Source organism: Mizuhopecten yessoensis, unplaced genomic scaffold (assembly GCF_002113885.1).
Source record: "Mizuhopecten yessoensis strain PY_sf001 unplaced genomic scaffold, ASM211388v2 scaffold5409, whole genome shotgun sequence".
NCBI lineage: Eukaryota > Metazoa > Mollusca > Bivalvia > Pectinida > Pectinidae > Mizuhopecten > Mizuhopecten yessoensis.
In genome coordinates this window covers 64,129-193,323 of record NW_018406035.1, presented here as the reverse complement: position 1 = coordinate 193,323, position 129,195 = coordinate 64,129, and the positions used below count along the sequence as shown (strand labels likewise).

The following is a 129,195-nucleotide window of genomic DNA, read 5'->3' as shown; positions in this document are numbered from 1 at the left end:
GGGGTGTGAACATCCAGGTGAAGGGGAGCTAGGTAAACGAATGCAACTAACAAATACTATTCATTACGGTCAAACGGTATCGCATATCAGCTCTGTGTGTCAGGCACTGGCCAGGTAAAACTCCGGACACTCATAAAATTGTTATTTACCTGTTCTGTTACCTTGGTGCCAAACCCATTCTTGACAGCCTAACGGTCGCTGTAATACTGTGTAACACGCATTGTGAAATTGTACAATCTTGATTATTGTGATGAGAAATTACAGATATATACACAGTGTACATTATCGCATACGAGCCTTCCGTATTTTTGTCATTCCGTAATATGGATATACAAATGATACCAAATCGGAAGCGCACAACGGGGCGAACGATTGCTAAATCGCAGTACAGTTGTGCGCACCATGTGTGGACGATGTGCGGACGGTGTGTGAACGATGTATGCACGGTGTGCGCACGCTATTTTTGGTCCGTTGTACGGTCCCACAACAGCAGTTTAGGTTTTAATTATATTTGGACTTGCCAATACATTGTATGTACAAAATGAAAATCTTTTTTTTTTTTTGCAAATGCTCGACGTGTTCATGATGTATTTATCCAAGAATTACGCAGTGCTTTTGATGCATCTTCCAAATGTTATTTGTACAAGCATCTTGTTGATACCTTTTGCGTCCAGATCTATCTGACTAAGCCCATTCATTTTAGGGTAAATAAGATATTGAGTCAATTTCGCATGCAAGCTCACAGTCTTAACATAGAATCTGGGCACTATATTAATATCCCAAGAGGTCAGAGAATACGTACAGTCTGCGATAAAAATGATGTCGAAGATGAAGTACATTTTGTACTTCTTTGTCCTGCATATTCTGATTTAAGAAAAACTTACATCAAACAGTATTATTATCAACATCCAAGTGTCTATAAACTAATTGAATTATTAACCTGTAAAAGTGTTTATTTGTTGCACGCCACTGCTAAAAGGAAAATTCTCCTCGCTCAGTAGTGATATTTGATCAAAATATTATTTGAAACTACTTTGTTATAAGTGTACATGTATAATAATAGTTATTCAATATTCGTTAATAGCGCGGTAAATAGTGCTTTAATGACATACCATGGTTCTTTCTGACTGTTTAAAGTTATGTAGTGTTTTCATTATGATGTCATTTTTTCATCACGTCACATATATACATGGAGTCACGTCACTCATGTAATTATATTGTTAAATACTGTCCTTTCAACAACTTCACGAAATATCATGCTGTAAAAATGTACGTGATATCATTCATACATGTCTGTAGGTATAAATATATTTGAATTGAATTGTCCTCCGCCATCTTGTACATTACATATGAATTTTGAATATCTTATTATATATCTTTGTAACCTATATGCTGTATTGCATTTGGATATAATAAAACTTAAAACTTGAAAACAAATAACTGGTACAAGTCCAAACTCATTCGAGAAAATGATAATTCACTGAAAATGCAAGAAATAACTGTATATTAATAACAATAACATTTGAAAATTGTAATGGTGTCATTTTTTATTAAAATATTTTATATATTCTATGCGTGGTGACCAGTTGGCAATGGGTCACAATGTTTTTTTGAAGAAAAAAATAATAAATGACCATATGTCCTTTATGAAAAAAAGACCCTGTGAAAATAATAAGACTGAGTCGGGACTGATTTTCAAAGCGACGGCATTTTTTTTAACAAACTACCGAAATATGGTTTTGTCTAAACATATGAATTCATATTTCGCCAAACCTAACATGGTCGTCAATCAAACACTCGTTAAATAAATGAATGCATTCATTTTTTTATCAAAGCAAGTTTCCTTTGACTTCAAAATCAACTTTATGTGCGTGCTTGTAAACTACGGGCTACAATGTACGTTGGGTGCGGACAACGTCCTGTGGATATGTGATTTACTGAGTTACAAGTGTACTATGACACGGGGACATGATAAAGCTGTGTCCCTAGTCGTGTCGTTAGATAAATTACAGAGAATATGTCACTTCCTACCTGTTCGACCACATCAGTTAGCATGCCCCTTGTGCTGTGTGGTCAGTGGTCAGGTGACCACTCGACCAAAACGAGGAACTATGACGTTACGGTGTATATGAGTAAGGATGCTATATATGAATTAATTCCACATGTTTACTGTCACTACAATATACAAGCACGTCTGGACCCAGGGAATCTAAACAAAAGCTTAAGGTAAGTACCATTTCAGGCCAGCTGTACAGGGCACAAAACCCCGGGGACTGAGGCACAGTGGGAATTGTATCTGACTCTTTGAGTAATTGACAGTGTATATCCAACCGTCACACGTATCTGACAGTGGGTATCCGACAGAAGTAACATTTATCTGATAGTGTGTACATGTATCCGACCGTAGGTATCTGACTGTGGGTAATTGTCAGTATGTATCCGACGGTCACATGTATCTGACAGTGGGTATCCGACAGAAATAACTTGTATGAACAGTGGGTATCTAACTGTTGGTCACTGACCGTTACACGTGACAGTGAGTTTCTGGCCGTTAAACGAATTTGACAGTGGGTATCCGAACGTTAAACGAATTTGACAGTGGGTATCCGAACGTTAAACGAATTTGACAGTGGGTATCCGAAAGTTAAACGCATTTGACCGTGGGTATCTGACTGTTGGTAATTGACAGTATGTATCTGACCGTAAAACGAAGTTGACAGTTGGTATCTTACTGTTTGTAATTGACAGTATGCATCTAACTGTTACACGTATTTGTCAGTGGGTATATGGCCGTTTAACGAATTCGACAGTGGGTATCTTACTGTTTGTAATTGACAGTATGCATATAGCTGTTACACAAAGACAGTGGGTATATGGCCGCTAAACGAATTTGGCAGTGGTTATCCGACCGTTACACGTGTTTGACAGTGGGTATCTGACTGTTGGTAATTGACAGTATGTATCTGACCGTTACATGAATTTGTCAGTTGGTATCTGGCAGTTAAACGAATTTGACAGTGGTTATCTGACTGTTGGTAATTGACAATATGTACATGTATCCGACCGTCGAACGTATTTGACAGTGGTCATCTGACTGTTAGTAATTGAAAGTATGTATCTGACCGCTTAACGAATTCAACAGTGGGTATCCGACCGTTAAACGCATTTGACAGTGTGTATCTTACTGTTTGTAATTGACAGTATGTATCTGACCGTCGAACGTATTTGACAGTGGTCATCTGACTGTTGATAATTTAAAGTATGTATCTGACTAATACACGAATTTGACAGTGGGTATCCGACCGTTAAACGCATTTGGCAGTGGGTATCTTACTGTTTGTAATTAACAGGATGTATCTGACCGTCGAACGTATTTGACAGTGGTCATCTGACTGTTGATAATTTAAAGTATGTATCTGACTAATAAACGAATTTGACAGTGGGTATCCGACCGTAGTAACATTCATCTGCCAGTGGGTATCGATCCCTAGTAACATATATCCGACTGTTTGTATCTGACTATGGCTAACAGTAGGTATCCGACCCTCACACGTATCTAACAAAGGGTATCCTACCCTCACACGTATCTAACAAAGGGTATCCGACCCTCACACGTGTCTAACAAAGGGTATCCGACCCTCACACGTATCTAACAAAGGGTATCCGACCGTAGTTATTTGATTTACATGTACCATAGGTATCTGACTGTATCTGACCGTGGGTATGTTACCATGGATATCTGACTGTGGATATGTTACTATGGATATCTGACCGTGGGTATGTTACCGTGGATATCTGACTGTGTTTATGTTACCGTGGAAATCTGACTGTGGATATGTTACTATGGATAACTGACCGTGGGTATGTTACCGTGGATATCTGACTGTGGATATGTTACCATGGATATCTGACCGTGGGTATGTTACCGTGGATTTCTGACTGTGCTTATGTTACCATGGATATCTGTCTGACTGTATCTGATCGTGGATATGTTACCATGGATATCTGACCGTAGGTACAGTTGTGGGATCGCACAACGTTACACGATGTGCGGTGTGCGCACGATGTGTGATCGGTGTGTGCACGATGGGCGAACGATAAAAAGCTGGACGTTCATTGCTTGCGCACATCTGTGCGCACGATGGACGGACGTTGTGCGATAACAATCATAGTTGGTGTAAATTGAGGAATGCCTTAATAATTCATACGGTTTCGTGTTTAAACATATAAATTTGATGTTTACGTATGTTTCTATATTCTAGCAACATCCATAAACTTATTTTTCTGTTTATACATTCTTATATTTAGAAATTGTGTTTTCTGTGTTTTTAAACAAACTTAATCGACACATGTAAAATTACAACACAATCCCGTATACAGGTAAACATAACCACTTTGTACATGTACATGTACCTGGACCGTAGTTTTCTCCCCGCCTGGGGCACTTACGTAACTCGTCGGGTAAGGCCGGGGGTGTGAACATCCAGGTGAAGGGGAGCTATAGGTAAACGAATGCAAATAACAAATACTATTCATTACGGTCAAACGGTATTGCATATTAGCTCTGTGTGTCAGGCACTGGCCAGGTAAAACTCCGGACACTCATAAACTTGTTAATTTACCTGTTCTGTTACCTTGGTGCCAAACCCATTCTTGACAGCCTAACGGTCGCTGTAATACTGTGTAACACGCATTGTGAAATTGTACAATCTTGATTATTGTGATGAGAAATTCCAGATATATACACAGTGTACATTATCGCATACGAGCCTTCCGTATTTTTGTCATTCCGTAATATGGATGTACAAATGATACCAAATCGCACAGTTGTGCGGAGAGAAGCTCACAACGGGGCGAACGATTGCTAAATCGCAGTACAGTTGTGCGCACCATGTGTGGACGATGTGCGGACGGTGTGTGAACGATGTATGCACGGTATGCGCACGCTATTTTTGGTGCGTTGTGCGGTCCCAAAACAGTATGTTGCCATGGATATCTGACCGTGTGTTGTTACCATGGATATCTAACCGTGGGTATGATACCGTGGATATCTGAATGTGGGTATGTTACCATGGATATCTGACCGTGGGTATCAAACTGTATCTGACTGTGGTTATGTTGCCATGGATATCTGACCGTGGGTATCTGACCGTATCTGACTGTGGGTATGTTACCATGGATATCTGACCGTGGGTATGTTACCATGGATATCTGACCGTGGCTATGTTGCCATGGATATCTGACCGTGGGTACGTTACCATTGATATCTGACCGTTGGTATGTTGCCATGGATATCTGACCGTGGGTATCTGACTGTATCTGACTAGGTATATTACCATGTATATCTGACCGTGGGTATCTAACTGTATCTGACCGTGGGTATGTTACCATGGATATCTGACCGTGGCTATGTTGCCATGGATATCTGACCGTGTGTATGTTACCAAGGATTTCTGACCGTGTGTATGTTACCATTGATATCTGACCGTGGGTGTGTTGCCATGGATATCTGACTGTGTGTATATTTGTTACCATTGATATCTGATCGTGTGGATGTTACCATGGATATCTGACCGTGGGTATTTGACTGTTAGTGAGTATTTACCTGTTGATATGAGGATCTGACTCCGGGTATCCGACAGTTGCGCTATTTGACTACAGTTTTTCTACAGTGGATATCAAACCGTGGATACCTGAGCGCTTGTATCCGACCGTGATTGGATAACCGATTGTACTTGTCCAAACGTGGGTATTTGACAGTGTATTATTGTCATTGGATGTTCGACCGTCACGATGTTGTAAACCACGTTGTGTGATATTCGACTAGAGGCGTCAGACCGACATAGGCTTTCGGACAGTTTTTGTTGGTAAATACAGAGATGTACTTTATAGCACTAGTGTACACAATAATGTTGTAGTAAGATAATCAACTTCCTGCTCATTAATTGATTTATCATGGCTCATTCACGATGACATTTAATAGCACTAGTTTTGGCATTCCAAATTACAATTGCTGTATCGGACACGTCAGATGTCATTCATAATTAGATAACTCTTCCAATTAAATGTCCGATATACAGTTTTATTGTTTTATACTCTAAACATACGTATTTTGTAATTGTCATGATAGTGAGAATGCAAAAAAAACTTACAACAAATGCGCCACGAATCGTACACCGTCATACACTATATGTTGAAGGTACGTGTATGCACCGTTTAAAAGTCGTAATTCTCCATAGTGTCTTAAATTCTACTTCTGTTTGGTCAAATACATTTGTGCAACCTTTGTAGAATAAGAGTTCTTTTTCTTGATAACTGTAATTGAGAACGTTTACCGGGTCCGTGACAGGACCGGACATGGGCAGTGACTCTAGATCTAGTTGACTGGACACGGTCAGTGACTCTACGTACGTATAGACTGGACACGGTCAGTGACTCTATCTACGTCAGGTATATATATATTTATCGTCTCAATGTGCGGTAGTATGTACGTTATACGTACGCGTGTAGCTGACCATATGGTTCCATGTCTAGATGTAAACATGTGACTATAACATATAATAAAATCGTGTTCCCGTGTCCTCACCTAATATAAATCTAATATCCGGGACATTTCCAGGGAATAGGAACAGTTGTAAATATACTTCAACATACCTACACTCCCCCACGAAACATTACTAAATTATGTATACAAATATTTTTGATAGATTATGTGTGTCATCGATAAAAAAAAGTTTATTACTAAATATAACGTGTAGTGAGGTATTACTGATCTCTTTTCTCAGAATTCTAATTTTTATACAGATTTCCCCCTTATTATTACCGAATTTAGCATACATACAAACACAGTTTCCTTTAAAGTCTAAATTAAAATGCTATTTTAAATAAGCACGTTTACAAAAAGAAAATGGATGACATGTTATTCCTATTGCCTGCAACTTCGCGATATAAACATGATTTTCTTGCTAAGCGTATCTATAGGTATGCGACTACAGATTGGAACAAGGCAACCCCCTAGCCTTTAAGCTCTTACTTAATAAAACCATCACCCACACTTTCCCATTTCAACATTGTCTATAATTATATATAACCAGCCGTAATTACTTATCAACTAAATAACTTTAAAAACTGCTAAGCTTTTTCACATTGTTGTTTTATGACACCACCAGTAAATAATTAGGGTGATGATGATGATGATGAGATTATGATCGATATTGATGTTAACGTACACCAGCATCTTATTACATTGTATTACTATGTAGGTCTCCGCGTGCACTGTTGATGTGCGGAACAACCTCCATACGGCTGTAATTAACATAATGACAGTTAACCGTGTGAGCAAGAAATAGATGAACACTGGGACAGTAAACCGCAAAGATATTGTTTTAAAGACGAAAAAAATAGTTGTAAATCACAGTTATAAAAATATATATCATATTACGAGCAGCTGACTGTCAAAAGATTGTAAATCATGTAATATTTTATGGATATTGTCAGAATTAATCTGTATGCATGTATTTGTGTGTACCTGTGACAGCGATAGTATGCAAAGCCTGAGCTGTGTACACGAGGAAACACACGATAAATCATCGTTATTTATTAGACTTGCTATATATAGTAACAAACGAATGCACGCGGGGGGTTTCATAATACATCCATCACTCATGTGTTTACTGAGGCGTGTAACTTGACCTTATGAGGTCAACACAATTATGCGCGCTAAATATTCCCCCAGCGATAACAGTGCGGAGTGATATCGCTAACTGATCTAGCATTACGCCTCCAGTACAGACACACCCACTAACTCAAAGAGACGATTGTTATGTTAATTTTATTTATGTGTTTTACTTGTTAAAGTACAAAAAATGTTTGTTGTTATTTACATGCATAAATCTTATTTTACAGTACAAAAACGTCCGCTGTCTTGCCATGACATGCCTGTGGGCTGATTTACCGTTGGACCTGATATATACGATAAGGAACCGTGGGGAGGGACAACATTGACAGATGACAGTCTCCGCCCCTAGTTACACACCACGCGCTTAACGAATGACGGACCATTCCCTTAGTTACGTATCACATGAAAATGATGCACAACCACGGGGAATTTATACAGTATATATTCTGAACCTGGTTACGAAGGAGTCTCATTCATGAAACTGTTTTTCAGACAACGACAAAACCTGTTTCCGCCATTACTGAACATATGAAACGATTTTTTCACAGTTGAACGTTGACGTGGCATTTGGCATGGTTACACAAATCAATGTTCGTTTCATATTCAGGATGACATAATGCCTATCAAGACCGTGTGGCTAGTTACAGTGGCCGTACAAGTGTTTTCCATGTTCACGTTTTTTAGCCTATGGATTCATCCCGGAAGTGAAGAGTATGTTAAGAAACAGCAAATAGAAACCTTTACTTCGGCATTCTCTAGACGACTCGATCCGACCCGAAATAAAGACAAATACTGTAACCTAGATGTGCCACGTGATCCTTTGGCAACAAAATGTTTGCCGAGCCCAAACATAGACGGTACGTGTTCGATGTACATCAGAGGCAACAAAAAACGCATCCAACCGCTGAAATTTAATCCAACCGGAAGTAGGAAATATCTCAGTTGTAGACTCACAGAACTTTTAAAAAACTGCGATACACTCCGCACTGCTCATGGATATATCACTGAAAGAGTTTCGGCAGAAGAAAATGATTTTCCATTGGCGTTCTCCATCAAGCTACACAGAGACCCGGAACAGGTGGAGCAGTTACTCAGGACTATATATAGACCCCAAAATGTGTATTGTTTGTATGTGGATGGGAAGGCCCACCAAATAGTCTATAACCTGATATTCAATATCAGCAGATGCTTTCCGAACGTGCATGTTATCCGGGACCGCGTCAAGGTCATATACGCGAGTTCCGCCCACGTGGTTAGTGAGATGCAATGCATGCGCAAATGCACAGAATCTAAAGTAAAATGGAAATATTACATAAACCTTACGGGACAGGAGTTTCCACTCAGAACCAATTTGGAAATTGTTAGAATTTTGAAATCTTTAAATGGTGCTAATGACATTGAATCTTACAATCACCCGGTTCTTCAAACCTGGAGATTCTCAAAGAAATATAGACTGACTGAGACCAGTAACGTGGAGACTACTGAGGACAAGGAACCGTTCAGATACAAACTACAGCTCAGTAAAGGTAGTGCGTACGGATCATTCTCGCGAGACTTTGTGAATTTCATTCTTAAAGATAACGTTGCACAGGAATTTATCGCTTGGTTAAACAATACGTATTCACCAGAGGAAAACGTTTGGGCGACATTAAACACGTTACCATGGGCTCCTGGGGGATATGAAATGGAAACACGTCACACTTTTGGTAACTTCCTGTCACGTGCCACTATTTGGGACAATGACAAAGAGTCGTGTGAAGGTCGGTATGTTCGAGGTGTGTGTGTTTTCGGTAGACGAGATTTGACGTGGCTCACGAGCAGACCGCAATTATTTGCAAATAAGTTTAATTACAAAATGGATAATATGGCCATTGACTGTCTTGAAGATATTATTCGCAACAGAACAATATTAAGCAATACAGACAATTTGAATTGGTTTTACTACATAAACCTCCCACATGCCAAGTACTACTCGACTCACAGTAAGGACGCTATGATGCTCGAGTACTCGGGCAAAAAGGAACAGTGGTTACGCGCCCAGGCTTCAAATACAGGAAATGATAACGTTGCGGTGCCAACGAGAACAGAGAAATCCGACACGCTGCACGTGCTTGGTGGTACCATGACAATGTACAAAGTTCACGGAGAGGTGCTGTAACACTAGCATCAAATTTGTTATTACATCTTAATTATGTATCATAAAAAAATATGCTGTTTATCTATTTAATTATTTTTTCATGTTTTATCAAATTGATTCAGATCTTTCACCGACAGCAGTGAAATATACATCTACTGAACCACACGTGAAATCATTGATTTTAAGAATTATTCCAATTTGAACTCATTTCGATGAAGAGTAGTTTGATCATATAGACCACATTAAAACAAGTACGAACAAATCCTTAGGCATTTTTATGTAAAAAGGTTCATTGTCGGTTTCAAACATAAATTGACATCTCGATAATGATGAGTTTACTCAAGCATTTAACGAAATTCACGGTCATTTGTGCGGATACATTATAAGTAGCAAGTGTAAACTTGATCATAGTGATAATAAGGTATGTGCCAGGAAAAGTAAAGGTGATATTGTTATGAATCGTTTGCATAGTCGTATATTTACACAATTCGTCTTGATGTCCCTTCGAAAGCAGAATGAATTACGAAATGGAAGGCAAGTTTACGATTCTGTTTGTTCGTCTCGTACATGTATTATTAACTAGGTCCATAAATCTCCTAACAGAACACTATGTTAATATATAAAAAAAACTCGGACTGTTTTTTGAAAAAATAGACAATAAGAGTAAAGTTATTTAAAACAGAAATGATAAGGTACTTGAGCAAGTATTTGTTGGCTGTTTATCTGTACTATCTATTGACAAGGTTATCCACCATCTCTATATAGTAAACAGCAACGAGGAAGAAAGTTAATGGAACGTAACTATTACGTAACTATTACGTAACTACTCTGTTACAAGTGTCAGTTCACCCATTATATAAACTGTATTATGGATACACGTTTAGTAGCACCTTGCGGAGTTGTGATTGGCTGTAGGTTGAGATTTTCTCCCCAATTTTATCGTCTTCACTGCGACAGATTTCCATCTGCATTGTGACACCACAGGTCAACCTCAGAAAGTGGTATTTTCACGAATATTTGCAGTACATCTTGGTTATGTTATAGATAAAATCTTCCATTCTCTCCCATTTCATATGAGATTTCAGACACTGGTCCCGATATTTGTTGTAGTCCGCCAGTGGCTCGCATAGATTAAATTGGTAAGACCTTTTTTGTTGATACTACGTGTAGTTATTGCGAGTAGACACCTGTAAGATCTGCGCCCTATATAATTTGTAAAATTACTCTAAAGCGCTTTACAACATATGGATAATAGTAATGGGTATAATTGTGAAAACAAAAAACAAAGGCTTACAATCACTTTTATACATTTAAGCAAGTAATGTGCACATTATTGAACAAATAAAAGGGTGGTTTTTACATGACGTCTTTGCAAAGATTCTAAAATGCAGACGTGAAGAGGTGAGTTTTGATGTCCCTCTTGAACTTGGCCAGGGTATTTGACTTTTTAATAGCAGATGGTTAAGCTATTCCACAACGTAGCCGAAACCCTCCCAAAGCATCTGTTTTTGTAGGTCACAGTACGAGATTTTGGGACACACAACAAAGATTCTGACTCCGACCGCAGTGATCGTCACGGCTGATACAGGGTAACAAGCTCCTGTAGGTACTGAGGAGCTGTTCCATTCAGTGCCTTGTATGTGTACACCAGAATTTTGTACTGCGACCTGTATCGTTCAGGTAACCAGTGTAACGACATTAGTAGACATTACACACCTGCATACATCCATGTCTATAGCACACTAAGATACCCTGTCTCCTGCATACAGACACGCAAGCACGCATCCACTACACACATGGAGGCACGTCCTTAAATGACATTAGCTGTTAATAGGACGTTAAACAAAATCAAACCAAACCAAACCAAACGCGGAGAAGATGCTGCTCTGTTAAAAAAATCTCATATGAAATGGAACGAATGTTAGATCTATTTGTAAATGTCAGTCTTTAGAATTTATTTACATTTGTAATTTGAAAACGTTATCTGGTATCACTGATTTGTAAGTTCGATAGCAATTTATGTTACCACTATCGAACATCGTGTAAGCTGTTTCTTAAATATATGGTACCGACATCAACAGAATAGTCACAGGCCATACTTTCTAGTTTGTACTATATTCTGATTAGAATTTCGCATTTAAATATTGATCCTATTATATAATTTGTCACGGTTGCAGTAGACACTTGCCCACAATCAATGCTATAATATTTAGTTGCCAATTCCCAGAGTAAATAGACAATGAACGACATCATCATTGACACAAACACATGGCCAACTCACACGTGCATTATGTACCACATTGGCAACAAGGAAAGACAAATTCCAAACTCAAAGGAGATGTACATTACATAATCTTACTCGGAGATGTAACCTTTTTTCAGGCCACCCAATACAAGGTATACTATTTCGTTCTATATGAATACAAGATATTGTACAACGCGGGTAACAAGAGTTCTTTTTAGCTGGACCTCATCGGTTGTTAGTAGCTTTTGTAATGCATTCAAATATTTTGTTGCATTTTAAGTGGTTAAAATTCTACACCGCCAATATTGTGTACACTAAAGTCATAATAGCCTGATCTTGTGGTACACGATATTCCGTCTTTGCGTATTGCAGAGTTATCTTCAGGTATTGATTGTTACGTCATTGGTTTGTGTGATAAAATAACGTCGTTTTCTCAAAAATTGATGACGTAACTCTCACAAACCAATGACGTAACAATCAATACCTGCTCACAAGAGAAGATAACTCTGCAATTCGCAAAGACGGAATATTGTTCCTGCCGATCCCTTCTTTTATATAGAATGGCCATTTATTTCATGAAATGAATAAATGAATAAAACATGGTTCATATTAAATCTCAATTGCGTTACACTATAACTTACGTTCAACACATCAAATGCTAATACCACCTATGCTAATTTTACTCAATCAAGATCAAGTGCACTTTTCGGGAAGACAATTGTACATTAAAACTGGGTATTGTTAAGTCAAACATGACGGCAGAAAATATCACGAAGAACATTGTAGGTACTGCCAGGATGATAAAATCAAAACCATACATAGGTTTCAATCTGACGCATCAGCTTGCACTCATTGTCTTCATAACATATGGAATAGACAACCGGAACTGGAGAGATAAAAAAAAAAAAAAAAAAACACCAACTGACACTAACAGGAGCTGACGAGATACAAAACCAAACAACCCGATGAAAACCAACCCGGAAACTGGAGGGGAAACAAGGAGCTCTGAAATGGTAAGGACTTTAAGCAATGTCGATGTGGCATACATCATGCATTTGACTTTAACTGATATGACGACGATGTCCACACATGTGTAATAGTATATAAACCTTATGTTGTTTCTGTCCCAATATTCTTACAACGGACGATCGTAGTTTCCTTGGTAGACAATGTCGAAAATAAGCATAAACAGGAGAGCCGAGAATATAAAAAAGAGCCACAACTGTTGCAATGAAAATAACAGATAGCGTTTGGTCTCATCTATGACCCCTACAGACGGGCAAAGTTTAAAAATACTGAATACACCTACATAAGTAGACTGTTACGGACATGTGATGGTATTCCGTAGATAATTTTTGTTCTTTTGTTTGGAAATTGCAAATGGTCCACGTACAGCGTGTTCTAACTAATCTAAGAAAGTGTGTACTGTAGTGTAGGTCAGTAAGACAAGAGTACACGATAAACAAGTCTTAATCCTAGGCCTAGTCCACAATGACATTTAAATCAGGTGAATAGATCTGGTTGACCGCTGTATTTCTGCAATGTAGATTAAAGTCTCTCTAGTATAAAATCCATTACGAGTAGTTGAATTTTGTTTTGAATAAATTAATACTCTAGAATAGTGGCTCAGCTGTGATATGTAAAACCTTTACATGGGGGAAGCTGTACTGTAACTACTACCAATGATAGGAAAACAGCGACGTATCAATAAACCTGTTACCCGAATTCAAGATCCATCTAACTAATGCAATGCGAATAAAACGATATATTAAGATAATCAATGAAGGAAATGTAGATCTAGACCAGGTGTTCTGAAAAGGTTCGTTGTAGTAGAGACGTGTATATTTTAACTTATTACAACCTTACTAATAAATATGGGTTTCTTGTATATGCGATACAACACAATTGCTCTAACCCATATCAGCCCTCACCGTATCTCACCACAAATCCCGTATCAGCCCGCAAAACCCGTATCACACCCCTTTTTATGTTTTTTTTTTTCGTTTTTCAATATTTCAAAAGAAAAACAGATCATAAGATAGTAGATCTATCCGTATTTTATGAGTATGTAATAAACAGAATAAAACATTCCTTTTTCCATATCACACCCAGTATCAACCCTCGACCAATATCAGCCCTCGGACCCTTTTCCCTCGGGAAAAAGACATGTATTATTCTCTAACTCTCTGGTTGTAGATACATTACAATTCTACATGTATTACTGAATAGAGCGTTTTTTGTTCTCGTCGCCAATAAACAAAAATTCTTTCTTTGTAAACGAACTTTCTTTGTAATTTGAAAATATCTGTTTTTCATAACGGTTTTGTCGACGAAGCAGAACACGCTTACCCTCTGGAACATCTAACAGTCTATCCATAAGACATCTTGTGAATTCATATAAACACAAATATTATTTAATGCTCGCTATGTTATATACACGAATAGATCAATGTATAAATGTTATTCGCGAAAAAATATAAATTCAAGAATCCGTATTCTGCTGCGGACGAAACACTAGATAATTCCATAGTAATTTCGTGATAGAGTACCAATTCCTTAATTTTGTATATAACAGTACTGAAGTGGGTTTAGGCTCAGTGATTACGTATATTATACCGACGACCCGATAATTTAGTTGGTTGACGGAGTGAAAAAAGGATAAAATAAAAAGCACACATGCTAATCAAAAGCGGCTTTGAAAAGTTCTAAACATGATTATTAGTTGTTCAGCTATTCAGAAAGCGAGACGTGATTGATTTGAAAGTCCGCTCTACTACACTGACATCATTAACTAACACACGTACAGATATATACATTGTACTAATGCATACTTAAAGCAGTGCCCTTACAATCACGAAAATAAAGCTACCACCATTGCGATAAGACAATCAGGCCTTGTTTCACAGGGTGTATCAGTTATACTGTACGGGCTGTTGTCTCTATCTCTGTAAAAAAATCCCATCGAATTACCATTTATGATTCGTGTTCAATTATAATACGTGTACTTCCTCCTTTACATTATGATTCATGCTATATCAAAGTATATTATGACATATTAATCAGAAACAATTGATCTAGCAGAACGGAATTGTTCATATTTATTGTTTTATAATAAGACTGACTCCACACTCCTCACTCCGGAAATAAAGAATGCACAACGGAGTCAGCGATTACATGCGAACCGTTGTATAGAACTCTATGTAAATAGTTATCGGCTATCTTATCAGACTAATTGCATTATCTGTTATTATCATAGATCTACAGGCCCTTGCCTGTCGGGTGGGTTAAATACTTATTAAAAAGATAAAATCAACATGCCTTCTTCACAATATGTGAATGACATGTGATTTGATAATCACTATTTGTGGTTAAAGTATGTAAGTCCCTCTGGTATGAGTAGTTATAGGATACAACTGATCACGTGTTTATCTCAGTGTTGACTGTACCGAAGTAGTAGCGTTTGTCTATACATAGCGATAGACGGTCTTTGTAAAGCCAATCACATTATAAGGTAAGAGAAGAACAGTTACTGTATACTTGAACTGTATGCTCGATAGATAGTCATAAAGAAGAAATATTTACATTGCATACATACAATTGTACATTTTTATGTCCTTATACTACTGTACAACATATGCATGCATTTATACTAGGGTTGTCAAACCGGTCACATTTTGGTAACCGGTTACTCGAACAATCCTCCGATCGAGTAACCGGTTAATTGGTCAATTTGGTAATCAAACGCTGAACAATGACATTACGCTATATATACAGCAAATGTTCTATTTAAAACGTATTTATACCACAAATATTACTCACGTATTCCAAGCTGAATGCAGGAAGTAGTTTCATATAACCTCAGTAAGTATATTTCATGGACAACAAATGTCGGAATACAGTAACACGGAATTCAATTACAGTTATCTCTATTCGAAATCATACGCGGTAATATTGTTCTAAAGAACAGAATTTGATCGACAAACGTTTTAACACATGTTTGCTCATTCAATGTGTGTACTCGTCAGATTATCTTTACATCTCGCATGTAAAAGCGAGTTCTACCTGTAAAAAAATACATTTCACAACTTTATATTATGGCTCCCTTTTGAAATCTGTTCAGGGTTTTTTAAATGTGGGCGGCATCCCTTTGTCAATCTTTACAATAGAGTACATAAACAAAGAACATGTCAGCCTGAACACTGTTTTTTATTACAAAACTATCCTACTTTTGTCGCAACTTTAGATAAGCCAGGGAAACTTGGGGCTCCCCAAAGGGGTAAACAAATGTCCGACTTTTCGGTCACTGATTTTAGTAACCGGTTTGTGGTCTTCCGACCGAGTACACGGTTAACCGGCTAACCGTTGACAACCCTAATTTGTACGTGGTAAAGCCCGATGTTTTCGCGAATACAAAAATTACGAATATATCTACGTTGTACGGACATGCTGACCACGAAAAGGTAAACAAACAACAAAGTAATCAAAGACATGCTAAACTGAGTACCCAAAATGATTTAATGCTATATATACAGCAGTGTGTCTGTATTGACGATCATGACGTACACATTGATAGTATGCTACACACTGTGTTCTATGTAAATTCACAGGGATAATTTATCTTCATATCAAGATTCTAATTTATCTATAATAACTGTTATATGTAAATGTCGCTTTTTCTCTTGCATATTGAACAGGATGGTACTTGGTGTTTAAGTCTTAGATAGTTTGGTATGATTTGTTTAAGGTAGTGTCACGATTCTTCAATATGTTGTTTGTTTTTGTAGATTAGTCTAATTTCTACTGTAAAACTTTTCTAAAATGTCTAAAGACTTTGATCGGTAAACAGTCACAATATCATAATATCTTTTATTGTACAATGTTTAAAGCCCTTTCCCCCAACCTTTGACTGCATTGTCTAGCGTTTTACATAATCAACCCCAAGGGTTGATAGAGTGCACACAGAGAGAAACAATACTATGACGTCAAGAAAACAAATACATGTGACGTCGTCATTAGCTCTTGACAGGAAAGTCCGTGTGCAAATCAGGAGAACAATCAGATTATAAAAGACTTCTGTTCTTAACCAGTATTGGAATGATAGGAGAAAACATAATCACCCCCTAACTTGAGGGTGTGAGAGTGATATTTGGATATTTCTCTGTCACTCCTTAAAGTAACGGTAAGATTATATTATTCCTATTGTCGATGATATGGCATAACAAAAAATTGTCAATTTTCACTTTATAGTGTACACATGGCAAAGGCAAAAGTAGCACCAGCAACGGAGGAAATGCAAGTTGCCGAGGAAGATCAACTTGAGGATTCTGAACATGAGGATGACACTACAAACCGTACACATTTAATAAAGAAAAGGCCAAATCCTTTAAAAAAGTATTACCCAAACAGAAAAGTTAAACAGGAGGTTAACAAGCTTAAACAGAAAGTAGAAAACCTAAGATCTGATAAAATGATTTATAAAAACAATGTAAAATGGATTTTAAGAAGCATCGGAAATCATACTATCGCCCATTCAGTCGTCATTGGGGATGGTAATGTTCTTGTAGACAACGGTGAAGGAAATCACGAAGACATGAAGGAAATAATGGCCAAACATATTAAGAAGGTCACCTGTGAACATGCCTCCATTTCAAAGGAGTTGGCGACGTTGAAGGTAACACATTGTAGACATTGTAAAAGACTAAATCGCACCTGTGCGCAGTTGATCATAGGTGACTAGCGAAATCAATGATTAGCAGATTTTTTTTTTTTTTTTTTTTTTTTTTTTTATTGTATATAGATGACATTATTAGGATTTGAAAAATGCCGTAAAACAGTGATTTAGCCGACCACCTTCGGAACAAATGGGTCCTGAAGATTCAATGTATATTGTTTGATATCAGAATTATCCTTTCAAAGAACTATTGCCTTGAAATTATCTGAATCTTAATTAGAATATGCCATCAAACAGTGGATTATATAGAACAAATTAGATGTTCCTAATTACTAATAAACCGAAAAGGTTCGTGAAATGCGCTTCTTCGTTTTTGTAATCATACAAATGTATAGGTGTTTTCATTTGCAATTTGTACCTATTAAGTTTATATCTAAATCGATGTCGAAGTGTAAGTAAATACATTTGATACCAACCGTGCGATCAATAAAAACTACATGTATACTTTTACTGTAAAACATACTTAGATCACCTTATTTTACACCAAATGCACCGTTTAACCTTTAATTTCGGTTAAGTTGCTGCAAAGTGCGTCATATTTTCGTGTGTCTTGATTTTGCTGTAATCGCGGTCAAGCTCCATAGCGAGAAATTTAACACTGCGTGATAATTGGAATTTTTGTATTATTATTTCGAGCATGTTCGAACGTTCACGCCTCGAAATGCTGAAATGGGCGGACCGCCAGATGCGGTATTGGTGTTCCGTGAAATTTAATCCACGCTAAACAGTGTTCGGTGTCGCGAAATGACATTGTGACAATCATGCACTATACATGCCAAGTATTTCCCATTTTGAATATAAGACAAACAAATTATCCGTCGTCAGCGAAGTCAGTATGTGGTCTGCTGTTTTATGTAATTCAAAACGCATTATGATTTGCATTTGTGTATTTCAGGCGTCAAATTACCAAGTATAAAATAGCATAATAATCAAACGCATAACACAAAAAATTAGCAGTCAGTATACTTTACCCACATTTTAATTTGGCAGGGTTTGAACTAAATATGTAAAGGAAATAGAAATGAGTATGCGTGATGTCGCTTGTCAATTTACAAAGGTATAACGTATTGATCTGTATAAAATGGTTGTGTTATGAAGATGAACTAAACAATAAATAATGCATTTTACACGATATAATTTGTTCTCCAATGTTTGAAGTTTTTGTTATGCCTTTGTATTTAATGTGTTATACGTTATACTGTTATAATGTATTATATAGTTAATACTAAATTGTTTTTCTTAAAGAATATTATCCAAATATCTTCAACGAGTCTTCACCTTATGAGTAAGAAAAGCGACAAAAAACTCGAGTCAGTACTGGAATTACTGGAGATGACACTGCAGTCTGATTATGATTTTGCCATTAAAATCGATAGAGCTCTTGTGGGGATACAGAAATGGTCTGAGGACAGCAAGCGCACTTTACATGATATGTACAAGGCAACAAGCCACCAAGCCCCAAAGGAAGCTCTCTCTACGATACAGTTTGTCGCATCAAAATGTGGTAGGCTTTTTATTTATGAAGCAAAACATGTGGTACATGTAGTACATTAGCTGAAATAAAACAAACCATAGAACATAACGACGACTTCCATCTGTTTGTTTTACCTGTATTTATTAGAATTTATCAAAGACAAACACGCTGCTGCTAGTCAAACCTATTGATACAAACTGTAGTTTCCGTTCTGCCATTTCGCTTGCAGTGGGTGTCCATTCACGTGAAACGTTAAAAAAGCTATTAGACATTGATCGTCATGCCATGGAAGATGATCCAACTGACCAAAACATGTGCTTCCGAGGATTGATATTTTGGAGACAAAAAGACCCAGAGAATCACAACGCCAAACAGCTTCAGAAATTGTTAAAGGATTTGGACAAGATCACACTAGAAGGTTTGTATGTGTACTGTACCGTTTACCACAACAGGTGCGTTTTTAACACGAGACAAACATATTTGTTTAGGCTTTGCGCGCGACGAATTTGGTTTTATTCATTTTACGTAGCTTAAAATTTCTCGGGGATTCATCATCGACTCCTGCCTTATTCTAATTGCGCGTGTTCCTTGTGTTAAGCCAGTGCTACCTTGTCAGTGATACTGCTACAAGGTAGAGGACCATAGCTGTTGCCATATCAACATGGCCTTAAGAAATTTCTATATATTTTCTTTATAGTTTTCTATATGATTGTTCAGTTTCTGATGTTGTCTAATGAAATAATATAAAGGTTGAACAAATCACATGACTCGCATTTTACAACAATATTGCCATAATGTCAGCTCTTCACACTTTTGTCACTTCTTTAAAATAACACTCGTAATTAGCAAGGAGAACGACCAATTATAAATTTCATGTTGGTAAAGAATAATTTAATTTTGAAGTATGTTATGGTTTAATTGAACAAGAACAATACTAACAAACGCTTGAGGCCTGATTGCTATCTATTCAACTTGACTTCCATTTTTGTTAGTGTTTCATCAACAAAAAGTCATTGAATGGTTTGTAAATACATTGAACAAGATTATATAACAAAGCCGTAAAATCAACGTACAATGTTTTATAGATAGGGAGCAAGTATCAGAATCTGTGCTGAAGTTGAACAATGCTGATCTGAACATGATGAATGGAGTAGGGGAACCGATTTTCATCAGAATGTACAGGAATGTTGAGGAAACCCTGGCTCATGTTACCAGCATCTCACAAAAACTGGCTACTATAGAACAACGCGAGATTTTAGACATGATCCGTCTAGAGACCAATCATACGCCGAGGTGCGCAGACGTGTCCGATCGCTGTCAGTCGGCCCATCAAACCTAGCAAAGAAAAGCAGAACGGAAAAATAGGGATTGATGGCAAACGAAACACAACGGGCGTTTAAAGTATCCTGAATTTCTTACATACGACTCTTGTTTATCCCTGGCTTTTGCGAAAGACATCATGATGGGTGCCATGATTGATCTAAAATCATATGTTTCATTTTTTATTGGGGTTCATAGAATTCTTCCTAATGATTTCAAATCTGTATTGCTGCTGTTGTTGTCAAGTCTTATCGAGTGAGTTCCGTTCAGCTCTCATGTGTTGACGTTGACTCTAGTGTTTATATTGTCATAATAAACAGTATTATACAGGTCCTATTTACTGTGCATGCATATATATATACAGATTGTATAGACAGTTCAAAGACGATATTATGTTTTTGTTCACGGTGTTAAATTCAATACATTTAGTTTAATTCTTCAATCATTTCTCTTTGTGGTCCTATGGGAGGCAACTCCTACAACGATGATGGGACTAAAAGATGGCAATATACACAAACCAGTAGAGGTGATGAACATATATTGTACATGAATGAAATATATATATAAAATTATTACTAAACAACGAAAATGCATGAAATACGCTAATCAATGAAAAGAGTGTGGTAGTGTTTCGATAGTGCGTTGTGCTAGTGCTATTTAAACAGAGTATCGACTATAAAGTCCGTATTGTATCTATATTAATTTCTATCTGTTTTGGATGAACGTGTTTTTGGTATTTTGTGTGTCATATCAGAAAAAAACCCATGAAAGTTGTTTTTTCGTAAATCGCTTGAGTTGCTAAAGAGAGATTTGTCATATGTACACTCAATTAAAAATCAACGTACTATACATGTGATTGTATTATGAAGTAATGTTCTAATGAATAATTAGTTGGGACAGTGTGTTGTCGCGTGCTGGTTGGCAAACAAAGTCGTACTTTAAAATTTTAACAAACACTTCAATTTTATTCCGCAATTCAGTATCAGTACAATTGCGTATGCTATGTCTATAGGGTGATTTAAGTTTACCAATAGAAATCTGAGCTGAAAGTTAAACTTGAAATTGTTTCGATTTTTCCACGGATCAAATTTCGCGCATGGATAAATACAGTGAACACCGTAATCCGACCTTGCCTTCCACTAGGAAGTTATTTGTGAAAGTTTAATGAGATGAGAGAAAAGTTCGAATTTGTGAAGAATCCAGGCGTGAATTTATTTGTTGATTGTATGGGAACCTGACTATAGTCGGTAGATTCTATAACAGCCTCGTTGAAACCGTGGCTGATAGACGCGTGATACTGAATCCATTTGTCCTTTGACAATAAAACTTATTGAAATTGAAGTGAGTGATCTTGCGACACAGCACAGGATTTCGATACAAATGTCCGAAATACATATATGCCTTGTGTATGTTTATGTGTGCTGTGACTCATATCAGTAGGTCTATAGCATATGTGTATTTCAGACATTTGTAACGAACTCCTGTGGATCAGTGTAGTGTAACCGATAATATTTCGGATAAATTGCACGAGTGTTAAATTGTTTCCATTGCCGGCATTGGTTATTTCAACCGATGTGCATTTTGTACGATAGTGCAGAGCTCTTGTTTTGTTGTAATAAAATAATTTCTTTTTGATATTTCCCTTTTTTTTTAAACATTAACAATATCATTAGCATGTCTCACAATACCAAGCGATATTACAGCAGCCGTCATGTTGTTTTTTTTACATTGGATATTGTAGTTCCGGTCGGTGTTGTATAAATACGCTAAGAATTAGGTCTCGTGGTGCATGGTATTTAAAGTCCCATCAACTACAAAGCTTTCAAATAGCCTATATAGTGACAATGCCATGCAAATGTAAATATTAAGAGTTATTGTATTTATGATTTTAAACAATATTACTTGAGATTTTGATGTTAACCTGATGTCATTAAGTTAGTTCCCTGTAACATTCAAAATTGTACTAATACATTGTTTTGGTTATTCTTACCATGACATGTACTGAATATATTATGTCATATACGTGAAAGTTTATGTATGACGACATCATGCCAGTGGATCAGGAACTCATTGACGTTACTGTTTAGTATATCAACATCAGTTCATCAGTTAGTAGTTACTTGCCCGATATTATAAACCGTACATGTATTTACCATGGTGTGTGATTCATTCTGGATATTGTGCTGTCTTGTGCCTTCATATACATGTATGTAAGTCAGGATGAAAGTTATAGACGAACCTTATGTTTTTGTTATCGATGTTTAGCCTTTTTCTAAAGATTTTAAACTAACGGCTATTTACACTTACGACTAATTACCTGTGGACTTAGAAATAAGAAAAAAACTTAACTTACTTAAATCAAGAGTATTTTGTCCTTGAACGGTGATCTAAAATCTTTGTAAATATTAGCAATGATTAAGTTCTGTCAGCGATGGTCGTGTGTATCTTCCTCCCTACTTGTACAATGATATAGCAAAACACATATCATAATAAACGTTTGATCCGACTGAAATTGTGTTGACCCAGGGTGTTGAAATCTACAGTTTGTCAATCGATATATTCCGTTTTGAAGACATATGATGACATAGGACCATCATAATGTGGGATTGCTATTCAATATCAACGATTTTATGATGAACGAGCAGATAACATGGACGATAAAGGTAAACTTCCTTATTCGTTGAGGAAAGATAGGGGAAAGGCATTATACCCATGAACGCGAGAGTTACAAAATATATTTTTGATATTAATGCTTGTTAGAATATTGTATTGTGGCATAATTATGTCTCCCCTTCGAATGAAAGGAGACATATTGTATTAGTACTGGTTCGTCTTCTTCTTCTTCTTCCTCTGGTTCTTCTAATCGAACTTGTCCGGGCCATAACTTTAAAACCATTAAAGAGATCTTAATGAAACTTTAGTTATACATGCATCACCCACAGGAGGTGTGCAGTGCACTGGAATTAGGTCACTGTGACCTTCATCTCAAGGTCAAAGGTCAAATAAGTGCACATTTTTTGTAAATTCTTGTCCGGCCCGTAAATTTCAAACCGTTAAAGATATCTTGATCAAGCTTGAACGATATCTGCATCACCCACAGAAGGTGTGCAGTGCAATATAATTAGATATCATGCTTCACTATATCAAGAGTTATGGCCCTTTGTTTTATTTTGATGCAGAAGTTTGTCCGGAGCATACATTCCATGTTATTCAACCTAAGTTGACCATACTTATCATATTTATGTATATTGGAAAGGCGGAATCTCTCACACTGAAATCAGGTCTCGTGCCCCACTATATACAGAGTTATGGCCCTTTGTTTAATTTTAATACCGAAGTTTGTCCACAGCATAATTTCCATGTTATTTCACATACGTTGACCAAACTTTCTAAACTTTTAATGTATCTTGGGAAATGGGGATGTCGCATTCTAAATTCGGGTCACGTGCCCCACTATATAAAGCAATATGGAACTTTGTTAACTTTTTATACCGGAGTTTTTCTATTGGCTAATAAGGGGAGACATATGTTTTTGACCATGATTAAAACGTGCTATTTTCGTCAAAAGCTTACAATGGGAGTTAACTTGTGACTTATGATCTGAACCCTGTCGCACTAACGCAGATTATTCGGAGCATACCTACCCACCTTCTTGAAACAATATATGAGAAACAACAGTAGCCAAGCTTATCTCTCTGAGTGCCTTATATGGACAAGGTGCTCACACAGGTTTATTATGCCCTTTTGATTATATATACATTAATGATGATACTTAACAGCATGTCGTATCTGAACATGCCATTTAGAGTAATTTTTCGTGTCAAACATCTCCACAATTATGGTTATCTCCCCTTTACTAGTGTTAATAGAAAGAGTGATACGCCCAGATAACAGATATGCTGTATATAGTATTTCGGATATATCTTCGGAAACAATTAATTGTACAAACAATATAGTAAAACGAATAATTTTCGCGCAGTGTTCATTTCACCCTTCACATGTTATTAATATGTATTTTATGTCATGTACTTAGTTTTGCTTTCATGATAAATATACCCTCGGTACGGAGGGCATAAAAGGGTTAACTAAAGTTTGCCGGTATGAGAGTGCGACTTAATTCGTCAGTGGACTTAATAGTCTCTGAAAGCTATTTTATCGACAGGTAGATCCTGACCAGGATGTTGTTACAGTAACATTATTACATACATGGATTATGTATATGGGAAGTGGAAAATGTGATCAATGGTATCCGGTCAAAGTGTTTATCCTGTATGTATTGTGATATGTAATGAACGGGGAATGTATATCCTGTATGTATTGTGATATGTAATGAACGGGGAGAGTTGTTTTGTTTATATTGTCTAAGTGTTTATCCTGTATGTATTGTGATATGTAATACATGGGGAGTGTTGTTTTGTTTATATTGTCTAAGTGTATATCCTGTATGTATTGTGATATGTAATACACGGGGAGTGTTGTTTCGTTTATATTGTCTAAATGTTTATCCTGTATGTATTGTGATATGTAATGCACGGGAGTGTTGTTTTGTTTATATTGTCTACGTGTTTATTCTGTATGTATTGTGATATGTAATACACGGGCGTGTTGTTTTGTTTATATTGTCTAAGTGTATATCCTGTATGTATTGTGATATATAATACACGGGAGTGTTGTTTTGTTTATATTGCCTAAGTGTTTATCCTGTATGTATTGTGATATATAATACACGGGAGTGTTGTTTTGTTTATATTGTCTACGTGTTTATTCTGTATGTATTGTGATATGTAATACACGGGTAGTGTCGTTTTGTTTATATTGTCTAAGTGTTTATCCTGTATGTATTGAGATATGGAATACATGGGGAGTGTTGTTTTGTTTATATTGTCTACGTGTTTATTCTGTATGTATTGTGATATGTAATACACGATGTAATACACGGAGAGTGTTGTTTTGTTTATATGGTCTAAGGTGTTTATCCTGTATGTATTGTGCTATGTAATACACGGGGAGTGTTGTTTTGTTTATATTTTCTAAATGTTTATTCTGTATGTATTGTGTTATGTAATACACGGAGAGTGTTGTTTTGTTTATATGGTCTAAGGTGTTTATCCTGTATGTATTGTGCTATGTAATACACGGGGAGTGTTGTTTTGTTTATATTGTTTAAGTGTTTATCCTGTATGTATTGTGATAGGTAATACACGGGAGTATACACGGGGAGTGTTGTTTTGTTTATATTGTTTAAGTGTTTATCCTGTATGTATTGTGATAGGTAATACACGGGAGTATACACGGGGAGTGTTGTTTTGTTTATATTGTTTAAGTGTTTATCCTGTATGTATTGTGATAGGTAATACACGGGAGTATACACGGGGAGTGTTGTTTTGTTTATATTGTCTGAGTGTATATCCTGTATGTATTGTGATATGTAATACACCGGGAGGGTCGTTTTGGTTATATTGTCTAAGTGTTTGTATTGTGATAGGTAATACACGGGGAGTGTTGTTTTGTTTATATTGTCTGAATGTTTATTCTGTATGTATTGTGTTATGTAATACACGGAGAGTGTTGTTTTGTTTATATTGTCTAAGGTTTTTATCCTGTATGTATTGTGATATGTAATGCACGGGGAGTGTTGTTTTGTTTATATTGTCTAAGGGGTTTATCCTGTATGTATTGTGATATGTAATGAACGGGGAGTGTTGTTTTGTTTATATTGTCTGAATGTTTATTCTGTATGTATTGTGTTATGTAATACACGGAGAGTGTTGTTTTGTTTATATTGTCTAAGGCGTTTATCCTGTATGTATTGTGATATGTATTACACGGGGAGCGTTGTTTTGTTTATATTGACTAAGTGTTTATCATGTATGTATTGTGATATGTAATACATGGGGAGTGGTGTTTTGTTTATATTGTCTAAGTGTTTATTCTGTATGTATTGTGATATGTAATACACGGAGAGTGTTGTTTTGTTTATATTGTCTAAGAGTTTATCCTGTATGTATTGTGATATGTATTACACTGGGAGTGTTGTTTTGTTTATATTGTCTAAGCGTTTATCCTGTATGTATTGTGATATGTATTACACGGGGAGGGTTGTTTTGTTTATATTGTCTAAATGTTTATCCTGTATGTATTGTGATATGTATTACACGGGGAGTGATGTTTTGTTTATATTGTCTAAATGTTTATTCTGTATGTATTGTGTTATGTAATACACGGAGAGTGTTGTTTTGTTTATATTGTCTAAGAGTTTATCCTGTATGTATTGTGATATGTATTGCACGGGGAGTGTTGTTTTGTTTATATTGTCTACGTGTTTATTCTGTATGTATTGTGATATGTAATACACGGAGAGTGTTGTTTTGTTTATATTGTCTAAGGGGTTTATCCTGTATGTATTGTGATATGTAATATACCGGGAGTGTCGTTTTGTTTATATTGTCTAAGTGTTTGTATTGTGATAGGTAATACACGGGGAGTGTTGTTTTGTTTATATTGTCTTAGTGTTTATCCTGTATGTATTGTGATATGTAATATACCGGGAGTGTCGTTTTGTTTATATTGTCTAAGCGTTTATCCTGTATGTATTGTGATATGTAATATACCGGGAGTGTCGTTTTGTTTATATTGTCTAAGTGTTTATCATGTATGTATTGATATGTAATACACGGAGAGTGTTGTTTTGTTTATATTGTCTAAGGGGTTTATCCTGTATGTATTGTGATATGTAATGCACGGGGAGTGTTGTTTTGTTTATATTGTCTGAATGTTTATTCTGTATGTATTGTGTTATGTAATACACGGAGAGTGTTGTTTTGTTTATATGGTCTAAGGTGTTTATCCTGTATGTATTGTGCTATGTAATACACGGGGAGTGTTGTTTTGTTTATCTTGTCTAAGTGTTTATCATGTATGTATTGATATGTAATACACGGAGAGTGTTGTTTTGTTTATATGGTCTAAGGTGTTTATCCTGTATGTATTGTGCTATGTAATACACGGGGAGTGTTGTTTTGTTTATCTTGTCTAAGTGTTTATCCTGTATGTATTGAGATATGGAATACATGGGGAGTGTTGTTTTGTTTATATTGTCTTAGTGTTTATCCTGTATGTATTGTGATATGTATTACACGGGGAGCGTTGTTTTGTTTATATTGTCTAAATGTTTATTCTGTATGTATTGTGTTATGTAATACACGGAGAGTGTTGTTTTGTTTATATTGTCTAAGGTGTTTATCCTGTATGTATTGTGATATGTAATGAACGGGGAGTGTCGTTTTGTTTATATTGTCTAAGTGTTTGTATTGTGATATGTAATACACGGGGAGTGTTGTTTTGTTTATATTGTCTAAGTGTTTATCCTGTATGTATTGTGGTATGTATTACACGGGGAGTGTTGTTTTGTTTATATTGTCTAAGTGTTTATTCTGTATGTATTGTGATATGTAATACACGGGGAGCGTTGTTTTGTTTATATTGTCTAAGTGTTTATCCGTATGTATTGTGTTATGTAATACACGGGGAGTGGTGTTTTGTTGATATTGTCTAAGTGTTTATCCTGTATGTATTGTGATATGTAATACACGTGGAGTGTTGATTTGTTTATATTGATTGAGAATCAATCATGAATTTAACAACCTGTATTAAATTTTGTTTATAACGTTTCTACGTCTGGGTGTTTGCGAGTATTGTTGGTGAGTATTTATGCAGCGGGAATAAATAAATCCTTAAACACATACCCCTAGACAACAACAAAGACCAGTTACAAATAGACACACTAGGTATTCAATAGACAATCACGGTAAGCAGGTATTCTCTTGGCTATATGTAGTCATCCAGTGCGATCGCTCATTAGCTCCACAATAGGATAATTAGTGGGTGTAGAACTGGACGACAAGAGCTCTTTTATATTACATGTATATATATATATGTGTGTGTTAATATCTATATGTTATGTTCCTAGTCCTAGAGAATAGTCTTGCATATCTAATAAATCATTTTAGTTCCTCTATGCACTGCTGAACGTGTGTGTTTTTCTGTCACAAACTATCTGTATCTTGAATATACCCGTACCTTTGCTGATATGTTATTATGCATTGGATATTTTCCGTCACAATTGGTAAATTATTGTTGCGCAAAAACAATACTTTACGATTTTTAATGAAAAAGTCATATACAAGAAATACACAAACAACAAACATGAAGGGTATTTTAATCGAAAAACACTGACAAAGAAATAACTGAATATTGAACTATTAATTGCTCTATGTTCGGTAATACATTGACATTTTAACAAACCTTGTTGTTTCCAGCGAACCAGATTATGTCATATAAGAGATATGTTTTTATTTCGAATGTTTCCTCGTATAATAACTGATACTTTTACCATTTTTTTTCCATTTTTGATGCTAGCGAGTGGCGATCGCGTCACTGAACGAGATTATAATTCTCGTTATGTGTACTGTGTTCTCCCGATGCATAGTATTGTTCTGATTCAGTGTAAATCGCATTAAAGAATAGATACAATTATTATGGTAGTCTAGAGGTTGCACAGTTACACGCACGTGTTCAGTCTATGTATAATATCAAACATAATGGTTTACTTTGATGACGTACATAGTCTATTGTTAAAAGGCTATTGTTTTCTGCTTCTCATACGCTGTGCACCGGTCACACTTCGTTTTTCACATTAGTTATACCGACCGGTAAGTACATCGGGCTTAGTTATAAGTAATACGGTCAAGCGATAATTATAAGGACCTACAATGCCGACACACAGCAATAGAGGAGAACTCATATCGTGGGGTTTGGGACGTGATCAGGAATATGTTAATTGTTCTTATTTTGAAACCTATTGATTAATTGTCATCACGGTATTTGACGCGACTAGTCACAACGGGTACTGCTATAAGTCATGAGATTAAGCGATTCTGGCTAAATGACGTGTGCATATCAACCTTGTAGGGCGTTAAGCTTCTGAAGGTTCATATTGAATTGATTAGTAAGGTGATTTAGAAGACAAGATACATTCCAATTCAATTCAACATAAATGATATATCTTAATACCTTTGCGACTTAGATATGTTCTTAAATGCGCGGTTTGTATATCGCCTACATAAGGTGAACGGAGTGCATGTCGTGACCAGCGTTGATGATTATGAAAGTCTACAGTCGGCGTTTAGCTATAAAATACACATTAAATGAAGAACAATACAAATAATTACGAAATATAACGATATCATGGAAATGTAACAAACTTGACGAAGAAAAAAAGACAGTGACGTTTTGATAATTATGTCTGTGTTGTACGATATTAAAGGTCGGCATTGCATGTATGTTTTTAAGTGTATCTCTGTGGTCATCGTTATAAGACCATCACATACGTTTCCTATGCTGAGCTTACGTTTTCAACACGAAACATTAAGTTATGTGTCCTTATTATAATAGAACATGTGAGATTGTATCGACATTTGAAAAAATATAATATATCATGACAGTATAAAACGTCAATAATATTTTTAAGGGTGTTCATTTGACAATAACCATTCGATAAAAAATAATGGCAAATATCTTGTTATGTTTTTGATATATTAATGTACATGCCTACTTAAGTGTAATGAACTTTTTTTATGGCAAATTTGTTATAAAACCGCCATGCTGGGAATGTTTAACCACACACAAATAAAATAAAAAAAACTATAAATTTGTTGATAGTGATGATTTATTACATGAAGAAAACTGGTAATATTATGATATGATATCAGTGTTTATTTATGAATATTGATGGTAATAGGTGAATAAAGCAGTAACTTTATGAAATGAGACAGGAGGAATGAATGACTTTTTGTAAGCGTAATTCAAACGATGAGTCCTCAACTATGCCCTCGCCAAGTAGTTTAAAGAAATACTGTTTCCTACTTGTTTCCGAGTTTTAACTCTCCAGTTAGTGTCGACTAATTGCTACTGAAATAATAAGAAATGTTTCTTTGTAGAATTATATCCATTGCTGATTACAATTTATTAACGTCAGTTAGTAGTTGATTGCATTTATTAAAGCCCTATGGACAGTTTTAACCGACTATAGCTGAACACGGCAACGTTCACTTCAAAGTAAATGATCAAGATTGGGTTGTAGAGTGTTTTAGTGTACGTTTATCCCGTTACAATTATGACTAAAAGTAAAAGTCCTAAGGGAAGTTGACTACCACCGTTTCATTTTAGATATATCTACACATATCTATAAAAACATACTAGCTTGCGAGTTCTTATTTTACAGTGTTCTACAGACGGACTTGGTCAAACATGATTTGACTAGAAATTGCAAATGTATTTGTAGTAAATGTACATGTCATTTGTTGCGTAACTCGTCAAAAAACAGATTTTCCAATACAATTCACATGTTTAAAGGTCTTCGGGCGTTATTGGTCATTTTTGGTCTCATAAAAAGTAAAAAATTGAACTTGAAGTACATGCAATATATCAATTTCTGTTATAAACATCATATTGAGCAATTAGAGATATCTTTCATGGTTCAGATTTTTTTCCAATGCGCAAACGTAGATGCTCTACCATAGCAACGAAATTGCGTTGCAATGCAAAAATAACCAAAATATGGAGTTTTTGGACAGTTAGCATGCAGGAACTAAAGCCTCCGTATGTGACAAACGAAAAGTCCTATCTGCGAATGAACACTGGTATGACGATGTTAAAGCGCGTGAAATATTTGTTTGTTTGTTGCATGCGGAGGCTTTCAAAAATTCGATAGGGCTTAGTTAGTTTCCTTCAAAATGGCATAATTTCTACCATATAGCGCATTACAGACGATATTCAGACATTTTCTTATGAAAATGCAGGTTTATGTCTGTCTTTTTAATGCCATATCTCCTTAACCAGTTGTCGAATGAATTTGAAATTTCATATTCGCATACTTCATTTATTCCAGATTACGAATATAACAACTAATTCACAATCCAACGATTAGGTCGAAAATGACCTATACCGCCCCTTGGCCGTTACGACCTGTAATACAAGATATCATACTAGACTATTGTTATATGCCTACGTGGTCCGCATTGATTAACGCGACAACGTACCAATCAATGTTTGGTCAAGACACCGTGCTTACCAGTAAACAATAGCACTGATTCATTCATGAAGATAACGCAGCACGTGATCTATAATATTTGAGATTGTACACGGCTCATATTCAGTGTCATATTTGATCACTGGAATGACAGTAGGATTTCTTCTTCAAATTAATTAATTTGATGAGTTTGTTCCATCCGGATTTAGAAAGGAAGATGTCTTTAATGTTAATCTTGCTGACATGTTTGGCTACGTTGATTCATTCAACAATGTCCCAGTCGTCGACAGACGGAACGAGCCTCTACACTGCTCTGATGACAGGTTACCAAAAACATGTACGACCTGGAACAGATTACTCAGTTCCACTCCAAGTCAACGTCACATTCGGTTTAATAACGATTCAAGCATTCAATGAATTAGAAGGCAAATTTGCTGTCACTGGTTTCTTCACAATAACCTGGGTGGACGAGCGACTGAACTGGACCCCGGGCTCCTACAGTTCAATGGCTTCCACACTCCTGCAACAGAAGGAGGTGTGGAAACCAAACATGGTGTTAGGTAATACCTACAACAATATCAAATTTCTTGGTTTAGATGACTTCTACATCCGGTACTTGTACACCGGTCTCGCGACCTGGAACCCGGTAGATGTGTTTGAAGTGTCATGTGACGCTGATGTAACGTTTTACCCCTTCGATAGCCAGTCTTGTAAATTGCTGTTCACTACCTGGTTTTATAGGCCAACGGAAATTTCGTTTAACGTTTTAAACTCGGAGCTTGATCTTGGAATGTTTACTGAGAACTCGATATGGGAGCTTATGTCGACACAAATGACGATCATTAACAGCGGTTTTGAGATTGTCGAAATTAAACTCTTCTTCAAAAGGCGGTTTTTGTTCTATCTAGTCAACATGATTCTACCTATGTGTATGATGACGGCTATCAACTCCTTTGTGTTTATACTTCCGGTTGAGTCTGGTGAGAGGATTGGATTCTCTATTACGAACCTACTATCTATTGCTGTGTTTCTCACGATAGTGACAGACGCCCTGCCGCAGTCGTCCATGCCTCAGATATCCGTACTGAGCTATCTTTTACTCACTCAGATGGGGATGAGTGTCTTAATCATGCTCCTCACCATCCTGTCGGTCAAGGTTTACCTTTCAGAAGAGGAGAAAGTACCTCAGCATTACATCACATTCGTTAATATTATGGAATATAAGTGCCTCAAAAAGAAGCCACAGACAGCTACAGTGACGCCAACAGAAATATATGTAACGCCCGTTTCAAGTGATAAAACAGACGAGAAAAGTGGTTCGCGGAGGAAATCACCGGGTGATCAGAAGAAACACCCTACAGTTGATGAAACAGCGACAGAAAAACCTCAAACGGATGGCGAAGTTGAGTTGACTTGGAAGAAAGTGGGACACGCATTTGATAAAGCTAGCATGTTGTTTATCATATTTGCTTCTGTATGTATCAATATGGGTTTCATGGTGTACCTTATTCACACCTACTTCTGAATTAATACTAAAGATTGAAATTAAGTGTTATAAGCAGTTCCTTTGTAAACACAAAGCAACGTTGTGCTTGCCAAATCTATAGGATATTGTATATGTGTATATAAACATATCAATGAGAAAAAGTCATTTTGCACAATTTCCAGTTAAACATAATGACAATACAAACAAAAATATGTAAATAACTAATTGGCCGGTAAGCATAAGTGGCTTCTTGTTCATTCTGCAGATGCTGCAGAACATAGTAACAATTACAATACATAATGACGTCATAGATTTAAAGACATAGAGACGGGAGGAAAATGCTTTACAATGCTATTTAATCCAGGTATATTCATTGTTTTAATTAAACATATCTACATGTATATTCATACATGATTGTGAGATTCAAAAATGGTCATTATACATGTACTGTACTGCACCTTGCGTACTTCACGAAAATATATACACACTAAAGAAGCATTGTATATACTCATTATTGTATCTACATGTGTTTATTGATTCAACAGTAATAAATATGGGTCTTTGTATCAAATATATTTCCACTTCGTTAACTATCCTTTCATTTAAGGAGTAACTTTCTACGTTGAAGCAATTATGGAGTAATAACCTGTAGAATTCGAGAAACTATATTGTAACGTCAAACATGGCCAACAGGGATTGCGTTTTACTAAAGCCTTCAATAAGCTTAACGATTTCCATTTCCGATCCTGACCTAACCCACTCTTTGATAGTAGCATCCCTGTAACAGCTGATTCAGTATTCACATGCTGCTCCAATTATAACGATTAGAACACTTACAACACTGGGTTTGGTAAGATGACAGTTGATGAACAGTACAAACAAGTTATATATGTAACCATCATGGTCTCATTTGGATATATATTCTATTTCTTTGTAAGAGTTTCTTGTCACCACCCTGTTCCATCATTAACATGGTTGTTGTCGTAGATGCAGCTGAAGACCCGTATTCTCTCGGAAGCCATTGCTGTGGTTGATTCTTTGTTAATATCATTGTTTAGCTAAACAAAATCTGTAGTATAGACTTGATTTAGTTATTTCTTTTGGGATTTGGAAGTAAAGAGTAGTTTTGATTGGCTATTAAAAGGAGGCAGCTCTTTAGATGGCTGGGTTTATCAGTAAAGGTTCCATCAAATGAATAGCTCTATCTTACGCTGGTGGTCGAAGTGGAAAGAACACCTCTAAAAATGTAAGCAATGACCAAGCTTAATACGTTTGGGCCTAGCCGCATAAGTTAGGGTTCCACTTAACTCCTTAAAATTTCAGTGTCGAAATAAATTGTAGTACTGGGTAGTGTACAATGCCATAGGGTATCACAGTACAGAGCGACTTTCTGTTGATAGATACAGAGTGACAGGTACCAAGACACCGGTTTTACCAAGACTTCAGGGTTTACCAAGGCCTCTATGGTGATTTAGTCAAAAGGTAGTCGCGGTAAAGGGTGGCGTGGTCAAGGTAGTCGCAGTAAAGGATGGCGTAGTCAAGGTAGTCGCGGTAAAGGGTGACGTGGTCAAGCTGTGTCGCGGTAAAGGGTTACACAGGCATGGGTGTCGCAGTAAGGGGTTATTTACTGGTGATACAGGGTCACAGATATATTGTGATACCGGGTTTTAGTTAGCTTTTTGACTTAACTAGTGTTAGAAGTATATTGTAATAAATGTAACTTATCTACCGGGTGTAGTTTAGGCAGTATTGATTTGAGGCCATGACTATTTGAAACATTAGGTAATCGTTATTGGAGTCAGAGAGATGGCCATTATTTTGTAAATAGTGTCGACATTTATTTGTTAGAACAGTTACTGGGTCCAAGATAGAACGTAGTAACGAACTGTTGGCACGCATGTTTTGGTCATGTTTTGCCAAGGGTTTATTGATTGAGTCGAATTGCGGTTCTATTAAGCATAGGTCCTCATTAAGATCAACATCAGTGTGTTGATCTTGAGATATCAAGCAGCCTAATGCTGTTCCAGTGGCTATATGTTTTAAAAATGGGTATGAGTATTAATTACAAAATGGTTTGGAGCTGTAGCATAGCTGGCATACCTTCCGAATACTATGTTAATGGTACATTAATGTTAGGAAGTACATTTTGTATTACCATTTATGCTCAGTACTGTGATGTAAATATATTATTTGTACTGTGTCGTCGATGTAGCCGGAACGCCTTGTCCTATCCTTTCAGGGATCTCGATGTTAATCCTTCTTTTATCATATTTAATACTAGTTTTATCGATCTTCATTTTAGCTTATTGTTTTGTTGATTCTTCAGTATTTTATTGCAGTTTTTGTTATCAAACTATTAAATATGATGGTGAATGCATATGATACTTGTGTGTCTTTTGTGCTCCTTATGTACATAATGGGTAAATGGCGAACTCATTATCTCCAGATACCGATATAATTACACATGCATTGCTCGGCTAGTTTTCGCTTTACGAAACATTTTCTTGATATTTCACGCCCAACAGAGAACGCTAGTTGACGGCAACAACGTTATCGAATGTGCGTTAACACAAATTCAGTTAGCAAATGGTATTTGTATATAGGATTACTATATTTAACTTAAGAAGAAGAACGTGTCTATATCATCTGTTATACAATGGATACTGTTTGCTTTCCTCGTATATATGTATTCTTTTTTTTGTTTCAAATGTTTATTCATTCATTTACAAAATTGTTTTATTTTACACGTTTTCGGTGACGAATTTTGCTCTGTTACTTTTAATTATCAATGATACAATTTCACCTTTTGATAATAAAGAACATTATAATTGCCAAAAATTCACTTCACGTGATTCAATAAAAAAATAAAAAAAACCCACATGTTTCAGTAAAATGTTTTTGGTGGTTTGGGACAAAATATGCGGAAGAATATCGGAGTTAACTCCCTTTCAATAAGGCTAATTATACAATTACTCATTGGTAATTTGAAATTTACTAATACTCCTCTAGTTTCATTTAATTCCCGTTTGTTTTTATGGAAACCAAGAAAAAAGATTGGATACATACGTCCCGACAGCTTACTAGGCCTTCTCCATAATATTTACCTATCAGTATTTTAGCCAAATATCAAATAAATTACGACTAAAGGGTCAAATTCTCCAACACCTATTTGAGTCGCCTTGGCCCAAGAATGCTCCAGACCAAATTGGGACAAATCCCTTAATCCTTAAAGGTAGAAGAGGGATTTTAAAGGTTTTACCTTTATTTCCCCTATTCGGCCCCTTTTTTCTATCTCCAGAGAGTCCACACCCACTGTTTATACAAAATTAAATCCCCTTGACCGAAGGATGCTCCAGACCAAATTAGGATGAAAATCCTTAATATCTACGGTAGAAGAAGGATATTAAAGATTTTACCTTTATTTCCCATATTTGTCCCCACCCCTATGCCACCAAGGGCGCCACATCCACATATTATACAAAATTGAGTCCCCTTGGCCCAAAAAAGCTCCAAGTTAGGGCACACTCCCTTTATCCCTACGGTAGAAGAAGGACTTTAAAGGTTTACCTCTACTTCCCCTATTGGGCCCCGCTTCTCTGCCCCAGGAGGGGCACACCAACCGTTTATACAAAATTTCGTACCATTGGCCTAAGGATGCTCCAGGGATGCTCCTTTCGGGCAGGTGAGCTGAACATGAAATTAAAGCAATTCCTCTATATCCCATCTTGGGTCCCGCCTCTCTGTCCCCAAAGGGTTCAGACCAACCGTTGATACAAAATTGGTTCACCTTCACCCAAGTGTCCTTCATACCAAATTTGGGCAAAATCCTTTCATTCCTACAGAAGAGAGTTTTTTGAAGAATTTCCTATGTTTCCCCTATTTGGCCCCACCCCTCCTTCGGACCAGGTGAGCTAAAAACTAAATATATTGTTTTATTTTTACTTATCGGTATGGTTTGCCATCAAATAATTGGGTCCAGATTTCGTCGTAATTGAGGAGTATTTTATTTAAGCATATGATTTGCCGCAGTTATTGCACATTTTTAGTAATTTAGGTGAACACAGTTGAATGTCCCTCACCCAATCATATGGTGAATGTCATTATTCAAAGGAGCGTGTTTTTTTAAGCATTGGACTGTTTTTGTATGGTATTTATGATCTATTTGAATGACAAAGCTGTGTCATTCAAATAGATCATAAATACCATACAAAAACAGTTCAATACTTATATTAACGTTTTATCTGCCTCTTATGTTCTTTTTTTTTAATTTGGAATTTATATTTGAAATTAAAAATGCCCGCCTTATCGAAAGTCAACACAATTTCGTTCAATAATTTGAACAGCGTATTGTCGCGTTCTGATTGGCAAACAAAGTACTTCTTTGACATTTTAACAAACACTTCAATTTTATTCCACAATTCAGTATCAATACAATTGCGTATGATATATCTATAGGTTAATTTAAGTTTATCAATAGAACTCTGAGCTGAATGTTAAATTTGAAATTGTTTCGATTTTCCCCCGGTGCAAATTTCGCGAATGGATAAATACAGTGAACACCGTAAATTCGACCTTGCCCTCCACGAGGGAGTTATTTTTGGAAGTTAATTCGAACTTTTCTCTTTTCTCATTTTGTGAAGAATCCAGATGTGAATTTATTTCTTGATTGTATGGGAATCTGACTACAGTCGGTAGATTCTATAACAACCTCGTTATTTGACATGTCGTCAGCAACTGAGGAAACCGTGGCTGCGAGACGCGTGAAACTGATTGCGTTTTAAGTGAGTGATCTTGCGACGGAGCACAGGGATTCGTTACAAATGTCTGAAATGTTTATGTACTGACTCATATCAGTAGGTCTGTAACATATGTTTCAGTAGGTCTATAGAATATGTGTATTTCAGACATTTGTAGCGAACCCCTGTTGATCAGTGCAGTGTAACAGACGATATTTCTGATAAATTCCATGAGCGTTAAAATTGTTTCCATTGCCGGCATGGGTGATTTCAACCGATGTGCATTTTGTACGATATTGCAGACCTTGGTCTTGTTTTTGTTGTAATAAAAGAATTTTTTATTTCATTTTATATTTAGCACATAAATTTACAATGACATTGTCCAGCGATATTTCAGCAGCCGTCATGTTTATTTACATTGGATATTCTAATTCCGGTCAGTGTTGTATTAATAGGCTAAGAATTGTGTCTCGTGCTGCATGGTAATTGAAGTCCCATCAACGACACAGCTTTCAAAGAGGCTATATAGTGACAATGTCTTGCAAATGTAAATATTAGATGTAACGAAATTGTTGTACGAATAAAAATAAACCATTTAAAATCCGACATTAAAAGCGAGTTAAGTCATTTTCATTAGGTAGATGAAGTAAGACACAAATTGGTCCAGTATTTTAGAAGGAGAACCATTTTTAACAAAGTAGTATTGCTCCGTAAATCAGGGACCCTGCACCGAACACCTGTCTGACCGTGCATTTTCCCGCTCCTGTTACATTGGTGCCTGTGCCCAAACTGTTTCAAGCTTTCGGAATACGCTTGGCAAGAGGATATCCGAACCTGAAGGATAAGCTGACATTGATAAAGACGTACATGTTTTTTTTTTAAATAATCTGAAATACTCCCTGCTTTACATACAACGGATGCAAAAATCCTCACTTGTATCTGATACGTATCAAGCCAGATGTTGGCAACGCACGCAGATCTCGCAAGATCACGCACGGCAGTATTGTTATCGGGAATCAGTCGCAGTAGACGTACAGTGCGTCTATAATCATGATAAGTTTGTTATGACGAGGGCGAGTCAGTAATGAGCTTATGTTTGTTTGTTGCCCGTCGGGTATTGATTCCAAAGGTTGTACCTGTCAACATGTCATAAACCGTTCCCTAGAATGTTAACTAACCAGAGATATCTTGTGTTAGATATGACTTGCATATACTCAATATATGCGGTATATCTCGCGCAAATTGTGATTAAAAATGTTTCTATGTTTCGAATATCTCCAGTGGAACTCAAACAAAATCACCTCTTCTGAGTTTATCTTTAAGTGCATGATAACATCACGGAATAAAAAGGCATTTAATCTAATTTCGTGATAACTTTGAGAACATGAAAGGCTGCTCACTTTCAAAACTTCCAATAGTTTATAGAGCCTTACAGATCAAAGTATACTTGTTCTAAACCTATATTCAACAAATCGGCCTTAAATTGACAAGTATTTCTCCTTTTTGCACTTAAAATTAGATCAAAGTACCGAAGGAGGCATTAGTCAGATATTTGGACATGGAAAATAATGAAATGAAAATGGTGAAATTTGAATAAGAGCATTTACAGATGCCAGTACGATTATTGATATACATTCAAGGGAACTACTAACCATCAAAGTTACTCGCTTATCAAACAATAGATAATTTTCAACTGGAACTGTCGCCAGGATGGCTGACTACTTCCCACAGCTCCCCACCCAGTCTTAATAAATACAAGTATGAATCATCTAATATGGCGGATCGGAGAAAAAAGCGCGCGACTGCCAGCAGATTGTTGCGCGTAGTTTACAACAGTAGATTTAAAGTCCAATCTTTGAAGATAATCGAAAGATCTAATTTCTGTATACACATGTTCATAGTATACAATATAATGTACATGGTAAAGTTACCGATAACAAGAAAATGCAGCAAAGCTGCTGGACACAGAATCTTTTTATGAAAATGACCTCATTACTGACATTCCAACAACCACGAGGGAACGGATCCTGCATACTTGAACTTTATTTTTTTCATTCAGAATATTCCGTTCACGCACATTATCCTACATGTTGCACTATCATCACTCAATAATTGTCCCACAGCACGCACATTTTACATTTGTTAACCGCACGTTTAAATGTCAACAATTTGGTAATAAGGCCACACCAATTTGATCTTTCGTTCGCGGTGGCCGCCCGCACCTTAAAATCATAATTGAGAAATTCATAAATAGTTTTTTGCGAGCGCACGTCGCTGTTACCGGCCGCTTCCAAAATAATCCGGATACTTATCTGACCGGTTCGCATGTTATTATACTCCGCAATCACCGTCACAACTGCGTTTGTTGCGCTTTAATATTAGTTAGTTCCAACGATTAAGCGTGCTTATCACATGGATGTTCTGCGGCGAAGTCAAAGGTAGCGGTATCCAGTAGAAATGGCTCGACCCTAAATATAAAGGGCATGTCTCACATAAACATGGATAGTGAATTCAACCTGCACAACGAACCTACATATATATACATATTCAATATGTTTTATGGCACGGCCGTTAGTGAGGGCGGTGCCAGGTTGTACTGTAAATGTATAGGAATATCGGTACTGTACTCTTTCAAGCATTGCGTGATGTGTTAAATTACTTAATCAGACCTACATGTATAGCTATAGTGTATATTACAGTTAAGTTTCCTTTCTTGATTTCTTTTTGGCTGACAAGATGTTTGATATCTTGAAGTTTTCCGCCTAGTGGATTACAGTTTGAGTTCAAACCCCGTGTTAACATTCCTTTTTTTCTGGAGTTATGGCCCTTCGCACATAGGAAATTATCAAAAAAAAATTTGTTTCGGACTTATTTCGCTACCGCTTGCCATATCAATTTGAAACTTTGTTTGTGGCTTTATCAAAATAGATTACAGAGTTTGAACCATGTATTAAAATTCCATTTTGACTGGTGTTATGGCCCTTTTGAACATAGGAAATTCTCATTATTAACCGTTTTCCATATTATTTGCAACTAAGTATACATGTATAATGGATTACAGTTTGAGTAAGAATCCAGTGTCCATGTTCTATTTTTTCTGGAGTTATAGCCCTTTGAAATTCTTATAAGTACATTTTGTAACTGTATTATTTCCGTCAACACATGCACTTCCTTCGAATTGCAGTTTTCTTCTGTAGGTGACACCCGTCCTCATATAACCCTGGCTGTTGCGAGGACATAAATGAACTGATACAGTACATCATTTGAAGTCCTTCTGTATGGCTTGATGATGTTTTCAAACCAATGGTCTGGAGCATTACTTGGTTAAGAAGACTGAATGCCGTTTAACAGAGGGTCTCTCTCATATTTGTTGTTAGGACCCCTGCACATCTTTAGTAATCAGATTTTACGTCTGTCTGTCCTTCTATCTGTTTTTAGCTCACCTGCCAAAGGATAAGTAAGCTTTTACCCTGGTGCGGCGTCCCGTCCCGTCCCGTCGTGTCGCGTCGCATCCCGATTCAATGTAAACACTTACAACTTCATTCATTGACAGATTTTGGTCAAACTTTATACAAAGGTCAAGTATGAGTATACTTCGGACATCTTTGTATTTCAGGGATCCAAGGTCAAGGTCAAGGTCACAATTGCTATATATAGAAAATCATCAACTGATTCAATTTAAACACTTAGCAACTTCATTCGTTCATGGATTTTAGTCAAACTTTATGCAAAGTTCAAGTATGAGTATACTTCGGACATTGTTGTGTTTCAGGGTTCCAAGGTCAAGGCCAAGATCACTGTTGCTATATATAGAAAATCATCAACTGATTCAATTTAAACACTTAGCAACTTCATCCAATATGTTATGGAGATGGTAATAACGTACAGAAAAAACATATGAATATTAAAGTCAACTTATCAACTTTAAGTGTAGAACCTTTAGTGTGTGCACACATGGACTTTATCCAGTGTAATAAAAGGTTTGCTTAAGCTTTTGTATAGCTTTTCAGCCTTTGATACCACATGTCAAGGTCACTTACTATAAATAGAACATCAGTTTGTGCACTGTATTTCGAATTCTGTTGGACTGATTACACTTAGATTTTATCGAGTCCTTCCTGGAAGAAAGTGCCTGCTTGAGATAACTTTTCAGGTCCAGTGGTCAAAGGTCAATGGGTTATTATAAATAGAAAATCTGTTTAATGACTAATGCACAATATCTTGATTTCTCTTGGGCTGATTACGCTCTTGAATTTATACAGTGCTTCCTCAAAGAAAGTGCCTGCTTGGGATAACTTTCCATCGCCCGGGGGTTAGGTCTCTATCACTGTTACTATATGAATAGAAAATCAGTTTATAAAATGCACTAGTTATATTTTGAGTTCTGTTGGGCTGATTACACTCAAGACCTTATCCAGTGCTTTTATAAAAAAAAAACCCACTTGCTTTCACTAGTGTTTGCTACATGTATACCTAACCACAGTTTCTTTTAAATCTTCATTAAACCTAAGTATGGAGAATAGTCACGGCGGCATTTAAAATATACATATAAATCTTATTACCGGTTAGCTTGTAATGATAATAATAATCTTTATTTAACGTCGTGTACAATTGTCAACAACAAACATAAGCTCTGTAGAGCTTTTATTATGACGCCGCTAAGGGGACAAATGGTGTTTTCGTGGTGGAGGAAACCCACGGGGGAAAACCACCGTGCCATCGGAGGGAGAAAACTAACCCTATCCGACATCATTCTCTTTTTTCCCACCACCGCTGGGGATCGAACCAAAATGCTTGGGAGAGCGAGTGGTCTGAAGCTCACTTCAATATGCATGCATTCCTTTTCCGTGTTACTACAAGTTTGAACATCGTCACAAATTTTTCATTTACACCAAACAATTAGTTCTTTCAAATCCAGTGAAATGTTCATTAATAGTTATTGACGTTTTACGAGATAACTCATATAAACTATTGATGCAGTTTGCCTTGTAGCCCTCCAATGTCACATTTCTTTTACAGCCTATCAAACTCAATACGTATGGTCGTAGTCGCCGTGTGTATAGCCACTGTAGATTCAAAACACGAGAAATTGCTAAAATAATGCTTCAAAAACAACGAAATGCAACGAAAGTTCATTTGAAACCATGAACATCTTGTTATTTAGGGTTTGATGTTAGTTTGTCAGCGCTAGAAATTACAGTACAATTTACCATTCATTAAAAAACAGTAATCGCTTTAGTTTTCTTTTTATTTGAGTATTTATGCTAACGCACATTTTTGTAGTTATTTCACTCAACTTGTGTCAGGTTGTGAGGTTCTATCAACAGCAAAGTCAGTGGTGTGACATCAGATCGATGACGTCACATAATAGTGGTCATATGACCAAAATGTGTTAAAATCCCACAACAATTGTTGCATTATGTTTGCACAGCGATTCTCAAATGGCAGCTTGAATCATGCATGGGCTCAAACATGCTAAGTATAACTTACAGCTTCGTCCTCGCATAGAAAATATAGAAAATCGAAAACTAGATCTCGTTAACGTCAGAAATAGCAAATCGCGGATGGGGTCACTCCCAGTGGATCGGTCCTTCCACTTAGGGTGTTGTTATTTATCCTCTTAAGGTCATAGGAGTGTATTGATAAACGGAAATAGGAAGTACATCCCTAGTTGAAAATCCAATGTAGAGAGACAGTATCACATTTTCCGCATATTCTAATGTTTAATATTAAACTGATGAATATTGTATGTTTATTATTGACAGAACAGTGTGTTCTTTCAATATTAAAGTATTCCAAAGCAATCCAGACATTAATTCAGTTGTTTTTTTACCAATGAGTCACATGTGTGCATTTTTCTGTACTTCAGGAAACCGGCTACCTATTTCACTACCGTGAAGATTTTCAAGAAAGATAACTCTTCCATGCAATTACTATGTGTATATAAAGTGTCAATCTTTAATCGTTTATAGATAATTTATTTTACACAATTTCAGCATTTATTAAATTGAGATACATTAATGCAATACTAATCTATGGCAGTAACTGTTTATTGACATTATTTTGCAAAAAATCACTTCTTTTTCCATAAATTTCCATTTAAAATCCTTAAAATTCTGACAACCAATATTTTTTTTTGTGGCAGAAAATTTTCTTTACTTCAAAGCAATATTACTACAAAATTTGAAGAAATTCTACTGAGAAATGGTGACACAATCCTAATACCTTAACACTCATCTCTAAAGTTGCCAAATTCTACCTATATGAAGGACCGCTGGCTAACTGTCTGTGCCCAAAATTTGACCCCTCAAGGCGACTTATGTAGAGCCACTGCAGATATTATCTATCATTAAAACCAATGCACCACGTTTAAAAATAATTTTTACTCAATCTGAAGATGTTTATCCTCTCTCTTACTGTTTCTTGACTGCATTCGTTTATTTAAGAAGTATACGATTTTTGGAGTGACGTATTTTGTAGACAAAATTGTCTGTGTTTTTTGTTAAGGGGCTAGTTATTTTGTTCCCGAAGTTTTCTAGCGGGTTTTTTGCGAAGTTTTTCATTGGCTAACTTTACCCTTATTCGATTTTATATACACAACAATCATACTAGGCTATTTTATCCAGTTACTCTGATATTTGTCCACATTTTAAATCTTTGTAGAGCAAATGTGAAAACATACATCTATCTATTATAACAGTAGTAAATTGATCCTTATTGTAAATAATATATACAAATCGCAACAACATGTCATTACTCTGTAGCGCATTCATATCGTTAAGGAGATACTTCAGACTGTGTATTAGTTAACAAATCAATCTATTAGTTGAGTGGTGTATTTTAAACAGTTTTATATAGAGAGGTTACACGAGGAGTGGTTGTTGAATATGGTACTTATTTCACTCGAGTTAGTTAATTTTCAAAAGTTACGAAAGACACGAGCTTTAGCGAGTGTCTTTTTGTAACTTTTGAAAATTAACTAACGAGAGTGAAATAAATACCTACTCAACAACCACGAGTCGTGTGATCTGTTTCTACCACAATATCATGATCAGTCGGAAATAACATACACACGTGTATTTGTTGACAAGGCTGGCGTAGTGACCTATATGTAAAAAGTCACTCATTAATATTCAAAAACAACTTCTTTTTTACAAATTCAAAAATTGTCAAAATTAATGTTTCGGCAACAACTTCATGAAAAAATATAATAGATGAACGACTTTAAATATTTAGAGTAGCCGTATTTCATTGACTTATATAAATTAACCACGGACTATATGCGCGTAAGCATATCGTACGAAGTCTGCCTCCCGACAAGTGACGAACTTATCGCTGTCAATGTCCAAAACCATAGGCCTACGTTTCTTCTTGACGGTTCTATGGTTGACGTTTATAGTGAAAGTTCAGCCATAGTCAGCCATAGTCAGGCCGTCCAAATAGCGATAACGGGACGTAGGGAGAACGAAATATTTTCCACGAGTCGTGTGATCTGTTTCTACCACAATATCATGATCAGTCGGAAATAACATACACACGTGTATTTGTTGACAAGGCTGGCGTAGTGATATGACCTATATGTAAAAAGTCACTCATTAATATTCAAAAACAACTTCTTTTTTACAAATTCAAAAATTGTCAAAATTAATGTTTCGGCAACAACTTCATGAAAAAATATAATAGATGAACGACTTTAAATATTTAGAGTAGCCGTATTTCATTGACTTATATAAATTAACCACGGACTATATGCGCGTAAGCATATCGTACGAAGTCTGCCTCCCGACAAGTGACGAACTTATCGCTGTCAATGTCCAAAACCATAGGCCTACGTTTCTTCTTGACGGTTCTATGGTTGACGTTTATAGTGAAAGTTCAGCCATAGTCAGCCATAGTCAGGCCGTCCAAATAGCGATAACGGGACGTAGGGAGAACGAAATATTTTCCACGAGTCGTGTGATCTGTTTCTACCACAATATCATGATCAGTCGGAAATAACATACACACGTGTATTTGTTGACAAGGCTGGCGTAGTGATATGACCTATATGTAAAAAGTCACTCATTAATATTCAAAAACAACTTCTTTTTTACAAATTCAAAAATTGTCAAAATTAATGTTTCGGCAACAACTTCATGAAAAAATATAATAGATGAACGACTTTAAATATTTAGAGTAGCCGTATTTCATTGACTTATATAAATTAACCACGGACTATATGCGCGTAAGCATATCGTACGAAGTCTGCCTCCCGACAAGTGACGAACTTATCGCTGTCAATGTCCAAAACCATAGGCCTACGTTTCTTCTTGACGGTTCTATGGTTGACGTTTATAGTGAAAGTTCAGCCATAGTCAGCCATAGTCAGGCCGTCCAAATAGCGATAACGGGACGTAGGGAGAACGAAATATTTTCCACGAGTCGTGTGATCTGTTTCTACCACAATATCATGATCAGTCGGAAATAACATACACACGTGTATTTGTTGACAAGGCTGGCGTAGTGATATGACCTATATGTAAAAAGTCACTCATTAATATTCAAAAACAACTTCTTTTTTACAAATTCAAAAATTGTCAAAATTAATGTTTCGGCAACAACTTCATGAAAAAATATAATAGATGAACGACTTTAAATATTTAGAGTAGCCGTATTTCATTGACTTATATAAATTAACCACGGACTATATGCGCGTAAGCATATCGTACGAAGTCTGCCTCCCGACAAGTGACGAACTTATCGCTGNTTGTCGAATGTCGAATGTTGATAGCAGACGAAAAGTGGAAAAGGTCGTCCCGGGCAAAGTTTATCTTCTCGACCAATCAAAACTCTTGCAGGTCATATACCACGTGTGGTGTCATAACTCATATTTATCTAACAGTCTGCGTGTATATACAATGATCTGAGAGTGGAATAACACAGCGTATTGTGGTAGAAACATATATATCTATAGATAGATCAACACAATGACCTGCATCACTGCTCCGGAGTGTTCAAGTTGTTGTTAGACATATACTGTCGCTACACGAGCATGGATGTTGAGCGTGCTGTCCCTGTTAAGTGGACTTCTAACCTCGAGTTTCTTGCAACTTTGCTCGGATATTCGTTTGGTCTTCCAGACGTATGGCGTCTACCTTACCTCACCTACAGGAACGGCGGAGGTACGTATCAGCACTGTTTAATCCTAGGGAAAGACGGATGTTTTAACGGCTGTACACCCTCGATAAACCCTAAATCATTATCAAAACAAGTTGGTTTCTTTTTCTCTTAGTTGGGCTCTAATCGAGAGATTAAACGATGGTGGTACTTGTTTAACTTGCCACACCAACCAAATTCATAGATCTGCAATATTTTCTAATGTTACTGGTAGACTGGTATATTAGATTTACATAAGACATACACATGCGATTGTTCCTCAACATTTCGCAATAGAAAAAGAATGCTAAAACGGATTTAAGTGCACCATACATCTGTTTCTGCCATCGAGGATTGGCGGTGATGCTAGGGATATCCGAATCGGTCTGAAATACTATTGAGACAGAAGGGAAGGTATGTAAAACCAAGTGATTAAATGAATTTGAAAAAAATAAGGAGTACAGTTTTGCATATTTGAACGGTAACATGTATCGAAACAGATTAATGTGGCTTCAAGATAACGCAAACCTCGGGGACGACAGAATCCATGAAAAGAGTCTATCATCATGTATCTGAAAAGTGAACGTACGACGAGCTTACCAGTATATATACAGCATGCTAAAAATCATAAACTTGAAAAAATATTCCACAGAGTTAACAACCAAAAATCTGTATTCCAATATGATGCGACAGAACAAAAAATCGAGGATGAATAACCATAAATTCTATAAAAATCTACTTCATGCTATTTTTAATGTAATGTTCATAATAAGATGTAACGCCCGACTTAAAACTAGACGTTTTCCCTTCACAAAGCTTTCACTTTACAAGACATAGTATACGGAATTCTGTTGAAAAAGTGGCCCCTTACAATCCGTGTACACAAACAAAAGGATAATTTGTTTTAACGTTAAGTCAACATAATCTGTACCCTGAAAATTTACTCTGTGATTAAGAACCCATGCAAAGAGTTGAAGCAGGGTACCAGTCGTTTGCGACACATTTTTGATAAACATGTTATCTTACAGGGTAGACGCTAACTCGAAACGAATGTTGTTATGTTTTGAGTTTGATAATTCTTGTAAAACCCCAGAATTATCAAAGAATAAGGCACAAAGGTGTGGCATATGTCCAGTGATATTGAATGTAGTGATGTAATGAATAATTTGAAATTATTATGAAGGCGTAGTGTATATAAAATGTTCTTAATGACATGGATTGTACATTAGAAACTAGTCTATATTGATCGTCACATATTTGTTATCTCCCATTTACTTTTTCTTCAGATTTAACTGTAGATAATTAATTGTACTTAAGATCAATATCAGTATTATTTTTTGAATTAATGATTCTTGATAACAGTTCAAAATAGTAGTACTCTAAAATCTTACTTTACTTTCTGATGCCATTTGACCAAAATGATACCTTAATGAAAAGTCCATGTGAGGCCCCTTCCAGAATCGGAATCAGAATCAGAAATTCGGTAGATACGTTCTAGACATTTTGTACTGTTGCACAACTGTTTTTGTTTGTTGTTGTTTCGCTTATGTTGTAAATACTAGAAGTTGTAGGATCATTTCAAATATATATCATCTCGGTACACGTCACAGAACAGGCGACTAATGCGGGAACCCCCTGTAGCACCGTGAATTTCCAAACTGTGATTTTTTATTCCATCAGCGGAGGTTGATATCACATTCATATATGTTTAAGTGTAATAGATCTTTTCGCCTGGCACTTAGACCAGTGAGTCATGATATTACTACTCATCTTTTGGAGGATTTTCAGGAATCAAATTCGGAAAAAAAAACTTGCGCACAAGACGTGGGACACGGGCGGGAAAAGGTGCTGTTAGGCGAATAAGTGTTATCGGTTTTCAATCAAACGGAACCAATGGTTGTTCCCACTCGGGCCTGAATACTGATAATCTCATCCATTTGGTCACTACAAATGGTCTGTCCGCCTCGCACACTTTCTTGCAGGGCACTGCACTTATAGTATCAGGCATCAATACTATTGTGCATTCTCGTTACGATACTTCCACACGGATTCCGACAACATCAGTATCGTACGAGTATCTACATGTCATCAAGCCAACATTCCTCTGAAGTTAGTGTCCTTAAACTGTCGCTCGGTGAAGAATAGGTCATTGTCCATCGGAGATTTTCATCAAACAATTCAGGACATTGACCTTCTTTCATTGACAAACACCTGGTTAGGTTAAGATATCGATGAAAAGGTACTAGCTGAGCTAATACCGACATGCTATGGATTCCTCCACAATGCTAGACTTGGCAAACGTGGTGGTGGGGTGGCTGTTCTGTTTAAGAAAAGCCTAAGTGTGAGACATCTCTCTTCCAGCCATGATGATGTATACACACACTCTAATGAGACGGCCCTCCTACGTGTACAAAATGACATCGCTTCTGCATTGGATAACAAGTGCAGAGCTGTGCTTGTCATGCTGTTTGTTTCAGGTGCATTTGACGTCATCGACCATGGTATACTTTATAAACGTCTGGAATACTCTTATGGAGTGACTGATACTGCACTATGCTGGATACAGTCTTATCTAAGTGAACGACGACAATGTGTTGCCATCGGATCTGCCACCTAACATGACAAAGTACTGGATTTCGTGGTTCCTCAAAGGTCGGTGTTAGGACCACGAAACTATTGCCTGTACTCCAAACCGATCGGAAAGTTTTTTATCAATTTTTTCTCCTTTTACCCAGTGAACTTAATCTGTTACTTGAGAGGCATTGCTACTTCTTTTGGTTGTGTATGGTTTATGAATATTTATTGTGAAAGGATTATGTGTTCAGTGTTAAATGTTTTATGCAATTTGTGATATAATTGTCTTGTACTGCAGCTTATATTTGCTATGATATCGCAGATGAACACCTGTATCCCACTAATCTACATGTATACATACATTCTATAGGTTACCTCTATTTTTAGGAGTTGAATTGATTTCAACATTTGGTTATTTTGAATTTTCATGCGATGTAACTTCCTGTGTTACCTCATTTAATGTTTTCTTTGCAATTTCCTGTGTATTATTTGTGTTATTATTGCTTGCCATATACCATTCATCATGAATAAAGATCGGGTAAGTCAGATGGTCAAAGTGTTTCAAGAAATGGATGTAACTCCCAAGCGCGACACACCTGAGGATTTCAAGAAGTGGATGGTGTACTACATGACGCACACACGAAACATGCCTTCATCTATCAAGAAAGAAAAACCTGAGATGAAGCCTGCAAAAAGTAAGGAGCATCACATCCTCTAAGACTACCAACATTCAGTGGAGATCCATCCGTCAAAATTGAGTTACCACATGATTTATGGAGATATGAAGTGTAGTGTTTGAGAGAAGACACTTCAGTAAGCAGTGAAGTTGTTGCACAGGCTGTGAGACGATCACTAAGAGGGAATGCTGGAATAGTAGCTATGCGACTGCAACTGTCTCAGAGTTGATGACACAACTGGAGAGTAAGTATGGAGTTGTAGAAAACCAGGAAGCCTTAATGGGAAAATTGGACAATGCCCAGCAGTTAGAAGGTGAGATTGTGTCCAGTTGGGGATGTAGGTTGGAGGATTAACTTACCAAGGCCACCCGATCTGATCAAATACTGAGAAGCAAGATGAATCAGATGCTTCACAATAGGATAGGGCATGGACTAGGACTCCTTTGAAGGAAAGGTCAGCCAGCAAGTATGCTATGATTACAGGATATGAAGATTGTAAGGATGAACTCAGGAAACTGGAATCTGAGATGTCTTTGAAAATGGAGGACAAGTCGACTAAGACAGCTACGGCAAAGATGGTCTGTCTTATGATGAGAAGTTTGAGAAGTTAGAAGGTAGAAGGTTGCATTTGTCAACTTATATCTGTGGTAAAAGGCTATAAAGTCTGGACAATCTAAGCAGCAGACGCACCAGCAACAGAACCAATGGAAACCTCAAGTTAAGGATTCTACACCCAGTCGTCATCAGACACAGGCATCAGGGGATTATGAAGAACCTCAGTGTTGGAGATGTGTACAGCTGGGACACATGCGTATATGTTGCAAAGTTAGACTGGACCATGTAAGAAGACCAAGTTACAGCGTCCAGACACACAGACAGCCTTTAAACGGACAAGGACCTATGGGGAGGGGATACCCATAGGTTTCAGAGGACAGAACCCTAGTTTGGAATCAGATACTTACAGCACTGGTTTAGTTGGCTCAGCAAATGAAATTAAGATCAGGATTGAGGGACATGAAGCTTTATCGTTGTTGGACACTAGATCAACAGTATCAACTGTAAGTAAGTCCTACTATGACTCTAAACTAACCCATTTACCTATGAAGTCATTGACTTGTGTGCAGAACGTATAATGTGCTGATGGAAATGCACTTCCATATTTTGGATTGATTGAGACCAGTGCGTTGCGTTTCCGTCGCGTTTGCGTTCCGTTTGCGTTGCGTTTGCGTTGAGTTTCTGTTTCGTTTGCGTTGCGTTTGCGTTCCGTTTGCGTTGCGTTTGGGTTGGGTTGACCGTTTGTTGTGCGTTTTAACTTTAGCGTTGAATGTGCGTTAAACATGCTTTTTGCTGATTATGTATGAAAACGATCGATGTGCAGGTTATTTTAAGAATATGTGAGTGCTGATTGTTTTTATATAAAAAATAGCTATATGGATAATAAAGTTTGCAAATTAAAAACAAAATAAATGTACAAATAAAATATATATAGAAGAATCAGACTGATTTCAAATACTAAAATAATAATGGGAGGTGACTGGAATTTGGTACAGGATATGGAAAAAGATACACATAATATTATGCATGAGAGTCATAGACTAGCCAGAGAACTTATTGATAAAAGTATGGAAGAATTTGAATTATTTGATGTTTGGAGAATCCAAAATCCTGAGAAAAAAATGTACTCATGGCGAAGGAAAAACCCAATTAAACAAAGTCGGTTAGATTACTTCTTAGTTTCACAAGATTTACTTAACATTGTTACAAACTCTAGTATCACACCCGGTTATAAGACTGACCATTCCTGTATATCAATAGCTTGCATTAATAAAGAAAATATGAGAAGAAAGGGGTATTGGAAATTTAACTCAAATTTATTAAATGATCAGAATTGGGTAGATTTAGCAAACCAATGCATTAGGGACACAATAGAAGAGTACCTGATGGAGGGGGATTTAGATGCATTAGAGAACATAAATTTAAGGGTAAATGACCTAATGATGTTTGAAATAATCAAAATGAAGTTTAGAAGTCTAACAATAGAATACTCAATTCAAATTTCAAAAGAAAAGACAAAGAAAGAAAGGATGATCTTTGAAAAAATACAAAACATTGAGAAATTAATGAACAGTCAACCTACTAACCAGTTATACGAAGCATTAGAAAAAGAAAACAGGGCTTTATCAGATATAAGGAAGGAAAAGACTGAAAGAATCATTATAAGATCAAAGGTAACATGGTATGAGAAAGGGGAAAAAGGTTCAGATTTCTTTTGTAACTTTGAAAAACAAAACTATTTGAACAAGAGGCCCAAGAGGGCCTGTATCGCTCACCTGAATATTCAAGCAGTCATAGCAAAATATTCTCATTAAATATCATATTGCACTATAAATATTTCCCTCACAAACTTTGTTGGCTCCATCTGTTGAAACTACCAGCAAAATATTATTATAAGATTTTATGCTTTTTGATTCTTCTTCAGAAGTTGCTTGACATATTTTTCCCTGTGATCTTGTAAGTAGGTCAATGTCATTTTCCTTCTCAAATTGGTTAGCTCTATTCCAAAAAGCAAGCAGCCAAATCTTATGAATCCATTCCTTTTAGTTCTCAAGAACAAATCCATTAAAATGTTGTTGACCTCTGTGACCTCTAAAGTAGGTTGAGGTTATTTTCATTCGCAAACTCTGTTTGGCTCTGTCCCAGGAAGCCACCTGCCAAATATTAAGATTTTATAACTACCAGTTCTTCAGAAGAAGTCGTTTAAAGTGTTTGACATATCTGCTTCATGTGACCTTAAAAGAAGGTCAATGTCATTTTCATTCTCAAACTTTGTCGGGCTCTATCCATGGAGGCCATCAATCAAAAATAAAGATTCTATACCTTTCAGTTCTTCAGAAGAAGTCATTTGAAGTGTTTGACATATATGACCCCTGTAACCTTGAAAGTAGGTCAAGGTAAGTTTCATTCTCAAACTTGGTTGGGCTCCATCCCAGGAAGTCTTCAGCCAAATATGAAGATTCTATACCTTTTAATTCTTCAGAAGAAGTCGTTTGAAGTTTTTGACATATTTGACCCCTGTGACCTTGAAAACAGGTCAAGGTCATTTTCGTTCCTATACTTTGTAGGGCTCTTACCAACGAATCTTTCAGCCAAATATCATGACTCTAGGCCTGTCCGTTCTTCAGAAGAAGTTGTTTAAAGGAAAAGTTGACGGACGAGGACAGACGGACGACGGACGCCACGGTATGGCATAAGCTCACCTTGGTCCTTCGGACCAGGTGAGCTAATAAAAGACAATTAAACCGCATTCTTAATGTTACCAATCATATTTTGTTTGAATTTTGTCAAGGAGGAAGAGAGTCGTACTTCAACCGTTAAACTATTCCAAATCTGGCTCCCTTGTACCAAAATGTGTTTGGAATAAAATGTGGTACGGTGTTTGGGTACCTTGACAGAGTTTTGGGATGCTGATCTAGTATATCTGTTGGTAGACAAATTAAATTGATTAGAAAGGTATCCTGGAACTAGATTATTTATACATTTGTACACCATAACACCTCTTTTGAATTTCAAATATTCGCCAATTGGTCACCACCCTAATGAAGAAAACATTTCTACTGATGGTGTATCAAATGGAGCATCCAACAGTAATCTTGCAGCTTGTTTCTGCGCTTTTGACAGTTTTTGCAGAAGATTTAAAGAGCATCCGCTCCATACTGTGCTACTGTACGTGAAGTGGGGAAAAATACATGCATGAAAAAATTTAAGTCTGAAAGTGGTCAATATTGACGGATGCGTCGAAGTAAACCCAAACCCGATCATATAAGATCTTATTCTCGTCACTTACGGCAGCAGTGCTGGAGGAAGTTCGGGGTGAGCGCTATGAACTGAAATCGTTAGTAACAGACCTTCAGTACCAATCGATGAAGTCGAATTTGGTTTGTCTGGGCCTTAGTGAGAACGTACGTGAAGACACTGAGAGTTTAGTAAAGTCTTTTCTCTATCATGAACTTGAAATTGAGGAGGACATTGAATTTGGAAACGTCCACAGATTCCGTAAGAGGAACAAAGGAAGCCCCCGTCCTATGGCTATTGTAGCGCGGTTTATATATCAACGCCAACACCAACTGGTATTATCATTGACACAAAGGTTACAGGGAACTCGGTACAACATAAATGAACAGTTTCCTGCGGCGGTTGAAGAGGTCAGGAAAAAGCTGTATCCAGTAGCAAAACGTCTGAGGAGAGAGCGGCACAAAGTAAAATTTGTGAGAGATAGAATGTATATAGATGGCGTTCTCTATACTGGACCTGAGGTCGACACATCGGTTAACAAAGGTAACCAACCGGCTCATGATACTCTAACGACTCATTGTGGCGGTAGGCCTGCAAAACGCTCGCGTCAACTTTCAACGCCAGTATCCGCATCCGGTGAATCTGCTGATATCACGACATCTAATAGATATCAGCCTTGAGCATCCCCTAGTGGTAGTTTGGTGGGGGCAACGTGCGCCTCCTGATACCGAAGACAGAGGAGCTGGACCTGGAACCGCTCCCCTTATTGCAGCATCACCGGTGTCAGTCTCTCAGCAGGAAACTCATGTGAAAACGGTCGTAAAGGGGTCCCCGGAAGATAGTAACCACCTAATAGTATGTAGCTGGAATGTCCAGAATAGTTTAAGGTGTCAACTTAATAATACAGATTTTTGTGAAAAATTTAGTAAAACTGATATAGTGTGCTAAGCCGAATGTTGGTTGGAAGATGAAGCTGACCTCACTGTGAAAGGTTTCGAATATTTTTCACCAGTTGTTAGATCCAAGTGTAAGGGTGGGGGTCTTGTATACTTATATAAAACATGGCTACGTCAGTTTATATCTATAAAAACTGTGGAACTGGATAGTATTATGTGGATCAGAATTGACAGTAAACTTTTTGCAGATAATAGAATTGTTCATATAGCTTTAACATGTATACCCCATGAGAGATCAGTGTTTTACGGTGCTTACGATGAGGACATATTTCAGGTGTTGGAGAACGGTATAGATCGTTATAGTAGTAAAGGTCATGTATTTGTAATTGATGCTCTGAAGAGTCGGACAGGGGTGGAACCAGATTTTACAACTTTTGATGCTTTACATGATTGCTTACATCGTCAAATTGACGGTTTTATTTCTTATCATGAGGAACTGCCTATTTCCAAGCGAAAATCTGAGAATGATCGACTGAATACTTTTGGGCGTAATCTCATACAATTATGTAAATCGACTGGTTTAAAAATTGTCAATGGTCGTACTACAGGAGACAATGAGGGTAAAATGACATTTTGTAATACAAACGGTACTAGTGATCGATTATGTGCTTACCGATAAGTTGTCGATGTGTAATGTTAAACATTTTGAAGCAAGTTGTTTTAATGAATTTTTCTGATCCTGCTCCAATTTTTGTATCATTAAACTGTCACAAGACAGAAAACAGAGGTTGTAAATGTTGTTCTGACGAGAATATATATTCTACTGTGTCGAACGTAGTGTGGTCTGATGAAGCAAAAGACAACAGATATATTTTTGACAATATAATTTTGATTGAGAGCTCTGTCGATCAGCTAATTAACACAAAAGAAAGTATTGATGAGTGTTTGGAAAGTTTTGTAAAATGTACACGAACTTTGTTTGACAAGTTTTGCTTACGTAAGCGAAAAGTATTGAGTTGTTCATGTACCTGTCATTATGTAAATGTCACTAAGAAAGAACCAGATAAACCATGGTTCGATATTAACTGTAACAGATTATATAACAATTATAAAATTGCTTTATCCATTTTTAATAGAGACCGATCATTGGTTAACAGGGCAAGTCTCTCTGAGGCTAAAAAACGCTATAAAGACTGAAAATTTGAAAGAACTTTCAGTTTCTATATTTTTTGATGTCATGAATTTACATAACCACAGAAAAAATATATCAAATAAAGAGATTCTTGTGCTACACTGCTGTCCCGTGTTTGGGGTGTGTTGTTTTACCCGTGGCCTATTACTGTCCGGGTAGACATAGGTCTGTGGCCTTGGGGAATATCACCTTTCTCAGGTTGACAAATCCCCGTATTAACCTGAAAGAAAAGTCAATTATTGTATAATGTTCACTTGAATAGAAGATTATGTTTTTATTTTATTTGAACTCTAGTCATTCCAGACAGGAATTATTATTTGTTTTGAAAGCTGTGATGCTTAATAAATTGTTTTGTTTTGATATTTTTTGTTGTTGTACATAAACAAAGTATTTAATAATGAAAACCAATTAGTGGAATGTATGTGCAGTACTGTGCTAAAAGTGGAGATTATTGTTTTTTTTCCTCATTTAAATTTCATACTATTTTAATATTCTTGTTGATGTTTTTGAACTGCTGTATCGGTAAAAAAAGATACAATGACATTCACTTTTCGAACAGAATTGTTGATATTTCATAACAGATTATTTATTTGTGTTGCTATACAAGTAGTATTTTTATCAAAGTCACATGTGTTACAGTGTACAACATCATAAAGAAACAGCCATCCGAGATAAAACGTAAAAATAATATACATCGCTCGCCTGCTTCTGTGTTCATAGGAAACAAGTTTTGTAAAAAAAATATTTAAAAATTTCGCTCGCCTGCGTTTTGTCGACAAAGGAAATATGTATTTAAAAATAAAAAATAAATCGCTCGCTCGCTCCTGTTTTAAAATTTGGGTTCCCAAAGAACTAAAATTCAAATTGGTGTGGTCTAACGTCATCTTCTGGGAGAGAGAAGGAACATTGAACCTTTTGTCAAAATATATGATATTATACAATTATGGACTTTTGTGCTGGGAATATGATGTGATATGAACCTGAAAAAGCGATATTGACGTACGCCGCGGTCAATATCATTTTTTCAGGTTTATATCACATTATATTTGCCAGCACAAAAGACAATATTTTTTTTTGTTATATGCTTTAACAGTTAGTGTTTTTATTGTTAACTTTTACTGGAACGAACCTTCGTGTAAAATTTAGCCAGAGTTGAATCCAGTTCGGCATCGTAGCTTTCGAAGATATCGTCAAGGTTCACGCACTGCGTGTTCGGTGACCTTTTTTGTGATCTTTATCTTCGAGTATTATTTTGAAATTTCCAGACGAACAGAGACTACGCGTCTGACAGATCGCCTCCCGTTCTAACTGCGCATGCGCTACGATAGGTTCCGGGAAATTTCGATAGAGGCTATATTTAGAAATCGATATTCACCGGATAACCAGTCTACAGAGAGAGACAATTTAGAGTTGTTTTTTGCAGATGTTTCTACCATTTACATATATATATATATAGTTCCTGGAATTGATGTTCCTTTTTGGTCTTGTTTTAATTAGATGAACAGCTGGATGTATATAGCTGGTAACAACCCCTCAACCACCTTATACATGAACGTGACCTTCTGTTGTATCGTGAACTTAACCTGAACGTGAAATTCGGGTCATTTTCAGGTCAGGATTTTTTCCGTAATATATCTATGTCGTATCTTCTTTACTATATGAAACGGATGGGGATTTATATTTGACAGTTTCTGTTACTGTCACAGATATACTAGCCGTGTCTAATTCATAACCTGTAAACGATGGCGTAAAAACGGGACGTAGTGTACATACAGTAAGAACAAAATATTGTCCGACACAATAGCTGATCTTATTTTGATTTCACGAACCTGGACACGACGGTATGACGTCAAAACGATATCGAGCCTCTGTAGCAAGTTCGTCACAATTAATTAAATTTCTTAGCGATCAAATCGTAAACTATCATCTTCTTTTTATATTGCCTTATTGACCCCCTTTTCCCGACTGCATAACCTCACAAAGTCACCAATATTTTCCAGTGGCCCGCTTTCATGGAAAGCAGCCATGTTTACAGCAGACGTAAACAGCATTTGGCACAAAGCGCGCGAAAAAAGAAGTCACCAGTCAAAGTTCATCATCTCGACCAATCAAAGCTCATAGACCCCGTGTCATAGACCCCGTGTGGTGTATAACTCATATTTATAGAAATGTGTGCACATTTTACGATAATCTGAGATTAGATTAAAGGATCGTTTTGTGGTAGAAATGAAATTATACAATTTTAATTTATAGATTTCCATTCAACAAATTTAAACATGCTTTTTCTCTTTTTACTTTGGAACGTGTGTGGTGCTAATCTGGTAAAAGTCCTTTCTCCCCTACAGTCTTATGAATCATTGCCAATTATCTTAAGGTCTCGTGAATGTAGATAGTTGTGCAAATAGTCGTAGGCACCTTCTTGAAAACGCAAATTTAATTTATGTTCAGAAATATGCAATCAAAAATAGAAACTTTAAGGAATACAACCTAAATATTGGTTTGATTTATTCGTACGTAAAACGCTCTCAGAAGGGGACACTTATTTCATATCTACATTTTTCCGACAGTTTTGAATGGAATCAAGTCCTTAGTCCTCTGTCAATCTTCGCCCTTTTGACTCACCATATGACAGAATAGCCAATCTTCTCGTGTATGTAAACGATGCTACATATATAAGGGGGAAATCCTAGCTATAAGTTGTACAAACCTCTATTACCCCACTGGTATTTACGACAGTAAATTAATGTTTCAACTTTCAACATATCTAATAGGATACCCTTTTTTCCTATGATGTCGAAATTGTTAGATTTGGCTTGTAGGTGTCCCTTACTATGTTTGATTTGTTTTCCATAATTTCTGTACGTCGTGTTCATGTAGCATCAAATAACATATTTAACGTTTTAAATTCACGACGGTATCACATGTTAATCATTATTGAACAGATGATAAAATCATTTATTAGACAAGAGTGCATACATTTTACAGTAAACAGGTTTTTCCGTTTTATTTTATTGACGTAATACGTAACGGAGAAACGATTGTCACACGCGTTCCAGCGTATCAAGCTACAATTCGTCACGGATATTTGCATAGTTCAAAGATCTATGCTTATTCAAATACTATCTTCACATTGAATAGCATTGCTATGTTTTGCGGTTGAATTTTTCTCGTCTACAATGTTAAGTTTAAACAAACTATTATCACCACGAATATTATGTAAAATATCCATCCAATCGAATTTGTAAACTTAGGTAAATATTGCTAAAGCTTACCTGCCAGAAACGGGTTACCTGTCGGTCTATAAGTTGACATGCCGACACTGACTTTGGTGTTTGTGTTTGATAATAAGCCTAGTATTGCCTTGTTAATTTATTTAAACCATTTTCGTCATGAAGTACAGTATGAAGATATAATCTTTTGAAATCAGACCGATTCCATGGTAATGTATTTGTCCAACTTACTGTTGAGTACTTTTATGAAGGAGCTGCTTTTAAGATTAAATATTGAACTAAAATACAAATACTCATATTAATGTGAACTTTATAAGCGAACAGTGATTTCTCCGTTACGATACCTTTTATATTATAATGTCAAAATTGTTAAATTGGCTTCTGCATTTGCTTACTGTTCTTTTTTATGTGACTTCCACGATGAAATATTTTATTTGATTAGAATGCATACATTTTACAGCAAAATTCTTTTCGTCCACAGATTCATTCAGTTTTCTCTACATTGATCATATATATCTCAGAAATAACTAGATTCTTTCTAGATCTTGGCAGCATATTGGCTACTGCGATAGTAGTATACAGGACAAAGACTGGGAGCAACTACATTTATATGATGATATCACAGGATTTGTTGCATGATCCAACTTTAATGATAGTGTATTACGTTTGTGTCGACGATAACACACTACCGCTTAATTACAAATATCAAGCTTGTTTATTAAAGGATAAATCGTTTCAGTGAACTTGAGTAGGCATGGGGCCGTTACATTGCTAATGTAATTACACATTGCAAACGTAGCATCACCATTACCATTTCATGGTTTTAGCAATGTTATCAATTAAATAACAATTACGTTGCCAATGCAATTGATTAACAATACAATTTACTTTGTTTAAAAAAAGTAAACAAACGAGTAGGTGAGTAAAATAAACATTGGATTTTAATACTTTCATTATAATACTATACAAACATTATCAATATAAATGCACTCCATATACCTATTCCGTGTTACTACAAGTTTGAACATCGTCACAAATTTATCATTTACACCAAACAATTAGTTCTTTCAAATCCACTGAAATGTTCATTAATAGTTATTGACGTTTTACGAGATAACTCATATAAACCATTGATGCAGTTTGCCTTGTAGCCCTCCAATGTCACATTTCTTTTACAGCCTATCACACTCAATACGTATGGTCGTAGTCGCCGTGTTTATAGCCACTGTAGATTCAAAATACGAGAAATTGCTAAAAAAATGCTTCAAAAACAACGAAATGCAACGAAAGTTCATTTGAAAACATGAACATCTTGTTTTTTTCAAGTAAGTTAGGGTTTGGTGTTAGTTTGTCAGCGCTTGAAATTAGTATTATAGGACAATTTACCATTCATTAAAACAGTAATCGCTTTAGTTTTCTTTTTATTCGAGTATTTATGCTAACGCACATTTTTGTAGTTATTTCACTCAACTTGTGTCAGGTTGTGAGGTTCTATCAACAGCAAAGTCAGTGGTGTGACATCAGATCGATGACGTCACACAATAGTGGTCATATGACCAAAATGTGTTAAAATCCCACAACGATTGTTGCATTATGTTTGCACAGCGACTCTCAAATGGCAGCTTGAATCATGCCTGGGCACAAACATGCTAAGTATAACTTACAGCTTCGTCCTCGCATAGAAAATATAGATAATCGAAAACTAGATCTCGTTATTTTTGTTTTGTTTTATAAAACCCTGAAAATGCATAATGTGTATTGTTATAGGTTATTCGTGTGTATAATACGACACAGCAATCTTAGCGCAGCTGTCCACAAAAAAGTGTAGATATGATCACAAATACTACCTGCAGATCATCATTATATGTCACTTGATAATCACATGGCAGTCACATCTGCAAGTGAAACTGTCTGCATTCGTACCAGTGTCACGATAGATGAAATATCTGTTGATTACTTGAGAGATGCCAGGTTTATTAAAATGTATTAAGATGTCATCGTGAATTTTGTATCGGAAAAGTAAATAACACTTGGTCACGAGAGGGTGGTCTGTACTACATTATACATAAGGTTGAAATATCGGTTTTACACAATGCAACAAGAACATTATCTTTGCTCAGCACCATTACTTACTCTCTTTACACTAAGGTGATGTTGTTTTCGTAATGATAAAAAATATATAGAAACTGAAAGCATTGGATGAGTTACACTAGCATTTGTATTGTACAAAAGTTGAATAATGTGTAATCGCGTAAATGTCGTACTCTTATTTTTCGAAATGCAAGTTGATATAAGACTCTGCGGGTGGATTACACTAATCCATATTGTTTATAGTGCACACTTCACTCAGAAGCACACTCTATGTAATTTGATAACAAAAGGTCATCTTTGCATATCTAATGTCCGTTTCTCTCGGTACATTGTACATAATTTTGCTACATATAGAAAGTGGTAAAATGGATATACGGGCCACTCTATAAGTCACTTTTCAAAATGGCCGCCTTAAGTTTCATGGGCAGACGTAAGGTGATATTTCAGGATGCGATAGAAAATAATGATCATATGATTCCGGAGAAGGATCATGTTCAGAAATAAAAATGTCAAAGTCACATATCTTGACATTTTTCGAACGACCAAAACCCGAAAACCGTTCTTCGCCCTGAATATGTATATATATGCTTCATACTTCTTGTACATCTTGATCGGGGCTAACGTTTGTCTACGACATGTAATCAGAGAAGATGTCAAGTTTAAGGTCTTGCCATGGAGTCAAATATAGGTAAAACATTAAAATTGAAAAACAAGTATAATTTTCAAATTCATCACATATGACGAGCATGCTAAAATGGAGGTAAGATACAAACACAAAACAGCTTCTGATCACTACTAACCAATAAGAAATAACTGACACTGTGATATAAGTTAAACACACGGTTGGTCAACGTAACGGAAGCGAAGGGAAACGATTAACAGCGGCCGTCAGTTTGAGAGCATATCTAAGATAATTACCTTGATTGAATCCCTGGTTTTGTTTTTGATCAAATCTAGTTTTATTCACTATAGTGAAAATGGAAATCATACCCGAGTGAAAAAAACAATGCAGGTCCTCTTACATGCACAGCAATTGTCTAGCTGTTCTTGTTTGGGAAAATGCATACTTTATATTGTGGCAGTGAATCATATTACCAATGTTTCCAATTTCGATCAACCTCCGACCAAGACATTTACGCAGTATTAACTTCACTTTCATATCTGCCATCATCCAAAATTTCAGCATCTTAAACATTCTAGATTTTAAGCAACCTTGTAAACAATCTCTTAAAACCGTACTTTCTGTTTGCAAGAAAGCTCTAAAATAGTAAGCCAGGCACGCAGGCGGCCGGGGTGTGATCCCTGAAGTCGTCGTACACATGAAAAATGTAGATAAAGTGTTTTTCTCCTACCCACACAACTCCAATAAATCAAGTGGAGTACAAGATGGTCTGGGTGTATTATAAATTATACCGTTGGATGCACGGTCCCACAACAAACAGAAAAAATACATATACACACATCATGATATATTAGCCAGGTGGCATAGGATTAGTAGTTAGCGCATGATAAGGTAGCTCCGGCGAATTCCTCAAATTGTATTGATTTATGTGTATGCTAATTGTATTGATTGTATAAATTGTATATCTATGTGCTGTAAAGCGCACAAGAGTGGCTTATTCTAGCTAGACAGGGCGCTCTATCAAATGTTATATATCTTATTTTTAATAATATGGCGGATATATCAAGCAGAAATATAAACACTGATCACAACATAACAAAGAAAAAGTCAAAATGAAACAATACTACAACATTAAATACATAAACAATAAATAAATAATCATTTACGAAATATACTGATGATATCGCTTATCTCCTCGGTTAGCTTGTATTCTAAGACTCATGGTAAAAAAGTGTATTTTGAAGACGTAAGGTCAGGTGAATTATTAGAACAAAATGTGAATCATGCCTTGTCCTGAAAGTTCAGTTCTGTAAACTGCAAGAAACGGGGTTTGTTTGTCGACCTCAAAATCGCGGATTGGGTCACTCCCACTGGACCTGTCTCTGCAGAAATTTCCTAAACCTTTCCACTTAGGGTGACGTTATTAATCTTCTTAGCACTTATCTCTAAAGTTGCCAAATTCTACCTATATGAAGGACCGCTTGCTAACTGTCTGTGCCCAAAACTTGACTTCTCAAGGCGACTTATGTTGAGCCCCTGCAGAGATTATCTATCATTAAAACCAATGCACAACTCTTAAAATAATTTTCACTCAGCTTGAAGATGTTTATCCTCTCTATTTCTATTTCTTGATTGAATACTTTTATTTAAGAAGTATACGATTTCGGGGGTGACGTATTTTTAGACAAAATTGTCTGTGCTTTTTGTTAAGTTTTCTGTGACGATCGATTTAGTTTGGTGGACGACATTGTTGGTACAAATTTTAGCGGGTTTCTTGCGAAGTTTTTCATTTGATAACTTTACCCTTATACGATTTTATATACACAACTATCACACTAGGCTATTTTATCCAATTACTCTGGCATTTTCCCACATTTTAAATCTGTGTAGAGCAAATGTGAAAACATACATATATCTATTAAAACAGCAGTAAATTGATCCTTACGGACGAAGAAATGATATAAACAAATTTCAACAACATGTCACTACTCTGTAGCGCATTCATATCGTTCAGGAGATACTTCAGACTGTGTATTGGTTAAGAAATCAAACTGTTAGTTGAGTGGTGTATTTTAAACAGTTTTATATACAATTGTATCTATAGATAGATCAAATCAATTACCTGCATCACTGCCCCGGAGTGTTCAAGCTGTTGTTATACATATACTGTCGCTACACGAGCATGGATGTTGAGCGTGCTGTCCCTGTTAAGTGGACTTCTAACCTCGAGTTTCTTGCAACTTTGCTCGGATATTCGTTTGACTGGTCACGTGAAACTTGACTGGTTACGTGAAACTGTTGACTGGTCACGTGAAACTGTTGACTGGTCACGTGCAACTGTTGACTGGTCAAATGTTAGGTAATCGAACGCACCTATAATTACAAGCACCCCGATGACCAAGCGTTTTTGGTACTGGATTGTTGACGGTTGTCTGTCGGTAGATCTAAACATCACATTCGACATAGAGCTTTTTGGTTTTTCATTGGTCAAGTAACAAAACAGTTGTTTCATGTCTTATCAGTCAACAGTCAAAACCATTTTCTCTCGGAGTTGGGACCCACCAAATGAACTGTTTCCCTCGGCCTGGTTTTGACTGTTGACTGATAAGGCATGAAACAACTGTATACTGTTGCACAACTGTTTTTGTTTGTTGTTGTTTCGCTTATGTTGTAAATACTAGAGGTTGTAGGATCATTTGTACTTGTTTAACTTGCCACACCAACCAAATTCATAGATCTGCAATATTTTCTAATGTTAACGGTAGACTGGTATATTAGATTTACATAAGACATACACATGCGATTGTTCCTCACCATTTCGCAATAGGAAAGAATGCTAAAATGAATTTAAGTGCACCATACATCTGTTTCTGCCATCGAGGATTGGCGGTATTCCCAGGGGTCAAAATGGCGGATATCCGAATCGGTCTGAAATACTATTGAGACAGAAGGGAAGGTATGTAAAACCAAGTGATTAATGAATTTGAAAAAAATAAGGAATACTGACTAATCACAAGTTCATAAGGAGTACAGTTTTTGTTGCATATCTTGAACGGTAACATGTATCAAAACAGATTAATGTGGCTTCAAGATAACGCAAACCTCGGGGACAACAAAATCCATAAAGAGGGTCTATCATCATGTATCTGAAAAGTGAACTTACGACGAGCATACCAGTATATATACAGCATGCTACAAATCATAAAACTGGAGAGAGTTAACAACCAAACATCTGTATTCCAATATGATGCGACAGAACAAAAAAGTACATTGAGAATGAATAACCATAAATTCTATACAAATCTACTTCATGCTATTTTTAATGTAATGTACATAATAAGATGTAATGACCGACTTAAAACTAGACGTTTTTCTCTTCACAAAGCTTTCACTTTACAAGACATAGTATACCGAATTCTGTTGAAAAAGTGGCCCCTTACAATCCGTGTATAAAAACAAAAGGATAATTTGTTTCAACGTTAAGTCAACATAATCTGTACACTGAAAATATACTCTGTGATAAAGAACCCATGCAAAGAGTTGAAGCAGGGTACCAGTCGTATGCGACACATTTTTGATAAGCATGTTATCTTACAGGGTAGACGCTAACTTAAAACGAATGTTGTTATGTTTTGAGTTTGATAATTCTTGTGAAACCCCATAATTATCAAAGAATAAGGCACAAAGGTGTGGCATATGTCCAGTGATATTGATAGTAGTGTTGAAATTATTGTGAAGGCGTAGTGTATATAAAATGTTCTTAATTACATGGATTGTACATTAGAAACTTATTTATATTGATCAAAAAGTTCATAAATGTAACATATGTATTTGTGTAATGCCATATAACATGTTTATTACTTTTTGACACGGTCTATATTGATCCAAAAGACCATAGCAAGGACACATGGTGTTAATAGAATGGCTTTTAATACATAGAGACACATGTGACGAAGGATGACAATTTTAGTACTTTTCATTATGTAGGGACATCTTGTCACAAATTTGACATCTCACTATCAGTATTGTTTTTTTAATTAATGATTCTTGATAACAGTTCAAAATAGTAACACTCTAAAATCTTACTTTACTTTCTAAGATGCCATTTGACCAAAATGTTACCTTAATGAAAAGTCCATGTGAGGCCACTTCCAGAATCGGAATCGGAATCAGAAATTCGGTAGATACGTTCTAGACATTTTATATTGTTACCTGACTCGCTATATAAATGCATATTAATCAATTTCGACTGTTTCCCAGACAATTCACCAAACGAACTATAGCTAATGTGTGCTACCGTAAAACTGTTGACTGGTCACCGTAAAACTGTTGACTGGTCACGTGAAACTGTTGACTGGTCACGTGAAACTGTTGACTGGTCACGTGAAACTGTTGACTGGTCACGTGCAACTGTTGACTGGTCACATGTTAGGTAATCGAACGCACCTATAATTACAAGCACCCCGATGACCAAGCGTTTTTGGTACTGGATTGTTGACGGTTGTCTGTCGGTAGATCTAAACATCACATTCGACATAGAACTTTTTGGTTTTTCATTGGTCAAGTAACAAAACAGTTGTTTCATGCCTTATCAGTCAACAGTCAAAACCATTTTCCCGAGGAGTTGGGACCCACCAAATGAACTGTTCCCCTCGGCCTGCGGCCTCGGGAAACAGTTCATCTGGAGGGTCCCAACTCCTCGGGAAAATAGTTTTGACTGTTGACTGATAATGGGACCCACCAAATGATAATGATAATGTTGACTGTAATGTACATAATAAGATGTAACGACCGACTTAAAACTAGACGTTTTTCTCTTCACAAAGCTTTCACTTTACAAGACATAGTATACCGAATTCTGTTGAAAAAGTGGCCCCTTACAATCCGTGTATAAAAACAAAAGGATAATTTGTTTCAACGTTAAGTCAACATGATCTGTACACTGAAAATATACTCTGTGATAAAGAACCCATGCAAAGAGTTGAAGCAGGGTACCAGTCGTATGCGACACATTTTTGATAAGCATGTTATCTTACAGGGTAGACGCTAACTTAAAACGAATGTTGTTATGTTTTGAGTTTGATAATTCTTGTGAAACCCCATAATTATCAAAGAATAAGGCACAAAGGTGTGGCATATGTCCAGTGATATTGATAGTAGTGTTGAAATTATTGTGAAGGCGTAGTGTATATAAAATGTTCTTAATTACATGGATTGTACATTAGAAACTTATTTATATTGATCAAAAAGTTCATAAATGTAACATATGTATTTGTGTAATGCCATATAACATGTTTATTACTTTTTGACACGGTCTATATTGATCCAAAAGACCATAGCAAGGACACATGGTGTTAATAGAATGGCTTTTAATACATAGAGACACATGTGACGAAGGATGACAATTTTAGTACTTTTCATTATGTAGGGACATCTTGTCACAAATTTGACATCTCACTATCAGTATTGTTTTTTTAATTAATGATTCTTGATAACAGTTCAAAATAGTAACACTCTAAAATCTTACTTTACTTTCTAAGATGCCATTTGACCAAAATGTTACCTTAATGAAAAGTCCATGTGAGGCCACTTCCAGAATCGGAATCGGAATCAGAAATTCGGTAGATACGTTCTAGACATTTTATATTGTTACCTGACTCGCTATATAAATGCATATTAATCAATTTCGACTGTTTCCCAGACAATTCACCAAACGAACTATAGCTAATGTGTGCTACCGTAAAACTGTTGACTGGTCACCGTAAAACTGTTGACTGGTCACGTGAAACTGTTGACTGGTCACGTGAAACTGTTGACTGGTCACGTGAAACTGTTGACTGGTCACGTGAAACTGTTGACTGGTCACGTGAAACTGTTGACTGGTCACGTGAAACTGTTGACTGGTCACGTGAAACTGTTGACTGGTCACGTGAAACAAACTGTTGACTGGTCACGTGCAACTGTTGACTGGTCACATGTTAGGTAATCGAACGCACCTATAATTACAAGCACCCCGATGACCAAGCGTTTTTGGTACTGGATTGTTGACGGTTGTCTGTCGGTAGATCTAAACATCACATTCGACATAGAACTTTTTGGTTTTTCATTGGTCAAGTAACAAAACAGTTGTTTCATGCCTTATCAGTCAACAGTCAAAACCATTTTCCCGAGGAGTTGGGACCCACCAAATGAACTGTTCCCCTCGGCCTGCGGCCTCGGGAAACAGTTCATCTGGAGGGTCCCAACTCCTCGGGAAAATAGTTTTGACTGTTGACTGATAATGGGACCCACCATGCAAACGTGGTGGTGGGGTGGCTGTTTTGTTTAAGAAAGGCCTAACTGGACATCTCTCTTCCAGCCATGATGATGTATACACACACTCTACTGAGACGGCCCTCCTACGTGTACATAATGACATAGCTTCTGCATTGGGTAACAAGTGCAGAGCTGTGCTTGTCATGCTGTTTGTTTCAGGTGCATTTGACGTCATCGACCATGGCATACTTCATAAACTTCTTTATTACTCTTATGGAGTGATTGAGACCGCACTATGCTGGATACAGTCTTATCTGAGTTAACGACGACAGTGTGTTGCCATCAGATGTACCACCTCACAAGAAAGATTACTTGATTTCAGGGTTCCTCAAGGGTCGGTGTAAGGTCACGAAAATATTGCCTGTATTCTAATCCTATCGGAGATATTTGTCGTCGCCATAGCCTTCGGTATCATTGCTATGCTGATGACACACAAATGTACATGGTCATCAAACCACAGGACAGTTGGGATACTATTACAGAAAATGTGAAAGCTTGTCGAACAGATATCAGTACCTGGATGAACGCAAACAAGTGTCAACAAACAATGGCTCTCCAGCTCAAGGACGGTGCCAAAACTATTGGGACTGTCCAAGCTGTTAAAAACCTAGGGGTATACTTTGACTGAACGCTACTGCCAAATCCTGTTACTACCATATCAGGAACATCGGCTGTATCCGGCAGTTTATAACTGCAGATGCATGCAATATGTTGGTGCATTCACTTGTTACCTCTCGGTTGAATTATGGTAACGCACTGCTCTGTGGTATATCTGACAAACTAGTCCTCTGCAGAGTGTCCATAACACTGAAGCACGGTTGGTCACTCGTACTCGAAAGAGAGAGCACATCACGCCTGTGCTATATTCATTGCACTGGTTACCCGTACGATACAGGTCGCAGTACAGAAGTTTGGCGTAGACATACAAGGCACAAGGAACAGATCCCAAGTACCTACAGGAGCTTGTTACCTTGCATCAGCCGTCGCGATTACTGCGGTCGGAGTCAGAATCAGTGTTGTGTGTCCCAAAATCTCGTACTGTGACCTATGGAAACCGGTGCTTTAGGAGGGTTTCGGCCAAGTTTTGAAATAGCTTACCATATGCTATTAGAAAGTCAAATACCCTGGCAAAATTCAAGATAGACATCAAAACTCATGTCTGCATTTTTGGTTCTTTGCAAAGACGTCATGTAAATACTTATATATAATACTATTATCCATATGGTGTAAAGCGCTTTAGAGTAATTTTACAAATTATAAAGGGCGTTATATACATGTTGTATACTAATCATTGTTATTTTTATTAGAGAATTAACACATACAATGTATCCTACCACTTCTTTTGATGGCAGTACCTGTATTTATCTATTAATCTATTATTCATATACTTTTAATTCCACTAAATATCCTAAACATAGAGACGTTTTCAAAAGACAATTTGCGCGAGATATACCGTATGTAAAATAATATGCAAGTCATGTCTAACAAAGGACACCTTTCTTTGGCCAAAGGAACAAAGGACACGCATTTTTACACAACATGAACTAACTAAAACAGATGTGAAATTATTGCTCTGGAAGGGTACATACATTTCTTTTTTTTATTATAAAGTATAACAATATCTATTCGTAACAGGAACCGTTACACCATAAGGTGCCGAAGCTTACCAAGTAGTCGCAAGTGATGGATCAGAATATGATCGCAATGCCATAATACTAGGGTTGCGAAACCGGTCCTATTTTTGTAACCGGTTACTCTTCAACCGATCGAGTAACTGGTTAATCGGTCAATTTGTTAGTCAAATAATAAACAGCAACAAATACATTATATGTTTTGAAAATGTTCTATCTAAAACGTATTTACACCACAAACATGCATGTATTATGTATTAATCAGCATGATAGTTGACTCGTGTGTTTCAAGGTTTACACAGGAAATAGTTGCAAGTTACCTCAGTAAGTATATGTCATGGACAACGAATGTCGGAATGCAGTAAAATGGATTCAGTTACAGTTATCTGTACTCGAAATCATATGCGGTAATATTATTCTTTAGAGCAAATTTGCGTGACAAACGTTTTAAGACATGCTTGCTCATTCAAGTGTGTACTCTTCAGATTATCTTTACACCTCGCATGTGAAGGCGCGTTCTATCTCAGAAAGTTGATATTTCATAACTTTGTAATCTGGCTTTCAGATATTTTATGGTATTGGCGACATCTCTTTTTCAGTATTTAAATAAGAGTACAAAATCAACACTAACATATAATCCCTGAACACTGTTTTTATTACAAAACTTTCCAATTTTGGTCGCATCTATACAAATGCAGATAGTCTAGAGGTCTAAGCCAGGGAAACATGGGGCTCCCAAAAGGGGTGAGTAAGTGTCCGACTTTTCGGTTAAGGATTTTGGAAACCGGTTCTTAGTCTTTCGCCCGAGAAACCGGTTAACCGACTAACCGTTGACAACCCTACATAATAGATCAACATACCAAATCTATAACATCGGTTAATATCTAAATGTCGAACAATCAGGACCCGACCTAACACGGACACATTGTCAAATAAACGTGAATTTTAAAAATTTGGGTAATTAGCACAGCATACATGCCGAGGAAGAAAGAAAAATACGACTCTGCGTTTTAAGTACATCTTTGTGAAACAATGACGGCGTAATTTTTAATTCATGTAAAATATATATGTATTTTTGAAAAAATCAACGCAGATCGCAGTAGTGTTCGTAGTTAACACTGCACACTTTTACATAGGGATATTGGCCAATGCATACATTTCGACTAATCAGAAGCCAGTCTGCAGCAGCCGTTTTGCGGAAGATGTTGGCATTTTTCCCCATCTTCAAGAACACGATTAAAATGTTAAACAACTTTTATTATGGTCCAAAAATCAGAACAGAAATGATCATAGCCTGAAATGACTCGGCAAATGATAGTCCATGATTTAGATGTGTTCGGAAACTTAATATCGAAAATCATCAGTGACTACATGTATAATGTAAAAGAGTGGATTAATTAGGTTGTCTTACAAGCGTCAGCTGCAGGGAATTTCCCTTAAGCTTAGCGATAGAGCATCGGGCTGGAAAGCCAAGGATCGCGGGTTCGAGCCACAGCGACGGCACTACCTTTATCTTTTTTTCTCGTCCTAATACAAATTGGTGCCGTTGACCCTCCCCGTTCATTGTAGGAGAACCCTTGGCGGGGAGTCAACTAACCTGGGTTGGTGTTTGAAAAAAGGGGCGAATAGTGTTGGTTTGGTTTGGTTTAGTATTGTTTAACATACTATCAACAGCTATGGTCTTTTAAGGACGCCCCCCCCCCCGTTTGCAAGATGCATGTACAGTATGTAGTGTATGCGTGTAAAAGAGTTGATTACTTAGGTTGCCTTACAAGCTTCAGCTTTGGAAATTTCCCTTTACATTTCTCATTTTGAGGCAGACCTACCGCGGAGCCAGAGACGGACACTAAAAGTAGTAAAATCAGGGAACATCTCAAAAATTATTTTTCATTTCATCTGTACACAGGAGTTCTGTCCGCTCCCTGCGACAAAACACTAGAAAATGATCTTTTAGTGCTCCTTACCTGCAGTAACACCCCCTAATTTTCATTATATGTACAACTGATGAACTTCTCTTGGCTGATCTCACCTTACTGTGTTTTCTTTTCAGAAAATATATATTTTTTAATTTTGGTTTATACTGAAAACAAAGACTCGGTGCATGCTAGAGTTGATCGCAGTAATAAAGAAATTCGAAAGTTAACTCCCTGAAATGATCCCTAGAACAGCCTTCTAAGAATAGCATAAAAGGATTATATGATTATCACCCCCCCCCCTCCCCTATTTAAATATTTTGGTTGTGGTGCATGGAGAAAAATTCCATGAAAGCTGTCGATTTAAAACTAAGTCGAAAATAGCAGAAAACTGAATAAATTTCTACTTTTCTTCTGTTGTTATTTTTCAGGAGAATAAACAAGAACATATGTCAATACAGAAAACCACTCCTTTTACGCTATCATGTTACTGTTGCGAAGGAACATTCATAAACGTTACTCTGTCACTAAGGGATACTAATAAACAAAAATACAAAGGAATGAAGTGACGGAAATGTGTGGAACAAGTACCTTCAGCTTAACGCTATTATAAAAAAGACACCGTGTAAGCGTTAAACATTTCTTTCTTAATATGGAAATATCGTGTCCTAAGAAGTTTGTTGATGGTAAATTTAATCTACAAATGTGATCCCTGTCACTTTGGTAAAACGCAAACTTCTTCCAGCTGATTGTTTTAGCTCGGAGAATTTCTTTTAACTCAATCGGCGTCAGAAAAATACAACAGACGTGCCGAATGAGATCGTTAACGGAGATATTTAAATATCAATTACCACGGTCACATACAACTGTACCTGTCGCATTGAGCCACGAAAAAGACTAAAACGACTGTCGTTATCGGTTACATCTGTTCGCTTACCTGTAGTCACTCACATGTGCGTCGACACACTCTGACATATCCTATACGCTACGTTCCATAAACAAAAAAATAAATGTCCCCTGTATTTGCATGTCTTGGTCTCTGTCTCCACGCTCCGTGCTAGGTCTACCCCAAAATGAGAAAGGTCTACTACAATTACCTGTAACTGCAGTTCACCTCTGTTACTATGATACTTGTATCCCTCTGTACAACCAGGCATGCTTATACATTAAATCTGTGTATGTTACATATCTTTGTATACCATTGTAAGTCAAAGGTGTTGAGATAAAATAAAACAAGAGACGCAGAGAGCCTGTATCGCTCACATGGATAATAAAAGCAACCATGGGAAATTATTCTTATTACAAACCATCCCTCCGATGGTACAGAGGAAGAAGTATTTTAAAGAATTAAACCTCAAATTCCCCCATTGCGCCCACAACTCTGCGCCTAAAGTGGCCACATCCATCATCTATACAAAATTAAGACCCCTTTGCCTAAGGATACTTCAGGCCAAATTCGGATAAAATCCCTCAAATTGTACATTAAGAGAAGGATTTTAAAGATTAAAATCACAATTTTCCTTTTGAGCCCTGCCCCTCTGCACCCAAAGGGGCCATACCTACCGTTTATACAAAATCAAGTCCTGTTTGCCTAAGGATGCTCCAGACCAAATAAGGATACGGAGGAAGCAAGGTTTAATGATTTTACCTCATACCCATCGTTTATACAAAATTGAGTTATGGCATTTTAAAGGAAAAGTTGACGGACGGACGGACGGACGACGGACGCTGCAGTATGGCATACGCTCACAAGGGTCCTTCGGACCGGGTGAGCCAAAAATTGAAGTTCCAACAAGTGTGAAGTGTGTGCAGTAGTAAACAAGTCTAAATATACCACAATCCCCCAAAAACAATTTCAGTGTTCGTACTCATGACATTGGGCAATATGCCTACTCCTAACACGATTTCTCACCCGGGTAAGAAATCGTGCAGAGGTGAGAAGTCATGTTGCGAACTCAGCAATTTTAGCACGATTTCTCACCTGGGTGAAAAATCGTGTCGGGGTGAGAAATCGTGCCGTAACAAACGCCCCTGCCGCGAATCTGAGGTTGATTGAAGAGTGCCTTAATGACCTACATCCTAATATTTGCTTGATCTACTTGGATGATCTTATCATATTCTCGGACACCTATAAGGAACATATACAGCGTTTGGAAAAGGTTCTTCATCGTCTTAGAGAGAGCGGGTTAAATGTGTGGCCAAAGAGCTGTAAATTCCTACAGGTCAATGTTATTTATCTTGGCCATCTTGTATCGACTGAAGAATTTCACCAGATCCATTCAAGCTAGAAAAAGTACAGAACTGGCCCAGATCAGGTTTTGCGGGATATTACCGTAAATTTATTCAAGACTTTTCGAAGATAGCCAAGCTCTTAAACGATTTCCTCCCTGCATCCCAGCATGTGTCAAGAAGAGCAGAGGAAGGAAATAGACCACAGAAAGAACACCATGGCACTAGGGGATGGAGCAAGAAGAAGCTTTCTCGGAAGCTGAAGGAACTACTGGCATCGCCACCCATCCTATTATATGGACAGCACAACATTTGAGCTCAACGACTACCTCTGTGGCCAGAAGTTCAAAGTATATACCAACAACAAGCCATTCATCTATGTTTTGATTTCTGCAAAACTGGATACTACTGGCCATAGATAGGTGTCAGCATTGGCTGCATTTGACTTCGGGATTTTGTATAGACCAGGAAAATCTAACATTGATGCAGATGTTCTGTCAAGAATTCCAGTATCCGCTGAAGATGACGAAGAGCATAAACCATTCAGCATGTTACTGTAGAAGCCATCCATGTTGTTTGTCAAACTGTCGCGACTCAGCCATATGTACAGAGCCTATGTTTGTCATCCTCAGTCGTAGATGACCTGTTTCACCTTGGAGTGAGTCAGCTAGAAGATATGACCCCTAGGGATTGGCGGCAGGCACAGTGCAATGATCCAGTATTACGACCATGGATGGATAGTATCCCCAACCAAAGACAACCGAGACGTAGACAGCTACATATGACCAGGGTACACACACAGCTGTTCAAGGTATCTGGGAGTTTGATGATGCGGCGTGGAGTACAGTTTAGGAAGATCATTACAGATATTAATTCCAAGTTTCAAATTGTATTACCGTCATTTCTCATTGAAATGGCTCTCAGAGGACTACACAATGATTTGTTTCGCTCCTGCAGGATAAGTTTTATTGGCCATGCATTACAAGAGATGCGAAGGAGTGGTTGAAGAAGTGTCAGCGTTGTATCAGGGCGAGGTCATCAACAAATGTGCGAGCACCATTCGTGAGTATAGAGACATCCCATCCATTGTAGCTCGTCTGCAAAGACTATATCACTCTAGAGACATCCAGAGGTGGATACCAGGATTACCTTGTGATCACAGATCATTTTACGAGATACGCCCAAGCCATTCCAACACGCAACCAGACAGCCAAAACAACCGCTGAAGCTCTATTCAACAATTGCTTTGTTCGCTACGGCATGCCAAAAAGACTTCATCCGGACCAGGGTGCCAACTTTGAAACCAAATTACATCAGAGCTTTGTCAGCTAACAGGGATGACTAAGTCGAGGACTACTCCTTATTGTCCTATTGGTAATGGCATGACTGAACGATTCAACATCACTCTGATTAACATGCTAAAGACCTGACAAGGTCCATTTGAAGAGCTATGTGGCACCACTAGTTCACGCGTATAACTGTACCAGATATGAGTCAACCAACACATCACCATTTTCCCTCATGTTTGGTAGGAAGCCACGCCTGCCTTTGGTAATCTCCTTTGGAATAGAAAAGCTGATTTGTGAGCCCATGTCTCTCACTGACTATGCAAAGGGACTCCGGGAACGTCCCACATACATCTATGATCTAGCTACTAAATTTTCAACAAGTGCAAAGAGGAGGCAGAAGGCATCATATGACCTCAGAGTCCGAGGAGCGTCACTTAACATTGGAGACAGAGTTGTAGTGAAAGCTTAAGCTTTTGACGGCAAGCATACATTATATAATGCTTGGGAGAGTGAGGTGTACATCGTAATGGCACAACCCAGTCCGGGTATACCAGTATTCAGGCTAGAGTCTGAGTCAGGACAGGGTCGGAGTTTAACACTTAATCGGAACAACTTGCTTCCAATAAGAGCTTTGCCATTTTGATGTACTGAGGCAGTGGAAAAGCTAGAATCCACTGTCCCAGTGGAGAAGCCTGCTGACCATCAAAAGACATTCACTGGACCTACATCAGAGATTGCCAACACTGTTTCAGACAGTGATAGTTGTGATGAAGAACAGTCATACATATGTGTAGACCGCCAGTATGGACCACGGGATTCCGAAACCAATAGGATTTTGAACAACCATGTGGAAGACTTCACCACACAGGAACCGGTTGACGGTCTTGATACTTCTGTGGTGGTCGCTGATTCGCCTGGTTACGATCAGCTCTCAACGGAGGGGAGATATCAGTGGAAGATTCCAGCGAAAGCGGTGAGGAAGGAACGGATGACACAGCCAGTGATGTCAGACAAGAAAGGGACGTCTGGCAAAATACTTGCAATACTCAGGCAAGAAGTTATTAAGGAGACAGAACCGCCACCAGGATTGCCTGTTCCTGTGCCGAGGCGGAGTGGGAGAGAACGTCGCCCTCCTGACTGGATGACTAAGGGAGAATTTGTTCTTTTTCATCAACACCAGTATGTTGACCATGATTTAATCATCGCCAAGGCAGAAATAGTGGGAACTCTTGTAAATCAAGGTGTATTCTCTTAACTTTCAGCTGCAATGTGTCATTCTTCTTTCAGTTTTTAAGTAGTTACATTTCATAAATATAATTTGTCTACATATTATCTACAGGTTAACATGTTGGCAGCAAGTTCCTTTGACGGGGACGTCATTTTCAAAGTGAGGGGAGAATGTAACTGGGATAATATTTGCAAGTATATGTTATTCTAACATTTAGATATGCATAGCGCTGTGCGTCTTAATATTCGTCCTGTATTGTCAATGTGGTGTCTATGTCCGTGTACCTGTACTGTCCGTGTCACGTGATGTATGCTATCTGTGGTATGGATATACCTGGCAGGTGTAAGGTAAGAGTGTGTATGCAAGTGCCTCGTTTTGGTTTTATATGGTCAGTGACTTTGTGTAAGTTTGGCGCGTAAGTCATTCATCATGGACTTTGGCAGCGGACATGTTCACTGTGGACAGAGCTAGACAAGTAGTACGGGGAATTTCAATAATAGTTGTTACCACGCTAGTCCATAGTATGTCGTATTGACGACTATCTCGAATATTAATCTTTAGATCCTTGAACCATTTTTTGGGATAGGTACATAGATTACGTACTTCACGTATTTCGTGTAAAATTCTGTATTGGACACGTATATATGATTTGTTAAGTATTGAATAAATGTAATGTATTTTGGATACATTTCATTATAAAATAAATGATAACCTATGTTTTCAGCTTTCATGTAATTAAGACAAATGTAAAGCATTTGTATTTTCAATAAATGTTGTAACACTTTTTAACTAGATTTTAATTAGTTTATATTGTTTCCTTGTAGGGTCTTGAATGTCTTGAATGTCCTGAATATATTGTATGTAAATATTTTCAAGGAATTATGACTTGAAAGATACGCAATACATTTCCATGAAGAACGAAACCGTGTTTGTTGCACATATGTTGTAAAGCGCTTTAGAGTGTTTTTACAAAGTATATAGGGCGCTATATAAATGTTGTATATTAAATATTATTATTATTATTATTGGTAGTATTATGTTATATATTTAGGTATGCCATGTTTGTATGTATGCTTTGCTATGACGTATGTACACGAAATGTGTGTCTGGAGTGAGTAAATTTTTTTATTTTTTTTTTATAGCAAGTTACATAGTGGACAGTATCAGAGACTGGGACATACCTGGCCTAGGTTATATTTGGGAATATGATATTAACGACACAACAAATTATATTCATTAATTAAAGATTAATTAATATTTGGGAAAAGAATGTGCAGAAAAAAATAGAATATCCACGAATATTTATAGATATCTTTTCGATATTTTTTATCCACAAAACAACCCATACAAAAAGAATATCTGAAAGCAATTACAAATATTAGATTATCTTCTCATAACTTAAAATTAGAAAAAGGGCGATATCATAACATTGAGCAGAATCGTCGGGAGTGTAATTTATGTAATTTTTCATTTGCGAGCAAAATTTTGGAAAACTCATTACATTAAAAACACAAGCACGTTTAATTTGAAAGAACCTCTGAGTATAAAAAATACAATAGAGGTAACGAACTTCAATTATTATGAATAGACATAGTTGCACTCTCCAAACATATGATATTGTTTTAATTTGTAATTGTGTTGTGAGTGTGTGTATTGTTATGTAATTTATTTTGGATGTTCACTGTAAATAGCACACATGTGTAACACATATATATATATATATACATACATACACACACACACACACACACACACACACGCCCTCAGACCCCACCCTCCTTGATTTCTGACAACAGACACCTATACCCTCTGGAGTACACATCCCTCAATGTGTGCCAGCAAGCTGTAATTTCTCAAATACAAATGTACCAGGATTATGACAGGTAAGATTTACCTGTAGAAAAGTCAGTATAGATACCTACATTTTATAATTGATAAAGAAAACCTATATTCTTATTAATTCCAAAGGTGCATATCATGAATGAAAAATAAGTACATATTATTTTTCTTATTCACAATAATTACATACATGCACGAGCCTGCCTTTTAAACTGAAAAACAATGTACATTATCTTTCTTATCAATATACAATGTAGACTAAAACAAGAATCAACTATGTTTTTATAATAAAATAAAATATGTATAACAACAAACTGTTTACATTTTGTATCTTTGAATGAAATTTAATGAATATGCCTATAAGACAAGGTATTACATGTAAAAAATTCCAACATCCGATGCACACATTTGCATGTAATGATAATTAAACAAGTTGTTCGCTCTCCAAATTCCTACGAAAAATCTAGAAGGTATGGAAGTTTTTAAGATGATAGAAAAATTGTCATAAAAGTATTAGACCCATTACACAAGAGTCTGAAATTCTTTCAGTTTTATTTCTATATTATTAGGGTTATTTATTATTGCTTTTCGCGTTAAAAAAACGAAACCAGTTTACTCACTGTCAATATTAATTGATCTTCTGAAATACTTCTGACCATAACTTTGTATCATCTGTGTGTCGCGTTGATCTGTTAGCATACGTCAGGTCTTTGTGATGGAAATATTACCAATATTTGATCGACATTAATCTTTATAAACCACGAGACATTTCTGTGATTGTATCACACTCAATCCATTATCCTCCTTATATGCCTCTTCGTAGCCTACAGTTTACTGACGTTTCGTCTTATGCATTGTGGGTAAATTCGTTTCGTTTTAGATATTTGATATGCTTCCGCTTTTTATGTAAACCCGTTCTTGTCAACACAAACGAATCACCATTTGTAAGCGTCATCCGTATAACTTGCGTACCGTTTGCGTAGCACTTGTGTACCACTACTATGGCAAGCCAAGTTGTCATTTATTCATTATAAGATATCTTATAAAATATATAAGATATCTTATAAAATATATAAGATATCTTATATAATTTGGTTAAGCACAGGATCAACATTGCTCCATGAATAAATGACAACTTGGCTTGCCATACACTACCGTACCGCTTGCGTCCAAGGTGGAACATCGAGCATGTACGGGTCTGTATATATATGAGCTATGCAGATCGCGATATTTTTATATAGCTTACCTCACTAACGGGAATGATCCTGTTTTATGCTATTAATTACGTCAGGTTCATGTAATTTAAGAGGGTCTAATTATCTCGGAAGGCGCAACCAAACGAAACGATAAGTCAATGTATAATGTGTCGAGGAGAAAGCATGAGCGTATTTCTTGGCATCGTTGTGCATGTAGGACGTGGCAACGTCCCCTTCTTGACCATCAACAATGCTATTCTCTGAATGAAATTTCTCTGACAACAACACACAGTGCTAATATTTAATCTTTCAATCTTACATTACTTTTCACTGCCTTATCTAAACTGATGTCACTATAAAGCCAAAAACGTAACATCACGCCCTCCTATCAAAAACATACAAGTGTACACTTTGAGTTTAACATTGGAGCAAAACTATTTAATAACTTTGAAAGTCATTCATTGTACCTTTTCATTTCAGAAAAGCCTATGCTATCTGAAATATGCGTAGGGTAACATAACTTGTAGAAGAAGAAAAAAGGTTATGGACAACAACAAAACAGGAAAATCATAGGAATAAAACACCAATTACCAATATTGAATAGCGTTCAGAATTATTAAATGATTAAACACAAGTCTATCTCTTATAAAAGATGAATTGAAGGATGAATCGCATATGGTCCGTTGACGATCGTAGGTGCGAAAAGCCAAATTCAAAACCAAATATGCAATTATTTTTGAAACCATAATACAACCAATCCGAAATTGGTACTAGTTTGTTTATGTAGAAGCATAGCTAATAATCTTACACGTTGTTTTTCAAGAGAACTGTTTCAGTTCAGGTGTAGATAACTTGGCCTTCTTGTCCACAGGGGCATTCCTCATTGCATATGCTCTATTGATGCTGCTGTGTGGGGCTCCGTTGTATTTCATAGAGATAGCCATGTCTCAGTACTCTGGTAAGGGACCTTGGAGGATTTGGGACATCTGTCCCTTGTTTAGAGGTAAGTGTTTTAGAAGGACATCGTATAATGAAATGAAAACATAATTCATATACACTGAGACATACAGAGCATTAACTATTAAGGGGACCAGTACATACTGTCCCATTACATTTCAGAGGAAGCGCAGCTCGCTAGATTGCCTCAAAATTAACTTTTTAAAACTGAAGTATACTGCTTATATACAGCGTATCACACGAATATTGTACATGTACGTGTATGAAGATCTACAGATGAATAACATTTAATTTATATAAAGAAATAACTCGAATCTAATATTTTCATCAGTATGTGTATCCGTTTTAGTAGGTTTTGTAGCATCGGGCAATTTAAACCAAGACCGGAAGAAAAAAACTATTTATCGTATGAGAAGTGTCCCCTTTTTGCGTTAATTTCACATTCAATTCGCTTTATCATTATACAAGAAAAGCAGCACATCTAAACCCATTTAATCAGTTATAGTATAGACTTATATTGTCTTTGTGGTTACTCTCACGTACTCTGCTGTTATAACGTATTTGTATTGCTAAGGGTTTGGTTTGGCTGTGCTGGTCATTAATATGGTCAGTCTGGTGTACGACACGACATTGAGGTCCTGGATTATTGAGTACCTGGTCAATTCCTTTAAGTCGGAGCTTCCCTGGACAAGCTGCAACAACAGCTGGAATACAGACAAGTGCAGAACAGGATTTCATCGTAGTGTCTCCTATCTTAATAGTTCAACATACAATACAACCACTGACCGTTCTCTAGTATACAACGTAAGCTTACTTGGTAGAAACAATCAATTGATACTGGCATGTTTGTTTCACTGCGTAATAACACTGTCATACATTATTTTGTTATGTTACATTTAATATCTGCTAATTTGACGACACAAAGCAGAGTTCAGTTAAGTCACAAGTCAAAGGCAATATTGTTATATTGAATATCGTAAATAAAAAAAACGACTCTCAAACTGGTATCGATATCATTTTTACGTATGATACTCGTTTGTACTCGTTTTATAAGATTCGTATTTAAAAGGAACAAGTTTTAGCTCCTCTATTTATTATCAATGCATTCGTTGAGACAGTTCTCCTATTCACAGAAATGACAGTAACGGTATATTCCTTTTATGCTTTTTTAAGATATAAAATGTATTTTTTCATATCGGAAATAACTGTTCTTACTCTATCTATAATTACAATAGATAAATACACAAATTAATTAATAATCATTAAGAGAAGTTGGCTACTTAGCAACATCAGAGCGATACTCGTTATACTTCACATTAAATAATTTTGTCCTAAGTATGTCTAACTGGAAATATATTTATAGATGTATATTTTAACAACATAACGTTATATTTTGTTGTTATGTACGCGAAATGATTGCGTATGCATTGTGATTTAACAAGTGCGAATAGTCAGCTTAAACTAAGTCATGGTTTGTCAGTCATCATACATTGTATAATAGCATTGCCATTAAAGTAGATGAAGTCACACTTATATTATATACCACTGGTTACAGGTCACATCAGGAGTGCCACAATCCGTGTCGTCCATAGAGGAATTCTGGATGTGAGTACATTTCTTATTTATGTTTTAAAATATGTATACATCTCATAATTGGTATATATTTACGGGTCAGAAATCGAAGACAGCAAAAGCATCTGACAGCAAATAAGATAAGCAAAAGCTAGCAAGTCATTTGTGGAAACATTATGTGTCTACATAACGCTGTCTGTATCAAGGATAATAATCAAAATAATCAGACAGTTCTCTACAAAGTAAGTCATTGAGTACACTTGTACCTATGTCATTCGTTCATGTTATATTCACCCATAGTCAGAGGGAAAACGTGTTTATTTGTTCCACACATATTACTTTCATTTTGATGCTGGAATAATTCTTGATAAAATTCATGTCATCAATAACTATTTTTAAGTACTTTCTTTTTGTACAAAGTATGAGATTAACGGACACTATCCTGTTCGTCAAGCTTTGCTCTGCAATGCATCTGTTGACAAATACTGTTTTTCTGTGACATCTACACATTTTAGAGTTTCTACATATTTTAATAGCAGTAGGCACCGATACAATATGTCGATGGTAGTTCATTGCTACTAAATATAGATTGCCTCTGTGTTTATACGGTTACTCTCTAGATAATAATTTATAGAATGTTCATAATTATGAGATATACCGAAAGTTACAATAGGGTCACTAGAAGTATCCTGCAGCCTACGCGTTGGAAAAGTTAATCTTATGAGTCGTTTATTTTTATCTACAGTTGATTTAAACAAAAACAGGTGATATGCACACAGGACACCAAATAATAAAAATAGGAAATGTAGCAATGATAGAAGTTTGTTTAAAAGTGAAAAAAAAACCTTCCTCCGATTAGTGAGATATGTTGGAATGGTTCTTTTTTTTATTAAGAATAACTGCCTACTCTTGCATCCTAAAATAGTTTAGGGGACGTTAGGTGATTTTGCTGAGCTCGACTTGAAGTCATGCTAATGTAGAAAGTTATAATGAAACAAGATGAAGCCTTCTCAACAAGTTGGAAGTGCGCCAATAAATGCCACTAAAGCATACCTTAAAGGATGTTGTAGTTTTCAATTAGGAATTGCAAGAAATATTTGTTGCTGTTGTCAAAATCTCCGCAGTAATTAACCATCAGGAGTGTCAAACTATGTTATTATGGCAGATCTTGTGATATTGTTATGAAAGAAATTTCATTTTACATAAACTTCCCTTCAGTGTTGAAACTTTTAAACTAAATTAAATGAAAATTGTTTCCGAAAATATCGTTTACATTACTATATATTTTGTTTTTCATTCTAATGAATATTTTACGAAAAAATCACTAAAATGAATAAGAAATTGTTATTTTGTTAAGAAATCAAGAAAAATACTTCAAATGCTGTCACATGATGTGGTGTTCCATTTTTGTATCCTTTCTCTACAGAATGAGCGCTACAAATACAATCACGTGCTGGTGATACCAAAGAAACAATGTAAAATGAAAGTTAAATACATATTTTTTTCACTAGGGTTTTCCATTACCTTGAAAGGAAATATCAATATTTTTTTCCTTAAAAAATGTTCCATTTTGAGTACCCCCATGATACGGATTCCATTGTCCTAACGTTTTCTATGAACTAAAAAAGATGGCTAGTTCATATTCATATTTAATATAGCACTTTAACTTCAAATATCGAATTATTCAGTAGAATTTTGTTTTTATTGCTAGGCACAAAGTCTTGCGCCGATCTAGTGGAATAGAAGACATAGGGGACGTAAACGGGACGTACATATTTTACTACGTCCTGGTCCGACTGGCTGTATTTCTCGCGTGTGTGAAAAGTGTCCAGTCTTTGGGGAAGGTAAACTGATCACGACACTTAGGCATTATATACGTGACCTTTCTTTAATACAGCAGTGTAACAACAGATTTAAGAGTACGCAATCGAAGTAAGTAAGACAAGATAAATGCTTTTATAGTTTTGCCATTTCGTTGTCGCCATTAAAAGGACTCAAATTATAATCATTAATTTGCGAAAGAGGGAAGGAGATATCGCGTAAACCATTCAAAATGTCTCATAAAATAATGCAGTAAAAAATATTTAGCCTTTAACTTCTCTGTGAACTTGCAGAAGATATAAGTGCCACCTACAGATTTTGTTTATTGTATAATATTTGTGTAAAACAATATGTCACAGGTCATATTTTGTCATTTTACGTACGAATGGTCGTAGAACAAAAATCCAAAATATGACGATAATGTATATAAGTTATATAATGTTTGAGGGTTTTGCATACTTCTCTTGATATTTTTTCAAGTTTAAATCATAGTGTTATCCTCGTTCGTATAAATTCTGCCCGTACTGGATTAAAACAATATATTTTCTATCTACGATGAATTATTTAATCCAAGTGTACATTAATGTTATATTTAAGTACAATAAGTAAATTTTATTAACATTTTACATAAACGATATCAACGCTGAGGTAGTTCTGTTATATTTATAAACCGGACATAAACCTGTTACAAAATATATATATATTAGTACACATTGACGTATGTATGGCGACTGTTCTTGACAGTAAACGTGTCAGACCTGTTGTAGATGATGTACGTTACAGCCCTACTGCCCGTCATTCTGGTCGTTGTAATCTGGGTTCGGGCCCTGGTCCTCCCGGGTGCAGTAGATGGCATGCTGTATTTTATCATTCCCGATTTCTCAAAACTTGCAAACATCCAGGTAGGACGTCACATAAATACTCATTATATTAAACAAACATTATTTATGCCCTTATGTTGTTATATCTTCGATGTGGAATAATTAATCAATCAAAGCATTCAATTGAACAATTTCATATGCGAAAGTCATAAACAATCTTAGTAAAAGGTAAGGCTTTATTGATCGATTTCCAACTTGTTGTTAAGCTAAATCATATTGACTGAGGTAAATGAAATTGTTTTCCTGTTGTAAATACTCGCCTTATCACAGGTATGGATAGAGGCAGCTTTTATGACGTTTTACACCCTCGGGCCGGGCTGGGGAGGACTTATGATGATGGGTTGTCACAATCATTTCCAAACCAATTGCTTGAGGTATTTATCCTATTATTGGAGACAGCATATACACGTTTATTAGAGCTTATTTCATGTGGTGATGAATGGAGTTGGACTCGATACAAAAGTTATAAGATTTGATGCCTCCTATGTTAAATTTGGCACAAGACAGACGTTATTCACCACCTTCGTCTAACGCTATAATCAATCCTTACATTTCAATTTAGCCCATGTATTAAAACCTAGCCAAATAAAAAATAAAAAAATGAAAATCAACAAAATCAAATTTGAGTCGAAATTAAAACATACTTTGAAATAAATAATACTGTGGTGTATACTATTCATAATTCATTTTAAGAATATACTTTTCCTGTATTGATAGTAACAATCCATTGAAGATGTATTTCTTTCTGTTCCAACAGGGCAGCTGTGGCAACAACGATTGCAACTTTACTGTACGGCCTACTCAATGGTCTGGTCGTCTTCTCCGTGCTAGGCGTCATGGCGAGGGAAGCCGACGTACCCATCACCAGTGCTATTACTTCCGGTCAGTATCTATCACAATAAACACCAACTTTTGATAGCAAGTATTTAATGGATATCGTACCTTAATATTGCCATGGTTGTCCGGATACCGAGATCCAAGAAGGTAACCATCTGCTGTTTCTGATTGGCTAAAACATAGATTATGATCTAATTATTCAAATAGCCACCATGACTTTTGATTGTCACCTTCATAAGACAAATGACCAATGAAGCGTATGCGTACAAAGGTGTAAAATGTGTACGAGTTGTCCATAAAATCGATTTCGGCTACGCTGGAAACGTATGTACAATAGTTGTTATATATGTATCGAGACGAGGGGGCTTTAAGACTCTCGCACATCTATGATCAAGTGTTAACAAAGCGTTGCTGAATTAAGTCATTTCGGTACATATATAACAACTATTGTACATACGTTTCCAGCGTAGCCGAAATCGTCATCAATTGTATGGACAACTCGTACACATTTTACACCTTTGTGTGCATACGCTTCAATGGTCATTTGTCTGATGAAGGTGACAGTGTACATACCGTACTAGTCATCGAAACGTCACATAGAAAAATGTTGTTGGTTGTGTAAAAAGAACTTCTCATAATCCATACTTATTAACCTGAAAAAATGTTTAGAAATATCCTTTATATATAGTTTGCTACCACATTGTCGTGATATTACAAAACATACTCCTCAAACTGGGCATGATGTGATATTCATGCCTTCTACATTAAATTTAATATGTAATGTTACCTATTTTTTGTATTTAATATCTTTTCGAAAAATTCTAAGTCTTGGTTGGTGATCTCGCAAAATGCATTGATGACATACATGTATAAGAGGACAATTAATATTAATTTAAACATGTTTAATATTACAGGTGGATTTTCGATCGGTTTCATTGCTTACCCAAAGGCGCTGAGTTATTTCCCCGTGCCTCAAGTCTGGTGTGTCTTGTTCTTTATCTCACTTCTTCTTCCTGGCATTGATGCAATGGTGAGTCTTTGAAAATATCCATGTGTATATAAAATCTAAAAGAAGATGTTATGGAAAGCTATACAAGTTGTGACCATGAATACAAATGTGTATATATTTATCGTCATATCAAATATTCTTTCAATAAGTATTTTTTATTGCATAGCAAATTTTAATTTGCCTCGAATAAATATGCACGTCATTCGAAGTCAAAATATGTCTAATTCAGATGTCAAAAATCGCGATGGTTGATCAAAAATCAACTCATAAGTATTGAATGTAGTTAAAGTAATAGTTTGAAACATGTAGATTGAATATATTAATCAAAGTCAATGACATATCCTTGAACATTTCCTTATATATTCACACGAAGTTGATGATGGTTAAATTACAATTTAAGCATCAAATTATGCATCTGTTGCAGGCAGTTGAAACTGAACCGGTCATGCAGATATTCGAGGAAAACTTTCCACGGATACTGCACAACAAACGACCATGGCTGCTCGGAGGATTCAGCATTCTGGCCCTTGCACTCAGCATTCCCTTCACTACGAGGGTATATTTAATAGTTGCATTCTTTAATTTCCAGAAGAAACTAGTCTGTTGTCGTAATGAATCATATCAGCCTTCGATTGTTCTTATCTCTCCTACTGACGTTTGTTTTCATACAAGATGTATGTGCCATTTTAAACACATATGTTGAGCCTGTTGTGAAAATGATTGTATTTGATTGGTTATCATTTGAGTCCTAGTGACGACAATAAAATAGGCCCAGCAGATTTTACAAAGGGGCACATTTAGTCTTTTAATATATTTTTGTTACCATCTGAATTATTTGTTATTTGAAACTGAAGTATGGAAAGTGAAAATGATGCAAATATATAGTAACCTTATGCAGGGTATAACTTTGGTATCTGTATGCTGGACTTTATATGTAGCACCTTAGCATATAACTTGATTCATGTATTGCGCTTAATGTAAAGAAACACTATTATGTGTTGCTCCAAGGTTAATCATGTGTTACGACGGCGAAGCTCGAATGTAACTTGATTAATAGATGAGAACTAAAGGATCGTGATGAGAGGGCTCATAGACTATCGCACATATATGACTTAGTATTAAACAAAGCGTAGCTGAATCGAGTAATTTCGGTACATATATCAAATGCATTATGCATACGCTTACAGCGTAGCCGTATCGACATCAAGTACACCTTTGTGTGCATTCACTTCACTGGTCATTTGTCTGATGAAGGTGGCAGTGTACACTCTGTGCTAGTCATCAAAACGTCACAAAGAAACTGTTATTGGTTGTGTAAAAAGACCTTTTCATAATAAAGAATCGTGTTTTCGTACAGTAAGGGCATTACATCTTTTATTTTGCCAAACAAGCAATCAATCATTCAATTATAAACAATAATCTAATAGTTGTTATGGTCAGGTTGACGCGCCATTGTTGTGGTCTGCTTCCGTTATTCGGAATTAGGATGTGATTGCTTTTTAGCGTCTTTTAACCCATCATACCATACCCTCTTCGACGTTATATATATCACATAGTCCATATCATCTATTCGTTATCTCTTTTATTATTTTAACCCCCTTTTTATTTTAATTGTCTTCACATACAATGCGAATGCTTTTAAAAATGAACATTTGTATCTGATTTTATCTTCGCTACTCACATGTTTGTTTAAAAAAAAAAAAAAAAAAAAAAAATCACCATTGCACTAAATGACCACCGCCGTCGATGGGCCGTTAAACAATCAAGCTTGTTAGCGAGTTTTCTAGAGAGTCTCCCATTAAGGGAAATATGATCGGGAAACTTGAGCTTGTGAAAGCGACATGGTGTTTCATTGCCCCGCATGTGGCCAGTATCATCCAATCAGACACGCTGTTATAAAGATGAGGTATACTAATAGTCTTTGAAGACCGGATTGTACATGAAACGTAAAAGATAAAATAGGCATTTGTTCTATGTAGACCAGGATACTGTATACATAAACCACTATTCAGAATAGAAAGTTCTTTTGTGTAGGCCGGAGTATACATAAACCACTCTTCAGAATAGAAAGTTATTTTTTGTAGGCCGGAGTATACATGTTTCAACTGGTGGATTGGTACTTGGCGACGTGGAGTATAATGTTGATTTGTATCGGGGAAACCATAGTATTTTTTTGGATATATGGTATGTAACTAAAAGGGGATCTACTAACATACAATTGGAATGTAACAGTGGTAAAAAAATCAATGCCTCTGCTTTACTTTTCTTGATCTTTAACTAAAGAGCTAAGGAAAAATTCCTTAAAGCCGAGTCGCTGACATAGATAGATAACGATTGGTGAATGCAAAACAATTAATATCTTCGTAAGGATTGTTACGCATTTGCATGCAATGTAGGCAAGGCATTTTGATGCCATATGCTTGCATGCATTCTATACAAAAGAAATATCAATTGCAGAAGAGCATGTTTATGATTCTGGTAGATTATAATGTACCAACAACGTTTTATATTGTAGGTGGAAACAGGATTGACAGAGACCTTCATCTTATGCTCGGCAGACATCTACCAGCACTGATCAGGATTAGCTGCGCCTTCATTATGCCAATATTTCTAATGGTATACGTTGTTGAAGCATTCTGCTGTTCCCAAAACTTAAATATAACTAACGTACATATATGTTACATGTACCTTACAAAGCTTCGGAGAACAGTTGTTATTGATAAATGTATAGGTAAAATTTCATAAAGCACTAAATTGCAATTAGATTTTTTTAATTTCTTTTTAGGTTCAAATTGTTTTATTCCCCCAGCATCTTTGGGAGGGATGCCAGGGTTAGGGTGCCCCGGAATCATTCCTCTTACATAATATGCAAAAGGCCTCTTTCTCTAAGTCTTCATTCTCTCTTTCTTTTTCATTCATTCTTTCATACTCAAATTCAAAATCATTCATTCTTTCATACGTATATTTCATTCATTACAATAACGATAATATTTATTTTGATTAAATTGATATATTAAATTACATCAACCATTCCTTCTTTATATATTCAAATATTGAACGTATTTTTATATTTATAAATTCATTTGCATGCCAAAAATTAAAAGATAAAACCGAATTCATGTACTTTGAATGATGTTGTTTTTCATTTATAATTTGGATTAGTTTAAGAAGGAATGTCTGGGGAAATAAAAAAGAGTACAAATACTAATGTACCTAGCAATTCAGACCTATATACATAAACACAAAAACATAAACAGTGTACAATTATGTGAAATTTAACTACAAATTATGTATTCATAAATACATCATACACACACTCGAAATGACGAATATATTACTTGAGTCATACATATATACCACACATAATTGTACACACATACACTCGTACCCATGCATACACACACATCCTCGCATGCCTGACAGCATATCGATATTGCAAACATTCTTTATATTAAGACATTAATATATGGATACATCCATCCTTTCTATTACAATAAATAATTATCTATTTACCATGTCATTTGGGTCTACACATACACATAAACCAATAAACATACTTATCAACATAACACATACACAAGACAGATATAATACATACATGTACGCCTGTTATTTACTGAAATACCAAAAATCAATTAGATTATGTTATAGTTGTATGTATTCCATCCATTTTTGGATTATTTATTTATTCATTAATGTCATTAATAGGAACGTATGATATTATAAAATATCACCTAATGAATAATAAATGTTTTTAGTTACTGATTTATCGGTGGCTTTCTTATTAATATGTCGTTGATACAAGAAGTCTGCGTGAACAGACAGACCATGTATGTAATGTGCTGCATTTGTAACGGTGTTTCTTTCGTCAGTTCCTACTTGTGGTGAGCATGTACACCTACCGCCCGCCTACCCTAGGGACCTACACATATCCAGGCTACGCCACAGCTATCGGCTGGTGCTTTTCCATGATATCAGTTGTACCAATATTTCTGTATGCAGGGAGAACACTCCTGAAAACCGACGGTCCCATGAAAAAGGTAATATGTATTTCAGTCAGTGATGATATCATTCTAAAATAAATGCAAAATATTTACGTAAAATATAAATATACTTTTTTTAAATTTATTTATTGATTTCTTTCTTTAGTTCTAGTGCTGGCATAGTACATTTTATATAATTTTCAGTTAAACTAATTAAAATGGGTTATAAAGTATGCAATTTATCTGCATTTTAAAGTCAGTACATTATATTTACAAGGGCTGATTAGGAATAAAACCCTGCTTTTTGGTTTCATAACAGGCAGGCATAATGATACGTTTTATGAATTCCATTATTTAAAAGAGTCAATTAACCCTGGTAATTTGTCTAGAATTATCTTGTATGCAATTCCTTTTTAAGTGGTTTTATTGTTTTATTGGGCTTTCACCGTTTGATATGGCACAGTTTAACACAATTTCGTTTAAAGCTCTGTACGAAATATTTTTAATAATATTTTATCAACTAAACAAACATCATCTATGTCCTTTTTTGTCCTTTATAGCGTCTCGCACTATGTACCAAGCCAACAGTACACTGGGGTCCAGCCTGCCCTGACCTCAACGTACCCTTCATACCGCAGGGCGAACGTTTATCCTTCCGAGAGCTCTTTTTGTTTAACCTCACCGGTAAAAGTGATGAAGAATGTAGGGATTTAAACATCACGGAGAAGCAAACTGAGATGATGGAATGTTAGACAACATTATCATGATCCACAGATTGTCATTATTCATACTGCATTATAAAATAAGTTATATGATTGTAATTATACGATTGTAGTATGAGGTAAATGAATGATATTGTAAATTGCTTGCACAATTACATTCTTTTATTTAAAGCAATACAATATTTGAAATTCAAATTAACTGAGTTTTGCTTTTCGATTTAGTTCCAACTGCTTATTACTATTTCAACATTTGTTTTGTGATTTTAATAGTAAGAAGTTACTTAAGTTGTTAGTTATTGCAGTTCAACAAGGATTTGTAGGAAACGTGACATGACACATTCTAGCGATCCTTTTGTGGCTCCATTAATTATGAATCAATATTCAAAATGGCCTCCGTGGAAGGTGTGTACACTTTTGCTGTTGTTTTTGTTTCCTTACTATGTAAGATACAACCGTTGATAGAAGCTGACAATTGCTACTGTACACGTTGTTCCTTCCAAGATATAGATCATTTCGTTTCCAACCTACATAATTGAAGAAAGTTAAATTTTGGACAAACTATTTGCTAATCATATTTTCCCCATGGAGGCCAGCCGGAAGATTTTCTTATCATTTATGTTTTATGTTAAAAGAAAACTTTGATCTATCTGAAATTTTTACTAAGTGAGATTGTGAAGTCTACCCTAGCCCTACAATGATTTATTATGGAAATATGAGATGTATAGTTGGTAAATTTAATGTTTGAAACACAGGTTTTATTTCTGTAAAAGGAGCGGTTTCTATCCAAGAAACCTAACCCAGGTTCGTTAATATTGGCAAATGAACACAGGCGCAAAGATATAAAATTCAATAAATTGTATTCAATACAACAAGTGTAAAGTAATAATAGTACAGTACACGATATCATATCTCACCCAGGCACGCACCCTATACAACGCCTTTCAGTTAAACTAGTGGCTGCGAGGCATACTCCTACACTGCTGGCTATAAGCATAGACGACGGATTTATATTGGAATTCTAACTACATGTTTATAGACTACTTCCTAACCCTAACGCTAAACGTTACAGCTGGTCCTACGTTATTACCCAACGAGTCCTAGAAAGAAAGAGAGAGAGGGTCAGGCAGTCTCACAAGGACTTTACCTCCGACTGATGAACTATACAAAACCACCGAGTTATATCGACCGAATACGGCAAACTGCACGTGCACAATTCCCGCTAAAGTTACTCGGAACACTTCCGATTACGTAACCAAGTTCCTCATGTGAAAACAACAAGATGGACAACGAAACCTGGTGAGCTGTCAATTGTAAATATCGAATGTTAAGTATACGAATTATCTCCACTTTTATATTCCTCCCCCCTTAAGACAAATGTTCAAACATTTGGCAATAATTTTACAAAATTTGAAAACTTGCTCGTTTAAAGATTATAATGCAAAACTCAAATATTGGACTTCACGAATAATGTCATTTACCTGAGGTAGACAATTATATACAACAAAACATATACTGATTCACTACATAAACTATTAGTATCAAAAATAATGTCCACACATTCTTACATCACTCAGCTGCACAGGAGTAATATTCCATAGCAAAAATAAACCCAAAATGCCACTAATTCAATGTGGCATTCCAACACAATAATAATACACAAAATTTGCACAGTTTATAACAATCCAACAGTTACATTATAGACATCTTACCACATTTACAAAATCAATTCAACTATTTCTCTGGTACTTTTTTTTTTTTAAATTAACTTACAAAAATATAGATCCATTTCATAAAAATATATTATGGGAAGAATTAATTACTAAATATATTCATGAATTGATTCAATATAAAAACATGACAATTTAATTTGGACTGGATTTATTACTAAATATATTCGTGAATAAGTTTCACACTAAATTCATCATGAGATAATTCATGAAGATATCATCATCTGTAATTACATTATAAATTCACAAAATTGAAAGACATTTTACATTAACACACATACTTAGCATTACTTGGCACATACAACAACAGCAATACAAAAATGGTATATCATAATCTCGGAAACTAGCACAGACCTAGTCCATGCCTAATAGCTTCAAGAACATAATCTACAGTGCCCAGCAAACTGCTTTCCTGCAGCAACTTCTTCACCATGTCCCACAAGCATGGTCAGCCACGGTTTATGCCGACTTTAAACACCATCTACATGACTGATATCTCTACCAAAAGCACAACTATAAGAAAAACAATCCCCAGTATTACATAATAACAATACAATAAAAATATAAGGAAAATAGGACAACAAAATAAACACTTCAATTATCTCAAGCTCCATCTACACAAACAATCTACACAGAATCACCACATAATGGCATATTACACTTAGTACCCAGTTCCTATAACTGCAGATCAAAATATATCCAAATTATAAAGGAATTGAAGCTGTACCAGTGCAAGCAACACAAGAAAAACATTCTTAAACGAAAGTACACACTTGTTATATCAGAATATGGATCACACTGATCACATTTGTACACAGAACAACACAGAATAAACTTTTAATGGAACAATACCTATCTTTCTGTGTTTTTACTTTCGTGAACAGTATCTGGGTGGAGACTTTATCATACTGTCTACTCTAGATTGCTGAGGATTTATCTCCCCTGGATTTCTATTGTCATTTTTGCAACTTGACTTTTGTAGGACTACGATTAAAAACAGGAGATTGATCTCTTTACTGGTGATGTCTGCTAACACCTTAGCCATCATAAATCCCTGATTAGCTACATAAGTATAAGGTTCTGCTATACCTTATGCCTAGTTTACAGACCCGTCTACATAACCCTTAAAATGACACTCAGAGTTAGCTGATACGGAGACAGTCTCACACACCCGTATTCAGGCACATCCTTTGCACCCTTCTGTAACTAGGTTGACACACTGACCCTCTAACCTAAGATTTGTTTGTTTGTTTGATTTTGTTTAACGTCCTATTAACAGCTAAAGGTCATTTAAGGACGGCCTCCCATGTGTGCAAGATGCATGCGTGTAGTGTATGTGTGTGTTTTTTGGGAGGCTGCGATATGTTAGTGTTTGTCTCCTTGTGATAGCGCGGAACTGATGCCGACTTTATAGTGCTACCCCACTGAAATATACTGCCGAAGACACCTAGCAGGACGCCCCACCCGGTCACATTATACTGACAACGGGCGAACTAGTCGTCCCACTCCTAATTTCCTGAGCGTTAAGCAGTCCTGTCCCTAAAATGGATTTCTCCTCCATATTTACCCAGGAAATCTACACCTAGAATCCCTGATAATTGGTCCAACATAGACACTATTACCTCCTGTTCGTACACTAATTTGCCCACTTTAAATCTAAAGTTGGCTTTACCAGCCACCACTAACTTGTCACCCGAGGCAAAGTAAAGCATTATACCACTGCTTGTTAATTCTGGCCTATTACCCTCTGGCCTAGCATTATACATTTTCTGAGTAACTTTTGTTACAACTGATCCAGAATCTACAAGATACCTTGAACCTTTCACACACTGTACCATCTACAAAGAGACAACCTTTGTCAATAACATTCAAGCTAACCTCAGTAAGCCCTTCTGATTTTTCACCAGATGATACCTGTTCACCTAGATCTGAGACACTGGCCAAACTTTCAGGCTCACGTTTGACCGAACCTTGATTTTTGGGTCATTATGACACTGTGTAAAATCTGCTATAAAATGTCCTGGCTAGTTGCAGCGATAACACCTTCTCTCATACCCCTGATAATGACTTTGACCTTGACTGTAACTTTGACCTTGGCCTTGGATGTTACTTTAACCGTGGCCTTTACCTTAACATCTGTATGTAACTCGTCCTGACTTTTGTCCTTTCCCTCTCACAGCACGAGTTAATTGCTTTACCAGTTTTTCCAACCCCTCTGTTAATAAAGTAGCTAAATCTTTGCTTTGGTTTTCATTTGTAGAGCTAATTTCATGGACAACTTGCACCTGACCTTGTTCTACCTCATCAACAAAGGCTTTTGGTTACCTTTCAGAAATACGCAACTTCCTATCAAAAGCTTCATATTATATTGCAAGGGTAATCCCAGACTCCAGGGAAGCTGGATGATAGAACTGTACGTGACGGTTTATTTCCATACTGTTAAGCCCATGAATAAACTGGTCTACAACATGAACTTCTGATGATTCAGTGGACACTCAAGGAAACGCTAAACCAGCCAACCGCCTAAGTTCTCGACCATAGCTAACAAGACTTACATTTGGATTTCGCGACCTGTGTTTAAGTTGGAATCTGTAATCTGTCTCCCTTCCTGGGGGGTTGAATTGCGCTGACAAAACATCCCTTATTTTCCCAAAGTCGCCAATCTATGCAAGGGTCAAAGTCCCAAGAACTTTCTGAGCTGGTCCCCGTAAACTCATGGCTAATTGATGTGCTTTCTCATAGTTCCCCCACTGATTCCACTGAGCTTCCTGCTCAAAATGCAAGATGTAATCTTTCAAATCACTTGAACCATCATAATTTTGTTTTTTTGTTCCCTATGTACTTTTACTGCACTGTGAGACTTAGGGGGTTCACAATATTCCCTACTGTATGAGGGAACCTCTGTTTCACAGCCCTCATGTGGCTTCCGGGAACTTATTGGGGTGCAAAAATATTGTGGGGATGTAAGATTTGTCTCGATTATTTCACTGGTTCCTGTATATTCATGTGACCTCCCTGACTGTGCATGTCTAACAACTCCGTATTATGACCGGGGGGTGTCAAGTACAAATAAGTTTTATCTGAATGCTGATGACTTGATTTAGTCCCGATTTCATTATAACTACCTACGGGTGGTTCAGGAGGGTATACTGAATCTCATCCAAATACAACAGATTTTGGTCTAGCCCCTGTTCTAGAATCATGGGTCCGACTATCTCTATAACGATCGAGCTAAACCTTATCCCTTGTCACATTCCTGTAACCAGTGGATGCAGTACTAGTACAAATGTCCCCCGGAGTCCTATATGTAGCAGAGCTGCTAATAGAGGGAGGAGTAGTAAAACTTGTTGTTATACTTGTACAGGGGGCAGGCCAAGTATATAACGACCCTTTACTCCTAGTAAACACACCTTAATCACGTCCATTCGCCATAACTTCAACTTCAAATTCTACAAATATTTTTCACAGACATTTCAAAAATGCCCAAAATCGGTTGCCAAGATCCTGGTCAGTACGGCACCAATGTAAAAGGAGCGGTTTCTATCCAAGAAACCCTTACCAGGTTCGTTGATATTGGGCCCTTTGGGGTCTTATAATTTGATGAACATGAAGTATGGTAAATGAACACAGACTCTCATAGATATAAAATTCAATAAATTTTATTCAACACAACAAGTGTAAAGTAATAACAATACAGTACACCATGACATATATCTCACACACACACGCACCCTAAAGGGACCACGGAACCAAATCAAAAATAGATTGCGGGTTTTTCCCTTTTGGGCAGAAGATTTAATAGGAAGGTGAATGCCTCGGGGCCTGGTTGGATATTTAGGTGGCAGAAGTTTCAAAAAATGTATGTGTTGGTTGAGCAATATATATAGATGTAAAATGTATAAAAACAAAAATAAAAAAAAAAAATCAAGTCTGCTTTTGTTTTGGGGAGTTTATTAAGTGTGTAATTTGTTGTCAATTTTGGTCAATTTTTGGTGCCGAATTCGATAAAAAATGGGGCCCCCATTTAGAAAAGGTTCAAATAGGCAGAATTTTTACATATCTTATTTACAGTTGTGTGAGATGATATTCTTCAAAATGAGGGCAGGTAAACCAGTGTGGATAACCCCATTTAACCAGGACAGTGGTAAATGTTAACACTATCGTCTGTGGAAAATCATTTGGTTCTACGATCCCTATAGAAAGATGCAGGATATGACGTTTTACACCATTCAAGCGTCCCTGGAAACCAGAAGATGGGACCCACCAGGATATTTCAGGTTGTGAATCTAATCATGGATGTGTTTTGATAGGAGTTTAGAGGGAAAATTAGCTACAGGAGGATACTATGATGGAAATATACACCCATATAGAGTGTGGAGGGGGGCCAAAGACCAGGGAGGATATGGGCGTATTGTGGTTAGATGGCCAAATGGACACAGAACAACAAAGAGAGTGCTCCGACTGTCACTGATGGTACATTATAGATTGCTGAAAGAGTCTGTCTGTCTGTCTGTCTGTCTTTTTTAAGTTCTCAATATTTTAATGTTTCATTTCATTTTCACAATCATAACTCTGTCTTTCACATACATTTCTTCATCAACTTTACAGTTTTACACCACAGTTATGTCTTTTTTGTTCTTTATCTAGGTCCTTGGACACAGAGCTCCCAGCAGTAATTGGAGACCCAACCCCACTACACAGTTCTTTAATAGCAGTCCCCGGTCCATGGTTCACAGGATACACCGCTATGAGCTCTCCCTGAAAAGTTACGAGTAAAATTCACACGTGATGGGAGAGACTGCTTCAGCTGTCTGTTCACAGATTCTACCTTTTGGGTCGACAGGTTCCTCAGGGTCATTTCCAACACGGAGTCACCGAGACAGTCCTTAACTTTCTCCATCAGAATTTTTGACACAGTGGCCTCTCCACCGCTGACCTTGAAATCACTTGGTAACTATACGTTGTCTGTTAGCAAGTTATTTCTTTTCTTCCCTGCACACACTAGTGATTTGGTCCTGCAATCACAATGTACACCCTGGTAAAACTTCACGATAACCTCTCTTACACCATGAGAGAGAGAGAGAGAGAGAGAGAGAGAGAGAGAGAGAGAGAGAGGGAGAGAGAGAGAGAGAGAGAGAGAGAGAGAGAGAGAGAGTACAATTCGTAGCTAACCAGGTGTGATAGAGTTCGCCTGTACAATTCGTCGCTAACCAGGTGTGACAGAGTTCTGGACTGGGTCCTCAGTACAGTAGTCACAGTCCTGGTAGAGGTGATCGACCCTGTCCTGGACTCGGACCACCTGCCTATACACAGTTTGGTAGCATTATCTGTAGCACCAAATGTCAACACTACTGACCGTTGTATATATAATTATTAAAAAGTTTATTTTTTAAAGATGAATCATCTACTTAGGGATTAATTTAAGGTTCAAAATTAATTTTACCTTTTAGCAGCAATCTACCATGTCTTTTAGAATATTCTAAAACGTTACTGTTTGCTAAATAACGCAAGATTTTTAATTCCGTTAGAGAAATCTCAAATGCATCCTATTGCCGAGTGATGTTGAAAGGGTGTACGAATGGTGTAGAGACTGCGGGCTGATTGTGAAAGTGAAAAATAGTTGCCATGTACATTTCTCTATGAAGAAAAAAACACAATATGGGAGGAGAGATCTTGGTAAATGAACAACGAGTGAAATACTTGGTTGTGTAATTAACTCCAGATTTATGTTTTTATGTTCATATTAAGAAAATTATATCAATATCTATGCAAATGTTAGTTTTTTTTTAAATACGTTCTGCAAACATTTTACAAGTACTTCATTTTTAAGAACTTTCTGAAACAAATTACTCAGACGCAAACTTGAGTACCTTGCTGAAATTTGGTCTACCTATCAGTCAACTTTTATTAAGCAATTAGAAATTATCCAAAGAATTTCTAAGATTTGTATGTTTTAAAGCAAAAAACGAATTTTGATTATTTACCTTATACAGATGTTTGTTAGCATTTTCATTTACCTAGTCTGGAATGTCGAGGGGGATATTTAGACATTGCTTTCCGTGTGAAACATGTCTACAGCCTCTTCGACAGTTATCATTAATTGTGTTATCATGTACGTATACTTCGACGAAATATGAGACATTACGCGAAAACCTTATTTTACAGCTTATTAAGCAGATATAATATACGCAAATACAGCTTTTTGGTGAGAAGCCAAAGATATTTCAACATTCTAATGGATACTTATAATTTATTATTATTATGTGACACTCTGTCAGAAGAAGTCGCGTATTGTTCGACATTTATTGTTGATATCAGCCATTACTAATATCTAATTGCTTATATAATATTATATCATACATGTTGTTATCAATGTTTAGATGCCATCTTCATACCAAATACACCAGCAAAGTGTTCTCCACTCTCACAGCTTCGGCCATAAATTAAAGTTTGAATGTATATACAAACATCAACACAATTGTGAATAGTAACTTTATTTAATAGATAGAGGATTTCAAACAAATCTTAGAAAGTGATATAGAAAATAAGATTGAAATAGGAACAAAAATATCACCATCTTGGCGTTTGCCGTCAATTGGTGACTTTGTTTGCTTCCTCCTGTCGCTTCAGTTGGTGAATTGACGCTCCTTACATTAGTATTAATTTTAAGCAGCCTGTATATATATATATATGTTAAGATATAAGAATGTTCGTTAAAGATGAATTTCGCTAAATTTTGTTGAATTTGTTACAATTGGAAAATACAGAGCAGAAGACATTGATGCGGTATGAAAAATGAGGAATACAAATCGTCGTAACAAAAGTTCAAAATACATTAAGATGGACGACACCAAACCAAAACAAATAGATTGGAACGTTCCGCCAGGTACAACAAAGGGCAGTGTTATATTACACATTTTGGTTTCTATCAGTTAATAATAAAAAAAAAAATCAAAACAAAATCACAAAACTGTTGAAATGGTTTTTCCATTACCAAATGTCTATGTATAGCACCAGTCAATTCAAACTGAAAAGGTAGAGACATAATGGTAAATTGGTACATTTGGCGTTGGATGACATTCAGTTTTTATATTGATTAATGATAAGAAGGATCTGGAATAACAGTTAATATTGAATATTGTTATTTTGATATCACAGAATTACTCATATTACCATAAATAAAAGAAAATATCTTGCAGTTAAAATTCTTAGCTCAGTAAAAAGGTGCAGTTAATATTTGTTTAACCAAGCCTGTAGCTACCGATAGCAAGTGCAGCTATTATGTAAATGCTTTAAGGGAGTGTTGCTCTTCCACCGTGAGTGAATTAGAAACAAAACGTCCCGAGTCACCCTTCAGATTGTATAAAAACAGTTGTTTCCAGGTGAGGGAGTTATGGTAGCTGTCTTTTTTCCAAAATTCTCTGTAGCTTGCATCTATCGGAACCCAGTCCTCATTTGGCCGAACGGAATTTTGGAACCTCTGAAAAACTCACACACATATATGTATATATATCAACTGTATTGTTCGACATGTTTTATATATCATTACGACATATACATTTTTACTTTTCTATTTACATTCATTGCTATATATAATTATTTTTCGTTCATGTTTTTGAACGGTTGCCTGTTTTAAATTCATCCAAAATAATTTAAATCAATTATATATTCACAGCATCAGGTTATCTACGATATTTAATACGACAGAACGTTTGTGAAGTAAGATACTTTATACATTCTAGTATGGAGGTTGTCTTTTGTTTAAAACAACATATTTCCCCGAGTTTTGTTTGGCATTTTTCTCTACAATGATATCTGTATATGTGTATATGTGTTTATAATTCAATTCATGATTGCACTCGAAGCTGATTGCATTTAATGTCTCGTTATTCTACATTTTATATTTTGCCATGTTAGAAGTTCTTTGATTGGTTATTAGTAGTACATGTGACGAAAATAGCAGCTGTTCTTGTTACCATCAACGACAGGTTGTGCATCATTGGACTTATAAATGCCGATTTTCAAGAAGACATTGCCGTTCGAGTCGTCTCCCATTACATAAAGTAAACTCATCGTTAATAAAGTTGGTAGATCTTTTATTTATTATTTTTATTATAAGCTTTGTTTTCCTTTTCCTTTTTCACAACAATGACTCAATATTGCCTTACGTATCGACAATATCAACCTGACAAAGTATGGATTTTAGCACAGCGATCCAAACAGCGACGATAAAGGGAATGCAAGCTCTTTCAAATTTCATGATCGAGAATGAACAGTGTAAAAAACAAGAATTCGACATGACTGAATGTCGCCTGCTCAGCTCTGTAATGAGGAGAGAATTTTGGCTTGAGTTATCGCGTAAACAAGCAAAAATTAACGGCAAAAACGATGAACAGCGTTTCAATGTAAAGTGTGATATGCCAAAACGTGGAAAGTTGAAACTCGACAGAAAAACCGGTACAATATGTTGAACATTATTGCCCTAGCATTACCGTACACAATTTTAAAGGAATTTATTAAAAACTAAAAAAGTTTTTTTCATTTACATCACAATGAACTTATTTGGCAATAAAAGGGGCATTACTCCACCAAAAATGTTTGTAAACTTCTGAAATACAAACTCGTCCAAGCTATATTGATATGCAATATGTGTACCAAGTCTGAATTCAATCAATCCAAGGGAACTCAAGTTATCGCACGGAAACCTTGTTCGGACGACGCAGCCGACGACACCGACAACGTAATACCTACATATATATGTCGCCTCGCGTTGCAAGCGATTACACAGTTGAAAACTCGCTCTATGTAAAGTTGAATGCGTTAAAGCTCATTTTACTATATATCGGTGTTTTTTTCATAGTTTACACATTTATGAATGAAAGCAAAAAAAAAAAAAAAAACTTCCATTGATAGTGATTTGGAGTTATAGGGATAAAGGATGTGCTAAGGTCGGTCATGCAGTGTGTAAGTAATTGTTCTCCGTTAATATTTTCATTAACGTTTGAAAATTCCAGTTTAAATCTCGATATTATTAGCATTTTTTCAAACGCAAAGAACCAATGTATAATGACGCAGCCACTGGTAGTGAGACATGTACATTTCGTTACCTGATGAAGATCTCCTTTCTGCTTTGATAGAGTATACACCGCGTAACCTAATGCGGGTGCGAGAGTCGATAAGGTCAGGGCCCAGCCAATAATAGAGGCGTACCATGGATACTCATAACTGCCAAAGGCCGGGGCACGGTACGTAACGATACTGATCGTCAATAAAACCTGTCAAACGATTCAACAGATAAATAGTAACGGACAAATGTGCATAAGGTATCAAGAATTGTTTTAAACAGCGACAATGCTAGTTACTGACCTTTAAAATAATGAAACGTTTGTCTTTATAAAAGGATAGGTTTTTGTTAGGTTAACATAAGGCATTTTATCCTTACCAGTGCATCGCATTCTCATACTGATATAACATACATATATAAATGTACATAACTTACAGACAGAAATATTGGTATGATGAATGCCAAACTTATCCTGACAGGTCCAGGCATAGGACGGCCGAGCATCATCTTTACATCCCTGTCTAAACGGTTACTCCCTGAAAATAATAAAAAAAACAAGTATATTATTCGTGTTGTCAAATGTAGACAGCAAAATCTAAACACAAGGGAGCACGAATATTTTGCTACATAATCACGATTCCATCAAAATTAGACAGACCATATACCATAAAATGGATTGAAATTACCATGTCATCACTGATTGTATTTCTACTGCATTTGAGTTTTGTTAGATTATTTGTGTACAATCGCCATGTCCAAAATGAACTGTCAGTCATGTCTATGGTACAGTATATAGTAGTGTATTCCTTTGGGGATTAAGCTTTTGCTATCTCGCGGGTCACGAGTATGATCGTGAAAATATGATTTACAAAACAGTAAAACACGTAGCAAAGGACCGGGAAAACTTAGTTCTATAACCGTAATGTATTCAGGAAATTGCCAGCATGTGCCTGTGATTGATACATATGTCAAGATCGCAAAAGTTTCACCCGTGCATTTTATTTCTTTGTTACATATTGCGTTAATATGATGTCCCAACACTATTGTAATTACGCCAAACAAGAAATAACACCATTTGCGAATTTACAAAGACAGCACAGACGTATTTTTACTCTATTTCGCAATGGATCGCTACCACTTGCATTGGAAACGGGCCGTTACTCCAGACCGCCAACACCTTTGTATGACAATATTCCGTTTAAGGTTTTTAATGTAGCTGATGACAATATACCAAACGTTTTAGATATGAACATGGAAACAGGTTCAATAAGATTAAAGTATGTAATGCGATTCAAAGGACTCTAGCATCTACTCTAGACAAAGATAGGTTTTAATCGACAAACGCGTTTTTTACTTTAAATATGCATAAATACTTGTATCAGTCTTTTCGACTATTTGTATATACCATAGCTTTTTTATAACACCAATATGAGATGATGTTTGATTATGTATAATATTGTACATGTTTTTAGTAAAATGTCTCAAAAGTGTTTTTTTCAATATTTTATTTCTAATGTATCATATGTGCTGATTTTTACTGAGCGTGACACAATAATAAAAGTATCTGTATGTAAATTAGTAATGCTTTAATCATGTCTCTGCATCGATAAGAGTTTTGACATATTGTGTTCAAACACATATTTGAAACAAATGATTACATATTAAATAGATTGATTATGTTAAGATTAATGAGCTTAATAAAAACAAATATGTGGTTTATGAAAACCTACCATACACCCATCCAAACACGATCGCCTCCACCAAACAAATTACCACGACATTCCACGTGGCTATATACCATATACCAAGTATAAATATATAAACACCGGCCTGGAATAAATAACAAAACATAAGGCTACTTAAAAACATAAATACATAAATAGATATACAGCATTTGATATAGCGCCCTATCTAGTTAACATAAGCTACTCTAACGCGCTTTACAGTACATAGATATATAATTAATACAATTAGCATATATATATACATTAATCAATACAATTTTGAGGAATTCGCAAGAGCTGTCTTATCAGGCGCTAACTACTAGTCATATGCCACCTGGCTAATATCTCCCTATGTGTGTATTCCTGTGTGTGTATTGGAGATGTATAGCTGATATCTATCTCACTTTTTAGTCTCATCTTACCTGTATACAATAGCTCATCATAATAATAATGTCCAGTCTCATTTTATCTTCATATAATAACCCATACTACATGTAGTATCAATTTTCAGTCTTATTTTGAATACGTACTCTCCTATAACCTTAGTATTGTGCTGAATATAATTTTAATATTAATTTAAACACGGAAAAGAGAAGCATTATAAGAATGCTGGTTTTTCTGAATATGAATACAGTTTATGTATGGTTATGACCATGTTATGACAATGTTATATACATGGACCTTTTTAATTATAATATAAATCTTATGTATTTCTCAAAAACAATGACACATTATATTTTATTATACTTATCACTCTTCTTGAACCGGATGTTAGCGCGTGTGGGGTCTTCAATTGGGAAGGAGGGCAATTGTACCCCAAGAAAAAAAACCCCACGTGGTCGGGCAGGCGACCCTATAACCATTTTTTGTGTTTTTTTTGTTATTTGCTAATCATTAAGAGACAAATAAATGTTACATATCTGTGACATCATACAAGATATCAAAGAACAAATGATTTCGTGTCTTATATGTAAGTCTATTTTTTTGCTATATCTAATTTATAAAACTAAAACTTTTCGATGTAGAACGTACACTCAGTCTAACAAGCTTGGTACATGATGAAATGACTGGTGGACATATTCATAATGACCCCTCAAAATAGCATTTAACACACACAATTTCAGTTTGAACTCAATTTCAATAGAAACACACGGAAACTGGAACAGAGGATACATGCAAAATGTGACTTAATATGTATAATTAGAAGACCTGATAATTTACTATTAAGACCGGAAAATATACGAACGCACCATCCGACACGTTATTGTCATCAGCTTGGTTATGGGGTGACCGTTACGTTATTGTCTTACCAAAGGAGATGTCAAGCTCTGAAGCTAAAATCTAAAAGCAGGCCTTTGTTACAGATTTTGTTACCAAATGTGTGCATATAATATGTCAGGTTTAAAACAAATAGGATAAAAAAGGACAATTTTACCTGAGTAACAAATAAGAGTCCGACAAGGAACGTGGCAATGGTTGTAACTGTCAATAGGGCTACACGCTTGTTATGGAAATACTTGGGACACATTTCCTCCAAAATAAGCAAGAATGGTTCCATCATCACTGTCTGAAATACAAACCATGATACCATATTAATGTTTTTGTCATTGGTATTGTATTCCAAGCCGAAATTAGTTTGAAACAAATGTATTGTTTATGTTATTCTCATGACAATATTTTTTATGTCCTAGGATGAACATGAAAGTATTGGAATTAACACTAATACCAGTAAGTTCAGTTTTTATGGATATTACATATAAACGGTTGGTCTACGTTTTCATACTATCCAAGGATATATGGTATCGGTGTTTACTGGGAAAAGGGCATTCTTCAGTTAAACTAATCACTTCAAAACTAAAATAACAGACAAACTAATGTTACGAAGAGACACGTCTCGGAAACGACGGTAAAGTTATAAAGATGGGAAGAAGAAACATGCATATGTATATGAGTGATTCAAGAAGCAGATCTGTTGTGGGAGCTTACGATTTCTCGTAGAAGAGCACACAAGGAGAAAACAAAAGGACACATAAACACGCTACTTAATAATTACTCTTAAAGAGTAAAAACGCCAAGCTAATGTTACAAATAAACGTATTAATTATTAACTGTTGTCAAATGATAGCATGATGTGGAAGTAAGAAACGATTAATCTTTCTTTGACTTATAATGTGCTGTCGGAGACAACATTTTCATGTTTCATCCTATCTACGTTAATGCGTACCGGCCTGTCAACACAAAAAGTTACATAAAATAACAAAGACAAAAAAAAAAAATGTATAATAATAAATTACAAGCAGTAAACGGATCATATGTAATACAAATATATTCACCAACAGAAGACCACGACAAGGTCATGGGCACATACATGTATTGCGAAAAACTAAAATATTCTTTATTATTTAAGAAAGATAAATTAGAGCAAGTAAGGAATAATTACTAACGGGAGATCACAGAGTGTGAGATTATACATATAAAAGTATATAATGTGATTGATAACTTACTAATGAGTCGATCCCTGGGAGAATCAGGACAAGATAAAACAGCACAGACCACGCCTGTGGCAAAGGGAAACAACTCAAAGCCTTCGGATATGTGATAAATCCAATTGAAAAACCACCTGTAAGGAAGAGAAACATTTAACTGATTTTTATAAGAAAAATAGATAAATATTTAATGTCGTTTTTCATATGTTTGATAACAGTTCTCGATCAACCGTAAGACTTCATGTAGGGAAATATGAGTAGGCACTGATCATATTTAACATTTACTTATTTTTGGACAATTTTCAAAGTATATACAATGTTCCCTTACCTGAAGTGACGACGGAATGAACAGGAACCTCTGCCTCGTGAGCCATGACCCCCGCTGTAGCGAACACAACCAGTCCGTTGAAGAGACCAATCAGGAGCACAGAAACGGAAGAAATCAACGAGGCCCTGTAGGTTTATAGAAATAACGTTAATTTTATAGTAAGGTATTAAAGTATATTACTGTACAAGCGTACTAATCATATTACGTCTAGTACCCTTACTGCGATTTATGTTAACCTATATATTGTGTTGTGTACCTTATGGCTTTTTCACATGCTTTAATTTTCTAATTTGATCAAATACGGGTACATCGTCAGTATTACTTGTCTGCCTTTTCAATACCTAAAAATGACAAGATCAAAATAATCACGTCACGAGATGTCAACCGTAGGGCACATTTATGAACGACATAATTTGCATCTGACATTTAACAGATATTCATCCCATTAAAGTGGTAGCACGTGTATCCCTAGATACTTAGTATTTGATACCAGCGTAAGTGCGTGAATGAATCGGTAAGATACAATCATTTCTTTTTTAATTGACGCCTTTGAATCACAGAGCTCTTATTGACAGTATTTGAAATATGCACCACAGAAAATGTGTTGCTGAAATTGAGAAACATCAGGGTAACAACGATGGTTACTATGCATCGGACCTCAGACAGTTGTAGTTGAACTTGTTGTGACAGCCAATCATCATGAGCCCGCCCCAGCCCGGTCCCAGCGTGTTGAATGCTACAAAGGTCGCTTCCACCCATATCTACAAAATATTCGGTAATGACGCTGGCTTCAAAATAACAAATAACAACAGTATATAAATGAATAAGGATATGTAATAAAGTTGAAGTTTTTTGTAATTTTTCAAACAAATAATAAATTGAAGGAAGAGTTGCGGGGAGAAGTACTTTTGTTTATTAATTGTTCTATCAGTTATTTTTTCTTTGATCTAATAACCCGACTACTACAACTAAAGGACTGCATTAATGTATCATTTTATTAAAATGTTCAAATCTAGACATTGTAGCAAGACACCCTTCAGGTTATATACTTTTGTGTTTGCTAGTCAAGGGCGATCATACTAAATAGTAACAGTAGGTAAGAGACAAATGATCAAAAACCATAAATCAAAAGCGTTGCAATTCAGTAGATAAGTTTAAGTCTCTTTGTACCTTCATTAGGAGGGTGCAAACCATGCAATGGGATACATCAGGTCAAACGCTAATAACCTCCAAAACCTGTCTGAGACTTCTTATTAACCTTTGAGATTGATCAACACAAGGAAAGTTTGTACAAAAAGCATTTTTCTATTATGTTACAACAACCCTGATATGTGACTTACAAAGGGAATATTAGGAGCACGTTTAACAGAAAGAAATTTTACAACGTTTGCCCTTTCTGCCAACTACAACCCCCCTACCCCCAACCCTAACCATCCAGAAAAAAGCAAGTTTAATAAGAAGTCCTAATACGAATTTTAGTTTCATTACAGAAAAGAGAATAGCATAATATCTTGGAAACAAAAAACATTAACGTACGGCAGAAGGGGCATGGTATCTTCTGTGACTGTCGGAAACCATATGTAAAATATCTACCTTAGCATTTAACAATTTTGAAAAGTCTGGATTGATGAAAAACAGCATTCCCTCGGTAGATCCGGGCAGTGTCAGAGCTCGCAAAAGGATCGCAACGAGGAGGATTATTGGCAGGATAGCCGTCACAATCATGACCTGTTAAATTATATAAGAAGATATCCTGTAACCACCAGTCATGACCTGTAAAATTATATAAGAAGATAGCATGTAACCATCCAACCATGACCTGTTGAATTATATAGGAAGATATCCCGCAACCATCCTACCATGACCAGTTGAATTATATAGGAAGATATCCCGCAACCATCCAACCATGACCTGTTGAATTATATAGGAAGATATCCTGTAACCTTAGATAAACAGTTGTGGTGGTATTTAAACACTCGATTTTCATAGTCATAGGTTCTCATTGCCGAATTTGAGATCTGGTGACACATAGGTTCGTATTCAGGATACCGTGTAATGCTCAACCTTACATTCCATACTCAAGCACAATTTGTGTTGCCATGATTAATTTACACAAAAAAAATATATTTTTTCAATACGTTAAAAGAATTTTGAAGAGACTTATAGCGATAGACCGTTTGTAATATTTTCACATGATTAAGGGGAGTTACAAGAAGGTTTGTTAGTGCACAAAATTAATTTTTGAGATGACATGAATACGGGCCATAATCATTTAGGTCCAGTATAGAAAGTATATGACCAGGTAATGTAAGTGAACAGAAAGACATCTAAAGGTCTTCAGTATAATACAATTTCTGACATTTGATATATGTTTTCTCATTTTAGCAATATGAGAGGTCAACTAGTGTGGTGACCTAGGTTTACCTTTCCAAGTGACTTGAAACTCTTTGCTATGGCACAGCAAACGATGACCTTGATAATAGCCATATAAACAATATACATTCCGTTGACATCGCCGATGTCGTCAATACCGCTAGATATCCGCAAGACTTTGTACCTGTTGAAATTCATTATGAAAACAAATATATTTGACCATAGATATACATATAACCGTGTTACATACGGTTGGTTCAATGGATGGTTTAAACAGTTATTTAACAAAGGTATACGAAGGGTACAGACAAGGTCAAACACAGTGTCAAGTTCCTGTCCTCCACCTTGATACTAAAAATCAACAGTGACATTTAGAAACAACAAACCATAAACAAAAACAACTACATGCAACAAAATATTCATCAGTCTATTCATCGATACACATGGTAGAATAGTACTGCTAAGCCTTATTAAATGCTGTTGAGTATTTGAATTTCTGTCATTTCTAAATAATAAGTATTAAAACTTCATTTCCTACGTTTTTGTGACAAAATGTTCCGAATCCTTTATCGTCCCTTTCTATTTTATTTACCTTTAGTCACGCATTAAAAGAGGTTGTAATGTTGCCATGCACATCGCACTAATGGAGCAATATATTTGGATGATATAATTTAGCAACAACCAATAATAAAATGTGTTTTTGTGTATTACTAAACCAATATCAAGAATTATCAATCCAGGACTGTTGCTTCAGGTTAATCATAACCTGTCCCTTACCGGAGTTCGAAGTCTCAAGAAGCACGATATCAAAACAGTTGGAAGAAAATGTGGATAACGTGTAGAGGTAGATCCAAAATAAAATTTAAACTTTACAAACGTTATTGATTTAAAGGTACATCTCATTACTCTGCCATTTAATTCGGAAGGTACACAATATATGCTACATGTATCAAGGAACATAAAACACAACAAATTACACTTCTAATAGACATACTTCCAAAACTCTTCCACCGACGACACTTTCATTAATGGAGTCGATGCGTTAAACCCAAGGTCGGAGCGCTGGAACACAAGTCAAGTTACCATAGTGTACACAATAGAAAACTAGTGATGTAATAGCTCGGGCCACTGACACGTGCAATCATGTTATAATCAATATTCAAACGATTAGTAAGCATATTGTTGTATTCTGCAATAATACGGACATGAGTGGTATTTAAAACTATTATTTTTATGTATTAGATGTTAAACAGTTATATACTGGATGTTACCATAATGAGTCTAATCGAGGTCGTAGGTAACGGAATCACATAGCTATGTTCTAAGTTCGATTTTTGTTTGCTATTCCAGAAGTTCTCTCACCACTGGTCCCTTTTAAACAATCGATCTGCTGTAATTCCTTTGCATTATTGTTAGAGGCGATTAATGATGTAATGGAAACTACTGAGGAGACAAACAACAGACAGCAATTGCTTTAGGCTTATTTATACCGGGATTTGTAAATACAACCACAAGGCAACAGTAGATCGGTCAAGAATAAAGACAAACGTGTTACAATGACGACAGTATATATTGCTTTTGTCCTTTTTTTACAAGCAGGAAGAAGCAAAATATCTCCTCCCAAAATTCTACAAAGACCCGGTGAAAATGTAGATGACATTGTAGTTTATTTAATACAATATGTACATTAGTTTAAGCATACCTCAGTGATATTTGACCAATCACTGCTCAGATTTGATTGGAGAGTTCCACTGGAGAATGATAATGATGAGGAAGTGTCGATGGAATAGTGTGTTCCAATAGTTATCACACGTGGTCCAGGGAAGCACCGTGCTAAAGGAGTTGACGAGGTATTCTACGGCCCAGCACTGTACGATGTTGTCAAACAACACTGTCAGGAGGTTGATGGCCGCTATGGACAATCCCAAACCTGAATTATACGAATAGGCAAATGTCGCTTATCTAGGCATTTCAATAACGTGCAGCCTATTGTTGTGACAGGGAATACATTTCCTAAACATTTTTTCTACAAGCTGCAGAAGTCGACGCAGGTTATAGTTGCTCAACGGAATTGGTTCAAAACAGTAAAATTAAATGTTTCTGTTAGGTTAAAATGTAAATGAAGTACATTGTACTACTGAATTATTTTATTCGCAGTTAGTTTAAAAAACAATACCAAAATATAAATTTTGTTGTATGCACTTGGAATACGTGTAAACTTTGTGTGCATGTAGATATCTCAATCAATATTGTTTGTTTCCCCTACAGCATGGTCGTGACGTTAAGGTGTATTGTTTTGTAAAGATATAATTATATTAATGAAGTACATGTATATAAAGGTCTTGATTTTGGTACCTCAAATCATTTATCTATTGTTGATACTTAAAAGGAACAGTAATATCTAAAACACTATAAACCGGGGAGGAAAGGCATGTTTTGAATGTTACAGAAATGTAAAAAGAATATGAAAAAAATCATAGCAATATTGATACGTACATGTAGAAATATCTTACAACCATTACATATGCTCAAATGCGTTTTCCTGTACAGCTTTTTTTCAAATTATAATATCGCAAGTTAAACATTGAAAGAAAATAAATCAGTATATTTTACTCATGAATATCTATAGTATGTATAGAATAAAATAATAAATATGTAAGATCTACCACTAGGCCTTTCTGCCTTCTAGGTCTTCTTCAGGCGGACTGACTACATGCTATATTGTGTAATAAAAAAAGGATTAAAAATAAGTAAATATAGTGTGTACATATATAAATATTTTTGTATCATTTGTTAACCTTAGAAATGTGTATATAGCTTTTAATATCGGGCAAATATTCCATATTTTCCATGGCCCGGAACCAGCAAACTGTGACAGGTCAAGCTCCAAGAAGTAAAGAGGATATCCACATAATAATATCAAAATACCGTACGGGATCAGAAATGCACCTATAAAACAAACCACACACATTTTAACAACGTGTAAAACATTACATGTGTTTTTTTTATAAAACTACCTAACACATCACATACCACACCAGTCTCCAAACTAAAACAGAAAGTGACGCCGTGATGGAACCTCGTATCAGAAGGTAACGTCAGATTAAAAAGTTAACATCTTATTCGTTTCAATCCGACATCATAAAAAATAGCCATTCAAAATTGTCAATAAAATACCTATAGCCTTATGAAAAGGATGAATCCATTTGTGTTTGTGAGCGTTTTATAAAATGATTTTTTAGTACTCCAATTAAGTTTTAAAGTTACATTCAATATTTCTAATTTACAGTCATGAGTGTTTAAACATTTGTCAGGAAGCCATAGACTGATAAAAAAGTATAATTGACGAACATTGTTTTGTCCGACTGAAGGATCTTTCCCAATAACGTGTACAATGAACGAGTGGAGAATTTTTCACAACGACTGTTAAATCGCCATGCGGTTTAGAAAGTAGATGGTGCTCCTAAAGCAGCACTACACCTATACCTAGACGACATTTAACCCCCGTACTTTGTGGTACATATCGCACAAGGAAACAGAATATTTCTCGATAATATCATGTTGTCGAAAATATGGCACCCCAATCATCGTTATAGCAGAGTCTAATGCTCCTGCGTACATTGTCTCTGAGTGTCTGATATTTATATTTTCATATAAAATGTTTGTGTTTCAAATAATAAATAATGTTTTCTAAACGTTGATATATATTTTGAAAACTAGTACATAATAAAAAAAGAACAACATTCGGAAAGCATTTCACACAATGTTGATCAGCTCTAACGGAAATAAGTCTCAAAGAAATGCTTTGAAACGGTCGCGATTCTTCTTTACATAGCTAATCTATATAGCTAATTAAAGGTAATACGTCTGTCCATATCTTTGTACTAAAATAAAATCCTTTAACCTCGTTTAGTTAGAATCCTAGGTACTGGTAACTCATTAATACATACCCCCTCCATTCCTGTACACTAGAAATGGCAGTTTCCATGTCTCCGGCAGGCCTATAGAGTAACCCAACAGTACAACCAATGATTCAAACTTTGAAGACCATTTCCCCTTTTCGTCTGGATTAGCCCCTTCTTCACACACAGATTCCTTATCATTATCCATTGTTCCTCTTGTTGTCTGTTTTAATCTGGCATTAAGAGAAAGCATGCACAATGATTACAAATGTTACAATGCAGTGTATTGTATCTGCTCGGTGTGATAAACAAACAGGGTATGTTCATCGCATTATCTCTATATAAGAAATATAGAAATGAGGAGCGTTTAGTCTGTGACATCACGCTACATACTTGAATGTGTGATGGAGCGATAACGCATAACGCCTACTTGTATAACTCGTGTATAAGGGTTTTTCAAGAAATTCAAGGACAACATTAACCCATTAACTGAAACATGACAAACAGGCATGTAGCTTTTAAATAACGAATCGTGAGCTTTCCAATTCTTGAGATCATTATAAATTCCCCATCCAAGCTGTAACAGATGTAGAAATTATGTTAATTAAATGAGACAAAATAACACTCATTGTATGTGTAATGTACGTACATGTAACAGCATAAGCGACATTTAAAAGCTCATATCAAAGACATTATGTGTTACAACTGTATATGGGGTACACAGTATGTACTACCGCTGTATATATAGCAGACAGTATGTACTACCAGTGGGGTTTTCCCTGAACACCAACTCTGCTTAAAATTACATGTTTACATAGGTGGTCAGTTGTGATGATGATGAGTTATAGTCTATTGCAGAAATGGTGTACAGGTACAATGCACGGGTAAATCAACTTCTGATAACTAATCAGATAATCATTAACTGCTAATAATTGCAAAATAATAATTAATATTTAGAGTTCCGATCCCAAGCTGTTAAATGGACACATCATCTTCTTTACTCAGTGTAATTTCTGTGAATTCTCTTATAATTATTGTCATAGAAAACTTATACTTATTTTTAGATTTTAACTTGTGTGACTTCAGTTTGATATTATTTTCTGTTATTGTGTGCTTTGATACACAGATATTAGTTAAACTTGTATTTTCAGATTTGTGTGAATTCTCTTATAATTATTGTCATATAAAACTTGTTTATAAAACAATATTTCAGATTTGTGTGAACTGTGTTTAACTTGTGTGACTTCAGTTTGATATTATTATCTGTAATTGTGTGCTTTGATACATCAACTACAAGATGGCAAACGCTCAGATCAACGTTAAGTTCATCACCAATAGAAGAGAGGGACAGAACCTTTCCCATGATGGTTTCATCTACAGACAAATACGTAGAAACGGCGACAGAACATTCCGGAGATGTTCAACCTCAGGTTGTTCAGCATCTCTCTCGACAGTAAACAATATACCAGCAAACTTCGGAAGTCATCAACACAAACACGCGCAGACCCAGCCAGTGTTGTTGCAAAACAGATAATGAACCAGATCACCAACCGCTGGGTAGAATATATCAGACCCATACCTTCCATTTTCGACGAGGAACTCAACCAACTCCGAGACAACGACTGGGATGACACCACCAAAACCGTGGTCCAGCGACTGCCAACATTTTACACTGCCAAATCATCTCTCTACGGTGATTGCTGCAAACATACCACATCCCGTGCTTCTTTTCACAGACTACGTCACAGAACAATAAGTAGAAGTAGACTGACCAACCTGGAACCACTTCTCAACAGAAGGACCTCGGACTACCAACCATCTGGAAGCTTGGCACGGAACACTGAAGAAAAGAGTACTGCATGCCCACCCCAACATCTACACCATCATCCAGACGTTTAAAGACATACAGAACGTGAATGACATCAACCGGGTCCAGAGAGATGCAGGAGGCACTACTCAACCCCGAAATAAGAGATTCGCCAACAGCGACAGACGCTTGGCCACCCTGAAAGACCGTTATCAGACTGGGACTATCTACCTGATGACCTACGCCGATTCAGCATCACAGCTTCTGCATCTTGGATAGAATATTTTGTGCTAGAGACCTAAGTGATATATATAGAGAATGTGATTTGTGCTAGAAACTTCAGCTTCATTTAGTGGTTTACTGTTTATATTTATATTTAATAATTAACTTTTAGTGCTGTATTAAATGTGTATTACTGTTATAAGTATGAATAGAAACTTTAAATTGTATTGCTGACATTAGTATCAATGTGACTTAAATTAAGGAATTTTATTTTTCATATAATGTATTGTTATTTTTATTTTTCATATAATGTAAATAATATGAAATATGCACTGCCTATAAGCGAGCGCACATAGTTCGGTAACCCTGTGATGATAGTGTAGATCTCGGGCGCCTCTCCTTAGGACAAAGGTGCGTCGAATATTCTGACATGAAAAAGAAATAAATGGTGGTTATAAAAAATAGTATCTTAATTAAGAAAACCTTCCAGATATTTCATGTAGGCCTTTTTTATTGTTACGAATTTACTATTATTTCAACACCTTTGTCAATATATCGCCTGATCCCTTTTAGCATCAAAATTTGTCAAGACAAAATGATAAAAATAGGATCTACTGTGCAAAGAAAATATTTGTTAAAAAGGCAAAGTATTGCAATGCAATCCATAGTCCCTCACCGGTAAGAATTGCTATCTTTAACAAACAGTACACTTATGCCAGGAAGCATAGGTCACAGTGAGGTTATAGTGATCTACTTCACTCCTCCATCCCAATATGTCATTGTTCATCAAATCAGGTTACTCAGGGTGAAATATTATAGAAGATATGCCCCGGACAAACATTTTCAAATGCAAAGGTCAAAGGTCAAGTCATTAATCACAATGACCTAATTTTGTACACTCTGCCATCCCAAGATGTCATTGTACACCAAATATAGTTACTCCAGGTAAAAAAGTATAAAAGATATGCCCCGGACAAACATTTTTAAAAGTAAAGGTTAAAGGACAAATCGTACGTCACAGTAACCTAAACCAATGATCTCTACCAGTGTATATATAGGAGAAAGTATGTACTACCACAGTTTCTATTTAGGAAACAGTATGTACTACCAGTGTATATATAGCAGACAGTATGTACAAAAACTATATATATATGAGACAGTATGAACCACCAATGTATAAAGAGGAGACAGTATGTCCTACCACTGTATATATAGGAGACAGTATGTACTACCACTGTATATATAGGAAACAGTATGTACCACCACTGTATAAAGAGGAGACAGTATGTCCTACCACTGTATATATAGGAGAGGGTATGTCCTACCACTGTATATATAGGAGACAGTATGTACTACCACTGTATATATTGCAAACAGTATGTACTACCACTGTATATATAGGAGACAGAATGTACAAAAACTATATATATATGAGAGAGTATGAACTACCAATGCATAAAGAGGAGACAGTATGTCCTACCACTGTATGTATAGGCGACAGTATGTACTACCACTGTATATATTGCAAACAGTATGTACTACCACTTTATATATAGGAGACAGAATGTACAAAAACTATACATATAGGAGACAGTATGAACTACCAATGTATAAAGAGGAGACAGTATGTCCTACCACCAGTGTATATATAGAACACAGCATGTACTACCACTGTATATATAGCAGACAGTATGTAATACCACCGTAAATAATGGGGAAAGTATGTACATTTGTAATACCACTGTTTATATTGCAGACAGTATATAATACCACTGTATATATAGGAAGAAGTATGTACTACCACTGTATATATAGGAGACAGTATGTACAACCACTGTATATATGGAGGCAGTATGTAATACAAATGTATATATAGCAGACAGTATGGACTACCACTGTATATATAGCACACAGTATGTAATACCACCGTATATATAGGACACAGTATGTAATACCACAGTATATAGAGGAGACAGTATGTACTACCACTGTATATATATAGCGGACAGTATGTACTACCACTGTTAATATAGGAGACAGTATGTACTACCACTACATATATAGGACACAGTATGCACTACCATTGTATATATAGCAAGCAGTATGGACTACCACTTTAAATAAAGGACACAATATGTAATACCACTGTATATATAGGACACAGTATGTACTACCACTGTATAAATATAGCAGACAGTAAGTACTACCACTGTTTATATAGAACAGAATATGTACTACCACTGTATATATAGGAGACAGTACGTACTACCAATGTATATATAGAACACAGTATGTACTACCACTGTCTATATAGCAGACAGTATATACTACCACTGTATATATGGGAAGCAGTATGTACTACCACTGTATATATAGGACACTGTATGTACTACCACTGTATAAAGGTATAGTATGTATTACCACTTTATATATAGGAGACAGTATGTACTACAAGCTGTACCACTGTATATTTTAGAGACAGTATGCAATACCATTGTATATATATAGCAGACAGTATGTTCTACCGCTGTATATATAGGAGACAGTATGTACTACCACTATATATATAGCAGACAGAATGTATATCTTCTACCACTGTATATGTATAGCAGAGAGTATGTACCACCACTGTATATATAGGAGACAGTATGTATTACCACTGTATATATAGCAGACAGTACGTACTCTAACTGTCAATATAGGAGACATGTTCTACTATCACAGTATATATAGCAGACAGTATGTACTACCACTGTATATATATACATGTACAGCACACAGTATGTACTACCAGTGTATATATATGAGACAGTATTTACTACCATTGTATATATAGGAGACAGTATGTACTACCACTGTAAATATAGGAGACAGTATGTACAACCACTGTACAGATAGGACACAGTATATACTACCAGTGTATATATAATAGACAGTATGTACTACCACTATATATATATATATAGGAGACAGTATGTACTACCAGTGTATATATAATAGACAGTATGTACTACCACTATATATATATATATAGGAGACAGTCTGTACTACCACTGTATATATAGGAGACAGTATGTACTACCACTGTATATATAGGAGACAGTATGTACTACCACTGTATATATATATAGATGTACAGCAAACAGTATGTACTACCAGTGTATATATATGAGACAGTATTTACTACCAGTGTATATATAGGAGACAGTATGTACTACCACTGTAAATATAGGAGACAGTATGTACAACCACTGTACAGATAGGACACAGTATATACTACCAGTGTATATATAATAGACAGTATGTACTACCACTATATATATATATATAGGAGACAGTATGTACTACCAGTGTATATATAGGAGACAGTATGTACTACCACTGTATATATATATAGATGTACAGCAAACAGTATGTACTACCAGTGTATATATATGAGACAGTATTTACTACCAGTGTATATATAGGAGACAGTATGTACTACCACTGTAAATATAGGAGACAGTATGTACAACCACTGTACAGATAGGACACAGTATATACTACCAGTGTATATATAATAGACAGTATGTACTACCACTATATATATATATATATATAGGAGACAGTATGTACTAACAGTGTATATATAATAGACAGTATGTACTACCACTATATATATATATATATATATAGGAGACAGTCTGTACTACCACTGTATATATAGGAGACAGTATGTACTATCACTGTATAGATATGACACAATATATTCCAACACTGTTTATATAGGAGACAGTATGTTCATATGTACTACTACTGTGTATATAGGATATGATATAGTATGTACTACCACTGTAAATTTATAAGACAGTATGTACTACCATTGTGTGTATATGAGACAGTATGTACTACCACGGTATATAGAGAGACAGTATGTACTCCCACTGTAAATATAGGAGACAGTATGTACTACCACTGTAAATATAGGAGACAGTATGTACTACCACTGTATATATAGGAGACAGTATGTTCTATCACTGTATATATAGGAGACAGTATGTACTACCACTGTATATATAGGAGACAGTATGTACTACCACTGTATATATAGCAGACAGTATGTACTACCACTGTATAGATAGGAGACAGTATGTTCTACCAATGTATTTATAGTAGACAGTATGTACTACCACTGTATATATAGTAGACAGTATGTACTACCAATGTATTTATAGCAGACAGTATGTACTACCAATGTATATTTAGTAGACAGTATGGACTACCAATGTATATATAGTAGACAGTATGTACTACCAATGTATATATAGTAGACAGTATGGACTACCAATGTATTTATAGTAGACAGTATGTACTACCACTGTATATATAGGAGACAGTATGTACTACCACTGTATATATAGGAGACAGTATGGATTACAAATGTATATATAGGAGACAGTATGTACTACCACTGTATAGATAGGAGACAGTATGTTCTACCAATGTATTTATAGTAGACAGTATGTACTACCACTGTATGAGACAGTATGTACTACCACTGTATATATAGGAGACAGTTTGTACTACCACTGTATATATATAGCAGACAGTATGTACTACCATTGTATATAAAGGAGACAGTATGTACTATCACTGTATATATAGGAGACAGTTTGTACTACCATTGTATATATATAGCAGACAGTATGGACTACCATTGTATATAAAGGAGACAGTATGTACTACCAATGTATATATAGTAGACAGTATGTACTACCAATGTATTTATAGTAGACAGTATGTACTACCACTGTATATATTGTAGACAGTATGTACTACCAATGTATTTATAGTAGACAGTATGTACTACCACTGTATAGATAGGAGACAGTATGTACTACCATTGTATATATAGTAGACAGTATGTACTACCACTGTATATATAGGAGACAGTATTGACTACCATTGTATTTATAGTAGACAGTATGTACTACCACTGTATATATAGCAGACAGTATGTACTACCACTGTATATATATGAGACAATATGTTCTACCACTGTATATATAGGAAACAGTATGTACTACCACTGTATATATAGGAGACAGTATGTACTACCACTGTATATATAGTAGACAGTATGTACTACCACTGTATATATAGGAGACAGTATGTACTACCACTGTATATATAGGAGACAGTATGTACTACCACTGTATATATAGGAGACAGTATGTACTACCACTGTATATATAGGAGACAGTATGTACTACCACTGTATATATAGGAGACAGTATGTACTACCACTGTATATATAGGAGACAGTATGTACTACCACTGTATATATAGGAGACAGTATGTACTACCACTGTATATATAGGAGACAGTATGTACTACCACTGTATATATAGGAGACAGTATGTACTACCACTGTATATATAGGAGACAGTATGTACTACCACTGTATATATAGGAGACAGTATGTACTACCACTGTATATATAGGAGACAGTATGTACTACCACTGTATATATAGGAGACAGTATGTACTACCACTGTATATATAGGAGACAGTATGTACTACCACTGTATATATAGGAGACAGTATGTACTACCACTGTATATATAGGAGACAGTATGTACTACCACTGTATATATAGGAGACAGTATGTACTACCACTGTATATATAGGAGACAGTATGTACTACCACTGTATATATAGGAGACAGTATGTACTACCACTGTATATATAGGAGACAGTATGTACTACCACTGTATATATAGGAGACAGTATGTACTACCACTGTATATATAGGAGACAGTATGTACTACCACTGTATATATAGGAGACAGTATGTACTACCACTGTATATATAGGAGACAGTATGTACTACCACTGTATATATAGGAGACAGTATGTACTACCACTGTATATATAGGAGACAGTATGTACTACCACTGTATATATAGGAGACAGTATGTACTACCACTGTATATATAGGAGACAGTATGTACTACCACTGTATATATAGGAGACAGTATGTACTACCACTGTATATATAGGAGACAGTATGTACTACCACTGTATATATAGGAGACAGTATGTACTACCACTGTATATATAGGAGACAGTATGTACTACCACTGTATATATAGGAGACAGTATGTACTACCACTGTATATATAGGAGACAGTATGTACTACCACTGTATATATAGGAGACAGTATGTACTACCACTGTATATATAGGAGACAGTATGTACTACCACTGTATATATAGGAGACAGTATGTACTACCACTGTATATATAGGAGACAGTATGTACTACCACTGTATATATAGGAGACAGTATGTACTACCACTGTATATATAGGAGACAGTATGTACTACCACTGTATATATAGGAGACAGTATGTACTACCACTGTATATATAGGAGACAGTATGTACTACCACTGTATATATAGGAGACAGTATGTACTACCACTGTATATATAGGAGACAGTATGTACTACCACTGTATATATAGGAGACAGTATGTACTACCACTGTATATATAGTAGACAGTATGTACTACCACTGTATATATAGGAGACAGTATGTACTACCACTGTATAGATAGAGGACAGTATGGACTACCAAAGTATATATAGGAGACAGTATGTACTACCACTCTATAGATAGGAGACAGTATGTACTACCAATGTATTGATAGCAGACAGTATGTACTACCACTGTATATATAGGAGACAGTTTGTACTACCACTGTATATATATAGCAGACAGTATGTACTACCATTGTATATATAGGAGACAGTTTTTACTACCACTGTATATATATAGCAGACAGTCTGTACTACCATTGTATATATAGGAGACAGTATGTACTACCACTGTAGATATAGGAGACAGTTTGTACTACCACTGTATATATATAGCAGACAGTATGTACTACCATTGTATATATAGGAGACAGTTTGTACTACCACTGTATATATAGGAGACAGTATGTACTACAACTGTATATATTGGAGACAGTATGTACTACCACTTTATATATAGGAAGCAGTATGTACTACCACTGTATATATAGGAGACAGTATGTACTACCACTGTAAATATAGGGGACAGTTTGTACTACCATTGTATATATGTAGCAGACAGTATGTACTACCATTGTATATATAAGAGACAGTTTGTACTACCACTGTATATATAGGAGACAGTATGTACTACCACTGTAAATATAGTTGACAGTTTGTACTACCATTGTATATATATAGCAGACAGTATGTACTGCCATTGTATAGATAGTAGAAAGTTTGTACTACCACAGTATATATATAGCAGATATCATGTACTACCATTGTATATATATATAGCAGTCAGTATGTACTACCACTGTATATATAGCAGACAGTATGTACTACCATTGTATATATATAGCAGACAATATGTACTACCATTGTATATATAGTAGACAGTATGTACTACCACTGTATAGATAGGAGACAGTATGTACTACCAATGTATATATAGTAGACAATATGTACTACCATTGTATATATAGTAGACAGTATGTACTACCACTGTATATATAGTAGACAGTATGTTCTACCACAGGAGACAGTATGTACTACCACTGTATATATATAGCAGACAATATGTACTACCATTGTATATATCGGAGATAGTATGGACTACCATTGTATATAAAGGAGACAGTATGTACTACCACTGTAAATATAGGAGACAGTATGTACTACCACTGTATATATAGTAGACAGTATGTACTACCACTGTATATATATAGCAGACAATATGTACTACCATTGTATATATAGGAGACAGTATGTACTACCACTGTATATATAGTAGACAGTATGTACTACCACTGTATATATATAGCAGACAATATGTACTACCATTGTATATATAGGAGACAGTATGGACTACCATTGTATATAAAGGAGACAGTATGTACTACCACTGTAAATATAGGAGACAGTATGTACTACCACTGTATATATAGTAGACAGTATGTACTACCACTGTATATATATAGCAGACAATATGTACTACCATTGTATATATAGGAGACAGTATGGACTACCATTGTATATAAAGGAGACAGTATGTACTACCACTGTAAATATAGTAGACAGTATGTACTACCAATGTATTTATAGTAGACAGTATGTACTACCACTGTATATATATAGCAGACAATATGTACTACCATTGTATATATAGGAGACAGTATGGACTACCATTGTATATAAAGGAGACAGCATGTACTACCACTGTATATATAGTAGACAGTATGTACTACCAATGTATTTATAGTAGACAGTATGTACTACCACTGTATAGATAGGAGACAGTATGTACTACCAATGTATTTATAGCAGACAGTATGTACTACCACTGTATATATAGGAAACAGTTTGTACTACCACTGTATATATATAGCAGACAATATGTGCTACCATTGTATATATAGGAGACAGTATGTACTACCACTGTATATATAGGAGACAGTATGGACTACAAATGTATATATAGCAGACAATATGTGCTACCATTGTATATATAGGAGACAGTATGGATTACAAATGTATATATAGTAGACAGTATGTACTACCACTGTATATATAGGAGACAGTATGTACTACCAATGTATATATAGTAGACAGTATGTACTACCACTGTATATATAGAACACCGTATATACTACCACAGTTTATATAGCAGACAGTATGTACTACCACTGTATTTATAGTAGACAGTATGTACTACCACTGTATATATAGCAGACAGTATTACTACCACTGTATATATAGGAGACAATATGTTCTACCACTTTATATATAGGAGACATTATGTACTACCACTGTATATATAGGAGACAGTATGTACTACCACTGTATATATAATAGACAGTATGTATTACCACTCTATATATAGCAGACAGTATGTACTACCGCTGTATATATAGTAGACAGTATGCACTACCACAGTTTATATAGGAGACAGTATGTACTACCACTGTATAGATAGGAGACAGTATGTACTACCAATGTATTTATAGCAGACAGTATGTACTACCACTGTATATATAGGAGACAGTTTGTACTACCACTGTATATATATAGTAGACAGTATGTACTACCACTGTATATATATAGCAGACACTATGTACTACCACTGTATATATAGGAGACAGTTTGTACTACCACTGTATATATATAGCAGACAGTATGTACTACCACTGTTTACATAGGAGACAGTATGGACTACCAGTGTATATATAGCAGACAGTATGTACTACCAGTTTATATATAGGAGACAGTATGTAATACCACTGTATATATAGGAGACAGTATGTACTACCACAGTTTATATAGCAGACAGTATGTACTACCACTGTATAAATATGATACAGTGTGGACTACCACGGTATATATAGGAGACAGTATGGACTACCACTGTATATATAGGAGACAATATGGACTACCAGTGTATATATAGCAGACAGTAGGGACTACCAGTGTTTACAAGTGGTGATGTTTTTTTATGTTAAACAAACTATTTTAAGTTCTAGGAAACAGCCAACAGGAGACAGTATGTACTACCAATGTATATATAGTAGACAATATGTACTACCAATGTATTTATAGGAGACAGTATGTACTACCACTGTATATATAGGAGACAATATGGACTACCAGTGTATATATATCAGACAGTAGGGACTACCAGTGTTTACAAGTGGTGATGTTTTTTATGTTAAACAAACTATTTTAAGTTCTAGGAAACAGCCAACTGCAAGTATTTTATATGTATTAATGATCATAAATGTAATTGTGATATGTGACACTTAAATAAACAAATTGAACTTGAACTTGAACTTGTATATATAGGAGACAGTATGTTCTACCACAGTTTATATAGTAGACAGTATATACTACCACTGTATATATAGTAGACAGTATGTACTACCACTGTATATATAGCAGACAGTGTGGACTACCACGGTATATATAGCAGACAGTATGTACTACCGCTGTATATATAGTAGACAGTATGCACTACCACAGTTTATATAGGAGACAGTATGTACTACCGCTGTATATATAGTAAACTAATAGAATCTATCGCTACTGGTTGTGTAAGATAGAGAAATCTCAACCCGAAGACTAAGATTTTTTTGTCCAGAACGAGGCTTACCGAGTTCTGGACAAAAAAATCTTAGTCTTCGGGTTGAGATTTCTCTATCTTACACAACCAATAGCGATTGATTAATTTTCTCCCATATCTAACAGTATTTTAATGTGAAATAAAGGTAAACATGGACCCAAAACACATACAGGCAATTTGTTGATGGATTGTTAACGTGACGTCATTGTATTGTTGAAGTGACGTCATGCCATTGTTATGAATAGGGGAATCCCCCCGTCTCAACCCTAGGGCGGAGACAGATAAATCTAGCACCGGCAAAACGGGAGATAAATCTGTCAGGTGTGGGAAAAAGTATGTTCTGCCACTGTATATATATAGGAGATAGTACGTACTAAACCTTTGTATATTGCTATTTTCTTAATAGTATAAGAAATACTGGGAACATTGAATTTGGTGAAACATTTTGTATATATGGAATGCACAGAACCTATCAATTTGATGATAATCAGAATAAATTATATTAGCAAGTTCAAGTAAAGACATCGCTTTGTATCCAACAATCAGAGCTGAACATTCCTGAACACTGAATTCAAAACCCCAGATTTCTCTTTAGACACAGAGAAGCGGTTGTGTTTGTACATCTTTGCTTTAAGCTATAAGGTATATACTTACCAACTCTTCGAAGATTACAGCAGAAAATGGTAGTTTTGCGTTGAATATCCTATTAAAAAAGGCTTGCAACCATTCTTGACAAGAGCGACCTTATTAGAATTTCGCGTCAGAGATTACGCTATTAACTCCCTCCAACTTGTGGCAGTAACATTTCAGTCGTTGTACGTGCTTTGTATTTAACGACTTCAAGTTTTAATGGTTTCCAACTCTGTGACAGATGTTATTGCATTCTGTGAAATTGTGCAAGATGGCAGTTGCGTAAACTTAATTAAGTCAGAAACATCACTTGTGAAGCCAGATAAAATGTTTGAAAATGAAACACATCAAAAGTCGAAATCCATACGTTAATTATGTTAAATGACAGGTGTATAACTGTTCAAACGACGGTAATAACGCCACAGCAGCCACACAGCCTGATCATTGAACATGTTCGGAAGCCAGCTGCAGGTTGTGTACTCGGTCACCCCTATGGTCAGCTTTATATTTTACATTATACTAGTATACTCAACAAGAGGTCAATGGCCACGAGACTATCTAGTACAAATCTACAATGAATGAAATATTTTTTCAGAAGTCTGCAGAAGTATGACCTCCTATCATTATATATCATTTTCATATTTTTGCAAAAAAGCGTTATATTTATTATTGATTAAGGTCTAAGTTACCTTAATCTTATTTTACACAGTACAAGGTGATGCACAGTATGTGATACACTTAAGCTTGGCAAGCACAAAATATCTCGACACAAAGGACCAAACTTAACGTGGACATACCAGGTATCATATTGCAGTTTTGATAGGTTAATAAGGAATAGAACACAACTTAAACGGGAATCATTAATAATTACGCGAGCTATGTAGGAATGTTAGCGTCCAATTAGCTGTTCAGATTCGTTACACCCAGATAAAGCTACACTAGTGACGTCATAGCCTTCCGCGGAACCGGAACTCCGTAATTCGTACAGTCACATATTTATAAGAAAACATTTCATAAAAACTCTATTAAAAACGCAAACTTGAAAGAAAATTTCAAGAAAGAAATATTTTTGAGAGAAAATTTTAAATCAAAATCTAAAACAGGAAAAAAATATTCACAGCATGCAGTATATTTTATCGGGGTGGGGGACTTGTAAACAGAGCAGGGGGGATAATAGGCTAGGGCTGTACATAGCATCCTCGGTGACCCTGCACTGCGCAACGAAACATTAGTCACCGTGACAATACATCGGTATATATAGCAAAATCATTTGACTAATTCGCAAAATTCGAAGGATTATTTTCATTATGCAATGACAGATGCACCACTTCACCTGAACCGGGTGCCATCGACTGTAGTTTATTTGGTAAATGGCTACAAAGTTGCCGATATGATTATCACGCTACCAATGACATAGTATAGGCGTCTGGCTATAGACAAAATAGTCAACAAAGTTTAATAGGAATGATGTTATACTACTGTCCGTGATTCGATCGCACAATTATGCACAAACGTTTGAACGAAACAATATATACATATATGAAAGAATTAATACATCATGTCTCCGGTTTATCAAGTAGAATTACATACTGTCTCCAGTATATATAGTATTAGTACATACTGTCTCCAGTATATATAGTAGTATTACATACTGTCTCAAGTACATAAAGTAGTAGTACATACTGTCACCAGTATATATAGTAGTAGTAGTACATACTGTCTCCAGTATATATAGTAGCAGTACATACTCTCTCCAGTATATATAGTAGTATTACATAGTGTCTCCAGTATATATAGTAGTAGTACATACTCTCTCCAGTATATATAGTAGTATTACATAGTGCCTCCAGTATATATAGTAGTAGTACATACTCTCTCCAGGATATATAGTTGTAGTAAATATTGTCTCCAGTATATATAGTAGTATTACATACTGTCTCCAGTATATATAGTTGTAGTACATACTGTCTCCAGTATATATAGTAGTAGTACATACTGTCTCTAGTAAATATAATAGTAGTACATACTGTCTCCAGTATATATAGTTGTAGTACATACTGTTTCCAGTATATATAGTAGTAGTACATACTGTCTCCAGTATATATAGTAGTAGTACATTCTGTCTCTAGTAAATATAATAGTAGTACATACTGTCTCCAGTATATATCGTTGTAGTACATACTGTTTCCAGTATATATAGTAGTAGTACATACTGTCTCCAGTATATATAGTTGTAGTACATACTGGCTCCAGTATATATAGTAGTAGTACATACTGTCTCCAGTATATATAGTAATAGTACATACTGTCTCCAGTATATATAGTAGTAGTACATACTCTTTCCAGTATATATAGTTGTAGTACATACCGTCTCCAGTATATATAGTAGTAGTACATACTCTCGCCAGTATATATAGTTGTAGTGCATACCGTCTCCAGTATATATGGTAGTAGAACATACTGTCTCCAGTATAAAAAGAAGTAGTACATACTGTCTTTAGTATATATAGGAGTAGTACATACTCTTTGCAGTATATATAGTTGTAGTGCATACCGTCTCCAGTATATATTGTAGTAGTACAGACTGTCTCCAGTATAAAAAGAAGTAGTACATACTCTTATAGGAGACAGTATGTACTAACAGTATGTACTACTACTATATATACTGGAAAGAGTATGTACTAGAGACAGTATGTACTACTGCTATATATACTTGAGAGACTATGTACTACTACTATATATACAGTGGTAGTAATACTGTATACTGGAGACAGTCTGTACTACTACAATATATACTGGAGACCGTATGTACTACTAATATATATGCTAGAGACAGTATGTACTACTTCTATATATACTTGAGACAGTATGTACTAACAGTATGTACTACTGCTATATACTAGAGACAGTACGTACTACAACTATATATACTATACTACTACTATATATACTAAAGACAGTATGTACTATTACTATATATACTGGAAAGAGTATGTACTACTCCTATATATACTAAAGACAGTATGTACTACCACTGTATAAATAGTAGACAGTATGTACTAACAGTATGTACTACTTCTTTTTATACTTGAGACAGTATGTACTATTACTATATATACTGGAAAGAGTATGTACTACTTCTTTATATACTGTCTCCAGTATATATATTAGTAGTACATACTGTCTCCAGTATATAAAGAAGTAGTACATACTCTCTCTAGTATATAT

The 129,195-nt window shown here is 35.9% G+C and overlaps 5 protein-coding genes across 6 annotated transcripts; 4 read left to right on the top strand and 1 right to left on the bottom strand.

The window, feature by feature from the left end:
- The first annotated feature begins 2,078 nt into the window (after positions 1 to 2,078).
- Positions 2,079 to 10,164, top strand: LOC110450640 (beta-1,3-galactosyl-O-glycosyl-glycoprotein beta-1,6-N-acetylglucosaminyltransferase 3-like). The gene is made up of 2 exons (XM_021498260.1): positions 2,079 to 2,226; positions 7,906 to 10,164. Exon 2 carries the CDS (start codon positions 8,295 to 8,297, stop codon positions 9,834 to 9,836), a length of 1,542 nt encoding a protein of 513 aa, XP_021353935.1. The 5' UTR covers positions 2,079 to 2,226; positions 7,906 to 8,294; the 3' UTR covers positions 9,837 to 10,164.
- A 7,325-nt stretch (positions 10,165 to 17,489) lies between these two features.
- Positions 17,490 to 20,604, top strand: LOC110450656. Its single transcript, XM_021498282.1, has 4 exons — positions 17,490 to 17,731; positions 19,037 to 19,295; positions 19,495 to 19,683; positions 20,351 to 20,604. The coding sequence occupies exons 1-4, from the start codon at positions 17,528 to 17,530 to the stop codon at positions 20,602 to 20,604; spliced, it is 906 nt and encodes a 301-aa protein (XP_021353957.1). The 5' UTR covers positions 17,490 to 17,527.
- An 11,209-nt stretch (positions 20,605 to 31,813) lies between these two features.
- LOC110450641 (acetylcholine receptor subunit beta-type unc-29-like) lies at positions 31,814 to 33,201 on the top strand. Its single transcript, XM_021498261.1, has one exon. The coding sequence runs from the start codon at positions 31,859 to 31,861 to the stop codon at positions 33,197 to 33,199; it is 1,341 nt and encodes a 446-aa protein (XP_021353936.1). The 5' UTR covers positions 31,814 to 31,858; the 3' UTR covers positions 33,200 to 33,201.
- Positions 33,202 to 46,812: 13,611 nt separating this feature from the next.
- Positions 46,813 to 91,697, top strand: LOC110450639 (sodium- and chloride-dependent glycine transporter 2-like). Of its 2 annotated transcripts, XM_021498258.1 has the most exons (14): positions 46,815 to 47,057; positions 80,617 to 80,748; positions 81,277 to 81,506; positions 82,258 to 82,307; positions 83,986 to 84,118; positions 84,863 to 84,997; positions 85,247 to 85,350; positions 85,734 to 85,858; positions 86,728 to 86,843; positions 87,247 to 87,378; positions 88,907 to 89,006; positions 89,338 to 89,438; positions 90,695 to 90,862; positions 91,366 to 91,697. In XM_021498258.1, the coding sequence occupies exons 1-14, from the start codon at positions 46,928 to 46,930 to the stop codon at positions 91,555 to 91,557; spliced, it is 1,848 nt and encodes a 615-aa protein (XP_021353933.1). In that variant the 5' UTR covers positions 46,815 to 46,927; the 3' UTR covers positions 91,558 to 91,697. The 2 variants fall into 2 exon arrangements, with proteins under 2 accessions (XP_021353934.1, XP_021353933.1); XM_021498259.1 differs by lacking the exons at positions 88,907 to 89,006; positions 91,366 to 91,697 and having other exon boundaries at positions 46,813 to 47,057.
- Positions 91,698 to 99,282: 7,585 nt separating this feature from the next.
- Positions 99,283 to 110,287, bottom strand: LOC110450670 (sodium- and chloride-dependent glycine transporter 1-like). The gene is made up of 11 exons (XM_021498295.1): positions 110,224 to 110,287; positions 109,281 to 109,413; positions 108,450 to 108,584; positions 107,514 to 107,617; positions 106,857 to 106,981; positions 106,547 to 106,662; positions 105,478 to 105,609; positions 104,049 to 104,148; positions 102,754 to 102,854; positions 102,362 to 102,529; positions 99,283 to 100,734 (listed from the first exon to the last, which is right to left on the bottom strand). Exons 1-11 carry the CDS (start codon positions 110,253 to 110,255, stop codon positions 100,534 to 100,536), a joined length of 1,347 nt encoding a protein of 448 aa, XP_021353970.1. The 5' UTR covers positions 110,256 to 110,287; the 3' UTR covers positions 99,283 to 100,533.
- Positions 110,288 to 129,195: the final 18,908 nt, after the last annotated feature.

What these genes read in the sequence shown, in the direction of transcription:
- LOC110450670 (XM_021498295.1), bottom strand. Translation starts at nt 110,255, where the DNA reads ATGAAAGTGTCGTCGGTGGAAGAGTTTTGGAA. An exon ending in TTCAACTACAACTGTCTGAG is followed by an intron (nt 106,982 to 107,513) that starts GTCCGATGCATA and finishes ATAAACCTACAG; the next exon opens with GGCCTCGTTGATTTCTTCCG. An exon ending in AGAAAGGAGATCTTCATCAG is followed by an intron (nt 100,735 to 102,361) that starts GTAACGAAATGT and finishes TGAGTTTTTCAG; the next exon opens with AGGTTCCAAAATTCCGTTCG.
- LOC110450640 (XM_021498260.1), top strand. Translation starts at nt 8,295, where the DNA reads ATGCCTATCAAGACCGTGTGGCTAGTTACAGTGGCCGTACAAGTGTTT.
- LOC110450641 (XM_021498261.1), top strand. Translation starts at nt 31,859, where the DNA reads ATGAGTTTGTTCCATCCGGATTTAGAAAGGAAGATGTCTTTAATGTTA.
- LOC110450656 (XM_021498282.1), top strand. Translation starts at nt 17,528, where the DNA reads ATGATTTATAAAAACAATGTAAAATGGATTTTAAGAAGCATCGGAAAT. An exon ending in AGGAGTTGGCGACGTTGAAG is followed by an intron (nt 17,732 to 19,036) that starts GTAACACATTGT and finishes TTTTTCTTAAAG; the next exon opens with AATATTATCCAAATATCTTC. An exon ending in GTTTGTCGCATCAAAATGTG is followed by an intron (nt 19,296 to 19,494) that starts GTAGGCTTTTTA and finishes TTTCGCTTGCAG; the next exon opens with TGGGTGTCCATTCACGTGAA.
- LOC110450639 (XM_021498258.1), top strand. Translation starts at nt 46,928, where the DNA reads ATGGATGTTGAGCGTGCTGTCCCTGTTAAGTGGACTTCTAACCTCGAG. An exon ending in TTCCAAACCAATTGCTTGAG is followed by an intron (nt 85,351 to 85,733) that starts GTATTTATCCTA and finishes CTGTTCCAACAG; the next exon opens with GGCAGCTGTGGCAACAACGA. An exon ending in CACCAGTGCTATTACTTCCG is followed by an intron (nt 85,859 to 86,727) that starts GTCAGTATCTAT and finishes TTAATATTACAG; the next exon opens with GTGGATTTTCGATCGGTTTC.